Source organism: Dipodomys merriami, unplaced genomic scaffold (assembly GCF_024711535.1).
Source record: "Dipodomys merriami isolate MVZ:Mamm:240054 unplaced genomic scaffold, mDipMer1.0.p SCAF_4, whole genome shotgun sequence".
Classification (NCBI taxonomy): domain Eukaryota; kingdom Metazoa; phylum Chordata; class Mammalia; order Rodentia; family Heteromyidae; genus Dipodomys; species Dipodomys merriami.
The window spans coordinates 94394747-94526681 of record NW_027205603.1 but is presented as its reverse complement, the minus strand read 5'-3'; the positions used below and the strand labels follow the sequence as shown (position 1 = coordinate 94526681).

Sequence of the window (131935 nt, the reverse complement as noted above, 5' to 3'; positions counted from 1 at the left end):
TGCTCATGAGCTGCAGACGCAGGAGTCCGGGGCCCGGCCCGCTGTGTGACTCCGGGCTTTGTGGCCTTGCGCGAGGCACTGTCCATAGAGTACAGAGCTGGAGACCCCTCTGCTGCGGCTCCTGCTGCCATTCAGGGTGCTGCACGCGACCACCGCTCCAGCACGCCGGCCTCCGCCCTCACTGGCTCCAGGTGCTGGTGCTCCTGGGTCGCAGCAGCCATAAACCTACTAATGAGCTGAGCCTGAAGCAGGAGCCTTTGGGAGCCCAAGCACTTATTCTGGGCCTCAGGTTTTACACATCCCAGGGCTCCACCCTGCCTCCCACCAGCCTCCGAGGTCCTGGGCCTGCGTGCTGCCGCCTCACCATGGCCGGTGGGTCCTGCTGCCACCACGCCCAGCACTCAAGCATGCTGCTCTACACGGGCCACAGACCAGAGGCAAAGGAGCAGCAGAGGGCACCCGGCCAGTGAGAGCCACCACGGGCCGGCCCACGTGTGTCCTGTGGCTCCGCACTGGGGGCTCTGGAGCAGGTGCATGTGATGTCAGGATGCAGCACACCCCGCCCCGGCTCTGGCCTGGGCGTCCTCACCCGAGATGGAAGACACCAAGCCCTACCCAAGCTCCAGTTCTTATGACCCCAGTCCGCTCTAAAGCCAAGAGCACTCAGGGCTGGAGGATCCGGGGCCAGGCTTCATCCGGCTGTGTGGTGGCTTCAAAGTTGAGCCTGAGGCTCTGCCCTCCCCCACAACCCCCCGCCCCTGCTGCCGGCCAGGTGGATGCTCCCCCCCACCTGCTGGCCAGGTGGATGCCCCCCCCCCGCTGGCCAGGTGGATGCCCCCCTCCCCCGCTGGCCAGGTGGATACCCCTCCCCCCCTCCCTGGCCAGGTGGATGCTGGGCTGGCTGTCAAGCCTAATGAACTGTGTGCATCATCCATTAAAGGGCAGCTGCCTCCTAGAAGTGTGTGTGTGACTGCGTCTCTCCTCAGCGTCTAGGGCTGATCGTGCCTTCAGCTCACCCCCGAAGCTCTGTACCTCCTGCTCACCCTGGAGCCCCGACAGGCAGGTTTCCATGGGAGACACTGGAGCACTTCCCATCTGCCAGCCACCCCCCCCCCCCGTGCCCACTTTCCCCGGCCCCGGGCCAGGTTGGGGCCCCCTCTGACCCTGAGTACTTACGGGAGACACTTCACCCCGGCTGGGACCCTCACTCCAGCTATTGAAGGCCCAGACCCGGGACTAGAGGAGCAGCCTGAGCAACCTCCGGGGCCCAGCACACATGGGCCTGCCTGGATCTGAGCAAGTGAGCTCCCCGCTCAGCCCTTCTGCTGAGATGCACGCAGAGAGCGTCTTTGGTCATGTGGCTGGGTTGGCCCGGCACCTGTCCATGCCCAGCGGCGCGGCAAGAGTCCCGCGTGTGCTGTGGGAAGGGGAGAAGAGGCGTCCACTCGCACAGCTGCCCCGTCAGCACATCTCTGGGGGGCAGCCGGTCCCTCAATCCAGCACAGGAGTTGAGTGTGGGGCCACCTATGAAGGGCTTCCCAGGTGCTGGCCGCTCAGTCTTGACAGCCATTTCCTCCTGGACTAGTGGACAGGGGTTCTACAGGTACCCCACGCTCCTTCCTCTCAAGCCGCAGCAGGGAGGCCAGGCCCAGCTCACACCCAGGAGGTGATGGGCAGTGTCCTCGGCTGCGGGTCTGGGACGGCGGGGGATGGGCAGCGCCCTCGGCCGCGGGTCTGGGAGGGCCGCAGGTGAGGCCCTTGGCCCAGCACAGGAGAAGAGTGGGGAGGGGGATGGAGTGTGCCGCAAGCACTGTGAGCTCACAGTCAGCACGAAGGGCCAGAGGCCAGCCAGGCTCCGCCCGCATCCCCTGAGCCCGCTGAGCCCCAAGGCTGCCCTCAGACCCAGCTTGGGTAGAACAAGGCCTGGGCACGCCTCAGGCAACATGGCTCCAGCATCTGTCCGCTGCCCTGGCTCCACGGGAGGGCCGGGCCGGGCACACCGGCACCGGGAGGCCAGCAGGCGCCAGCTCTCTAGCCAGTGCCACCACATGGCGCTGCTGGGCAGCCTTACAGCTCTGGAGATACCAACACTGCTCCCATTGCAGATGCACCCCAGAGGGCGTCTCCGGGGCCTGACTGGCCGGGGGACCCAACGCTGGCTCCACAGTCGTACACTCGAGAAAGAGCCAGGCACAGAGCTCTCCCTAATAAACAGTTTCAAATTCCCCAAGTAATCCTGTGTGGGTACTTGTTACAGAGTTGAGTAAAACAGAAATAGAAGGTCAAAGTAAGATGATGCCCTTCTTTCCCTTTTTAAAATTATCCTTCAGTAGTTGCTCCCGGTGGGTGCACCCAGCTCCGGGCACCTGCCCCTGGTGGGCGGCTCCCTTCTGCCACTCCCCCATCCCCCCTGCCCCTCCCTCAGGTTCCCTGCTTCTGTCTTCACACGTGGACGTGGGCTCTGATGACCGCGTCCGTCCACCCTTCCCCTCTCCGTCCATCTGCTTAATCCCGCGACTGCAAATTCCAGGTGTCTGGGATTCATTTCATGAGACTGTGAGTGAGTCATGCAAGGAGCGGAGCCCTCGGAACTCCCTGCACACAGTGAGCACACTTCTGTGTATATGTATCCCACCTGCGTACACGGACACATAGACTTACCTTAGGTCTAACTTCCACGTAGGAGAGAAAGCATGCATCCTTTTGTCTCTCTGAACCTGATTTACTTAACATATTTCTCCCCCCCCTCCACCCCCGGTCTAACCTTTTCTCTGCAAATGAAGCAATACCATTCTTCCTGATAAATGAGTAAAATTCCATATTATATATATGTAGATAGATGTGTATCTGCCTATCTCTCTCTCTATGTGTGTGTGTGTGTGTGTATATATATATATATATATATATATATATATATATATATATATATATATACACACATATATGTATCTCACAATTTCTTGATCCATTCCTCCATTGAAGGACATGTGGGCTGTTTCCATAGGTTGGCTAAGATGAATTGTGCAGTAACAAACATGGTTGTGCAAATGTCTTCACTATACCTTGGCCTGTCATCTTTTGGGTTCACGGCCAAGTGGACCATGGATCATGGGGTCATTCTGGGTTTAGCTCCAAACTCCTTTCCATAATGCTTGTAGCAGTCTACATTTATTAGCCATTAGTACTAGTATTAGTTATTAGTGTTCTTTTCCCCCCACACCAGGCCAGAAGTGGGTGGGGGGGGTAGAAGGTTATAAAGCAAACAGATTCCCTTGGAGGTAATCTCAAGCTGCCCTTCGTGACGTTCCCTGGCTGCATGCCTCCCATTTAGACGTGGCCATGTTAGGGACAGAGGGGGCGTGGTCTCAGGAGCGTGGGATCCCTGGCTGAACCTGCAGCACTCCCTAACACCAGCACGCAGCACATGATGGTGACGTGGATGGTGACATCCGTGAGGACTTGGATGGCTGGGCCTGTGTCACGGGGACTCCAAAATGCCCGGAGCCCAGGCTGCATGTGTGTTCATCAGACAACTCAATGAAAAGCGAGCTGCTCCCCTAGGAGAGGCCTGGTGTGGGGTGGGAGTGAGTGTTTTAAGAGGTATTTTTAGTTTTTCGTTGCTGTGACAACACAATGAAAGCAGGTTGTGGCGTCTGGAACGGCCATTAGAGACCCTCTTGAACACAACCCAGAGCACATGGCACCGGGAACAGCGTGGAACTGCCCCCAGGGACCTCCCACAGCGCGAAGGCAGCACGGCGCTGCGTGCTGGCCGCGGAGGGCACCTGTCCTCTCCTTCTAGTCCTCCCCCGTGCCGCTCGCTTCCCGGAGTGTGGCACACCCATTCTCTTCCGGGGACACGCAGTGCCTGTTCTGGACCATCCGGAACTCCGGATCCCCGTGTGCCTGGCGTCCGGGGCTCGCAGCCCGCCTCTGGAGGGGCCTGCCTTGGAGGGGACTGGCTAGCTGCGTGGCCCTGAGTTGTCTGGGGAGGGCGCGGGCCAGTGCTGCCCACGGGGCTCGGGCCCCCTGTGCTTCCGCAGCGCTGGCTTCGGCTCTGGCAGCCCTCCCAGCTGTCACCTGGGAGGAAGGAGCCGCATTTTCAGTGAGGACCGGCGCCGCGCTCTCTCCCCAGAGGTGCTCGGCCTCTCGTGGGAAGTGGCAGGAAGCCTTCCCAGCGTGGCTGGGGCACCCGGGGTGCAATCAGCTGTCACAACAGCGCAGCGCCTCGCTCGCCACATCTTCATGCCACAGCTCACACACGTGTGTGCGGGGCCTCTGTTCCCTGTCTCACACGTGTGTGCGTGGCTCTGTTCCCTCTCACACGCGCATGTGCAGGCTCTGTTCTCTCTCACACGCGCGTGTCCAGGCTCTGTTCCCTCTCACACGTGCGTGTCCAGGCTCTGTTCCCTCTCACACGCGCGTGTCCAGGCTCTGTTCTCTCTCACACGCATGTGCAGGCTCTGTTCTCTCTCACACGCGCGTGTCCAGGCTCTGTTCTCTCTCACACGCGTGTCCAGGCTCTGTTCCCTCTCACACGCGCGTGTCCAGGCTCTGTTCTCTCTCACACGCATGTGCAGGCTCTGTTCTCTCTCACACGCGCGTGTCCAGGTTCTGTTCTCTCTCACACGCATGTGCAGGCTCTGTTCTCTCTCACACGCGCATGTCCAGGCTCTGTTCCCTCTCACACGCACGTGTCCAGGCTCTGTTCTCTCTCACGCGCGTGTCCAGGCTCTGTTCTCTCTCACACGCACGTGTCCGGGCTCTGTTCCCTCTTACACGCGCGTGTCCAGGCTCTGTTCCCTCTCACACAGGTGTGTCCAGGCTCTGTTCTCTCTCACACGCGCATGTCCAGGCTCTGTTCCCTCTCACACGCACGTGTCCAGGCTCTGTTCTCTCTCACACGTGCGTGTGCCGGGCTCTGTTCCCTCTCACACGCGCGTATCCAGGCTCTGTTCCCTCTCACACGCGCGTGTGCCGGGCTCTTTTCCCTCTCACACGTGCGTGTCCAGGCTCTGTTCCCTCTCACACGCGTGTCCAGGCTCTGTTCTCTCTCACACAGGCGTGTCCAGGCTCTGTTCTCTCTCACACGCGTGTGTCCGGGCTCGGTTCCCTCTCACACGCGCGTGTCCGGGCTCGGTTCCCTCTCTCTAGGACCATTGGCTCCTGCTGGCCTCTCTCTGTGCAGCTGCCAGTCCTGTTGGCATCACCCCACCTGCTGGGCTCTTGGGTACCTCACGCTCCCATTCCAGTGGCCCTGTGCAGTGTCTGTGCAAGTGAGCGGCACTGCGGTCACGTGGGCTGGGCCCAGGCCCGCAGAGCCGGGCTGCTTTCCCAGGGCCTGCCAAAGGGCACAGGCCCTGCTGGGCCCCCGCCTGGCCAAGGTCTGGAGGGGACGTCAGGATGCAGGGGACACGGCCTCCGCTAGGTCAGGCCACAAGTGGTGGGGCCTCAGGGTTCCGAGGCCGGAAGGGATGAGACCTAGCAGCCACGCAGAACCCACCGTGTCCCAGCGTCCGCCCTTCCGGCCACTTGTGGATGGCTCCAGGGCTGCTGCTCGGCAACATGCTCCTCAGGCACCCTCCCCCCCCAACCCGAGCCCTGGCCCGGCGCTGGGTGGGCTTGGGAGACCCCAGTGCCATGGCTTAGCCTGTGTCCTTGGTCAAGGGTCCTCTGCTCTGGGCCTCCACTTGCATATCAACAAACAGGGGGATGCAGTTCTACCATGTTGTCTTGTTTTTGAGGCTCCATCGCAGAGTCCAAGCCCCGTGCGTCAAACCATGGGAAGCCGGGCCATCTGAGCACGGCGGTGGGAGGAGCATTTGAGAGAAGGTGTGAGTGGAGACCCATCCGCAGAATGCTGACGTGCCCTGTCTGCTTAGTGCAAGGCGAGCGTGTTACTGGTGAATACTTCTCGATATGCCCACATCGTTACTGGTCCTACCTTACAGGGTTGATCATTCTGCTTCGTAGTCAGTCCTCCGCTTCATCGCAAGACAATTAGGCTGTTCTGGGGGCTGAACTCAGGGCTTGCCTTCGGAGGGTAAGCACTCTACCACTTGAGTGGCAGCACCAGCCCCGAGTTTACTTTTGACAGCTTCTAAGATTCGGGGTGTGGCTGTACCTGGGACAGGGCAGCTCAGATGGCCCCCTGCACCCAGAGCCTGTGCCATGCCCCGGGGCTGTGGGCCGGAGGGTTAAAGACTATCCCAGATCAAGATGCTGGCTCCGTCCTGGAGTTCACACTACAGGAGCACCCCAGGAGCAATGGCGTTCCTTTCCTCGGCACAGCACCTGACGTAAGTTCCCAGGATGTGAATGTGCTGGATGTCTTGGCCGAATACGTGAAAGGGTGCACGCGGCCACTTTAAACTTTGATAGGAAGTATCACTGCTGCCTGCTATTCTAGAAATCACAGAAGACCAACAGCCAGAGATTCCAGGACCCCTCTTGTGAGGTAGGTGAAAAGTTCTGTAAGAGAGCGGGGACCCTGTTTACTGGTGGGAGAGGCCACGCTAGCCATTACCCACGTGGAGCCAACCCTTGCAGCCAATGCAAGAACCCCAAATCCTCCCCCTCCTAACAGCTGCCAATGCTCAGAAACAAATGAAATTGCATCTCTGGGATGGCAAAAGGGACAGGACAGCTTTCAGAGCCTTACAAGACAGTATGGATCAGTCAGAAGCCCCTGGGTGGGGTCAAGGGTCACTCACCACAGTCTGAGCTCCCAGGGGAGCAGGTAGGAGCCTAAGACCTAAAGAAGGCAGGAAGCTAGACAGCCAGGACCCGGGGCTCCAGAGACGTCTGCCCAGCCGTGTAGGAGGAGCAGCGGTGCTGACAGCGATGGCGGAGAGAGGGGCGCTTCCTTCATAGCTAGGAGCTGGGGGGCTTCCACCCGAGTCAGGACCGCCCTCCCCGGGAGGTGTGACCTCACCCGAGGGTCAGGACCGCCCTCCCCGGGGCTCAGGGAGGTGTGACCTCACCCGAGAGGCCCCTCAGAAAGAGGTCGAGGCAAGAAAGCAGCCCTGGAAAGTCATCGGTGTGGATAAGTAGAAGTAGTAAACAAGTGTCCTTGAGCGGGTCCCTGCTGCACCAGTCTCCGATGCTGGAGCGTGGCGATCATTCTCCTTTATGGCTGGCAAGAGCTCCGCTGTGTGTGGGAATACCACAAAACTATAGTGTGTACATATACCCGCCACGAGAGACCAGAGGGCCGGTGGGTGTGGCTGACGGTGACTGACCCGGCGTGGAGAGGCGCGGGGCTCCCAGGCGGGAGACGCCGCACACAGACCCGCGTGGAGAGGCGCGGGGCTCCCAGGCGGGAGGGGACTCGCACACAGACCCGCGTGGAGAGGCGCGGGGCTCCCAGGCGGGAGGGGACTCGCACACAGACCCGCGTGGAGAGGCGCGGGGCTCCCGGGCAGGAGACGCCGCACACAGACCCGCGTGGAGAGGCGCGGGGCTCCCGGGCGGGAGACGCCGCACACAGACCCGCGTGGAGAGGCGCGGGGCTCCCGGGCGGGAGGGGACTCGCACAGATCTGGCACAGAAAGGCCGAAGGAAGGTGGAGGACAGCCCTCGAGGGCGTGCGCAGGGGTGCGGCTGGCCGGGCGCTGACTTCCTTTCCCAGGGCAGGCGGTGGGAGGGGAGGCGGGCTGGGAGCAAGTGCTGTGCCTCCGTGCTGCGCGTGGACGCTGCGGCTGAAACTCAGGTCTCCTCGCCTGCGAGCCAGGCTGGCGGCAGGGAAGAGCAGGCTTTGTGTCTCTGGAAAGAAGGCATGAGCCGGAAGGACGGCTGCCACCGCCCACCACGTTTGTGTCTTGGCCGTGTGGAAGTCAATTCTCTTGTGTGTGGGAGCCAGCTCCAACAGCGACTCCACAGCCCAGCCGGGGCGGCCTGCACGGGCCGGCCAGGATCCAGACACCCAAGAGCAGGGACACTGCGGGGAGGGGGCAGGGCGGGGCCAGCCTGGCTGAGCTGCTGCCCCTAGCCCCTCCCCCACCACCCAGGGACTCCTCGGACCCCTGTCCTCTGGGCCACACTGGGCCAGAATGGGGGAGACAGGTGTGGACGCCCAGGGACCTCTGCCACGGCGCCCGCTCCGGTCCGCTGTGCCTCACCCTGCAGCCCTGGGCTAGGGGTGGCCGTGCCAGTCCCAGAGGGACCCCAGGGAGGACCCCGCGGGGCAGGGGGAGGCGGCCGGGTGGCAGGGCGGCAGTCAGCCCGGCCCCAGCTGCTTGCGCCACTGCTCCAAGGATGTGCTCCATATCTGGAAGCCTCTTCCTGCCAAGGTCAGCGGTGACCTCACCGGGGCTGAGGGACACGGGGGACACGCCATTCATCACAGCTCTCGGAAGGGCTGTGGCAGCTCTGACGCACTCCGCAAAGCGCGGAGAGGAGGGGACGAGACACACAGAGGGAGGAAACAACGGCACTGAAATCACAGCTCCCCCCGGTCATCCCCCGCCCCTCCAGAAGCCTAGGCCTGGGTCCCCAGCCCGCACCGCACCTCCCCTGCTATCCACGCCTGCTGAGCCCCCACCCCCCAGTCCTCATCCATGTCAACTGCACAGCAGACTCCATCCGCTCTCCCCTTGGCTCTAGCTGGAGTTGCTTCTCCCCAGAAACATCTCCCTCTGCCCCGCAGGCCCCCTCGCAGCCTTCTGGCTATGGGCGTGGGTGGCGGCTGCAAGCTCACACCGCAGGTCTAGTGGAGAGCCCTGCCAGGCATTCTGGCCCTGGAGAGCCCTGCCAGGCATTCTGGCCCGAGACAGTGGGGTCCAGGCAGCCCTGAGTGACCCTGAGAGCTGCGGCCCTTCGTCCAGGCCACAGTCACACTGAGGAGTCCTGCCTCTGTCTTTCTGGGGCTAGAGATTCAGGGCATTAACCTCTACTGGCAGGCCCGAGGGCCCCCTTCCACAGGAGCTGTGAACCTCTCTGCCTTAGCAGGTCACCCCCAAGAAAGGATAGAGGGGCGGTGTGGGGTGGGGCTGGGCCAAGAGCAGTGCTCCGGAGGGCAGTGGTCCCGAGGGCAGTGCTCCGGAGGGCAGTGGTCCCGAGGGCAGTGCTCCGGAGGGCACTGGATGAGGCTAGAGTCTGTTGTGAAGGCTTCCTCCACTACCCAAGAAGCAGACACCTGAGGAGAGCCCGGAGCTGTGCCGGAGGGCCTCTGTGCTGCTCAGCAGGGGCTGGGCACACGCTCCCAGACCAGACTACGGCTTCCAGAGCCACAAGCGTGCACAGGAGACACCACAGATGCACTATCCTTACAAGACGTCTGCCAGAGGCTGCTGAATCTTGGATTAATGTCATCTTCCTTATCGGTCTCTGCAGACAAGGATACCTGCTTCCAAATAAATTATACAATCCTCCTCATTTTTCCTTATAAACGTCCACCTCCTTGAACGGGCCGCGTCTCGGTTCCTAGAGGAGGAGTCTGCTCACCATGCTGACTGAACGCAGCACACGTAGCCATCTTTGGAGAATGTTTCTAAAGGGAGGTAAGTAGGATACATATATATTTTTGTCCTCTCTTTTTTAAAATTAGTGTATTTTTTGGTCCTAATATTAAAAGATTCTGGCACTTTTAATACTTAATAAAAATAACATAATCTCTCTATCTCCTGATCTATTGATCATAGTACCAAAAGAATTTAAACAATTAAAAACAACAAAAACTCTCCCAGGACAATAAAAGTCTTTTTGTGAGCCTTTGATTTCCACAGTTTTTGTTCTGGCTGTGAAGATTTCTTGTCTTCTAGATGCCCAGTTTAATATTTGGTTTGATCCACACTCCTAAGATTTTCTTCACTCTCAAGAGATCCCTAAATTCTCCCCCACGCAGAGAAGCCCTGCAGTGTGGACCCCTGCCTGCCGGCTGAACCGCAGCCCTTTCCCACACACACTTTCCAGATCTGTAGGCACAGACAACTCCTTAGCAGCGGCTCTGCAGCTGAACAAGCTACATGGGTCACTTCTGTGTTCCGTCTCCCGCGCTTGCTACTCCTCTATTTTTTCCTTATGCTCTCCATCTGCTGATTTTTTGCTTATATAAAGATAGGAACAAATGGAAACAAAAATAGAGAAATGCCCTCCTGAAAATTTTAGGGAAGAAAAAAAGCCTTCCCATGAACGGTCGGGCAAACACAGCAGCTCCACACAAACCTAGACAACAGGAGATGCCCCTTTTGAAAAGCTTTGCCTAGTCAGCAGTGAACTTAGGCAATGAAAAAATCAATAATAATTAAAAAATATCTCTGTCCAGCATAGAAATACTTTTGTTCATTTTGGTTAGGAAAAGAAAAAAAAAACCCAACTCAGCAAATAGTATTTCAAAAAACCAACTCAAAAAAATATCATAATGACTGAATTTTCCAGAAACAAACAAACAAACAAAAATTCTCACTAAATTCAAGGTCAATTGGAAGTTTATTTTTCTGGGCATTCCTAGCTAAAATGTAAATATCTAAGATTTGCCTCTGAACTCATTTGAAAAGGAAAAAAAAGGAAAAGAAAAAATACACCCCACAAACCAACAACAAACAAAGCAAATAAAGGTAAAGAGGCTTTTAAAAACCATGCTTTGCTGGGCGCCGGCGACTCACGCCTGTAATCCCAGCTACTCAGGAGGCTGAGATCTGAGGATCATAGTTCAAAGCCAGCCTGGGCAGGAAAGTCTCCACTAAAACACCAGAAAACCAGAAGTGGCGCTGTGGCTCAAGTGGTAGAGCGCTAGCCTTGAACTGAAGAGCTGAGGGACAGTGCCCAGGCCCACAGTTCAAGCTTCATGACCCACAAAACAAAACAACCAAAAAAACCCAACCGTGCTGCTAAGGAATGGATTGATCCCTTGCTGCTGTAGCTCTGGGATCTGATTGGTCCATAGCTTCCGTAGCTCAAGCCTGGACCGACCCTTTCCCCAAAAGCCCAGGAACTGAAGGTGTGGCCACCAGCTCATTGCACTGTCTGGGTGGCAGAGCCTTTCCACGGTGGGGCTGAATTGGAGGAAGTTGGGCCATTGTGGGGCACGTGATTTAAGGAAGCGTTGTTCTAGTTCCTCTAGTCCCTTCCGGTCTCTCTTTCACTTCCTGCTCTTGTGAGATGAGTAGGTCCCTCTGCCTGGAATTCCCACCATGATCACCTGTCTTAACCAAGTTCAAAAGCAATAGAGTCAAAGGACCATGGACTGAAACTTCCAGAGCTGAACTCGGTGTTTCAGGCCCCACCTTGGGTGAGGCCTGGCCACTCTCCCATACACACCCAATAAACAGATGAGTACTGGTAAGGGGAGAGACGGGAGACGTTATCGGGGCAGCCAAGGAAGAGGCACTTCAGCCCATCACCAGCCATCCTCGGGTCATCACGAGTTGTAGGTTTAAACAGACCAGGAACTGGGGCAGGAGGGAAAAGAAATGTCTATGTAATTATTAAATCGTGCTGGTCAAGATGGATTGATTATTATGGGCTGGCTGGTTATTATGGAGGGGTTCCGAGGAAGCGTTATCACTGTCAGCACGTGAGCAGAGCCGTGTCGGTCAGGAGGAGCAGGTTTCCCATCCCTCCTCGGGAGACATTGCCAAACCTCATCCTCCCTGGGTCCCACGGTGGTTGCACAGTGACTGTAGGGAGGATGGATTAGGGAAAAGACAGATTCAAAATGGAAGCAGGGCATGGTGCTGTTACTAATTCATAGGCCCAAGAAAGAAGTCCATGCCTTTCAGCAAAAGCAGCAGCCATCCCTGTCAATAACTGTCATGGCTTCATCTGGGGGGCCGGGGGGCCGGACAGGTGGCTTTGCAGGTTTCTTGGCCAGCAACGGGCCAGGACAGGAGAAGGGCGCAAGTGATGGAGCCCAAAGAATGTGTATGAAGCCCAGTTTAGAAACGTCCATACAAAGCTTAAGAGAATTTTTTTTTAAAGCAGAAGACATCTAATTAAATAAATTGTGAATGGCAGCCTCTTTAAAAAAAACAAAGCAAAACAAAACTCATAAGCTGGGCGCTGGTGGCTCATGCCTGTAAACCTAGCTACTCAGAAGGCTGAGATCTGAGGATTGAGGTTCAAAGCCAGCCCGGGCAGGAAAGTCCATGAGATGCTTATCTCCAATAAACCACAGAAAACCGGAAGTGGCACTGTGGCTCAAGTGGTAGAGCGCTGGCCTTGAGCTGAAGAGCTGAGGGACAGCGTTCAAGCCCAGAGTTCAAGCCCCACAACTGACAAAAAAAAAAAAAAAGATCCTGCCATACCACTATTGAGCATATATCTGGAGTATAAGTCAAAATACAAAAAAGCAACAGTACCTCCATGCCCATGTTTGTAGTAGTGCTGTTCAGTGTAGCCAGACTGGCCTTGGCCAAGGTGCCCAGCCAGCGAACAGGTGAAGAAACTATGGAACACATATACACCATGTAATAGTTCAGAGCCATAAGTAAAAATAAAGTCTTGACATTTTCTGGGAAATAGATTGAAGCAGAGATCTTTACGTTGAGTGTGATGCTGGCTTTTTCTATAGGCAAGGCAATGTGTGTTTGAGATCCGTCACAACCTATGCTCAAATCTCACTTGAGCTATGAGAATCAAGACAGCATGGGAAGGCTGGAAGAACAGATGAGTCAATGCCTGGAACAGTCACAGCCAACAAGCCTTCACAAAGGAACACGGACAGTCCACAGCAGAAAAGGGCTGTCCACTTGGACAACCTCATGAAAAATGCCGAGACAGATACCTTACACCATTCAGAAAAATCCCAGCTCAACCGTAGCCTAAATGTCAAGTGCGCAAATGGATTCCAGAGGAGAGAATCCCAGATGTCTTCGGTTTTGACAATGACTTTTCAGGTACAGCAGCAAAGACATGAACCATGAAAGAGAGAGCTGGTAAGCCAGACTTCAGGAAGATCAGAAACTTCTGCTCTGCACAAGACATCATCCTGAGAATGAATGAGAAGAAAAGATGCAGACTGGGAGAAAATGTTGGCAAAGGCGCACCCCATGAAAGACTGATGAAGAAAATATACCAAGAGCCCTTCAGATGTGAACACCTGACTTGAAAGGGGGGAGATGTGAGTCTCATGAGACTCAGATAATGGGAAGTGATACAAGATGGAGAATAGGCACAGGAAACAATGCACGATGCCATGTATTGGGATAGACTCACCAATTAAAACAGAAATGGGGCTGGGAAGGTGGCTCAGTGGTAGAGCACTTGCCTTGCATGCCTGAGGCCCTGGGTTTGATTCCTCAGCACCACATAAGCAAAAAGAATAAAAGCCGGAAGTGGCGCTGTGGCTCAACTGGTAGAGCGCTAGCCTTGAGCTGAAGAGCTGAGGGACAGCGCCCAGGCCCAGAGTTCAGGCCCCACGAGCAAACAAAAAAACAAAACAAATGAAATAAGGTTACAAACCTCAGAAATCCAAAACACTGCCAACACCACAGGTTGTTGAAGAAGTGAGCAACATACATCTTATTTATAGTTTCTGAACATACAAAATGACACAACAACTTTAGAAGACAAAACTAAATGCATTCTATGGTCCAGCATTTGTGCGGTTGGTATTTTTTTTTCTTCAAATGCATGGCAAACCAGAATCCACCCAAAAATCAGGTAGCAGTTTCATTCATAGTTGTCAAAACTTAGAAATCAAGATGTCTTATATAGGCGACTGGATGAATACTGTGCAAAGAATGATACTTTATTCGATACATGCGAAGAATGTGTTTTATTCAATGCTAAGAAGAAATGAATTCCTCATGGTCGAAAAGATAAGGAGAAACTAAACCCCGGTTACTCAGAGAAAGAAGCCAGTCTGAAAAGTCAATCATTTCAGCTTGATGGCGTTCTTGACAAGAAAAGCGGCCGTGGGGAATGGGAGGCCTCTTGTTTCGGTAGCCGTCCTTGTGGCTGGACCTGGTGTCTCATTGCCACTGGGGGTAAGAAAGCAGGTGTTCTGTAGCCCAGCGCTGCTGTGGGATGTGTGGCTGGTGGTGCTGCAGGGAACGCGGCTTGCGAGCGCGTGGCTCCTGGTCGGGGCTGCTCAGTCGGGCTCATGACCAAAGTCTCTCCAGAAGGGGAAGCCTCAGTGTCACCAGCGACTCTCATTTTCATTCTCCACGCAGCAGAAGGAATAACTTCCTTTTCTGCTATAACAAATTCAGACTTGTAAAGGGAGGAGCACGGTGCCTCAATACACTTTTCAGACGCATTTGTATTAAAGGGAACATAAAAGGAACATCTATGAAAAGAACCCAAGGCCGCCTCTGATCTCTTCAAAGGCTACAGCATCCATCCATCTTCCTTCCCCCTCGGGAAGAGGGGCTCTGTCTGAAGCCGTGAGCTCATAATCGGGACCCCACACCCGCCCGGCTCCCACCCCCACAGGCCTCACAGGGACAGAGGACGGGCACTTGGCCATCCCTCCCCCTACGTCTGGCTGAGGATGGCAGTCCCCATCGGTGCTCTGGAGCTCCTGGGCAGGCCCAGGGACAGCGTCTCCCGTGATGTCATCAGTCAGCTAGGGAGGTTCCCAGATGGTATATAAAGGACCTGGGTGGGATGGGGAGGAGGCAGCATGGCAGTGTCCGTTGGGATGAAGGCAGGTGCGTGGCTGGCCAGGCCCTGGCTGCACCTGCTCAGCACGAGGGCACTGGGCACCAGGGCCGCGCCCACCCCCAAGCCGGTGCTGCCCTTCGAGGCCATCCCCCAGTGCCCGGGCAACAGGTGGCTGAGGCTGCTGCAGATCTGGAGGGACCAGGGCCACGAGAACAGACACCTGGACGTGCACCGCCTCTTCCAGGCCCTGGGGCCCATCTTCAGGTGAGCGCCTCTCCTGCCCTGCTAAGGATGCGGCAGCTCCAGCCCCGAGGGTGCCCCGGCCCCGGCCAGACCCATACCTCCGCCATGGGCCTCTCTGCCCTGTGCCTGAGGAAGGAAGGAGCAGGGTAGCTGTGGGCCTGGTCACTGCCAGGTGCCAGAGCCTGCTGTCAGTGAAAGGGAATCCTGATTTAGGGGGTGAGGATGAAGAAGAAAGACACAAGACAAAGGATGGGGTCGGGAGGTCTGCAGCTCAAGACTGTAGTCGCATTTATTCTTAACTTTCTCTGATATATGCTGTTAGAAATCAAGAAGTAGCATAAGGTTACTGTAGTCCAGAAAAACAAGGAAGATTTAAGTTTAGTAAAAACAGAGTGCAATAAAAACAAGACAAGGTCAAATGGTTAAATGTAAAACAGACTCAGCAGACATAGCAAAGCAATCCTGGGCACCTGGTGTTTTTCAAGTAAGCCAGTTCTTTGTACGTGCCTTCAAGCTAGCACAAGGGTCCAGATGACCTTTACTCTTGAGCTTTACTGTCAGCTCCCTACATTTCCCTGTCTTTGTTTGAAGAAACAAACCCACCTGTCTTAGGTTGGGTGGATCGCCTTGTCTGTCTTACCCGTCATTTGGAACTTCTTCAGAGCGAAGCTGAAGGCCCTGTCTTAGGTTGGTCAGACTGGCACCCCCTCTTACCCGTCTCTGGCTGTGATTCCTCTCGGGGGAAATTCATTCACTTGGAGCTTGATCTTATGCAACTGGCTGGCTAAACTAATAAGAGTTTTGTAGTACATGTATAATGCAAGGAAGGCATAGAAAAACCATCAGTAGGGGCTGGGAAGGTGGCTCAGTAGTAGAGTGCTTGCCTTGCATGCATGAGGCCCTGGGTTCGATTCTTCAGTATCACATAAGCAGAAAAAAACGAAGTGGGGCTGAAGCTCAGTGGTAGAGCACTAGTCTACAGCTGAAGAGCTGGGGGACAGCGCCCAGGCCCAGAGTTCAGGCCCCATGACCAACAAAAAAAAGAAAAACCATCAGTAAAAGCGTTCCCCGGCCAAACGATGTCATTAGCTGTTCTTTAACATTAGTCAGAGATGGGATACAGTGTTGAAATTGTTCAAATAGTTCTTTAGCAGTTTTTACCACTTCAGAGTCCAGAGGTGGGGCTTGTTCTAATCCGGCTCTTTGCCTGTGGAGTTGAAAAAGGTCTAAAGACAAGTTATTATGGTGCCAAATACCATTGAGAAGTGCTACAACTTTTCCCCACGAGTGGTTTGATTTGTTGTATATGGGAGGGGTCACACAAAGGAAACCAAACCGGGCATGACCGTGCACTCGCTGTGAAGTTTGCAGAGTGTGGACTTGTTCTCCTAAAGATAATACTGATGTATACAGTGCCTCTAGTTTTTGTTCTACCTTGTCATCAATCCGGCCTTGAAAGTGTAGCAGCCGGAGTGAGGCCCTGCATATAGGATGGGCCAATGTCTGGGCAGAGCCGAATATAATCAGTTATTCCTCCCTTTTTTCTAAAAGGTCTGATGGCCGCTTGGCAGGCTGCATTAGCATTTTCATATGCCAATTGTTGTACAAGAGCCATGCTGGCATCCCCATCTTGGACCAGATGGCCTGTTGCCTCCAGTAATCGAGAGACGAAATTTGATAAGGTTCATCTGGTCCCTGTCTAATTTTGGAGAGGTCCTCAGTCTTACTAGAGTTAGGAAGCTTTTTCTAGGCATAGTTAGCAGCGGCATTGATCTGAGCATATGCGCCCACAGGGTAATTTAACTGGGTCTGGGTGTCCCCAGTGAGCTCTGCAAATGTAGTGGGTATATTATTAGCCCTGTTGACGAATGCTGTGGCCTGACACTGTTCCACAAATTCAGACTTCTACAATAAGTAGTCTCCTCCACTAAGCAAGCTCTAGCTAACTTTCCAATCATTTGGGCATAAAGCATCAGTGGACAAAGTTTCCAACATTACCTGAGTAAATAGAGCTGTAGGCCCATATTGAGCGCAAGCATTTTTTAGGTCCCTTATTTGTTTAAATGGAAGGGTTGATGAGTTCTTTGTTAATTTTGGTCCTCCGTTACAGGAAATAAGTGAAAACCAGAAATACCCTCTCCTCTATGAGCAGTGTGCCAAAGAGCCGCAGGGGGCTTTTCCTGGGAGGGAGATTAGCCCTGGTCCCAAGAGGGAATTCATCTTTAGGAGGACTAGGTAGCTTCAAAGGCCTGGGCCGACTAGGCAGTGTCAGGACAATGACAGGTGGAGGGGGTGGCGGAAAGGAATCGAAGCCCTCCAGGACTGTCGGCGGTGGCTCACAAAGATTCACCTTTAAAGGGGTTTGTTGCTTTGTTTGAATCTGTGACAATCCATCCATGACTGAATTCAACATTTCCTCAACATGGGCCTGTCTGTCCTCAGAAAGCTCATCATATACTTTTTCCTGAGTATCTGAGCCATCTGATTTTTCCTCATTGCCTGACCCAGTGGGTTCAGCTTTTATGAATTTTCTTAGTTCCTCTCGGGCAGCGGCATACGCTCCCAGGGCAGGGTGATGTTTGCCACCCTGTTCAACTTCCCCAATCAACGGATTGAATTTCGTCTGCTCATGCTTGGGATCCAAACATCTCGGACCAAATTCCAAGGAGTAAAAGCATCCACCAGGTTTTTTTTAGGGCCATTTGTGTCATAGTGTCCCTGAATCCTTTTTCCAATTTTTTGCCAAGTTTCTAAATTAATGGTTCCTTCCTCCGGGAACCGGGGCATACTTGCTCAACAAAGTGAAAGAAATGTTTTAACTGACTCTGTCCAACTTTCACTCCTCGAGCGTGGAGCATGCCCTTGAGAGCCTGCACATAGAGCGTGCGCCTGTTACCTTGCCCCATAATTTCTTACTCCCGACTATACTCTCTCCCGCCCTCCTTCCTAAGTTTCTGGACGTCCTCTTACGGTAGCCAGGTCCTCTGCCGTGGTCCCAGGTTTTCAGGTCCCTGTTTGGGCACCACTTGCCAGAGCCTGCCGGCAACGGAAGGGAATCCTGATTTAGGGGGTGAGGATGAAGAAGAAAGACACAAGACAAAGGATGGGGTCGGGAGGTCTGCAGCTCAAGACTGCAGCCCCGTTTATTTTTTACTTTCTCTGATATATGCTGTTAGAAATCAAGAAGTAGCATAAGGTTACTGTAGTCCAGAAAAACAAGGAAGATTTAAGTTTAGTAAAAACAGAGTGCAATAAAAACAAGACAAGGTCAACTGGTTAAATGTAAAACAGACTCAGCAGACATAGCAAAGCAATCCTGGGCACCTGGTGTTTTTCAAGTAAGCCAGTTCTTTGTATGTGCCTTCAAGCAAGCACAAGGGTTGAGATGACCTTTACTGTTGAGCTTTACCGTCAGCTCCCTACAGCCATGGATTCCAAAGTCTTCCAGGTGGACAGAGAGAAGCGGAGCGCACCGAGCACAGACAGAGCAGAGAGCACTGTGGTGGGAGTGGCCCCGCTGGGCCGCATGGGAGGTCAGGAGGAGGCCAGAGCCACAGCAGCCACTCTGGGTGGGTCTGCAGAGGCCTGGGAAGGACAGGATGGCGTCCAGCAGCTCTGTGCGTCCGCAGGTACGACGTGGGGAGTTCGCAGGTCGTATCGGTGATGCTGCCAGAGGACGCTGAGAAGCTGTACCAGGTGGAGAGTTTGCATCCACACCGGCGGCTGGTGGAGCCCTGGGTGGCCCACAGGGAGCATCGCGGGCAGAAACGCGGCGTGTTCTTGCTGTGAGGAGCCCCTAGGGAATGAGAAGGGAGGAGGGCTGGGTAGACTGAAGGCCCTGGATACTGTGTGGGTGGAAGCAGGGTGCCTGCCCATGTGGCCATCCCACAGGGCCCTCAGCTTGGGGCCAAGGGCACCTGCAGGAGAGAGGAAGTGCGCTGAGCAAACCCAGGAAGCGGGCCCCTCCACGTCCCCCTCCCCATCGGAGGCTGTCCTTCCTACAGATCATAAAGCTGACCCCGTGTGTTCCGGAGGGACGGGCAATCGAGCTGGCCCGCTTGGCATCTTCATGCTTAGAGATGAAGCAACCTTCCCTTTGGGAGGATGTGGGGTATGCCCACAAAGCAAGCAGGCTCCTCGTGAGCATGGAGGCACACACACCCTGCGCAGGACTGCACATTCCTTGTATTTGCACTTGCACCAGTGACTTGTGCAAGTGCACAGACAGGAAGAGTGCGCTCTGAGTGTGCAGTGGTTGTCGCACATGTGTTTTGTGGTTCTGGTGGACGCAGGTGTGTCTGGGTGAGCGTGTGTGGGGTGCGGCCGCTGCCCGTAAAGGCAGGCATTTGCCCTGGGAAGTGGGCGGTGCTCACGGTGGCTTGCGATGCAGAGTGACAATCCTGGTTCACAGAAGCATTTCCGAGGGGCCGTGGGCCATGGCTGGTGGGCGCTGCGGCAGGGCAGGCTTGGGTCCCGGCCTGCAGAAGGGGGGACACTTCACAGAGACAGATGGGGGTACTGACTCAGAGCGCAGCTGCCACGGGGAAAGGCAGGGAGGGAGAGGCCAGCCACGGCTTCTGCACTCTGAGGTGGTCAGGCAGGCGAAGCTGGGCGGGAGGGTCGGCCCCCGCCTGAAGAAAAGGCCTCCACCCCGGTCAGGGCGGCCAATGCTCCCAACAAGTCCATGCAGATCTGTCCAGCCCCAGCGGAGACTTTGGTGACCGTTGACCCAGCACCCAAGGGTCGCTGTGGGAGATGGTACAGACAGGGAGTGCCGCTGCGCGCCGCTGCGTGCCCCTGAGCCGGCGGCCATCCCCCGCCCGCCCAGTGTCCAGCGGGCCCCAGAAGGGCAGCGTGGCCAGGGCTGGAGCCTCCTCTCAGGCTTGACTCCCATTGCTGCAGGAACGGGCCCGAGTGGCACCTCAACCGACTGCCGATGAACCGCTCGGTGCTGACACCAAAGGCTGCCCAGAAGTTCTTCCCCATGGTGGACGCGGTGGCCAGGGACTTCTCCGCGTACCTGCGGAAAAAGATGCTGCGGAACACCCGTGGGAGCCTCACCCTGGACGTCCAGCCCAGCATCTTCTATTACTCTATAGAAGGTTTGTGGCTGTGCGCAGGCCGTGGTCTGGGGAGGGTGGGGGGGGGGGTGGGGGGGAGGGCCGGGGGAGGGGAGGCATCCTTCAGCCTGGACTTACTTCCGCTCAGCAATGCCATGGTCTCTGCAGCTAGCAACTTCGCTCTTTTTGGGGAGCGGCTGGGCCTCTTTGACCAAAACATGAGTTCCAGAAGCCTGAACTTCATCCATGCCCTGGAGGTCATGTTCAAGTCCACCGGGCAGTTCATGTTCCTGCCCAGGAGCCTGTCCCGCTGGACCAGACCCCAGGCCTGGAAGGAGCACTTTGAGGCCTGGGACTTCATTTCCGAGTACGGTGAGGGCCGCAGGGCAGTGGCACAACCGTCGCCCCATTTCTGGTTTATTCTGGTCACAGGCCGCACGCCAAGCGTTGACTTCCCATTGGTCCTTGCGGGCAGTTGGTGGCGAGGTGGTGGCTGGGCCGGCACTGGAGATGGCGGAAAGGGATGGGGAGAAGCAGATGTGCTGGGCGGTGGGGCGGTGGGGAGAGGACAGAGAGGCGCCTCCCTGACCCCTGACCCCTGACCCTGGCCCCCCACAGCCAACAGCTGCATCGAGAAGGTGCGGCAGGAGCTGGCTCTCAGCCCTCACCAGGACTACAGCGGCATCGTGCCCGAGCTGCTAGCACACAAGGACCTGCCCCTTGACGCCATCAAAGCCAACACTCTGGAGCTCACGGCTGGAAGCGTGGACACGGTCGGGCCCACGGCCACCTCCTGGCCCAGCACAAAGCTCACGCTCCCCCTTGGCCAAGTTTTCCCAGGAACAGTTGCCCCAAGCCCCACCCCTAGGCTGGAGTGTCCGATGGAAGCCCGGGGGCCCTCACGTGGAGGCAGCTCTCCCAGGCTCCCTGGAGGATGGTGGCTGGAGCTGACAGAGGAGGAGCAAAGCAGAGGGGAGGGGCCGAGGAAGGGGAGGGGGGAGCAGAGCGCAGGGCGGGCGTCAGCACTGTGAGAAAGCAGTCCATCTGCGGAGGGAGGTGAGGCAGGAGTCGAGGCCCGGCCTGTCGGACTGGCCCCCTATGCCAGCCAGCCGAGGGAGGTCAGGGCGCTGCGCTCTCCAGTACGCCTACAGGGCCCTGGGAGACAGCGCGGCACAGGGAGGCTGCTGGGATCAGGGAGGGCCTAGGAAGCCACACTGCCACTCAGGCCACTCTGGGGGCTCCGGATACAAAGGAGACACTTTGGCCACGCCGAGACCCCTCGTGTAGTGGAAGAGTCCGCAGCAAGGCCCGCTGGGGCCTGGGGAAGCTCAGGCTGGACATGGTTGGGGCGGAGGGTCCTGTGGACCGCTAGGCACTCAGGGTCCTGAAGGCAGGTGGCTGTTCTTTTCAAAATACCCCTGAGGGGCACTAACGGTCATCTCCAAGGGACACCTGTGCAGCGCAGTGCATGGGAGTCAGGCCCTGGAGCAGCGGGGGAGGGAGCTGGGCCGGCATCTGTGGGGCTTCGGTACTTAGGGCACAGTACTTGGGAGGCTGGTGGTCCTGGGCCCACCCTTCCCCAGGGCAGGGGCGTCCCTCTGCCGTGGGTGACCTGGGGTGGGGGACGCGGGCAGCTCCCTTTTCTGAGCCTCCCCTCCCCCCCCCCCCCCGTGGCGTCTGCAGACCTCCTTCACCTTGATGATGACGCTCTTCGAGCTGGCTCGGAACCCCGCTGTGCAGCGGGCCCTTCGGCAGGAGAGCCTGGCCGCCGCGGCCAGCATCACCGAAGATCCCTGCAAGGCCATCTCGGAGCTGCCCCTGCTGCGGGCCGCCATCAAGGAGACGCTGAGGTACGCCCTGCGGCCTGCCCAGGCAGGGTGACCCCTGTGGTCTCCAGTGGAGGAGCAGAGCTGGCGCTGGGGAGACCCGCCTTCACCCTCTCTCCGCCCCTCCCCGAGGGCAGGCGCTGGCGAGGCGCTGGGGTGCCCGTCAGCACCAGTGCCAGCCCAACCCGTCCCCTCACCGGGTCTGCTCAGGCTGGGAGATTTTGCTGAGCTCAGAAGCTCAAGGGCACCCACTGCGATGCCTGGGCCTTATGGTGTCTTTGCAGGGTCTTAGGTAGGAATGTGTGGTGGGGACAGGGCCCCCCCATCCTCTCTGTGTGTGGGGACAGGCCCCCGTCCTCTCTGTGTGTGGGGGAGGGTCCCCGTCCTCTCTATGTGGGGGGACAGGCCCCCATCCTCTCTGTGTGGTGGGGACAGGTCCCCCCCATCCTCTCTGTGTGGTGGGGACAGGTCTCCGTCCTCTCTGTGTGGCGGGGACAGGCCCCCCATCCTCTGTGTGTGTGTGGGACAGGCCCCTGTCCTCTCTGTGTGGGGACAGGGCCCCCGTCCTCTGTGTGGGGGGACAGGCCCCCGTCCTCTCTGTGTGTGGAGACAGGCCCCCGTCCTCTCTGTGTGGGGACAGGTCCCCGTCCTCTCTGTGTGGGGACAGGCTCCCCCGTCCTCTCTGTGTGGGGACAGGTCCCCTTCCTCTCTGTGTGGGGACAGGCTCCCCTGTCCTCTCTGTGTGGGGGGGAGGGTCCCCCGTCCTCTGTGTGGGGGGACAGGTCCCCGTCCTCTCTGTGTGGGGAGAGGCCCCCCCGTCCTCTCTGTGTGGGGACAGGCCCCCGTCCTCTCTGTGTGGGGGGACAGGCCCCCCGTCCTCTCTGTGTGGGGACAGGCTCCCCCGTCCTCTCTGTGTGGGGACAGGCTCCCCTGTCCTCTCTGTGTGTGGGGACAGGCCCCCGTCCTCTCTGTGTGGGGGGGAGGGTCCCCCGTCCTCTCTGTGTGGGGACAGGTCCCCGTCCTCTCTGTGTGGGGACAGGCTCCCCCGTCCTCTCTGTGTGGGGGGGAGGGTCCCCCGTCCTCTGTGTGGGGGGGAGGGTCCCCCGTCCTCTCTGTGTGGGGACAGGCCCCCGTCCTCTGTGTGTGGGGACAGACTCCCCTGTCCTCTCTGTGTGTGGGGGAGGGTCCCCTGTCCTCTGTGTGTGGGGGAGGGTCCCCCGTCCTCTCTGTGTGGGGACAGGTCCCCATCCTCTCTGTGTGGGGACAGGCTCCCCGTCCTCTCTGTGTGGGGACAGGCTCCCCCGTCCTCTCTGTGTGGGGACAGGTCCCCTTCCTCTCTGTGTGGGGACAGGCTCCCCTGTCCTCTCTGTGTGGGGGGGAGGGTCCCCCGTCCTCTCTGTGTGGGGACAGGCCCCCGTCCTCTGTGTGTGGGGACAGACTCCCCTGTCCTCTCTGTGTGTGGGGGAGGGTCCCCTGTCCTCTGTGTGTGGGGGAGGGTCCCCCGTCCTCTCTGTGTGGGGACAGGTCCCCATCCTCTCTGTGTGGGGACAGGCTCCCCGTCCTCTCTGTGTGGGGACAGGCTCCCCCATCCTCTCTGTGTGGGGACAGGCTCCCCTGTCCTCTCTGTGTGTGGGGACAGGCCCCCGTCCTCTCTGTGTGGGGGGGAGGGTCCCCCATCCTCTCTGTGTGGGGACAGGCTCCCCGTCCTCTCTGTGTGGGGACAGGCTCCCCCATCCTCTCTGTGTGGGGACAGGCTCCCCTGTCCTCTCTGTGTGGGGACAGGTCCCCGTCCTCTCTGTGTGGGGACAGGCTCCCCCGTCCTCTCTGTGTGGGGACAGGTCCCCGTCCTCTCTGTGTGGGGACAGGCCCCCGTCCTCTCTGTGTGGGGACAGGCTCCCCCGTCCTCTCTGTGTGGGGACAGGCCCCCCCGTCCTCTCTGTGTGGGGACAGGCTCCCCCGTCCTCTCTGTGTGGGGACAGGCTCCCCCGTCCTCTCTGTGTGGGGACAGGCCCCCCCGTCCTCTCTGTGTGGGGACAGGTCCCCGTCCTCTCTGTGTGTGGGGAGGGTCCCCCGTCCTCTGTGTGTGGGGACAGGCCCCCGTCCTCTCTGTGTGGGGACAGGCCCCCGTCCTCTCGTGTGGGGGGGAGGGTCCCCCGTCCTCTGTGTGTGGGGACAGGCCCCCGTCCTCTCTGCCATGCCTGAGGCCCTTCTTGCCCCCCCTACTGACAGGCTCTACCCAACTGGCAGCATTTTGGACAGAACCCCTCCCTCGGATGTGGTGCTTCAGAACTACCGTGTGCCTGCTGGGGTGAGTGCACCCTGCCCCACCCCACAGACCCCTCCGCCCGCCACCCGCGGCTGCTGGTCATCCACGGCCGCCTGTCGCCTACGGCCACTCACCCCCTCCACCCCCACAGACTTCTGTCCACGTGTATCTGTACTCCATGGGCCGGAATCCGGCCGTCTTCAAGAGCCCCGAGCGCTACAACCCCCAGCGCTGGCTGGATGAGCGGCTGCGCTTCAGCCACCTGGCCTTCGGCTTTGGGGTGCGCCAGTGCCTGGGGCGGCGCCTGGCTGAGGCGGAGATGCTGCTGCTGCTTCACCACGTGAGCGGTCGGGGCGGGGCCCGGGGTGCGGCGGGCTGGCACGGAGCGGGGCTGGGCTCAGACTCCAAAGGCCCAAGCAAGAGCAGTGCCCCGGAGGTCACGGAGCCTTGCTCTGTCCTAGGTGCTGAAATCCTTCCAGGTGAAGACTCTGCTGCAGGAAGACTTAAAGATGGCCTACCGCTTCGTGCTGATGCCCACCTCCTTCCCCCTCCTCACTTTCCAGCCTGCAAGCTAGTGCCTCTCTCACGAAGGGCCAGGCAGGTCACCCTCCCTCTGACCTCTTCTTCCCCCTTACAACAGTGCTCCCAGGGCAGCAAAGCCAGGGCAGGGCACGGGAGGGTGGGTGCCAGGCCGGTTCTGTGTAGCCGGCCTCCTCCAGCAACGACCCTCCACCCACTCCTACGATTTGGCCATACGCAGAGGCTGACACCTGTAATCCCAGCTACTCAGGAGGCAGAAATCAGAGCGATCACCATCTGATAACAGATCAAGCTCCAAACCCAAAATAAAGTAGTGAGGTGACATCTCAGACAATAAGCCAGGTGTAGTGGCATGTGCCTCGAATCCCGGCTGCTGCAGAAGGCAGAAATAGCGACACTGCGCTCTAAACCACTCTGGTAAAGCATGAGACGATATTCCCAAAGCAAGTCAGGTAAAAAGAGATGGTGTGTGTGTGTGTGTGTGTGTGTGTGTGTGTGCACGCACGCATGCCTTGAACTCATGGCCTGCAAGATTTAGCCATAAGTTTTCTATTCTATAAAATCAGCCAAGAAAATGCAGTAAATATACCTGGCTCCACGGGGGCAGTGTTGTAGGATTCTACTTGCAGGCGAGAGAACATTCTGGAGATAGCAGAGGGCAGGAGGTGGCTGCAGGGTGAACTGTCTTCCTCAGGATGCGAGGCCCAGACAGATGTGAACCAGGACCTCCTGAGTCCGTAGAGTAGAAACTTCTTTCAGATTTCCTTTTAGCCATGAGAGTTCAGGACAGTCAGAGAGAACAAGAGACTCAGCCAGGTTGTGGAAGGTAAAGGATGAATTATGGATGTCTCCATGTTGACCCTAAAGCCCAGGACCTTCTGATGGGATTGTGTAACTAACTAATGACAGAGTTGTGAACATTTGATGATGTTACGAGGGATGAAGTCCAAACCAGCCTGACTGACCCATGCCACTGAGGAAGACAGCAGGCGCCGTGTGCAGACACAGGAGGGAGATGTTCAGACAGCAGGAGAGGAGCCGGAGGAAAGCCCAACTCTGCCACGTTGTTCCCACTCCCCACCCCCACGACTGAAAAACTAAACCTCTGTTGTTTAAACACTAGTTTGCAGTGCGTTGCTATGGCTGTTAAAGCAAACTCCTAAAGTCACCTGCGCGGGCTGGGAAGGTGGCTCAGTGGTAGAGCGCTTGCCTTGCATGCCTGAGGCCCTGGGTTTGATTCCACAGCACCACATAAGCAAAAAAAGAAAAAAGAACCGGAAGTGGCGCTGTGGCTCAAGTGGTAGAGCGCTAGCTTTGAGTTGAAGAGCTGAGGGACAGCGCCCAGGCCCAGAGTTCAGGCCCCACGACCAGACCCCCCCCCCAAAAAAAAGTCACCTGCGCATGCCAAGGAGCACCAAACACAAGAGTCCCTAACTTACAGGGAACGGGCACTATGGGTGTGCCTGCCAGTGCCTGGCTCGGCAGAGGCTGTGATGGGCTTCACTGGGGTGTGGAGGAGGAAGAGTCTAGCCACCTCCAAGGTGAGGTCCGGGGCTGGGCTGGTTCTTCTGTTACGATGCTGGCCCATGGTTGAAGGCTTGGTTTCTAGCTCATGACCATGAAGCATGAAGTGAAGGCCGCTGGGAAGAGGTCCAGCGGCTGTGGTGTGGCCTTGATATGGAGCTGATGCCTGCTTTTCCTATCTGGGGGCCGGGGAGTGGCTGAGCAGCTTCCTCTGTCCCACCTCTCCCTTCCCTTGGGCCTTGTTCAACACCAATGAACACAGTGAACACACCATATTTAGGCCTTTCTGAAACTCAGCTAGTTGACTTGGAAGGTACCCCTGTGATCCTTGTTCCTGAACACACACACACACACACACACACACACACACACACACACACACACACACACACACACACACAAACTATGCAATATTCTCAATTTTGTATTTAGTTATGTTCTTGAGATTACAGGAGCTGCATGTTGTCCCCTGAGAGGGACCCCAGAGGTCATCATTACTCAGATTCAGTATTGAGTTCTTTAAGGCCGTCTTCGGTGGTGGTTCTGTGTTCTCTGTCCTTGGTGGTTCTGTGGTCTCGGTCCTTGGTGGTTCTGTGGTCTCTGTCCTTGGTGGTTCTGTGGTCTCTATTCTTGGTGGTTCTGTGGTTTCTGTCCTTGGTTTTCTGTGTTCTCTGTCCTTGGTGGTTCTGTGTTCTCTGTTCTTGGTGGTTCTGTGGTCTCTGTCCTTGGTGGTTCTCTGTCTTTGGTAGTTCTGTGTTCTCTGTCCTTGGTGATTCTGTGGTCTCTGTCCTTGGTGGTTCTGTGGTCTCTGTCCTTGGTGGTTCTGTGGTCCCTGTCCTTGGTGGTTCTGTGGTCTCTGTCCTTGGTGAGTCTGTGTTCTCTGACCTTGGTGGTTCTGTGGTCTCTGTCATTGGTGGCTCTGTGGTCCCTGACCTTGGTGACTCTGTGGTCCCTGTCCTTGGTGGTTCTGTGGTCTCTGTTCTTGGTGACTCTGTGGTCCCTGTCCTTGGTGGTTCTGTGGTCTCTGTCCTTGGTGGTTCTGTGGTCCCTGTCCTTGGTGGTTCTCTGTCTTTGGTAGTTCTGTGGTCTCTGTCCTTGGTGGTTCTGTGGTCCCTGTCCTTGGTGACTCTGTGGTCTCTGTCCTTGGTGAGTCTGTGTTCTCTGACCTTGGTGGTTCTGTGGTCTCTGTCATTGGTGGCTCTGTGGTCCCTGACCTTGGTGACTCTGTGGTCCCTGTCCTTGGTGGTTCTGTGGTCTCTGTTCTTGGTGACTCTGTGGTCCCTGTCCTTGGTGGTTCTGTGGTCCCTGTGCTTGGTGGCTTTGTGGGCTCCATCCAGAAGCTCCATGGTCTGCTGGGAGCAGTAGCTTCCCATTCGAGGGAGCCCCATTCCTCTCCCTGGGACTGGAGCTCACCCAGGAAAGCCGAGGCGGGCTGTCTTGTGTGAGAGGTCTGGCTGTGATGGTGACCTGCACCTGCCTTGCCACACACTGAGGCGGACCCAGGTATCCACTGGAGCCTCATTACCTGGACATTGGCTCTGGGATCTCTGCTCCTTTACTTTCCAGTTTCCAAGGAGCACTAAGCCACGGGCCTCTAGGACTAAGTGGGCGGGACAAGCTGACTCAGCACCAGGACAAGCTGACTCAAAGCCAGTATGGAGGCCAAGGGCAGTGTCAGGGGCCAGGCGCTCATGCCCTCACAGAACCCTGGGGTCTCTGGCAACTCCCTCTGTCCTCTGTTGAACACCTCCCTCCACTCCACAGGACTGTGCCCATGAGCATGGCAGCCTGGTCTTCACTCACTGGCTGGTGCCGTCCAGCTACATAGAAACCCTGCCCCAGGGCCATGGAAAGCATTCACTCCTCACTCCCCCCCAGCAGCCGTCATGAAACTCAGCTAGAGCACTTGGAAGACTGACCTGTGAGCCTCATCCCTGAACCCCGCTCGACAGTACCCTCAGGAGGGTTTGGCCTTTGTGTTGTCATACTCCCCATGACCTTTCCCGGTAGCCCTGTGTCCCAGGAGAGCGGCCCACATGTCCCTGGGGGGAAGGAGCTTGTGGGTGGCACCCAGGCTGGGACAGACTGGACACAGGTGACCAGGGCCATCTGCCCTCTCAGCAGCAGCACTGGTGACGCTGGCACTTTCCCCTGTCTGGGGGCAATGCCAGGACACAACACGACCAGAGCCAGGCAGAGAGGGGGACTCGAGAGACGTAGGGCTTCCTCGCCCACAAAGGGTCACTCACAGACCGTAGGACGGAGTGTAGTCAGCAGCGGCCCACGTCCTCACCACAGAGGGAAAGCGACTGTGTGGGCCTGAGTTTTTTGCTTTTGTTTTGCACTAGTTAGTTTTTTTCTTTTCCTCTTTCTTCTCACTAGTAACCTACCTGTATTCTTCTGCTATTTCTTGGAACCTTTCCCTTTTGTACCTCAGAGCTCTCAGATTTTCTGCTCATACTCCTGACATCGCCACTCCTTGAGACTGAGCAGCAGGCCTGCTCCAAGCCTGCTAGGCACCTGTGCCAGCCACACCCCATTCCTGTCTCATACCTTCCTTACTCCCTGTCTCTTTCTTCATCCTCCCTGCTCCTCCTAGCCTTGTCCAGCACTATACAGAACCCAGCTCCTCACCTGTCCTAACCCCTCCATTAGTGTACAAAACCCAACTCCTAGCATCTATAGTGAGACTGCTGTGCAAACAATGCTACCAAAGGCATCCTATGGTATGCAAATATTTCATTGCACTTTGAGATGGGAAAGGGACTGGGGCTGAGATATGCCCACACACCGTGGCTGGAAGCACGCTCATACCCACTCTGTGAGGATACAGAGAACAATCCATTAGGTAGCTAAAAGCCTTAGCCATCAGGAGCCCTCAAATGAGTAAACCCCAACCTAGAAAGACGAGAAAGCAGGAGCTACAACAGGCCTGAAAACCAATGTACAACCAAGGCGCAGTGTGACAGCAAAGCACAGGGAATTCCATATACTGAACTCAAAGGACGATTGATAAAAACGTCGAACTAAATGAAAAAGAAATGTTTACAAGCAACAACAGGAACAAAGAGAATAGGAATAAAGAAATAAAAGGAATTCAAAGAGAACCAAAGCCGAATGAATTCCGAGTGAATTCTGAGTGGGTACACATAAAGAGCTAAAAGAGATCAAAGAGAATCCAGATAAACACTAAAAGAGATTTAAAAAACAGATATGCAAATTACTGAAGTAAGAAAGTCAATGTAAGACATGAAAAAAAGGATCTCAATAAAGAGAAATCCTGAAAAATCAAACTGAAGGCTGAGAGACCAAAGTAAAGCAGGATGCCTCTCTGGCAGAGCAGATGGTACGAGAGACAGAATAGGAAAATATATACAAAATGACAAAAACCAATAAATACAATAGAAAAGACAGAAAAAGATCCAGGGGGCCTGGGCTGGGAAGGTGGCTCAGTGGTAGAGCGCTTGCCTTGCATGCATGAGGCCCTGGGTTTGATTCCTCAGCACCACATAAGCAAAAATAAAAAAGCCAGAAGTGGCGCTGCGGCTCAAGTGGTAGAGCTCTAGCCTTGAGCTGAAGAGCTGAGGGACAGCGCCCAGGCCCAGAGTTCAGGCCCCACAACCGGACAAAAAAAAAAAAAAGAATCACTGTTTACATTTTTTTTGGTTGGTCGTGGGGCTTGAAGTCTGGGCCTGGGCGCTGTTCCTGTGCTCTTTAGCTCAAGGTGAGTGCTCTACTGCTTGAGCCACAGCGCTACTTCTGGTTTTCTAGTGGTTTATTGGAAATAAAGAGTCTCATGGAGTTTCCTGCCCAGGCTGGCTTTGAACCTTGACCCTCAGATCTCAACATCTTGAGTAGCTAGGATTATAGGTGTGAGCCACCAGCACCCGGCTACTTTTTTTTTTTTTAATCAGTTGTAGGGCTTGAACTCTGGGCCTGGGAACTATCCTTGAGCTTCTTTTGCTCAAAGCTAGCACTCTACCACTTAAGCCATAGCACCACTTCCAGTTGTTTTTTTTTTTTCCCCAGAGTAATTTATTGGAGAAAAGACTCTCATGGATTTTCCTGCCTGGGCTGGCTTCAAACCATGATCCTCAGATCTCAGCCTCCTGAGCAGCTGGGATTTTGGGTGTGAGCCACTCTACCCAGCCAGTGTTTACTTTTAAAGGATGGTGTTCATTACTATCTCTTTGTGAAAATAATAAATTGATGTCTTTTGTTCCTGATCTGCTATTAGTCCTCATCACGACTGCCTATAACCCAGATTTCTTGCCATCTCAACTTCCCACATCACCTCGTAAATCAGAGAGGAAGAGGACTTTCTGGCTCCATTTTTTTTCTAGCCAGGGACAAAAAAGACCACTCTCAGCAGAAAATGGCTACAGAAGACAAAACGTCACCCTTTTATATCACTTGTAACTTTAAAGGGAACTAACATTGTTTTTGGTTTTTTGTTTTTGTTTTTTTTTATGGTCAGTCGTGGGGCTTGAACTCTGGGCTTAGGTGCTGTCCCTGAGCTCTTCAGCTCAAGGCGAGTGCTCTACCGCCTGAGCCCCAGCGTCACTTCCGGAACTAACATTGTTTAGGGGGACAATGAAGCAGGATAGATGGATAAGGCCACAAGGAAGTTATCGTATTCTTTAGACAAATGTCAAAGGGGCAAGACTCAGAATAAAACCAGGAAGTAAGCTCAAAAAGCAGGCAAGCTCTCCTCCTTCCAAATCACTTTTTAATGTTAAGTTACAAGAATAGAAGATATGGGAGACTCTGTCTAAATCTGCCTTCTCCTTAAAAACAGGAGAGAACCTCTAATCTGTCTTGTCCTTGGAAGTGGGTGGGAAATGGCAGGAAGGATGGAGGGCATGTCCTGCTCAGGAAGCCCTGAAGGTTAGGCTGTGTTCTGGTGGTCCTCACCCTGCTCACCCACAGAGCATGGCTGCCTTGCATTTACCCAGCTCAAAGGGTGCAAGCCAGAGTAGAAGCAGCCATTTTGAGTCTTTACTTCCAATTTCCTGCAGAGGGCGTAGGAAGTATTCCCCTCCTTTTCCGTTTCTCCCTACTTTAATCAAGTGATACTAAGGTACATCCTTGTTAAAATTTTCACTTTATGAGACTTTCTTTTTTTGAGATTCCCTGAAATGCTTTTTCCCGCGTGGAAACTGGAAAGCTGAGGAACCCTCGTCAATTTTATGTGGACGCCAGGGAGATGCAGGGCCCCTCGGGGCCCTCCTGGTACACAGAACTCACCTTTTGTAGCTCACCCTCACCTTTAAGAAAATTATCCTCACTTTTGGTATCTGTACGAGTCCTGGAACCAGTTCAACACAGATTCTGGAAGACAGTTGTACTGACACAAATGGACTGTAAAATCATCACACTAGGTAAAATAAGCCAGTCCCCAAAATCTTCATAGGATGTGATTCCTTTCATATGTAATGGAAAAATCCAGGAGACAGAAAGTAGCTGGTGATTTGAGTCTGGAACCGTGATGGGGTGGAAGGAGAATAATGGACTGTTAATGAGTACAGAATTTCTTTCCAGGACTAGTAAATGTTCTAGAACTGATGGTTGCACTAAAAAAAAAATCTGTGGTCACATGTAAGAACCATTTGTACAATAAACTTTAAGTGGGTAAAGCCATATGGTGTATTACTAAAGTGGTTTTTTACAAGTCAAAACATAGATTTTAGATAATAGATTTTAGATTTTTAGATAAAAAATAAATGATTTTAGACTTTTCGATAAAAAGAATCTCAATGCATTTAAGAGAATCAGTAACTCCAAATTAGTAAAATGAAAGAAAATTACCTAAAAATAGAGCAGCAATAAATGAAATGGAGACTAAAATAATACCACAAAAATCAATGAAACGACAATTTTTTTCTTTTGTGATGACAAATTCTTACCTACAGTAACCAAGGGGAAAGAGGGAAGATTTTCACAAAGCTTAGATGGAAAGGGGAAGTGTGAAGTAGTCCTCCAGTAACAGAAAGGTCCAGGTGGGGAATTCCAAAAACAAATCTACATCAGCAAATTGGAAAACCTAGACACAGTGGACACATTTCTTTATACATGTGAGCTCCCAAATTTAACCCAGAAATTCAGCGTATGAATAACAAATAATACAGAATTAGTGAGAAAATCTTCAACAAAGAAAAGCCTAGGACACATGGCTTCATCATAGAATAATAACAAGTCTCTAAAGACAAATGAATGCTAACTCTTGTCAAATTATTGCAACATATTCAAGACCATGAACCTTCTGAAATCCTTCTATGTGGCCACAACTACACTGATAACAAAATTGGTCAAGGTAAAAACAACCACCACAACAAAAACCCCTATAGACCAATAGTTATGGTGAGTACAGATGCAAAAATGTCCAGAAAATAGCACCGGATGAAATCGGAAAGCACATAAACTGTTCATCATGAACAAGTTAGGTTTATCCTAGGAATTCATAGGTGGTTTTAATATATTGTACATCAGTCCAGACAGCCTGTCCACCAGCATGTCGGGACATTCTCCCAACACCAGGTTTCCTAGAAGAGGAGGTAAAAGATGTGGAGTTGAGAGCCAGCCTGAGCAAAGTTCTCTCTCCACCCTACTCAAAAACAAAACGACAAATACACAGACAAGGCTCAAGTGGTGAGGCACTTGCTCAGACTATGGTAGGTCCTGGGTTCAAATCCTGGCACTGCCCCTGCCAAAACTAAATCAGCTGAATTTAGAATAGGATCATATGATCATCTCAGTAGATACAGGAAAAATACTTTATACAATGAAACTTTTTTCTTGATCACAAACCTAAACAAATGTGGTATAGAAGTACTGGGCTTCCTCATGAAAGGGGGCTGTGTCTGAGAAGCCCGCCCACAACCTGATCCTGAGTAGAAAGAAGCTGAGGGCATTTTCTCTCATTCTGGACTGAGCTGAGGCTATCCCCTTCATCTACCTTATCAAATAAAGTACTGAAAGTCTGAGCCACAGCAATGAGGCAAGAAAAAAAAGACAAACAGGAAGAGGGAGCGTTCACCCTGTTGAGATCCAATGAGGCCCGAGGACTGATGGAGTCAGTCAAAATTCAAAATTGATACTCGGTACAAAATCGTTTTCTGCAACAGTCATGAATTTGCCAACAAAGCACTCACCATAGCTACAAAAATAAAACAAAACACACAAAAGCCTTTCACAATGAAGCAAAAGAGGCGAGTGAGAGACAGCTTTCACGAAAACGGCGCAGGAACGAGGTCTGAAGCCATGTGGCTGGTTTGCGCTCCTCTGTTCAGAATGAGCGGCGGAAGCTCCCGACCCCAGAGCGCCACTCCCCGCCTTCTCTCACGAGTTAGCTTACATTTTGTTCCGCATCAGAGTATTTCTAATCATGGCAATTCATTCTGTAGCCATGGATCTGAAGTGCATGTGGTTTAATGTCTTGCATTTGTGAGTGTCTCATTTCCCTTGCATTTTGGAGTGGTAGCGTTGTTTTCCTTTGTGTTTGGGGGAGGAGGCTTGGGCGTTCAACTGCAGGAATCCTGGAGAGCTGCACACACAGGTAGAGCTGGCATTTGGTCCTCGGGTGGTGTAGTGTGTAGTGTTATCATGTCCTCTACTGAACACCCGTCTCTGGCCTGTGTGCTCGATTCATCATGAGCCATGTGGTAGCGAAACCTCCAGCTAATAGGGTGAAACATTCTTCTGGTCATTTCTTCAGTCAGTGTATCTGCAATACGACGATAGTGTGGTGTGTATGTGTACGGGGGGGATACGTTTCTGATGAACTTCACCTTGTTTAAGACAAAGCTCTCTAGAAAAATGGGACTGATAGGATATAGAGACGTGGACTCTTTGTTGAAAGTTCCAACGTGGAGTCTGAGGCCTCCCCCCGCCCCTCCCCCCCGCCCGCCCACTGACGCGGGCAGTGGCCATCGGGCCGTGTGCCTCTGACCTCAGGGCTGCAGCCCGGAGCACTGACCGATTTCGTGCGGCCTGCCTGAGGGACCAAGTTGTATTTAAATCTTACCCAGTTAGCCAGTGCTCCGCAGCAATACCTAGATAGGAAATGGGGCTGGGAAAGGTTGTGCCCCTCCCCAAACCATATTTGAAGATGGCAGCTTCCAACGTGGTCGTGTTGGGGACGGAGCTCTGAGGAGGGATGCGGCCGGTGATGCCCAGTGCCCCAGCAGGCCCCGCGTCCTCACAGGACACTCTGGACGGAGACTCGCGGCCCAGAGCCCAGCCCACGTGAAGGCCTGTGCCGAACCCCTGACCTGCACAGCCTGGCCGCTGGCAGCGTGGGACACGAGGGCCGTGGCTGTGGACCCTGGTCTGTGCGGTCTGTTGTGGCAGCTCCCAGGAGCTTCTTTTTTTTTTTTTCTATACATTAATTTTAATTACTTTGAGGCAACAAAATTTAGTAACAAGTGTTTAACAAGCACCCATCATAATTGCTAAACTACAAAATCAGCATTACTTTTATCTGATCACCTATACAAAACTCATCAATTTTTCTTTTGACAAAAGATAGTAGAAACTCCAAACAACAGGGGAGAAACTACGAATTAAAGGTCTTGTTTGCTAATCTAGCACCATAATTCCAGTCTTAGAGCCTCCCAAGGAGACAGAAGGAAGACAGGGGAGAGACAAGGCTGTTGGAAGCAGAGGATTTCTGAGCCTGAGGCCCCTTTCTGCTCTGAGGCAACACCCAGGGTCTAGCAAGGAAGAAATGGCTGAGACGAGATAAGCACAGAAGCTTTGGGTCAGGAGGTGAAGGGGCTCTCCAGCATGACTGGGCAGAACCCGTGAATCAGAGTGAGTGCGGGAGTGGAGGGTGCCTCAGGAACTGGGGGGTTTCTTCTTGGCTTCCAAGTCCTTTTTGATCTCTTCAATTTTTTTAGCCAGGTTTGGTATATCATAGTTCTGAGCCAGATACATTCCAACCACGTTGCCCAAAGTACATCCAAGCAGGAACTGCAGCATGGTGTCGGCGGGGAAGGCCAGGCGGGCAGGAAGGTGATGCAGCCCCTCCGCGGGTCGCGGCCGGCCTTCCCCGACCTCCCAGGAGCTTCTGTACTGACAGAAACGGCCTTCCAACAGGCAGAAGAGGCGGGGAACCATTTCTCGTGTATGTACACTGTGCTTTAAACCCAATGGCGTGTCTAGAAGAGCGCAACAGCAGAGCCATGCCCCCACGTACACAGAGCTGCCGGTACAGGACAGGAATACAGACGCGAAATCCCGTCCACAGCCAGCGGAGTGCCCGCGAATGGACGAACGGACGAGGAACAAGATGCGATCACACACCACAAGTTGGAACGTGACGGTTGTCCCATCATGGAAGGACCCGGCAGCCTGTGAATGGACCGAAGCAGGCAAGGCAGAGACAAGCACCAGAGACGCGAGTTCCACGCAGTTCTAAGTAGACTCATGCTTCCCACACGTGTGGTCCTGGGGCCCGGGGAGCTGCGGGTCTGGGGAGCTGCGGGTCAGAGGACACACAATTTTAGCTAGCCAGGAGAAGTAGTTCAGAGATAAGAAACAAGATGGTAACCTAACAAAAAGCAGTGTGATTAAAACTGCTGAGAGAGGGCTGTGAGCTCCTCACGAGAGAATCGTAGCCATGCTGAGCACGCCGTTTAGCTTTCTTACCCCTAGACAACGGGCATGTGTGTGAAAACACAGTGCTGTATGTGATAACTGCAAACCACGCCAGCTTCCCATTTTACAACGAGGACATAACTGTGGATAGTTACAGTTAAATAGGGCTTGTCTGGCTGCTGATCTTCAGGGGGAATAAGCAATCCAGGGCTCCCTGAAGAGCTAGAGCCTCATCTGAGGCCCCCACTCCTGGCCAGGAGGATCCCTCTTCCATCCAGTTCAGAACCTGCTCTGCCCTTGCTGCGTGCCCCCACAGACCTTGCAGACAGACACAAGGCACTGAGCCAAGCCTTCCCTGCACCTCCCACCAAGGAAATCTATCAATCCCTGACAACGTTTCCAGGGCAGACCCAGGGACAGTCCTTCTACTGACGCCATCAGCCAAGCAGCGCAGGGCCCACGGCAAGATAAAAAGAACGCGGGCCGACACGGGGAGGAGGCAGCATGGCAGTGTCCGTTGGGATGAAGGCAGGTGCGCGGCTGGCCAGGCCCTGGCTGCACCTGCTCAGCACGAGGGCACTGGGCACCAGGGCCGCGCCCACCCCCAAGCCGGTGCTGCCCTTCGAGGCCATCCCCCAGTGCCCGGGCAACAGGTGGCTGAGGCTGCTGCAGATCTGGAGGGACCAGGGCCACGAGAACAGACACCTGGACGTGCACCGCCTCTTCCAGGCCCTGGGGCCCATCTTCAGGTGAGCGCCTCTCCTGCCCTGCTAAGGATGCGGCAGCTCCAGCCCCGAGGGTGCCCCGGCCCCGGCCAGACCCATACCTCCGCCATGGGCCTCTCTGCCCTGTGCCCGAGGAAGGGAGGAGCAGGGTAGCTGTGGGCCTGGTCACTGCCATGGATTCCAAAGTCTTCCAGGTGGACAGAGAGAAGCGGAGCGCACCGAGCAGAGACAGAGCAGAGAGCACTGTGGTGGGAGTGGCCCCGCTGGGCCGCATGGGAGGTCCCAGGGTGCGGGCCAGGCCAGGAGGAGGCCAGAGCCACAGCAGCCACTCTGGGTGGGTCTGCAGAGGCCTGGGAAGGACAGGATGGCGTCCAGCAGCTCTGTGCGTCCGCAGGTACGACGTGGGGAGTTCGCAGGTCGTATTGGTGATGCTGCCAGAGGACGCTGAGAAGCTGTACCAGGTGGAGAGTTTGCATCCACACCGGCGGCTGATGGAGCCCTGGGTGGCCCACAGGGAGCATCGCGGAGGCCAGAGCCACAGCAGCCACTCTGGGTGGGTCTGCAGAGGCCTGGGAAGGACAGGATGGCGTCCAGCAGCTCTGTGCGTCCGCAGGTACGACGTGGGGAGTTCGCAGGTCGTATTGGTGATGCTGCCAGAGGACGCTGAGAAGCTGTACCAGGTGGAGAGTTTGCATCCACACCGGCGGCTGATGGAGCCCTGGGTGGCCCACAGGGAGCATCGCGGGCAGAAACGCGGCGTGTTCTTGCTGTGAGGAGCCCCTTGGGGTGAGGAGGGAGGAGGGCTGGGTAGACTGTGTGAGTGGAAGCAGGGTGCCCGCCCAGCCCGGGGGAGGCTGTCCTGTGGTGGTCCTGGGCGTTGGAGCAAAGGCCTTGATAGAGAAGTCATGGCCCCTGGGCAGGCAAGAGGAGGAAGGAAGAGCTTGTTCATGAAGCAAGCCTGGCTCACACCCACTGTGGGGGACGTCTCTTCTCAATGAGGAGCTGCTTTCCTTCTGGTTGTGAAACTGGCTCAGGGAATGGGGACCAGTGGCCCAGGACTGCAACCAGGGAGCACGGGTCCCCAGGTCTGGGCTGCTAGGAATGAAGCAGCCTTTACTGTGACTGCTGATCCTGGGAGCGAAGGGTGAGGGAAGCAGGAGTGGCTGATTCTCCTTGTTCTGAAGAACGCATGGGTGGGGTGGCTGCTTCCAGACAGGGCGGTTGGCAGTGAAGCCAGCACGTGGGAGTCATGGTGGAGGAGCCCTACGGAGCGGTGCCGGGCGGGGAGCCGCACGGGGCAGCCACGCTGGGGAAGCCGCCCCACGCTGCATCAAATAGCGGATTTTGTCTAGGGAAACAGTCCTGGTATCTGGGCCTTCATGGACAGGGTCTCGCAGGGACCAGAGCCAGGCAGCTTGGGGGCAGCGTGGCCTTGGGCGTCCGAGGACATGGGGGGGGTGGTGGCATGTGTCCATGTGTGTTGAGGCCTTATGTGTGTATGTATGTGTGTGGCTAGCATTTCTATGGGAATGCTATGAGGTCACACGTGAGACTGTGCACGCACGTGTAGGTAGGATTGAATGTCATCTCTAAGTGTGTCACTGCGTGTGCAGTTGCCTGTGTGTGCCTGAATGGTCTCGGTACTTACGCACGCATGTGAAGCCTATGAGTTTGAACACGTGTGTTTTAAGTCCTGTGTGGACACTTGTGGGGTGTGTGTGTGTGTGTGTGTGTGTGTGTGTGTGTGATCTGCAGTAGCACACTAGCCACAGAATCAGGTAGATGTTCTCACTGGATTGGGCTTAGAGTCACGTCCTGCCTGTGATTCTCCGGCACGACTCCATGGGGCTTCCCCGTGCCCTGGGCTTGGTTGGTGGATGCTGTGGCCAGGCAGGCTTGCTTTCTGGTCTGCAGAAGATGGGAACTCTTCTTGGGAGACAGGCAGTGCTTCTGCCCTGCAAGCCACGGCGTGGGTCACCTGTGAATCAGGGTAGGCATGGTGTGTGTGGGACACAGGGCCGGTGGGTTCACAGGAACGGAGTCAGCACACGCCGGCAGACCTGTGTCCTGCCCCTGGCCTGTACCTCAGTGACCCAAGGGCCTCGTTAGGAGGAAGGGGTGAGGCTGGGAATCTACCGTACTGTGGTCACCCGGCCCTGCTCGCTCTGTGGGCGCCAGGACGTGGCCGGTGGCTTGAGCTCTGCTTGCCCTTCAGAAATGGGCCCGAGTGGCACTTCACCCGAATGCAGATGAACCCAAGTGTGCTGTCACCCAAGGCCATCCAGAGGCTGAGTCCCATGGTGAACACGGTGGCCAGGGACTTCTCCGTGTCCCTGAGGAAGAAGGTGCAGCAGAATGCCCGGGACAGCCTCTCCCTGGACGTCCAGCCCAGGCTCTTCTACTTCTCCCTGGAAGGTCTGAGGTGTGGGGAGGGCCTGGCTGCGCTGGCGGGGGGCAGCGGTGGGGAAGAGGCCCTCGGCTGGAGCTGCCTTGGCCTCAGCCGCTCCTCCGTCTCCACAGCCAGCCACTTTATGCTGTTTGGGCAGCGGCTGGGCCTCTTGGGTGACAGCCCGAGCCCTGTCAGCCTGAAGATGTTTCCAGTCATGGAGGAACTCATACGCTCCACCGGGCAGCTCATGTTCCTGCCCAGGAGCCTGTCCCGCTGGACCAGCGCCCAGGTGTGGAAGGAGCACTTTGAGGCCTGGGACTTCGTCTCCCAGTTTGGTGAGCTCCAGGAACCCCGCAGGGCCTCAGGGCAGAGGTGCGATGGTCCCTCCACCTCCCCCTGCCCTCTGACGTGCTGGGACCTCAAAGGTACTGGGAGAGGAGCAGGGGGAGGTGGAGGGGATGTGAATAGCGGGGTGACGGACGGACAGAGGAGAGGAGCCTCCCCAAACCAAGGCCTGAGGGCTGTCCCTTCACCTGCAGTCAACAAGTCTACCCGGGAGGCCTTCCAGGAGTTCACCCGAGGAAACCAGGCGTGCCCCGACAGCATCCTGTCGCAGATGCTGCTGCAGGGGGACCTGCCGCTCGATGACATCCAGGCCAATGCTCTGGAACTCACCGTGGGCAGCGTGGACACGGTCAGAACGTCGTGTGCCCAACCGTCAAGCCACAGCCCCCCTCACCACGGATGGTGTCCATCTAAACAGTCGCCCCGGGTCCCCATCCGAGGGCTGCCTCACTCCCGGGGCTCCTCCCCAGCCCTCAACTGTGAGCCACAAAAGACTTGAGAAGAGGGAGAAGGGAGGTGCCCTGTGTGAACCAGAGCAGGCAAGGCAGATGTCCAAGCCCTGGTGGAGACAAACATGAGGCCAGGGCCAGGATACAGCACTGGGGAAGAGAACCTCCAGCCGCAGCTCTTGGAAGCTTCCTGCAGGAGGAGACTTTAGCCAACTGGGCAGGGACTGAGAGATTAGAGCCATGAAAGGGGAAAGAGGTGACAGAGCCCAAGGACATCCAATGAGCCAGGATCTGGGCGGCGGGTGACCTGAAGACTGAGAGGCAGGTGGGCGGTGGGGCGGGCATGAGTCTCTGCCCCGGCCTCCTGCCACGTGATAGGAGAGATCCCTGGGGCACGGGGTCGGGGTGGCCCACGGATGCGCAGAGCCCAGGAACCCTGGGGATCAAGAAGGGCTGAGGTGGCCACACTGTGACTCAGGCCACGCCCAAGGCTCCTGACCGCTGTGAGGCCTGTGGGATTCAGCAAGCCTCAGATCTCAGCCAATCAGGACCTGAGGGGTCTGAGGCATGCGTCTGTGAGGTCTCCGTCAAGGGCCCCGTGGCAGCCAGGCAGAAGGGGCATCCAAGGCCCAGAATGCCCCTGAATGGGACACCGGAAGCTTCCACGAGTGCAGGTTGCCTCCTGACCTCTGGCGCCCTCTCTCCTGGTGAAGCGTCCTGACCCCGGCCTCATGTGTTTCTCCGCCTCTGCACGGGATGCTCTGGCGTGCAGTGTAGCTGCCATTCCGTCTCCCCACCTGGCTTCCATTTTCCCTCTCCACAAGCCTCCCCCCTCCCACCCCCCCAACCAGGACGCAAGGAGGCTAAGGAAGGGCCTGTGGGGCCGTAGGGCCCAGGGTTTAGGCAGACATTACGGCCTGTGGATTGGGGGTCCTGGACCCTGCCTGCTCCCCGTGTGCCCTTCCCCAGGGCAGGGGCATCCTGGGCTGGGTGGTCCGGGGCTGGGAGCCCAGGCAGAGCCCAGCTCTGAGCCTCGGCATGCGGTGTGCACAGGTGGTCTTTCCCTTGGTGATGACGCTCTTCGAGCTGGCTCGGAACCCCGCTGTGCAGCGGGCCCTTCGGCAGGAGAGCCTGGCCGCCGCGGCCAGCATCACCGAAGATCCCCGCAAGGCCATCTCGGAGCTGCCCCTGCTGCGGGCCGCCATCAAGGAGACTCTGAGGTACGCCCTGCAGCCTGCCCAGGCAGGGTGACCCTTGTGTTCTCTGGAGGAGAAGCAGAGCTGGGGCTGAGAGACCCACCACCCGCCCCCTGCCCCCCCGCCTCCCGCCCCCGCCGGCCCCCTCCTTGAGGGGTGGGCGCTAGACCCCCCCGACCCATTCTGCATCCAGCACCTCATGGCCAACTGGGGTCCTTGGCAGGGGAGCAGGGGAACCCTCACTGACTGCCAGAACCCGCTGGCCCAGAGGAGTGGGGTGTCTTACCTGGGGTGGAAAGGCGCAGACCCCTTCCGACTGCTGTCGCATTGGCAGGCTTTACCCCATTGGTGTCACCTTGGAGAGGGTCCTGCACTCCGATGTGGTTCTTCAGAACTACCACGTCCCAGCGGGGGTGAGTGTGCCCCACCGCGGCTCCACCGCCGCCAGGGACTCATTCCAGGGGCTCTGACCCCCCTTCTTCGCCTCCGTGCAGACTGTGGTCCAGTTTTTTCTGTACTCCATGGGCCGGAGTCAGGCCGTCTTCGTGAGGCCTGAGCGCTACAACCCCCAGCGCTGGCTGGACAGCAGGCTGCGCTTCAGCCACCTGGCCTTCGGCTTTGGGGTGCGCCAGTGCCTGGGGCGGCGCCTGGCCGAGTTGGAGATGGTGCTGCTGCTTCATCACGTGAGCCAGTCGGAGTGGAGCCTGGGGTGGGGAGGGGCTCCCCAAACAGGGTGTGGGGTCATAGCTGTTCTGAGCCAGCACCCTGCTGGCTAAAAGAGGGGATCCCACAGAATTTCTGCCTCTGCTCTAGGTGCTGAAGTCCTTCCAGGTGGAGACTCTTCAGCAAGAGGATGTAACCATGACCTACTGCTTCCTCCTGAAGCCTGTCTCCCCGCCGCTCCTGACCTTCCGGCCTGTAGCTAGCCCTTCTTCTCTCTGAGGGCCCCGAACACCTGCTGCCCATTGCCCTGTCCCCGTCTCCTCCCCCCACCCCAGCTTTGCAAGGCCCCTGCGGAAAGGAGACCGCAGGGCCCTCCAGGTTGGGGGGGGGGGGGAGTGGCAGGCTGTACAGCAGAGCTGGGCGGAATCCAGGAAGCTTGGCTTTGTCCTCAGTCCCTCGGAACACTTCTCCAGCCAGAACTCTCTGCCGGGACACTGGCCCCACCCCTCCCAGAGGGCCTCTCACGCTGCCGACCGCCCTGGCCCTCAAATCCTCCCATGCCTCCTGCCCAGCATCATGCACTCCTGCCAATATCTTTTGGATGTCTCCTCATGAGTGTTGTGGTTTGTTTGAGGCTTTGGAAAGGGAGCAGAGCATTTGAGAGCCAGGCTAAGACTCCTCGGCTTGGGCCTGCCTTCCCGAGCCCGAGCAGGCGGATCGCAGAAGGGCCGTGCACACGGCGCAGCTGCAGGCCTGGTCCCGTGCCAGACACCTTCTCCCCTGCCTGACCGCAGCAGATGCCTCTGTGTGTGCCTCGGAGGCCATTCCACCGCCCCCATCCCTGAGGTCCAGGTGTCCAGAGCTCGGCTCACATGTTCTTTTTTTTGACATTTTCTTTTTTGAGAGAGCTTCTGCACTCACGTCCTGTGGTCAACACACACGCTCCAACGTAAGGCAGAGTCTGAGACGGGCAGAAGTAAAGGCAGCAGCATGCAACGCAGACTGGCTGCCACCCTCACGCCACGCTCTCACGCCATGCATGTCTGCCGCCTCCTCTCCTCCCGTGGTCCATCACGCATGCCTGCCGCCTCCCCTCCTCCTGAGGTCCACTGTCACGCATGTCTGCCGCCTCCTCTCCTCCCGTGGTCCATCACACATGCCTGCCGCCTCCCCTCCTCCCGTGGTCTGCTCTCAAGGGCTACAGTTGCAAACCTGCAGCTCTGTCAAACCCGCTTCTTGGGGGGTGGGGAAGGGGGAAGTGGGAGGAGGGAGCTGAGAAGGGATGGGAAGGGGAAACAAAGGAGGAGGCAACAATGCTTGATAAGAAATGTACTCATTATCTTGCCCATGTAATTGTAACCCCTCTGTATGGTATTTTCACACACACACACACACACACACACACACACACACACACACACACACACACACACACACACAAAACAAAAAATCCCGCTTCTCATCCTGGTCTGGATTCTTCTCCTGCCGCCCGGCATCACTAGGCATCACCTTCTCTGGTGCCGTGCTGGGGATCCCAGGCACTCGGCACACCAGCAGACAGCCAGTACAAATGCTACAGCTGGCACACTCTCCAGGGAAGGGAGGGGCTGTGGCGTCCGCTCGGGAAGAGCGCTTGCCTGGCAAGTGTGAGGCCCTGAGTTTAGTCCGAAGCTCTGAAAAAAAAAAAAAAAAAAAAAGACTTTCTAGTTGGACAAAGCAGAGGATTTCATTTCTCCAAGAAAGGCTAATAGGAGTCAGTCAAGCCCAAATGGAAGCAGGTCCTCACCGCTGCCCAGCCCCGTGCCGGTGGGCCCAGGCAGCCCCATTCTCCCTGGGCATACTTGTCCCTGACTATGGGGGACTTCAGGAGGACATCCACATGTGTCCCTGCTCTCCTCTCTGCACCTGGGGGTGAGGGTCAAGGCCTTGGTTGAGCAGAGTGAGGAGCAGGGAATGCTGGCCTGGGCATGCTCAGTCTGATTTCAGGACCCAGGCCTGTCTGTGGGGTTCTCTGGAGGTCCCTGGGTCAGCGTGGCTGGCAGCATCCCTCACACAGCGAGAAGTCAGCAGTTCTTCTTGCTGACTCCTTTGCTCACCAAGAAGTCCTCTGTGTGCTGACAGTTGGTCTGGGGTCCTGACAGCCCCTTTGTTGGCATATGCTGTTCCTGGGTATCTGAATGTGAATGAGCCCCTGAGCACAAAAAAAACACCCAAAGGTGGGCCTGGTGGCTCCCACCTGTAATTCCAGTTACTAGGGAGGTGAAGATCCCGAGTCTCTCAGTTCTAGGTGGGGAGGAGTTTGGCAGACCCTACCTTCACAAATAAGACGGGACTGGATATTCTCAGGAGAGGATCACAAAGGCTCAATAGCTATATGCATATGATCATATAAAATGACGCTCATCAAGATGAACTCCAAGAAATGGAAACGAGGTTTTTTATTTTACTTTTGGTAGTTTTTTATTTTGTTTTCCCCCACTTTGTCACTGTTTTTTATTTCTTTAGTCTTGTTTACCTGATTTGGGGAGTGGAAGGGGAAGCACAGAAGAGGTGGAACAAAGAGTGAATTAAAGGCAGGCACCAGTGGCTCACGCCCGTGGTCCTAGCTACTCAGGAGGCTGAGATCTGAGGATTATGGCTCAAGGCCAGCCCGGGCAGGAACGTTTGTGACTCATCTCCAATGAACCACCAGAAAACTGGAAATGGCGCTGTGGCCCAAGTGGTAGAGTGCTTGCCTTGAGCTGAAGAGCTGAGGGACAGAGCCCAGGCCCAGAGTTCACGCCCCACAACCGACAAAAAAAAAAAAAAAGAGTGAATTAATTCAGCAGTGATACTCACTAGACACTATGCTGAAAATGAACTACATAACTTGTGGAGGAGGGCTGTGGGGAGGAAAGAAATGGGGGGAAATGATGGAAGAGGTGACACTATTAAAAAACAAATGTACTCAATACCTGACATGTCACTGTAACCTCGCTGGACATCTTTACAATGAAAATTTTAAAAATTAAAAGAAAAGCCAGGTGCCGGTGGCTCATGCCTGTCATCCCAGCTACTCAGGAAGCTGAGATCTGAGGATTGCGGTTCAAAGCCAGCCCAGGAAGTAAAGTCCTTGAGACTGATCTCCAATAAATCACTCACTGGGAATGGCACTGCGGGTCAGTGGTAGGTAGAGCACTTGCCTTGACCACAGACCCGGAAGAGGCGTGGCCTGGAGTTCTAAGGGATTGGCCAGAAGAGGAGGGACCATGAGTCAATAGAGGGGCCTGGAAGAGGAGGGGCCAGGAGTCCTGAGGAGGGGCTGGAAGAGGCGGGGCCAGGGGGTCCTGAAGGAGGGGCTGGAAGAGGCGGGGCCAGGGGCCCTGAAGGAGGGGCTGAAAGAGGCGGGGCCAGGGGCCCTGAAGGAGGGCTGGAATAGGGGAGGGCCAGGGAGGTCCTGAGGAGGGGCTGGAAGAGGCGGGGCCAGGGGTCCTGAGGAGGGGCTGGAGAGGCGGGGCCAGGGGGTCCTGAAGGAGGGGCTGGAAGAGGCGGGGCCAGGGGCCCTGAAGGAGGGGCTGGAAGAGGCGGGGCCAGGGGCCCTGAAGGAGGGGCTGGAAGAGGAGGGGCCAGGAGTCCTGAGGAGGGGCTGGAAGAGGCGGGGCCAGGGGGTCCTGAAGGAGGGGCTGGAGAGGCGGGGCCAGGGGTCCTGAGGAAGGATCCAGGAGAGGTGGGGCCAGGGGCCTGAAGGAGGGGCTGGAGAGGCGGGGCCAGGGGTCCTGAAGGAGGGCTGGAATAGGGGAGGGCCAGGGAGGTCCTGAGGAGGGGCTGGAAGAGGCGGGGCCAGGGGTCCTGAGGAAGGATCCAGGAGAGGCGGGGCCAGGGGCCTGAAGGAGGGGCTGGAGAGGCGGGGCCAGGGGTCCTGAGGAGGGGCTGGAGAGGCGGGGCCAGGGGTCCTGAGGAGGGGCTGGAAGAGGTGGGGCCAGGGGTTCTGAAGGAGGGGCTGGAAGAGGTGGGGCCAGGAGTCCTGAAGGAGGGGCCGGAGAGGCGGGGCCAGGGTCCTGAAGGAGGGGCTGGAAGAGGCGGGGCCAGGGTCCTGAAGGAGGGGCTGGAAGAGGCGGGGCCAGGGGTCCTGAAGGAGGGGCCGGAGAGGCGGGGCCAGGAGTCCTGAAGGAGGGGCTGGAAGAGGCGGGGCCAGGGGTCCTGAGGAGGGGCTGGAAGAGGTGGGGCCAGGGGTCCTGAAGGAGGGGCCGGAGAGGCGGGGCCAGGAGTCCTGAAGGAGGGGCTGGAAGAGGCGGGGCCAGGGGTCCTGAGGAGGGGCTGGAGAGGCGGGGCCAGGGGTCCTGAGGAGGGGCTGGAAGAGGTGGGGCCAGGGGTCCTGAAGGAGGGGCCGGAGAGGCGGGGCCAGGAGTCCTGAAGGAGGGGCTGGAAGAGGCGGGGCCAGGGGTCCTGAAGGAGGGGCTGGAAGAGGCGGGGTCAGGGGCCCTGAAGGAGGGGCTGGAGAGGCGGGGCCAGGGTCCTGAAGGAGGGGCTGGAAGAGGCGGGGCCAGGGGCCCTGAAGGAGGGGCTGGAAGAGGCGGGGCCAGGGGTCCTGAGGCAGGGAGGGGTGGGTAGGGGTGGGGCCAGGGGTCCTGTGGGAGGGAGGGGCAGGGAGGAGCAGGGAGAGGCGGGTAGAGGCGGGGTCAGGGGTCCTGTGGGAGGGAGGGGCGGGGAGAGGCGGGGTCAGGGGTCCTGTGGGAGGGAGGGGCCGTTAGAGGCGGGGCCAGGGGTCCTGAGGGAGGGAGGGGCGGGGCCAGGGGTCCTGAGGGAGGGAGGGGCGGGGAGAAGCGGGGTGGTTGAAGGCAAAGGCATTCCAAGGGAGGGCCTCCAACAAGACCAAAGTATCCTGCTGCCCTGTCCACCCGCTCAGACTGGACCTTCTAGAACATTCCATGGAGGGCACTACCAGGTTGAGTCCTGAAGAGCCAGCCTAGCCAGCACGGTGGGTGAAGGTTCCATGAAGGGCGTGAAGGTTCCAGAACGGAGGACTCCAGGCTCCCACCCCGGGAAGGTTCCAGGAGGGCCCTGCTGGCCGGACGAAGCGCTGCTGGGGGAACGTGGCCTTGGGACGTGCGCTGGGCAGAGGTCCAGGGCGACTCCGCCATCCACACCCGGAACCACTCAGCGTCCTGCAGGGGCAGTGCAGGCCCCACACCAGACAGCCCGCCCCCGCTGCCCTGGGCACGCGGGCCAGAGTGGCCCTGGACACCCCACTGACCCCCGCTGGCCACGGGACCACCGAAGGTTTTCAGCCCGACACGACAAGAGAGATCGTCTGAGGATGGAGAAGAGAGAAGGAAAGGCAGAACGCTTCCCTGCTTCGGACCTGACAGACACCCTGCCCTCGAGTCCCTCCCTGGATGGGACCCCGCCACGAAGCTGTCAGACCCCTTGGGGCCTCGGTCACCTCTGGCGCCTGAAATTGTATCTTGCCACCACCTGCAAATAGCTCCTGGAGCCTGGCCTCTGCCCTCCAGGTTGCAGTCCGGCCAGCGCCTGCCCTCCAGCCCTCCCGCCGGTCGGGCTGAGCCCCAGGCCGCCCCAGGCCGCCCGGAGGCTGTCGGGTCTCCACCCGGGACGCCGCCTGAGGATGAGAGCTCGGGAGCGGCCATTCCCGCCCCCTCACCCTGAGTGTGCCCCCACTCGGGGCCTGCCGGTGCTGTCGCGCGGCTCGGGCCGGTTGGCCTGGAGGTGGGTGACCCGCCGGCTTCCTCTCCGCCAGCCTGCGGGCCAAGGGCAGCCGGGGACGGGGTCCTGCGAAGGGGGGCTGACCCCAGGACTCTCGTTTTAGGCAGAGGGAGGACTCGCGTCGAGCTCGGAGCTGGCGGCGGGGGACCGTCCTGAGCCGCCAGGGAGGTGGACATCAGGTGGACGTGCTCGAGGGCCGCCCCTGGCCCAGGACCGGGGGAAGGCAGGCAGCGGCCCTGGAGCCGGCCCCGGACCCCGGGCGGCGCTCGCGGGGTGCCGTGCGGATGCTCCCGGGGCTCGCCTGGACCACCCCGGCGCGCAGGGCCGGGCGAGGACGCGGGCTGGGCCTCGAGACCAGCGGAGCGGACGTCCAGCCCTCCAACGGCGAGAAGCTGGAGGGGCGGCGTGGCTCAGGCGGTCGAGCGCGGGGAGCCGGCCGCAGGGCACCCGCCGCGGGCCGGGCGCGTGGCCTCGGGAACGCGGGGGCCGGGCGCGGCTGGAGGCGCGGACGCCGCCACCCTGCGCACCGCCGGCCTGAGCCTGAGCGGGGACTGAGGACGACGACGCGGGGGGGGGGGTCCTTCTGGAGAGTTCCCGGACGGCCGTTCCCCTCCCCGGGGCCCGCGCGGGGGGCTGGGCTGGCTGGCGAACCTTCCAGAAGCTGTGCCGGCCTGGGAGGGGGCGGCGCCAGGGGAGCGCAGGTGCGGTGCACAGACCACAAGGACTCTGGATCCGGACACCAACCCGGACAGACAGCCCCCGACCCTGGACAGACAGCCCGGGACCCCGGACAGACAGCCCGGGACGGACCGACCGACCGACCCTCACCGACCAAGACCAGCCGACCGCAGGTGGGCAGGGGCTGGGAGACACGGAGGGGCGGTGGGGGTCTGTGGGGGTCGGGGGTCGGGGTACGGGGGGGGGGATAGCCCGCGGGACGGGGGGCTGGGGGACCCGCGGGCAGCTGGGGGGGAGAACAGGCCGGCGGGGGGCGGGGGGTGGGGTCGGGGGACCTGCGGGGCGGGGGGCGGGGGGGACTCGGGTGCGGGAGCCAGTGGGAGCCCGCGGGGCGGGGGGACTCAGGGGCGGGGGCAGTGGGAGCCCGCGGGGCGGGGGGACTCAGGGGCGGGGGCAGTGGGAGCCCGCGGGGCGGGGGGGACTCGGGTGCGGGAGCCAGTGGGAGCCCGCGGGGCTGGGGGACCCGTGGAGCGGGGGGCGGGGGCAGTGGGAGCCCGCGGGGCTGGGGGACCCGTGGAGCGGGGGGCGGGGGCAGTGGGAGCCCGCGGGGCGGGGGGATGCGGGCAGGGGTAAGGGGGTCCTGCGGGCGGCGCTGACCCCCGCCCCTCCTCAGACAGCCCAGCATGGAGCCGGTGACCCTGCTGGCCTTCGTCCTGGCGGTGAGCCTGCCCCTGGGTGAGTCCGCCGGGCCTGGGGCGGCCGTTGGAGGGGGGGCGGACCCCGCCGGGACGCGGGCCTGACGCCTGCAGTCCCGGCAGTTCCAGGCAGGCAGGCAGGGGGACGGGACGGGGACGGACACTGGTGGGAGGGGGGCTGTGGCTGGAGCGAGACCCTGCAGCAGGGGTCTGCCTCAGTCTACCTCTTCTTCATTTCAGGCCAGTCAGTGCTGTGCCACGTTTGTGAGTTAGAGAACGACTTCGGGTGCCTGAACCCACGCAACTGTACAATTGGGGAGAGCAACTGCATTATTGTCGCCATGAGTAAGAGTCCTGGGGGGGGGGGTCACGCAGTTGCATCCCCACCGCCCTGGGCAGCGTCCAGCTTGGAGGGGTCACCCAGGGCCAGCACAGTGACCGCATCCAGGCACGAGGAGCCCTCTAATGCCTCCTCAGTCCAGGAAAAGGAACACATCTGAGGGTCAGACTTCCACGCCAGCCAGGCAGAAAAATCAGTGCAGCAAAAGGCTGCAAGTGGAGGTGTGGTGCATGTGGTGGAGAGCATCTAGTACCTGCCGAGAGCAACACACTAAGGGAGAGTACCAGGCCCTCAGAGAGGCCGCCTTCAGGAGGAGTCTTGAGGGCTGGGCAGGGCTTCACCCATGTGTTCCATCCCAGCTGCTCATAAGTGGATCACGAGGATCAGAGTTCAAAGTCAGCCTGGGCAAAACAGCTAGCAAGATCCCCATCTCAACACACAAGCCCGCTAGGGGGGTTCTCCCTGTCTCCCCACCTTAGGGTGGGGATCTCCATCTCATGCTGCCTCTGGAAAAAACAGTCTACCTGAAAAGTAGCCACTGGTTCCAGTGGTAGAGCACCTATAACAAGCACAGGTCCCGGTGTGTCGAGAGTCCAGGAATGGAACAGTGAGGAAAGTTCTGGCATTGGGTGGCACAGACAGTTGGTCAAGATGAAATACTTGGGTGTCAGAAGAAACTATTTTCATTGATTATTAAGTGGAATAAGTATGGGGGGGCCTGGGGCTTGAACTTAGGTCGGGGCGCTGTCCCAGATTAGTGTTCTACCACTTGAGCCACTGTTCTCAGCCTCCAGAGTAGCTAAAATTACAGGCGTGAGTCATCTGGGTGCCCATCTGCAGTGAACATCTTGAAGCCCTAATGTTTTCAAATGTCTTGCTGGGAGCAGTGTCTAGAGAGCTTTGACTAGAGATTTGTGAGGCTTGGGTCCAGGCTGAATGTGTGCTTTCAAGAACTTGTAGATCAAACGCTCTGTCCTCTCTAACTCACCCCACAGTTCTGGGTACATGAGGCGTGCCTTCAAAGGGCCACAGATGACCTCCACCATTCTGTCCAGCATGCGCCTTTTCAGTCCACCTGTCACCCCCTCCCTCCAGGGGTTTTAGACTTCCACGATGTTTTTCTCTTCTTGCTCTCCTATTAGAGATCTTCCCGCGTTTCTACATCGTTTCCAAGCAGTGTGTCTCTGCTTGTCCCACGATGGAGGGTGTCCTCATCATGACAACACCTACGCCAACCAGGTCGCTTTACAGAGCTGGGGCCAAGGTCTACACATTACAGGAACCCACGCCCTTCATCTTTATACATTGCTGCAAGGAAGACCTTTGCAACGAGGAGGGTCCCAGCCCCAGCATGGTTTCCTCCTACCGAGAGCAGACCGGGAGGGCCAGCGAGGAGAGACACCACCCCCTCCTGCCACCCACCCTCTGGGTGCTCACCGTGGCCGCTGCCCATGCCCACTGGGTTTGATGGGAACCACAGAAGGGCTGGTGCTGGGCCTGGCCCACGAACTCCCTGACAACTGTTGGAACCTGCTGATTAAATTTGTTTTTCATTGATACCTCCAGGTCTGACTCTCCGTGGTCTGGGGGACAGGGAGGGGCTGAGTCTAGTGGCTGTCAGTCCCAGAACTTCTCAGTTTGATCAGAGCAAGCCCTGTGCCTGGCCACCACCTCTGAGATCGGGCCTGGCAACACTTCATTGGGAACCCCTCCCCCTGGGTTGATGGGGGGGAGGCACTTTGCCCACCCATGAAGGTGTGCTGGGTATTCCTGACCTTCTGGGACCTGGAGTCAGGGAGGGCTGAGCAACGAGCATGTCTCAGCTGCAGTAACAGAATGCCTTAGGCTGGACAGATAAAAATATGAGTGCTCACAGATCCGGGGTGTGAGAATCTGAGATGAGGGAACCGCCATGTCTGCGCCTGGTGAGGAGTCTGAGATCAGAGAATCACCAAGTCAGCGCCTGGTGAGGGCCGGGCCTGGGAGCGGCCCTTCTGCAGGCCAGCATGCGGCCAAGGCCCAGGGGCTCGGCTGCTCCCTCCAGCTTCCTTAACACAGCTAATACCTCCCAAAGATAAATGAAAAGTAATTGAATTCTGCGGCTATGCCCCATTCATGTGTCAAAGCACTCATTAAAGTCTGAACTTGTTACTCATACTTATCAGCTCTCAAGCTGGCTGTCCGTCCTTCAGTCCACCTGCTGCTGGGACAGCTCTGTAACAGGGTTCTTGCCAGCTCCTGACACTTTGAACTTGGGTGTCCAGCCAGAACTATGAGAAATAAATGTCTGTTGTGTAGGCCAACTGATCTGTGGCAAGTCATCATGGGAGCCCAAAACGGTGAGGAAGAGGGAGACCTCTTGGAGACCTCCCTGGAGCTCCCCTGTCTCTGCTAATGTGGAAACATCCACTGAAGAGCTCATAGCTGAATGGGCTATTGGGACGTGGAGCCAAGTTGGAGGAAGAAGGTTCTGGGGCTTGACTATGCCGGCCAGAGCTGTCCCCAGAGCCCTCATCACACCTCTCTCTGCGTCCTAGCTGCCGTGAGGTGAGCAGCCTCTTCCCCGACCCAATAAGTGACTGCACAGCTCAGCCGCACCAGAGCCCCTGCTGGCCCTGGGCCGGAGGTCTGAAACTGAGCTAGAACGAACCTTGATTCCAGCCACTTGTCAAGGTGACCAAAAAAAAAAAAGCCTAACTTGTGAGACACCAGAGGGCCAATGACCGACCCAGGGGGCAGCAGCGGGGTGTCTGTCCCCACCCTGCCCTGTGCTGTCCACACTCAGACATCACTCTGAAAGCCGCTTCAGTGTTGCCAGCAGGGGGTGTCAAAGGCAGCCTGGATACTGGGTCAGGGCTTGTCCCTCAGGACAGGGCAGGCTCTGCGCTCCCGTGCTGGCTGGTGGACTTCTGTTCACCCTCCCTGGTCCACCTGGTCCAGCATCCCCGGCTAGAAGGCCTTCTGGTGTAGCCTACGGCTAGGCCTCACTGCAGAGCTGTCCTGTCCCAAGTGCCCCCAAGGCTACTGGGAGCTGGGAAGGAGGAAGCTGGGCCGTCCCTGTGCACCCAGGGGCTGCTTCGCTTCTGCGAAAGACCAGTATACCTCCTGCAGAATGCAGGTGCTTCTGGCTCAGGCTGGCCAGACTGGATGGAGCTGGTAGAGCTGGCTAGCCCAGGAACCAGAGTGATCTGTGTGTCCTCCCCTTCTGCTGCCCCCCAACCCCCGCAGGGGCCAGCCAGGCTCAGGAGGGGGCAGCTGAGACACGTCTGAGCAGGCAGCTGCCAGTGCAACCACTTGGGCATTTGGTGGACTGGAACTGGGATGGCTACTCCAGGGAAGCTGCCATCTGCCCTACCTCTTCCCAGCTGGGCAGAGACAGGCAGGACAGGGGTGCGGAGGCGGGGGGGGGCATGCTCTGCATGAGAACAAAGGTCGGGAAGGAAAACAAGTTGCCCCAGGTCAGACATCCAGAGACCCTAGGCAGCTCAAGGCACCTTGGGCTTGATACCTACAGCATCCTCTAGTTAACCCCTAGCTAGGGGTAATGCTCTGTGTCCTTAGACAAGCTGTGTTCCTTTGTTTCTCCCAAGCTCTGTTTTGGGATCTAAGACAATTTTCAATCTCTGTGGTCTAGGCCTGGGTTAGTGTGTGATCAGAGTCAGAGCTGAGTGCGCCCAGGCTCTAGGTTCAAGCTCTGTCTGCAGGCCAGGGTGTCCATTATGGAATAATAAGTGCAGGCAGGAATTGTGGCCTTAGCAGCATCTTATCTCCCCAGACAGCCCATTTCCGTGTCTCCTCCTCACCGCTGGAGAGATGGGGGACTGATGGCAGACCTCGCTGGCAGCTGGGCCTGTACGGAGATCCACCTTGAATCCTCATCCTCCGTGAGAGGGGCCACAGTCGTACCCATAGCTTCAGATTTACAGCGACATTGGTACGGAGCCAGGGTTCCCACGTTCCCTTCACCCAGATTCCCCTCGCCCCAGCCCCAGCCACGCGGGCCGCTTACTGTGACCCACAAGCCAGTGCTGACATGTGACTTTTAACTGAAATTCACATTTAGCTCGCATTGCCTTCTCTTTCTCCAAGTGTCCCGCCCTTCTCTGAGATCCGGCCCAAGACCCGTGTGGCCTTCACTCACCGTGTCTCCCAAAGCCTCCTCTGGGCGGTGACCCGTGTCTAATGTCCCTTGTTTTCCGTGCTCCCCATCCCTCCTGTGATGTCCTCCGTGCTCCCTCTCCCTACTTTGTCCTCCCCGGAGTGACAGCACTAAGAGCAGCTGCAGCTGAATTCCACTCCGAGCTCTCCTCCTGGAGGACATGGCGCTCACGTGGGGCTCTGTATTCAGAAGACGCGTGTCTCCTCCAGGCCTTTGTTTGGTGTGCGGAGTCAGAGCGTAGTGAGTGCTCCATTTGGCCCAGCTGTGGCCACCGGAGAGCTGCCAGTGCCACGTGTACAGTGCTTTGTCAAACCGTATCTTTGTAAAAATCATTGAATGGTTTTTTGGTGTTTTTTTTTTCTCTTTATTTTGGTGTAGAGGACCAAAACCCAGGGACACACATGCTGTATCACTGAGTCGGATCCCAAGGCTGTGTCTTATAGTGTCGTCCACATAGCCTTGAACTTGGCCCGGAACTGCCTCCACCTCCTGAGTGGTGAGATTACAGGTGTGTGCCACCACACCCAGCTTTTATCCTTTCCTAATTGCTGGTCCACAACCTGGTTGATGCACGATAAACATGGAGGAGCCCACGCAGGGGAGGGAAGAGAAGGCTAGGTGCCGACCCACGCTGCCAGGTGGCAGAAACAAAGGTCTGGCAACCCGTGACTCCATCCGCATGGAATGTCCAGCGCCGGCCGACAGAGAGCTTGTGGGTTTCCAGGGCTGGAGGGAGGAGAAGCCGGAAGTGACTGCTAGGCACACCTCCTGAGGATTCTCCCCCCTCCCTCTGGTGACCCAGCGCAGGCCCCAGACTCTAAGGCTACTGTGCTGACCCCAGCCCTGGGTCCTCTGTAGAGTCCATGATGTGAGCCCCGGCCCTGCAGTCTGCAGCCTAGGCCCAGTCCTGTCCATGCCTGCTTACTGCCCCAGGCCCAGACTCAGTTTCCCTGAGAGGAACCAGGTTGTGCTGAGCCCCAGGGTCTTTCGCTAGCAGGCACACCCTGCTGGGTGCCCACTTTCTCCCCACTGGCTCACTGTCCACCACGGAGAGGGGCCCTGCGGATACAAGAATGCTGGGAGGTCTCAGTGCGCGGGGGGCCCAGCAGGGGGCAGGTGGTGGGGTCGTGGGCCCGAGCTCTGATTTATAGGGTGTAGCTGGCCCTTGGTATCTATTTCTTTCTTTTCCAGTCGTAGAGCTTGAACTTGGGACCTAGGCACTGTCTTTGAGGACTTTTTTTTTAATGTCAGGTTAGCACTCTGTCACTTGCCATGAGATAAGAATCTCATGAGCTTTCCTGCCCAGGTGGGCTTTGAACCAGGATCCTCAGACCTCTGCTTCAGCCAGGATTACAGGCGTGAAGCCCTGGCACCTGGCAGAGCCAACTAATATTGGACCAAAAATATCTGACCACACACAAGTTCTGTACCTGTCATTTATCCGTACAAGACACGGTGCTGGTATACATTTTTCCACAGCCTCTACACTGTATCAGGAATTACAATAACTAGATGATTTAAGGCCCAGGGTGGTGTGGAAGGAAGTTGAACCTCCAAGGACAGGATTCAGATTCCTGGACACACACATGGGAAGCCCCTTCCTCCCCCAACTCCAGCCCAGGTGGAAGGGTGGGCAGAAGGCAGGGCCTCAGGTGGTGGAGGGCAGGGGCAGGCCTTGGCCTCCGGCTCCCTGGGGGTCTTAGGGTGGTAAGGGTCCTTCTTGGCACTGGATGTGAGCTGTCTGGGCATCTAGATGGCTGATCCCTGCAGCTGCACCTCCTCCATGCCCCGTCCTTCCTTCGTGCCTGCCCTGTGCATTCCTGGGGCTGTGGCTGGTCCCCTGTGGGCACGCTGCGGGGGCTGGGGAGGCTGCATTGTAATGATGGTCTGGCCGAGAGAGCCTGGGTTGGAACTGGCACACCGCAGCGTGTACAGAGTAAGCTCCTAGAGCCTCCCTAGCTTAACGAGGGGTGGGCACAGCCAGGTGCAGCCATCAACAGCCCGCCCCACCCCCACCCTGCGGCCTCTTGCTTGGGGTTCTGGACCTGGGAGCCGCAGATCTCTGCCCCAAAAATGGCCTTTGAGATTGAGTGGGTTCAGATATCCTACTTCCAAGACCTAGAGGAAAAAACAAGATCCCCCTCCCTGATCCCCGATTGTGAACCCTTATCACCTCCAGGGAATCCAGCCAGGGTGGAGGCCTGCCCCTCCAGCCAGCCCCGGCTTGCCTGCTCTGCTATGTGGGCGTGTGTCCTCGGCTTGCAAGATTAGGTTCATACTCCCACAGGTAGCTGCTGGCACCTTCTCCGGCCTCCTGGCAGGGCCGCTGGCACCAGACTGCGTTGCCTCTGTGGACACAAGTCCCAGCATGTGCCCACATCGCCCCCTTCCAGTCCCTGCTCCCCACAGTACAGGTCAGAGTCCCCAGCTGGCACTGACACGGTCGCTGTCCCGGGCAGGCACCAGGCAGGCCTCTGCCCTCCCCCATGGCCTCTCCCTCACCCATGTTCCTTTAGCCCTCTCACACAGCACCCGGGGCTGGAGACCTGGCACAGGAGGGAGGGAGGGGGAGAACCAGGAGGGGTTTGTTCAAATCAAGCCACACGGGCAGCAACAGCAGGTCACCTGTGACCCCTCAGTCCCGGCAGGTTGTGTGTGACCCCTCACTCCGGGGCAGAAATATTTTCTGTCCTGAGGCAGCTGCTTGGGGCCCGCTGGTAGGAGATGCCAACCCTGGAGCTCTGCCTGGCCTCCCTCCTCTCCCTCTGGGGCTGTGTCCAGGCCCGTGCGCTGCCCGTGCCAGCCTTGACAGGCTTGGTCTACTCAACCCACCAGCTTCCAGCCCCATGCCAGCCTAGCACGGGCACCCAGGCCAAGGTCCCAGGGAAGGTCTAGCCCTGTTCCCAGCCAACTTGCAGCAGCAGCCTCTGGGTCCTGCGGTGGCTGCTGGGGACTCACACATCCTCCTGCCCGTGGCCGGGAGGCCTTGAACCCAGAGGCAACATGACGTGGGCTGGGCAGGCTTGCTCAGCTGCCGCTGGTCCTCCGCGGGGCACAGAGGTTCCTGGTCTCAGGGGAGGTGATCAGAGCCAGGTCCCTATGGCTTGGGACGGGGCTGCAGATGGGGTGGGCCCCTCCTTGCCATTTTGGACATGCAACATTTCCAAAACCGTGATAGTTCTAGAAGAATCTAAGGAACAAAGTAAATGCTGCTGCTGCTGAATATTCCGGCAGAGCCCTTCCCCCCACCCCCAGCACTTGATGTGATTTCACTTTGCCCACTCTGGCCTTCCCAGACCCCACCCTGCCCCCCTCCCAATTCCCACAGCTCCCCCCGCCCCCCTCACATCCGGCTCTACTCCCGCCTTCCACCCACCTGAGAGCAGGGACCCCTCTTCAGCTCAGTCCACCCTGAAAGGTGGTGGGGGACAGGCCTTGGGCCCCTTGTCCCCAGAGATGGTCTGGAGAGGCTCCCTGTGGGGCCTTCTGGGCACTGGCCGGGTAGCATGCCAAGAGAGCTCCAGACAGGAGGACTCTTCTGTGATGGGCTAGGCTCGAGGCTAGGCCTGTGTGAGGGCCTGGAGGTGGAGGGGTGGCCTGCTCTGGCACCTACGTAGAAGGGAAGGGAGGGGAGGAATGGGACATGGCACGGAGGGAGGCTAGGAGAGACCAGGAGACTGGAGAGATACCGGAGAACATGATACTCCCCAGTCCTCCAGCCTCTGAGACCACAGCAAGACTTCAAGGCCAGTACCAAGCAGAGGGCATTTCCCCACAGTACCCTGGTCATCCCCTGCTGCCCTGCGGGCTGGCAGACAGACGCAGGAATTCGGCACAGGCCAGGCTGCTGGCGCAGTGCGGGGCCACGGCCCAGGCTCCTTGGCCTCTACAGCAGCCCAGGAGCCCTTAGGAACGCACAGCCTTGGCCCTGAGGGTCTCCAGGTCAGAATGGGCCCGATAGGCAGGTCCTGGGTGACAGTATGCCCACTTCAGACAAAGGAGCACTGGTCAAAGCCAGCTTTCATCCCACGGTGGCTCACTGTCCCTATTAAAATGGGTTCAGCGCCTCTCTGCCCGCCTGGCACAAGACAATGGCAGAGGGGACAGGCGGGGTACCTCGGAGCCCCCCCCAAGGGCAGGGCAGCCTGGCAGACCACCTTCCATCTCCCTGGCCCAACCGGGCCCTGTGGTAACTGCTGGAGGTGTGGACCCCACTGGCTCAGGGACCACGGAGCAGGAAGAGGGAGCCTGTGGGCATGAGTCAGGCCAGCCCTACCATCCCAAGCTTCTCTTCAAGCCAAATTACCAGGTTTGGCCCCGGCCCCCTCGGTGGCCTTATATAGGAGCCCTTGAGCCTGTGGTTTCCAGTCGCGGTGGACGTCCATGATGAGGCTGCTCCTGGTGCTGCTGCTCCTGGCTGCCGTGTGTGCCACCCTGGGTAAGGCCGCTGGCTGGGCCACGCGGGCAGCGGGCAGGCCCTGGGCAGGGCAGCTCTGGCCGGAGGAGCGGGGAGGGAGGGGGCACCCAGGGCACTGGTCTGGGTGGGGGCTGCAGGAGTGTAGCGGCGCCATTTGGAGGCTTATGCCCGGCCAGACACCAGGCCCCAACCCTCTGGGCGTAATGCCTAGCATCCTTCTGCCTCATAAGGAGGTAAAAAGCTAGGCCCAGGGGAGGCACGGAGCCCCTGACCGAGCACTGGCACAGCCAGCTGACCCTTCGTTGTCCAGGACTGGGTGGGAGAGGGGTGGTGGAGGGGGGGATTGGTTCCGGGACACTGCTTTAGGACTCTTTGGGGCTTAAAAGGAAGGATCTAGGCAAGATAGAACACCTGGGCTGACCCGTCCCGGCCTGCTCTGCCCTGACCCCGGTGACCTGGTTTGGGGACAGGAATGAGGCTGGGGGTGGGAGGCATGCACAGCAGCCGGTGATTATCAGCTAAGTAATTATCATCTCAAGGGTAATTAGCCCCATCAGCTTCGTTTGGGCGTGGGAAGGAGGAGGGGGTGGCCTTGAGTGGTCCAGCCAGAGACTGGACACACAGGTAGAGGCTCATTAACTGAGGGCCAGAGGCTGGCCCCCAGGTCAGGCTGGGGTCATCACGGGAAACTTAAAGAGAAAGGTACTGGGAGGCCCAGGCGAGGGCCCTGCTCGGGTCACCCAGCCCCGGGCTCGGGGAGAAGAGGTTGTCAGGGTTGTGCCAAAGGCTGGGGCCTGGTTGGCAGGGACACTTTTGTCCTCAGAATGCAGCTTCCCTGGGGAGTTGAGTGCACACCCCTCATTCTTGACAGCCGAGGAGGGGGAGCTGCTGGGTGAATGGCAGGGGACCCTCACAATGCTTGCCTCAGGCAAAGGAGACCCCACGGCAAAACGGAAGCATGGAGGGTGCTTGTGCAGAGGGCCCTGGGCGCGTTCCCTCCCTTAATGGGACTGGGCACTGGTTACAGACGGAGGGTCTGCAGCGGCCCAGCATCTTCTCATATGGAGACCTCTTCATCTAGGGGGTTCCGGAGCCCGACCTAGGGAACATGCTCTCAGCCCGGAAAAGGTGTCGTGGGGGTCTGGGTGTGACCGCCCTGGCCCCAGGACCGGGTTTGGGCACCGTACTCTGTCCCCACGTGACACAGAGGCCTGGGCATTGCTGGCCTTGTGTGGACCCACACTCTCACCGCCCATGAAGCTGAGGGTGGAGAGGGCGTGGGGCCTAGGCCATTCCTACAGGGGACCCCTCCTATGTCGCCCTGCACAGGACACCCTATGAACAGCCCTACAGGAAACCCCTGGATGCCCCGCTAGGACACCCCCACAAAACATCTCTGTGGTGCAACAGCCACATGGGAGGCCCATATAGAACACCCACAGGACAGGCGCAGCGCAGCTGCACAGAGCCCCCTTCCGAAGTTACCCACAGGTTCCTGCTGGACCCCCGCACAGGACACTCCCCCCCCCCCCCCACACACCACACCCCCGGGCGTCCCTCTAGAGAGCGCTCCTTCGGGAAGGCTTCCCACACCCCGCACAGCGGCCTTTCCTGATGCCCCAGCTCCACGCCAGGGCTGCTCCCGCTTCCCAGGGCCGCCATCACCTGGCACAGCTGTGGAGGTCCCCCGCCCCAACACACCACCTGCTTCGGCTGATGTCCCCATGCTGCAGCCGCATTCCTCCCCAGCTCCTCGGGGAAGTCCGCCAGAGCCGCCCCAGAGCTTAGCCACTCACTCCGGGAAGGTTCCCACCGCCTGCCCTCTTCCAAAACACATTAGCAGGTGTCACCACAGAGCCACCGTTGTCCCTCCTTCCCTCCTGCCCCAGCCCCCCCCCCACCCGTGGCGTGGCAGCATTCTCTGCACGGTAGCCCTGTCACAGTCGCTGTGATTGGAAGCTGGGACAGAGCCTGCCCGCTCCCTCCCCCTGGGAGCCTGGACCAGGGCCTCTGCGCAGCCAGGGGCACATGGGGCAGGCACTGGCTATTTCCTCTAACAGCCTTGGGCGCTGCTTCCCTGGCCAGGCAGAGTAGGTGTCTCTGGCTTCCAGGCGCGTCCCAGCCCTGGAGTACTGCTGGGCAGCCCTCCCTCTGCCAAGGCAGGAGAGACTGGAGCCACGTGCTTTATACCCCGAGTCTTCATCTTCTGAGGACACCAAGGGCATCTCAACCCCCCCTGCCCCTCCTCCATGTCTCAGACAAGGCAGGGACAAGGGTAGTAAGAAGAACCCACACCTCCTTTGAAGGCAACTCTCGTAGAGCTGCATACTGCTTCCCCGTCCCTTCTGCCACTGATGCGCTCTTTCTATCCAGTCACTCACCCATCCACCCACACTTCCACCCACCCACCCACCCACCCATCCAGCCATCTATCCATCCACACACTCATCCATCCACCCACTCACCCAGCCATCTATCCATCCACACACTCACCATTCATCCACCCACCCACCGACCCAGCCATCTATCCATCCACACACTCACCACTCACCCACCCACCCACCCAGCCATCTATCCATCCACACACTCACCATTCATCCATCCATCCACCCACCCACCCACCCAGCCATCTATCCATCCACACACTCACCATTCATCCATCCATCCACCCACCCACCCATCCAGCCATCTATCCATCTACACACTCATCCATCCACCCACTCACCCAGCCATCTATCCATCCACACACTCACCACCCACCCATCCAGCCATCTATCCATTAACACACTCATCCATCCACCCACTCACCCAGCCATCTATCCATCCACACACTCATCCACCCACCCACCCATCCAGCCATCTATCCATCCACACACTCATCCATCCACCCACCCACCCACCCATCTATCCATCCACACACTCACCATTCATCCATCCACCCACCCACCCAGCCATCTATCCATCCATCCACTCACCACCCACCCACCCACCCAGCCATCTATCCATCCACACACTCACCATTCATCCACCCACCCACCCACCCAGCCATCTATCCATCCACACACTCACCCATCCAGCCATCTATCCATCTACACACTCACCATTCATCCATCCATCCACCCACCCACCCACCCAGCCATCTATCCATCCACACACTCACCCATCCACCCACCCAACCAGCCATCTATCCATCCACATACTCACCACCCACCCACCCACCCATCTATCCATCCATCCACTCACCACCCACCCACCCACCCAGCCATCTATCCATCCACACACTCACCATTCATCCATCCACCCACCCATCCAGCCATCTATCCATCCACACACTCACCACTCATCCACCCACCCAGCCAGCCATCTATCCATCCACACACTCACCCAGCCAGCCATCTATCCATCCACACACTCACCACTCACCCATCCACCCAACTGCCCATCGACCTACACATGTCTCGTCTGTCCTGGTTTAGCTGATGGGGCTCAGATACCTTCTCCACGGGCTCAGTCCCCTCTCCTGAGGCAGCTGAAAGGCAAGGCAGAAGCATGTGTGAATCCTAGGAGTTTAGAGAAGCTGTGGGGAGACGGGCCACGGGCCGGCTGAGGCCGCCTTCCTTCACCACACCATCCCTGCCACCTGCCGGAGCCCTCACAGCCTGGCTCTGGCACCCATGGGACCAGAAGAGCCTGGGGACGGGGGTTCAGGGAGAGTGCCAAAATCACCATGTCAACACCCCAAACCCCTCAGGAGTGGGAGGATCAGAGAGGGTGACACTGAGAAGGCCGGTAGGCAGGTGGGCGGCCTGGCCCTCGGCCCCAGCCCCAGCCCTAGCCCGGACTGATGGCCTGTGCTTCCCCCCAGCCCGGGCCCTGCACTGCCACGTGTGTTGCGGGCATGAGAACTGCGAGTCTCTAGTGGAGTGTGCCCTGACGGACAAGTACTGTGTGATCACGCGGGCCAGTGAGTACTCGGGCCACGCCGCCCCGTCCTGCCCTGCCAGCACCTCACCACCGCACTCCTACCCTGCCCCGCCTCCTCTCACCCTCACACCCACCCAGGCAGCAGCCCTCAGCCCCCCCCAACCCTAGGGACAATACTGCCCTCTGGTTCACAGACTGAAGAAGGGCAGATGGAAGCCGATGTCTAGAAGCTGTTGGCCAGTACCAGAGCCGGCCTCCCAGGCACCCTCTGGGCCTCTCTGATGCTCTCCGGCTCCCAGTCTCCAATCAGCTGATCTGCAGCTCTGCCCTGAGTACCCTCTCCCTGAGCCTGGAACTTTGCCCCACCCACGTCATAGCAGACATCCTCACTGAGAAGGTTCCCTGACAGGGTCTCCCCTTCCTCAGTTCTCCTGAGCCCCGCCAGCATGCATTTGTGTATGTGTGCATGCATCTGTGCGTGTGCGTGCATCTCTATGTTCATTGTGCATCTGTGTGTGCATGTGTGCATCTATGCACATGTGTGGGCATCTATGCATGTGCATGTGTGCATCTGTGTGAGTGCGTGCATCTGTGTGCATGCAAGCATACATCTGTGTGCGTGCATGCACGCATCTGAGCACATGTGTGTGCACCTGTGTGTGTATGTGTGTGTCTGTGCGTGTGTGTGCCTGCATCTGTGTGCCTTGGGTTCTCTGTGCAGCGAGCAGGAAGACAGGCAGCCAGGCTGTGCAGCCCTGGGCCCTCCCCTGGGCCTCAGTTTCTTACTAACACCCCATGATGACTCTGTCTAACTTAGACTTGGAGCCACCCGTTTTACAGAAAAGGGGTAGTCCTCCGAGTCCCCTAAATACACAATGCCCAGATCCCTGCCCACACCCCGGCCAGCCCTGGAATCCTACCCAGAAGGCAGGAAAAGCACATTTCCCTCCACAGCCTCTAGGACCCTCCCCACCCTGCCCAGAGGAGCCTGCTCTGCCCCTCCCGCTGGCACACTGGGTGCCGGGGAGGGGCAGAGGGTGGGAAGCTGCTCCTTGGCTGAGCTGTGAGCAAGGAGAGGGTCCAGGGGCCCACCAGTCCAGCCGGGCTCAGGGCAGGAGCTGGGACACCCGAGCCTTGTCCTGCAGGGGGCGTGAAAGTCACGCACACAGCCCAGGTGCCCTGTGAGGCAGACCAGGCAGGGCCGCCGCCCAAACACTCTCTTCTTTCTGGCGGGCCCAGCACTGCCCTGACCGCTCTCCCTGGAAACCCAGCCTGTCACTGTACAGTGCTGGGTGCCCTGAGGCTCTTTCAAGCTCCCCAGGGCTCCTGTTCCCATCCGTGCCTTCTTCCCATTTGCCCCTCACTGGACATGTCTGTCTGGCTGTCTGTCTGTCCATCTCTCTGAGTTCCCCTGCTGGATGTTTCCATCCTCCAGGGGTCCTCAGAGGTCACAACTGTTACCATGTGCCAAAGGGGGAGACGGAAGGGCGGGGTTGCCTTCCCAAGAGGCAGCAGGGTCACCCCCTCCTGGAGCAGCACGGGGGCTGGAGGATGAGCACGCTGGCGAGAGTCCAGGGGGGTGGACAGAGGCCGCTGCCCTGTCCCGGAGCCACACGGCTCCACCCAGACACAACCCCTCCCCCGCGGCAGCGGCCAGGCTGGGCAAAGGCCAAGTCCACTGGCGCTCAGCTCTACCTCGATGCTGACACCTCGCCAAAGATTAATACATGCCACTGTCCTCACACACCAGCACTGTGTGACCCCACGCCAGGGCAAAGACAGCGGGAGAGGCGCCCAGCGTCCAGGGCACAGCTGTCAGGGCCGGGGAGGCAGCTCAGCACAGCCTTCCGTCCCCAGAGCCCCGTCGGACCCACTGTGTGCCTGCACACACACCAGCCAGACTCCCACAGGGCCGGGGGCTGCCTGAGACGCCCCCTCCCCGGGGCCCTGTGAGGTCCGGCTTGCCTCCCTCAGGGAAGGCCGGGTGCGGGCTGTGCGGGCTTCGTGGATCCTTGCTGCCGTCCCAGGCTTCCCAGTGCAGAAGTAGGAGAAGCCAAGGGGAGGGCGGGGAGCTCCTAGATGTCCTAGATTGGAAAAAGGAAGCAGGGAGGACACCCAGATGGGCACAGGAAGGGCCACCATGTCACTCTCTAACCCACATGCCACAAGGGAGCTGGTTGGAGGGGAGATAGCCCCCCGCTGGCAGGGAGGAAGGGCCCCCCCCATCACGCATGGTTCTCTGGAGGTGCCTGCCATGCACCCCTCAGGCCTTTGCCGGCACTGAGGTCCTAGGACACTCCCCTCCGCCCAGAAAAGTAGGCTGTGCTGGCAGTCGGGGGGGGGTCCTCCAGGGCTGAGTGGGGGGCTCACAATGCCCATGGATACGTCTCCTGTCTCCACAGCCAACCCTGGTGGCATCCTGGTCATGAAGTCCTGCGCCCCCCTCTGCCCCAACAGCACGGTGTCGTCCGACGGCCGCGCCCTCTCCGTCTCCTGCTGCCAGGGCAGTCAGTGTAACCGGAACGCGGCCTCGGGCCTGGCGGGCAGCCTCGGGGCGCTGTGGGCCGGCGTGTCTGCCAGCCTGCTGTGTGCCCTGCTCCGCGCTGCCTGGTGAGCGCTGGGCCCTGCTGACGAGGGTCTGTCTGCCACCTGAGCAGCACCCACAGCCCCCCCCCACCTCGCTTCCCTGCTTCTTTGGGGACACATCTAGCCCCCCAGCAGTCCTCCTGCAGAGAGAGGAGGGACCACGGCCCCATGACCCCCACCCCCACACAGGGCGGCTCCTCCCCCGCCCCCCAGGGCAGCTCTCTTCCTGCCGGAGGGAACCACCTGACAGGGGTGCACTGAAGATTCTTACTTTGCTCCAGGAGAGTCCTGGGGCCTGCGGCCGTCCTTGCCACCCTCAGCACTCCCTGCTACCCGCTACCCCCACTCCAGGGGAAGCAGCCCCAGGCTTTGGGGCTTGGTGCTCCTCCCCTCCCAGCCTTGCCTGGCAGGTCCTGTGCTTACGCCCCTGGGACCCCAGCTGCAAGTGTCAGTGTGGGGGCAGGAGTGTACGGTTTGGGCACCAGGTCCTCGGGCCGTCTGCACTCCACACTGCCTTGGCTCCCACCCCAGCCACCTACTCATGAACCCCCTCACCCACGGAGCCGCTGATCCTGCTGCCTGCCCAGCCTCCACCCCTCTCCCCATTATCTCCCCTGAGCTCATGGACCAGGGCCTCCTGGCGGGGGGGGGGGGGGTGTTGGTCACCATGCCCAGCCTAGAGATCCCTGATAGCTAGTGGCTAAGGAAACACAGGCCTTCTTAGCAGGCCCTGGCTGCCCGCTGTGGGGGTGAGGCAGGCCCTCCTGGGGCTTGGGACTGGGGGCCCACCTTCAATGCATGGGGTGGGGGACTGTCCTAACTCCCTGCAGCACCTTTTGCCAGCCCTACTTGCTGTCCTGGAAGATAATAAAGCTGAGATCTGCTTAGTCCAATATGTACAATCTGGGGTCCTGGTCCTTGGTCACACTTGCCCTCAGAGGTGGGCGGGGCCTTTAGCCAGGGCTGGACACCCCTGATGGGTGAGCCCAGGCATGGGGGATGGGTGGCTCAGGCACGGGGGATGGGTGGGCCAGGCATGGGGGATGGGTGGGCCCAGGCACGGGGGATGGGTGGGCCCAGGCATGGGGGATGGGTGGCTCAGACATGGGGGATGGGTGGGCCCAGGTACGGGGGATGGGTGGCCTAGGCATGGGGGGATGGGTGGCCCAGACACGGGGGGTATGGGTCGCCCAGGCATGGGGTATGGGTGGGCCCAGGCATGGGGGATGGGTGGCCCTGGCATGGGGGATGGGTGGCTCAGGTGTGCGGGATGAGGTGCACCTGAGCTGTGGTGTCCGTGTGGAGTCCCCTGGCCAGGACTGTGGGAGCTCGCAGCACTGACCATAAGGAGGTGGTTCTCACGTTCCTTCCAGGGAGCCCCCTGAGCTTTGGTGTCCCCTCTGCGCAGTGGCCCCAGTCCCCAGGCCCACACCCTGCTTGGCCACTGGGCCCCTTTACCTGTCTGGACGGGCATAGGACTGAGGCTTCCCAGGGCCCCGAATCCCCCCAGGACTCACCTTGGGGGCCAAGGCCAGAGTCCCCCCAACTGGCCAGGTCTCTTGTGGGGACAGGCATGAGGCCCTTCCTCAGAAGACTACCCAGGTCTGGGAGCCCAGGGTCCCTAGGTTTCCCGCCCAGGCCCTGCTCTTTTGCCCTTTGGGGGCCCAGAATCCTTCCCCTGTCCCTCCTTTCTTATCCCTCACCTCTCTGCCCACGGCCTGGGTGTTTACCTCCTTGGTGGGAATCTGGGAACCGGTGCATAGCCCCTCCCCCTTCCTTCCCTCCGCCTCCCCATGCTGATCACCTGCTTGATCACCTGCTAGGCCTCGGGGCAGCAAGAGAGCTGAGGGCTCCCAATTACCCCAGTTCCCTTCACCTGCCCTCCCCCAGAGCCCCTCCACCCTCAGAGCCCTGACTCAGTCACCTTCCTCTCATGGCCGAGTGCTGGCCACCGCCCTGGGGGCCTAGGAAGGATGGGGAGGCCCCTGTGTGTGGGGAGGTTGGATGTGTCCTGGGCCTGGACCAGGACTTGCAGCTGCTTGGAAGGGTGCAGCTCCTACAGGTGGCCCTGTCCGGCGATGCTCCTCACAACCCCATCCTTCCTAGGCCCAGCCTGCTGAGCCAGTACCCCCTCATCTAGGTAGGTCCAGATCATAGATGGGAGAAAGCAAAGACCTTGACCATCCCCCCCCCAGCAGACTCCTGCAGGGGACAGTGTCCTCCCCTTGGGTGGGGTGGGCAGTAACTCAACCACATGCCAGAGCAGCCAAGCATGACCATAAAGGGACCCTTGCTGAACGCTGGTGGCTCACACCTGTCATCCTAGCTACTCAGGAGGCTGAGATCTGAGGGTCACGGTTCAAAGCCACCCCAGGTGGGAAAGTCCATGAGACTCGTATCTCCAATAGACTATTCAGAAAAAGCCAGAAGTGGAGCTGTGGCTCAAGTGGTAGAGTACTAGCCTTGAGCAAAAGAAGCTCAGGGACTGCACCCTAAGACCAGCACAAAAAGGGGGTCCCTTGAGCCTACTATGGGTCTACTGCTTTGGGTCTCTCTTCAACTGCAAAGTCTGAATTCTCTTCCTCCATGCCTGGGAAGCGGGAGGGTCAGAGCCTATAGGATGTAAAGCCGCCCTTCCAGTGGGAGTCCAGCTCCAGGCTTTATACCCACCCACCAATAGCTAAGAGGCTTTTCTCAGTTTCCCCTGGTGTCCTAACTCTTCCTTCCACATAAATAAATGCTGCCTCTTCCCCCACTTTCCTTGCCCTGTAGTTCTCTAGCTGGTGCACCCCCTCTGTTCTATTTGCTTTCAATTACTTTAGCTCCTGTGATAAAGCTCCCAACTTCGCACCCCAGCTCCTTGTGTCCTTTCCTTCAATTCTTGGCCAGATTGTAACAATAAACACAAACCCTAGATGATAACACATGCATCCGGGTCCAGGAAAGGAGCAGAGGTGGGGAGAGGAGGGGAGCTGGAATGGGGAGCCGTAGCTCCGCCTCTCCAGCCAGTTGGAGCTGGGTGATGGGGGACGGGGGGGGGGGGACCCCAGGGCTCAGGAAGGGTGGGGACGGGCTTCTTTGGGGCCTGGGCCTGCCTTCTGCTGCGTGGTAGGAGGAGGGCTTGACACAGGAGGGGAACCTGTGGAGGCACCGGCTCCGGAAGTGCCCTGGGAAGGCAAAGCGGAGCTCACAGGACCTGAACCAGAGGGCTAGCTCCGTGTTTAGACCCGCCGTGGCATCCCGCAGAAATGGTAGGACAAAACTGGCCCTTTTCTGTGCCCCGTGTGCCAGCCCTGTGGTCCCCAAGCAGGGTGTTCCTCTCTTCTGGCCACCCGCATCCTGTCCCAAAAGACGCTCCCATGCTCTCTCTCCTCTTGCGTAAGTGGATACCAGTGACACACCGGTTAATCTCTTAAACCCTTAGGATTGTGGGACTGTGCTTGGTGTGCGACTGTGCTTGGGCCTCCCAGCCTCCCCTGGGCTGGTCTCCCAGTGTCCCTGCCTGGCCCCCATGTCCTACGTTCCAAATCGAGTGTGTCTGAAGTCTCAGTGCTGCAGGCCTCAGAACGGCTGCCACAGCCCGCCGACCGGAAGGCCTCAGAGGCTGCAGCCAGATGGGCCTCGGGGTGACTGCTGTCCCCCACTGAAGAGCGGGAGGAGCGAGTGGGAGGACTGGCGTCTGTGAGGAGCACCCCTCCCCTGGCTGTGGACAAAGCCTCTCAGACCTGGGCTGGCTGAAGGCTCCGCCCTGGGGTCCTTCTCAGAAGTCACCCGCACTGACTCATGGGGCGGGGGGGGGGGGCAAGGAAGGCCCTGCTCCTCTGTGTCATCCGAGGCTACCTGTGTGTGCAGGTGTGCTACTGGGAGGGACAGGGCCCCACTCATCGTCTGACTCCGAGCATTCCTGGAAAGGGAACGAAGGGTGTGGTGCCGGCCCCCGGAAGCCTGGCCCTGCCGCCACCTGTCAGCTTAGCTGGACCCACAGGGTGGGTCCTCTGCCAGCCCCCAGCTCCAAAGGTCCCACTCATGCCGTGGCTGACATATGCCGACCCTTATAAAACGCTGTGGAATGGATGGATGAGTGACGTGACCTGAGGTTGGAGGAAGCACTCGGGACTCCTGAGGTGTGGCCCCCTCTCTCTGTCTGGAGGCCTTCAGAGGTCTGACCTGGTTACCTGGGGTGTCTGCCTCTGGCCAGGGGAGGACCCAGGGCTTCTAGAAGGCCTGGAGTTTCATGCTGGGCTGCCCTGAGCTGAGTGCCCCCCTCTCTGAGCCCCCATCCCCTGGTGAGCTCCATGGCCTATGTGCCACAGTGAAGGAGGGGAGCCCGCTTCGGACCCAGGTCCAGGCTGTCCCTCCCGCCCGCCCGCCTGCCTGTCCCTTCACTCTGTCACACCACCTATGCACCAGGCGCAAGTTGTGGTATACATCAGGCCCAGAGGCTGGGCCTGGTGGGGGGAGGGAGGGAAGGCCCAGCTCCAAAAGAGGCCGTCCCTTCTGAGGGAAGAATGCGAGGGTGAGTGGGCTTCTTTGCCCACTGCACCCCGAGCCACCTCCCAGGCCCAGCCCACCACTGCCCCTGGCCACACTGCCCCACAAGTCCCTGCTTCCTAACACCAAAAACACATGACTTCGGAGCCAATCACACTACTCCCGGGACCACCTGGGACAGGCAGCCCTTCCAGAGACAAAGGCCTCCCTCCCTCCCTCAGATCCGCAGCCTTGCTGTCCTCTCTGCTCCAGAGCACGTGGCCACCACGAAGCTGAGGCCCCGGGGGAGGGCCAGGTGTGCTGGGGCCTCCGCTCCACTGTCCGAGGCCTTGGACGAAGACACCTACTGGGTCTGCCCCTCATCTGTGGATCCTCCAGCTCAGCCAGGCCCAGAAAGAACTCCAAACCCGTTTCTCCAGCCTTCCCTCCGGGGCAACGGTGACTCACTCAGTCTGCCATCACCTGAGTCCCCACCCTGTTACCCAGCCCTGGGATCTGTTCCCAAGGCCTGCAAACCACGCTCCCTCCCCCCACAATGCAGCCCTGTGCCTGGTATGGGCAGGCAGAAAGTCCGGATGGCAGGGGGATCTGGTGCACATGGGACCCATGTTACCAGCAGGGCCAGACTGGCTAGGGGCGGGGTCCTACTTGAGCCCCTCCTGGGACCCTGAAGGCACCAGCTGCCACACCCCTTAGGACCCAGGAACTGGTGAAGGGGAGTCGTGTGACAGCTCTCAGCCAATGTCTCTGCAGAGCCCCCAGCAAATGACCGTAGCCTTTACCTCACCCAGAACAGGAGCTGGCCGGTCCAGGGCAGGAGGCCGGGAAGGGGTCTGGGCCACTGGAGCACAGGTCCGCCGAGTCCTAGAGCCTCCGCCTGGCCCAGTGCCACTGTCCCCGACCTTCCGGTCCTTGTTGGTACATGTTCCTTGGCTACACAGGATGCATGAGGACAGGCCCACGGCCGATCTCTATCTGTACCAAGCCGGCCCGGTGTCTGCCTGACCCTCCCAGGGCACAGTGGGAACAGTCCGCCAGACTCTAGTTCTCCCCTCTGTGAACAGAGTGTGAAGGAGAGGTTCTGCCTACCCCCCAGGGGACCAGGCCCAGCACTGCCCCAGGGCCTGGACCGTGGCCTCCGGGACTTGGGAACTCTGGGTTCTCTGTTCTCTGGTTTTGGAGCCGGCGCAGAGATTGGGAGTGTTACAAAGCAGGAGGCCTGCTGAGATGCTGCTTCTCCAGGGTGTGTCCCAGGGCCAGGGACTGGGGAGGGTCTTGAGGCCTGAGAAGGGCAGGGTCTCGGGGGAAGGAGAAGGCTGGAGAGGACTTGTGTCTTCCCAACAAGAAATCTTGGCCTCTGCAGCTGGACCCCCCCGCTCCATTCCCATCAGCCCTGCTCCAGCCCAGAGTTCCCCAGCATTTGTGATGGCTGGGACCCTGAAGGCCTGGGGTCTTTGCCGCCAGTGTGTTCTCTCCCCCACACTGGTCTCTCCTCTGCCTCCCACAGGCCATCAGTTTGCATCTCTGCGGTTCCATGCTCCAGGGCTGCACTGGGCCTGGCGTAGCACCTCCCCGCCGGTGGGGCCCCTCGAGGCACCCGGCACAGACTGTGCCTGGAAGGGGCTGTACAAGGGGGTGGAGGAGAGGACCAAGGTGCCGGAGGTGACGGGGGCAGGCGGTAGGTGACACGACCCAGGGACCGGCAGATGGAATGAGAATGGAAACCCAGCTGGCAGAGACAGAGATGGCAGACAGAGGGAGACCCGGGGCCTGTGCCCAGAACTGGCCCTGTGCAGCCCCAGAGGGCAGACCTGGCCCTGGGAGGGGGCCGGGGGCCGTGGACCCTCCGTTGGCAGACGCCCAGCATGTGCTGGGGTGGTGCGTGTGGGCCCGGCAGGGTGAAGCAAGCCTGGTGGCGTGCCACCCGCTTGCTGGTGCCCCTCCCTGCCCCTCCCATACCACTGTCCCAGCTATAAGGCCGGGGAAGGAGGAGCCGCTACTGCTCCCAGACCCAGACCAGGATGAAGACAGTCCTGCTGCTCCTCACGGCACTGGCTGTGGCCATGGGTCCAGGTGAGAGGCCGGGCCTGGGGCCTGACAGAGTGGGCAGGGCTGGGCTGGGGCTGGGCAGGGTGGGCAGCCCTGGCTTAGCCAGGCTGGTCCTGACAGGAAGGAAGCCTGAAGCCAAGGAGCCGAGAATACTGGCACATGGGATGCTCTACTCTTGGCATTTAAAACAAAACGGACCTCTATCTTAACCCAACTTACAATACCTGAGAATCAAAGGATTAGACTGGACGGTAGCACTGGAGACCCTCAGAAAGGTGGTGCTGGAGTGGTTCCCTGCCCAGCCCGTCCTCCCCGCGGCAGGCAGCCAGCTGGCAGCGGGGCCATCGTGTCCCAGGAGCTGCTCTGAGCAGCGTGCAGGGTGCCCTGAGGCCCCGGAGGCCCTGGCCCTCCTTGCCAGGCTGTCCTGGCCTCTCCCTGATGTGGTCTAGCACTAGAGGCCTTCTCCAGGGCGGGGGTCGGGCAAGGGCCTCCTGAGCTGGGCCCGGGCGGAGCTCTGCAGGGGCCAGGGATGGCCAGGGGCGGCCACTGCCTGTGGCGGAGCCGACCTGGACCTGAGCCTCACCACCTCTCCCCCACCAGCCCAGGCACTCCGCTGTCACGTGTGCAACAGCTCGACCAACTGCAAGGAACCCCAGTCCTGCCCGGCCAGCTCCAAATTTTGCAGGACCATCACCACAGGTGAGTGGTGGGCCAGGACCCTCAGGCGGGAGCTCCCCCTCCGCCCTCCCCCTCCTCCCCTGCACAATGATAACAACCGTTCAGTTGTAGTCAGGCGACTGCGCCCAGAAGTGGGAGGGGGACAGGTGTATGAAAGCTGAGCTGGACAATGGGCAGTCCTGACCACCCCCCCCCCCCGCAGTGGAGCCTCTGTCGGGAAACCTGATCAGGAAGGACTGCGCAGACTGGTGCACCCCCAGCAGCATCCAGCCGGGCCAGGTGAGCAGCGGCAGCGTCACCACCGAGTGCTGCCAGGGTGACCTGTGCAACAGCGCGTTGTCCGCCGGCGCCCCGCGCACCAGCTCCTCCCTGGGCCCCGCGCTGGGCCTGGGCCTCCTGCTCCTCATCCTGGGCCCTCGCCTGTGACTCTCCCGGGAAGGACCCGCGCCCCTGCCCCTCCTGCTCCCGGGGTTCCCCTGGCCTCCTCCATGGCCATGAAGGGAGTGCTGGATGCTGAGGCTGGGGCTGACCTCCTGGTGGGCACGGAGGGCGGATGACCGGCGCCCAGGGCCAGAAGAGGCGGGCGACTGCACAGTAGCAGTATGGAAGGCAGAAAACAGACCCAGCTCCCGTCCCTTCTGATTTTGTACTCCTTTATTTTTCTACTCACACCTCTGCATGAAAATAAATGATTTAAGACCAGCGTGGCTGTGGCTAGGCTGCTAGGCTGGGTCGGGCAGGCGCTTTCCAAATCTCCCAGTCTTGTAGGTGAGGTCGCATCTCATCCTGGGAAGGGCAGGCCCTTCCCTCGGTCCCCACCCTGGGAGGGCCCTGCTGGCCCTCCTGCAGTCCCCCCCCCCAGCTGGGGAGGGGCCTGAGGGAGGCGGGCAGACCAGGATTGATGGCCCCTCCCACTGCTGGCTCTGGGACAAGGGACACCAGACCCACGGACCTGAGCTTTTGGCGCTGGAGGTGCAGAAAGGTCGCAAGCCTCAGAGCTGGATGAGCACTGACTGCCACACCACGGCTCAGAGCTGGGAGAGCTCTGATCACACCACGGCTCAAGGCAACCCCAGCTGCCAGGGAAGAACTTCACCCAAAAACACCCAGTGGGAAGCGGGGAGGGTGTGACTCAACAAGCCCAGGGCCCAGAGGCAAGAGGAGGGATGGGGGAGGCTCCAGAGAACGGGTGTGTCCATTCCCTGTAAGGCTGAGTCAAAGAGTGGGTGCCAAGCGAGCGGTCTTCTCTGTCCCGGGGCACAGGTGGGCCCACATGACAGCAGCCATGCTCCCAGGCTGGATAGCTGCCACTGAGGCACAAGGCTCTGACTTGTAGCCTACTGGCACCCTCAAACCGTGTCTGGAGAACCCTGTTCCCGCAAGTAGTGGAGGCGTGGCGGTGGGGAGGGGTCCTAGGCACAAGTCCTCCCCTCTGCCCTGGAAGAAGCCTCCTTCAGCCCCAGCTTTTGCAGGGCTGGAGAGGTAGGGTGTGTCGCTTAATTGTGAGGCCACCCTGCTCCCCTGAGACCCCAGGCCACTGTGGGGCCCCTGCACCCAAGCCAAGGCACCACTGCTCAGAGCTGTGTACTGCTCTGCAAACCCCACATCTCCACCCCTGCCTCTTCTCCACCCTGCCCCTGCTGTGAGCCCCATGAGCCCCACATCTCCACCTCAGCCCTGAGTTCTGTTCCTGACCACTCCTGGTCCTTACCTCTTGATCCCAGGCATGGTGCTGGATCTCCTAGTGCCTCAGTTTCCTACACTTAGACTCAACACTTCACTCATGTTCATGGGTGCCAGGGTCTGCTGAAGAGCCCTTGCCCTGTCTCTTAGCCATAGCAGGATATGGACCTCCAGGGACCCCAGCCCTACCCAGGGTCCTGCTGCAGTGGAGCTATGCCCGCAGGGCTGTGGCTTGGGTAGCCAGAGCCAGGCCTGGTGCCAGAGCACCCCCCAGTGGCCACTAGAACCAGTCACACAGAGCTCTGGTGGCCTGGAACCAGCTCTGGGACTTGTCTGCTCTCTCCTGCACAGCTCCCTTCAGGGAGACTCCTCAAACCTGAGCATGAACGCTGACTCAGCTGAAGATTCCGGAAACTCCTGTGCCTATCTTCTTGGCTCCCTTCTCTTCCTCACTTGGGAGACAGTGTGCCAGTCAGAACAACCCAGGCTTGTGTGCCATGAGGTGAGAAAGAGACAAACAGGCCAGAGGCTGGGGGAACACTCCCGTCCGCATCCTGGCCACTCAGGAAGCTGAGCTCGGAGAATCAGCTAAAAGGCAGCTGGGACACCACAGTCCGTAAGACTCTTGTCTCCAATTAACCACCAAAAGGCCAGACACAGAGACACTAGTACGCTAGCCTTGGGCAAAAAGGTTCAGGGACAGTGCTCCAACCTGAGTTCAAGCTCCAGTGTCGGCGATAGATAGATAGATAGATAGATAGATAGATAGATAGATAGATAGATAGACAGATAGATAGATAGGAGGCAGACAGACCTGGTGTAACATGTAAAGTCAGAAAACAGAACAAAATTATTGATGATTAAAAATAGGGCCAAATATTAAAGGCAGAACTCCTCTGTAGAGAGAGACTCCAGGTTATATGGCCAGCAGTCAGCCTTAGTCCCTTTCCATCCTTGCTAAAAAGCAGAACATCTCTCTCTCTCTCAGGTTTCCCAGGCTGGCAGCTTTGCAGTTTATCACAAACATTGCTGAAGCCACCGACAACCTTGGGGCTTCTCACCAGCTGTTGCTGCATTAGCCAGGAGCTTACAGTAAGGAAAATTTCAGTGCACCCCCCATGCATGGGAATGAGTTTCTAATGTTTTGAGATTTAAAATATACTATTTCTTCCCAAGGTTAAGTTTTGACTTCTGTAAGCCAAGGGGTTGTTTTGACTTTGTCTAATAATGTCAATAGCATTGATAGTATCGATCATGCTGCCCAAGTCAAGATTATGTTTTGCCTATGCTCTTGTGACTCAAGGCTGTTTTGCACCTGTAACCTTGCTTGCTTGCTCTGGGAAACATCACCGATGTGAAACCCTTTCCTATAAAAATCCCCCATGAAAAGCAAATGGGGCTGTTCTCCGAAGCCCTGCGAGCTGGGGACAGACGCCATGTGGCTAATAAAAGGCTTCCAGCCAGTTTGAATGATTGCTGGTGACTCCTTTCGCCAATTGTGGGTTTGAATCCCACCAGCTCCGGGAGCTGGGATATAACACTGGGATTCACACAAGGTACAGTTCACTGAGGACTCACTGATGGAAGTGTGTGTGTGTGTGTGTGTGTGTGTGTGTGTGTGTGTGTGTGTGTGTGTGTGTGTGAGTGTTTGGGGGGGGGGGTCTGGTCATGGGGCCTGAACTCTGGGCCTGGGCGCTGTCCCTCAGCTCTTCAGCTCAAGGCTAGCGCTCTACCACTTGAGCCACAGCACCACTTCCAGCTTATTTCTTTTTGCTTATGTGGTGCTGAGGAATCGAACCCAGGGCCTCATGCATGCAAGGCAAGCGCTCTACCACTGAGCCACCTTCCCAGCCCCTCGTTGTTTGTTTTGCCAGTCTTGGGGCTTCAACTCAGGGTCCAGGCACTGTCCCTGAGCCTCTCTGTGCTCAAGGCTAGCACTCTACCATTTGAATCACAGCACCACTTTGGCTTTTTCTGTTTATGTGGTAGGAATCAAACCCAGGGCTTCACGCATGCTATACAAGCACTCTACACTGAGCCACATTCCCAGCCTGGAATTGTGGTCCTGAGCAACAACAAGACTAGTAGATTCCACGAGTTGGGTCAGGAGAAACGGGTACATAATAGGATAAAAGCGACTCTTCCTGGCCAGACTGCGCCGGTTTATGTAAAGCCAAGGTGGAGGATGCCAGGGGTGCTGCGAGCTGAATTCAGGCCTCAGAGCCTCGGCGCTTGCCCTGGCAGGTCCTTCTGTTTACAGTGTGCTGGAAAAGAATTCAAGAGAACCTGCAAGGTCACCCTGGGCCAGGTGTGGCCTGTAACCAAGACCCCGGTCAGTCACATTCTGTATACATTGTCTTGTTTTGTTTTTGTTTTTTAAAACAGGGTAGGGGTCCAGGGCCTGACGACTCCTTCACAGTGGATGTTGTAGCTCAGGGTGCACTTGGCTCCGGCTCCGGGGGTTTCCCATCCATGTTTCCTCTATGGCCTCCTGAGCAGGGGCCCCGTGAGCTCCATGTGGGCAGAGTATTTGAGAACACGGGTGGGTTTCTAGTCCCCACCGTGTCCCCAACTCCTGACACATTTGGCAAGTGATCATTTGGCAGAGACAGCATCACATGACCAACTCAGTTTATCCAGAACTGAACAGACCTATCCAGATGCCAGGGCGGTTAGGTCAGAGACAGCATCACATGACCAGAACCGAACAGACCTATCCAGATGCCAGGGTGGTTAGGTCAGAGGAGTGTCTTTTTCTCTCAACAGAAAGAGACAGACAGACATCTTGGACCATGGAAACCAATTAAATTTCACTTAAAATGAAGTACTTAAGGCTATGAAAAATAGCTCCCTAACACCGGGATCATGATAGGGGTTGGTGCGGACCATAAGGTGATTCTGAGGCCGTGAGCCCCAAGTGCACCCCACCTGGAGAGCAAGACCCAGAGAGGCCGGGGACAGTGACTCCCTTCCGGTGGTCAGCGGGCCCCTCCTGGGGACACTTGTGAGGGAGGGCAAGAGGGTGGGCTAAGGTCCCGGGTGCGGGGAGACTCCCAGCGGTGCCCCAAGGTCGCAAAGGTGTCACTAGGGATTGTGCGCATCCTGACTCATGGCCTCTGAGGGCTCCCACGCGTGTAACCTGGGAGCCCACTAGGGCCCCAGAGCGCGAGCCCCGCCGTGAGCTCATGGGGTGGGGCTGGTGCCGAGATCTGGGGACCGGCGGGGAGAGGCTGCGGTGCGCTCCTGCTCCCGCGCAGGATGGATTTGCGTGGAAGCCTGCGATGTGCCCTGGGCGGGCCGAGGCGGGGAGGGGGGGGGGAGACGCGGGGGAAGGGGCGGAGCGTGCGGTGCGCCTGGGCGGGCCGAGGCCGGGAGACGCGGGGGGGGGGGGGGGGGGAAGGGCGGAGCGGGGCCGGCCGGAGGCGGGCGCGCGGGCGCGCGAGGCGGGCAGGCGCCGGGTGCGCGCTGTGCGGCGGGGCGCTGCGGGAAGGACGGCTCGCGGGGCCGCGCGCTCACCCCGAGGAGGACCTGGGAGTCGCCGGTGAGTGCTGGGCCCGGCGGGGATCCGCGCTGGCGGAGGCCGCGGACGAGGAGAGCCGTGGGAGCCTCCCGGCCCCGCCGCAGCCGGGCCCGCAGTCTCCGGGGCGGAGCTCGGCGCCGGGGTGGGGGAGCCGCGGCCCAGCCCCGGGCAGGCCCTGGGCACCCGGCGGGGCGCCAGGGAAGCGGATTTGGGACACCGGTTCTGTCCCCGGGGCGGGAATGGGACCCAAGTGTCGAGGCGGGGTGAGGGCGGATGCGGCCCCAGACCCCGGGCCAGACGGGGGGCGCCTCGTCCCATGTCCCCCAGCGCTTCTGGGGCAGTCCCAGCGCCCTGTCCTAGCCGGGCGTGGCCCCCCAGCCCCGCTGTCCCGCGTGGCCTTCCTTACAAGTGGAACCCACACAGGGGACCCCTGGAGGCGGGAGGTGGAGCGGTGGGAAGAGAGCGGACTCCCCAGCCCGTCCTGGCGGCCCCTGCATGCTCGCTCTCCAAGCGTCCCTGCAGCAAACGTACCCAGAGTGAAATCTGGGGTTCACATCCGGCCGCTGCAGCCTCTCCTCACACTGCTACCCCATCTTGCTCTGCCCCGACCCTGCAGGATGTACACGCCAGCTTGGGCGTGGGTGGGGACTGACCTCTGGTTGGAATGCCCCGGCCCTGCCCAGGGACCTTCCCTGATGGACACCCGGTGACTGCCCAGGCCCAGCACTGACCACACGTCTCTACCAACTTCAGTGCAGGGCTGGTGTACCCGCATCAGGCCAGAAGAGCCTGCCTGCGCCCCCTGTGCCCTGCCCCTGCCACCGGCCCAGTGGAGCCAGGACCAGCTGCTGCCCGCCTCCCCGCTCCCACGCTGCCCCCTGGCCTCCGGTCATGGCACCCCTGCTGGGCCTGCTGCTGGTGGCCCTGGTGGGCCTGCCTCTGGGTAAGGTGGGCAAGGACAGAAAGATGCACAGCCTGGAATATGGGGCGGCAGCCTAAGTGGGGGCGGAATTCCCAGACCCTGGCTTGTCCTGGCGGTGGGAGCGCGGGGTGCCCTCTGATGGCCCGAGTGGGGTTTCTCCGGGTTCTGTGACTCCCACCTCCCGCCCCCAGCCCAGGCTCTGGACTGCCATGTGTGTGCCTACAACGGAGACAACTGCTTCAACCCTATGCGCTGCCCCGCCATGGTCTCGTACTGCATGACCACGCGCACCTGTGAGTCTGGTGGTGGGGGCAGAGGCTCCCGCCCTCCCTGCGCCCTTCCTGGGACCTGATTGGCCCTGCGTGCGGGGGGCGGGGGACACGAGCTGGGTCCTGCTTCTCTCAGGGATGCCTCTTGCCTCCTGCCCGCTGCAGACTACACCCCGTACCGGATGAAGGTGAGCAAGTCCTGTGTGCCCAGCTGCTTTGAGACGGTATACGATGGCTACTCCAAGCACGCGTCCACCACCTCCTGCTGCCAGTATGACCTCTGCAATGGGGCTGGCTTTGCCACCCCAGCCCTCCTGGCCCTGGCCCCCATTCTCCTATCCACCCTTTGGGGTCTGCTGTGAGGCCCTGGCTCCCAGTAAGACCAACTCAAAAGCAAAGCTCTCAAGAGACTGTTGCACCCTCTTATACTGCACCCCACTCAACCCCACTTCCTACCCTCCTGAGCCTCCCGCCAGCCGCCCCAGGCCCGGGGCTGTCAGGGAGGACTGCTGAGCTCCAGCCTCCCATACAGCCTCGCTTCAGGGCCATGACAGTCACTTCTCAAACGGCTGCTGTGTGACCCTGAACCTCCAGGGTGCCGGGCCCTCCTCTGTGGGGGGAAGGGGCCAGAGTGCTGTTTGTAGCCGGAGGGGGTCCAGGCAGTCCAGGATCACTGATTTCATGGGGGCAGCAGCCAAACCCCCACCTTCCATGCAGAAAGCTCCCACTCAGCGTGGTAGGTGCTGGGTGGAAGGAGGGAAGATCAGGAGCCAGCTAGGGGCCGCGCAGGACCCAGCAGGGCTTCTTGCCCAGGGCAGGTATGGAGTGAGCCAAGGGGAGGAAGGCCTTGTCACTGTCAGCTGCTCCTGGAGCCCTGCCAAGGTTAGAATCCTAGAGCTCTTGGCCAGGGGAGTGGGCAGTGCACCTCGTCAGGCCTTCTGCCCCTCCCGTGCCGAGGCTGTCTGGGGCACTGGGAGGCGTGTGTGCCCAGGGCGCCGCAAGACTAGACCCCTTCGCCTTCCCATCCTCCTCTCTCCCCACCCTGGTATGAGGCCCAGTATCCTGAGGCTGGCAGGGATCAGGGACGTGGGGGTGGACGGGCTGTGCTATATTCAGTCTGGCCTGCCTGCTGGCCAGGGCCAGTGCTATTCTGGGTAGGGTGGAAGGGGGTGGGGCAAACTGGCAGGAGGGGGGGGATGAGGCCACCACCGTGCAGAGTGCTCATGGTCGCTCAGGTCCCTTGGCAACTCCTGTAGTCCCCACCCCCCATCCCTCAGGAGACCCCAGCTGGACAGATGCGCAAGAAGCCAGGCCACGTCGGCAGCAGCCACCACAGATAGTGCTGGCCACCACACCACAGCCTAGATTTGAGAGGCACCAGTCTGTCCAGCCCTGCCACACCAATGCCAGTGGACCAGTGAGGCCAGATGGGCTCGGATCTCTTCACTGATCGGTGCCCAGGCCCAGGTGCTGCCCAGGAGACTCTCAAGCTGGCTGGGCCCAGGAGGCGGGGCGGTGGCAGTGCCCATGTCAGAGACTGCTGCATCCTGAGTGGCCAAGACTGTCCACCCACAGAGCCCGGGAGGTGGGGTCCCCTCTGGGCCACTGCAGGCTCCATTCTGCCTCACCTTCTGGAAGACAGGCTGCTAGGGGAGGGAGGAGGCACGGCAGCCCTCTTGCAAAGGGGACATGGGGAGGGGCCGGAGGATGAGGGCCATTGACTTCCAATAGGATGGGCCTCCCGGAGGCAGGAAGGAGGCCACAAGGAGGACACGTGTGCACACATGCATGAGTAGCCATGGGTCCAGTGCAGAACTAGACCTGGCTATTGTTTCCTTGGGGCCAGTTGGGCATGAGCACCTCCCTGGGGAACAGGGAGGCCGGTGCTGCCCTTGTGCTCCTCCAGGACACCCCCCCCGCCTCCTCCCCCCCTTAGCAAGTGGCCAATGAGCCAGACCGGCCTCGGGGCGCTGGCTGGGAAGGGCAGACATGGGCCTGGCTTGACGGGAAGGGCCTGGAAGTTGCCACTACCTCACTTGCGTGAGGCCACTGTCACCAATCCAGCTGCAGCCTGGGCCAGAGCTGGGAGAGGCTTGAGACCCAGTGCTCCCTCTCGTGGCAGAGGATGATGGGAAAAGCCTGGTCACCTGTGGGCTCCCAAGAGGCTGTGACGGGTACTGTGCTGGGGTCTCCTCTCTCCTGCATCACCCCGTGGCCTGCCACACGACTCCATCCAAGCCCTACAGGACCACATGGCCCGGGACCATGCTGCCCCTCCCCTGTGACAGGGCCCTGCCTGGCGGTCCTGTCCTAGGCACCTGGCTCAGCGCGTAAAGATGGTGCTCAGGGGAAGCAGGGCTAAGCTTGGCAAGGGAGTGGTTGTTGCAGATTAGGGAAACGGAAAGAGTGGTGCCCACTGGCCTATCCCTCCCTATCCCTTCCAGGGTGGTGTGGTGACATCTGTCTAGTCCCACAGCAGCTTTGCTGCATGGGGGCCACCACTGTACCCCTTGGACAGATTAGGAAATGGAGACACAGTCAGGGTTTATGTCCCCAAGGCCAACTGGCCTGCTGACCCCTGGCCCCGCTTCCCTGCTGGCCAGGGTGCCCTGGGCTCCACATCCCAGGGTGATGACATGCCCATAAACATCAGAGACCCTTGGCATGGTTATTACTACAGGGGCTCAGGATCCAGGGGCTTTGGAGAGAAAGCGGGGAGTGAGGGTTGAGGAGCTGTGGGCTCGAGTGTGGAGTCAGGGCTGGATGCCAGGCGTGGCTGGCAAGGCAGAGAGGACCGAGGGCGCCGGGCACACAGGGCTGACCATCTGCATGGGCGGCTACAGAGGCTGGGGCTACAGGCAGGGCAGTGGGACTCAAGCCCCTGACCTGGGTGGGCACTCAGGTCTGTGGGCTGCAGCTCACTCTGGAGTCAGGGTCTGGACGCAGCCCGGAGCTCTGCAGAGGCACCATCCGCCGCACGGGGGCTGGTGGAGCAGTACGCCTGCCGTGGGGTGCCACGGAGCCACGGAGCCCAGCCCTGACCCGAGACCCGGGGCTGCCTCTGTGTCATGAGCAAGAAAGTGACTAAGGAGCCAGGAGGCCATCTGGTCTGCAGAGAGGTGCCAGTCAGGGTAGAGCGATCTGCCCCACTCTGAGGCTGGCTTTCCGGAACCAGACGCTGGGTCCGCTGCTGCTTGCTTCCCTCTGCCGTGTCAGAGTGGTTGTGGTGACCTGTGCTGTCGTCGCAATCTGAAATTCTAGAAGCACAGGAAGAAGCGGCATGCCCCTTCTGTCCTCTGCTTCTTTCTCCCCAATGCTTGTCACGGAGACCTGCTGCTCTGCACGCCCTGGGCCTCTCGGGCCTCTCCGCACCCTGACCCTCTTCCTGGTGACACGAGGGATCTCACGCCCAGGTACTCACGGTGCCAGCGTCCACGGCAGGGTCGCAGTAGGCTCTATCCTGTCTGCCATCCTGGGGTGCAGATGCTTCCCCGGACCGTGTCCTCACCTCTGTCAGATTATAGAGTGCCATCCTAGTCCCTCCCCCACCCCCAGCACTGTGTACTCAGTTCCTAGGTGAGGTCTCGCAGCTTCCCTCACGGAATGAATAAAAGACGATGGACACGTGTGTCTGCCCCTCTCTCCTCCCCTCCTGCCTGACCTCAGGCCTTGCCTGTCTGCCTTGTGGGTCTTCCCGGGCTGTGTGGGCCGAGTTCCTGCTCGCTCTAAAGGTTCTTCCCACTTCTCTGGCTGCTGGCAGGGGGCGGGCAAGCAGGATTTGTGGGAAATAAACCCTCCCACCCTGGGAGGGACAGCAGGCTGGGGGATGGAAGGAGGGAGGGAGGGAGGGAAGGAGGGAGGTGGGGCCCAGCACCTGCCCCAGCACCCACCCTTCAGCTGGTTTCTGGTTCCTGACTCCATTCTCATGACTTGCCCAAGAAAGAGGGTCTCCTTCCCTTTGGACCCCTGCAGCCCAGGCTTAGGAAGCCCCCCCTCCCCGGGCAGAGGGCCAGGCCAGAGCCCCTGGCAAGGCACAGAGACACAGGAGGGTCCCTGACCCGCGGTCACACCCCTGCATGGCCCCAGTTCAGAACCTCAGGTGTTGGACTGAACAACCCCTGCCCCGCAGATGCCCCTTCTGCTCTTACCCTCTTGGGGCAGGGCCTTGCTGCCCCTCCTGCTGCCCCTGGACCAGCACCACAGGGAGGCCTTGGGTCCCGTGCCAGGACGATCCCTCGCCCTGGAGTCGAAGTGCACAGCTGCGCTTTCCCAGCTCCTCTCCATGCCTCCAGCTCTGGGAGAGGCAGGATGGGCTGGAGTGACTTGGCAGGTGGAAGTTCAGCCTCTGCCAAGGAGGTGCACTTTGAGAGCTCCGTCTAGGGCGGCCACGCAGGTCTCGTCTCCATCTGCAACTGGCAGGGTTAGGGGCGGCCGGCCAGTTGCCTGTGGAGCTGTCTGTACGTTGGGCATTGGAGCCTGAGGCCTGGCAACCTGGCCCCCTCTGCTCACAGACCAGGGAACGAGCTCATGGGACCAGGCCAGGCTTGCCAGGTGGGGCTGGCCACCTGGCCAGCTCTGGGCTAAGTGGGTCCAGCCCAGCTACCGGCTGAGCCAGGCTTCTGGTGACTCACTGGGAGCTAGTGGCAGCAGGGAGGCAAGGGTGGGGTAGGAGCAGCCCAGGTATAAGGGGCGGCAGGCTCCAGGCTCCTGCTCATCCCAGGAACATGAGGCTTCTCTTCAAGCTCCTGCTCACCATGATCTTGACCCTGGACCTGGGTGAGTCCGGGGATTCAGCCACCGCCCCCATTGCTCCTGTCTACCCCTGTCCCTTTGGGGGAGCCCTTTCCTGCCCCTTCCCCTCTCCCTGGCACTGTCCCCTTCCTGTGCACCAGCCTGCTTGGAGAACTCAGCAGTTCCTCCTCAACCCATGCCTCAGAGCCCCGAGTCCCCTCAGGCCAGACTTCGTGCGGACCCTCACTACCCAGTACCCAACACAAAATACCTCTCCCTCCTCCCTTGTTGTCACCTCCTGGAGCCCCCTCTCCTAATACCCCACCCCCTGCCCACCCCCATCCTCAGCTGCCTCTGACTGAACTTTCACCCCACCACACCCCCAGGCCAGCCCCCTTGCCCTGGGCTCAGGTGCTTTACCCCAGTGCCCGCCTGAGGGCTCCTCACGGCACCCCAAACTTCCCTGTCCCGGCCTGGCCTCCACCTTCCAGCAGAGCTCTAGCCCCACCCCTTGTTGTTAGCTGTCCTGTCACCCACCAGCTCTTCTCCCTCCACACTCCAGCCTCCCTGGCAAAGCCTCTGCCTCCTGCCCACCTGAGAGGGGCATCCTCAACACTGGTTATAAGTCTCTCCCCAGAGGCATCCCTCCCAATCTGGCCCATTAGGGACCCTCTGTCCTGAGAGGCTGGACCGCTGTCCAGGGTCCTGGCCCCCTAGAGACCTCTGTCCTGAGAGGCTGGACTGCTGTCCAGGGTCCTGGTCCCCTAGAGACCTCTGTCCTGAGAGGCTGGGCTGCTGTCCAGGGTCCTGATCTCCTAGGGACCCTCTGTCCTGAGAGGCTGGGCCGCTGTCCAGGGTCCTGGTCCCCTAGAGATCCTCTGTCCTGAGAGGCTGGACCGCTGTCCAGGGTCCTGGCCCCCTTGGGCCCTCTGTCCTAAGTGGCTGGACCGCTGTCCACAGTCATCAGGAAGATTATCTCCACCTTGAAGACCAAGACCCACTGGTGCCAAGGACCTGAGCTCAGATGGGCAGCCTCTGCCCCGTCAGGTCTGGGGCTCCAGGGGGCACAGCCAGCCAGTGGTCACGGGCCAGCAGCATCTCCATGGGCGCAGAGCAGCCCTCCCACCCTCTCAGCCACGGCTGGCACACCCCAGGCACCTCTAACCCCGAGACCATCTCTTCCATGAGAGAACATGCCAGTCCCCCTCTATGGAAACCCAGTTGTCCCAAGGGACAAGCCCTGGCCTGCTCCAGACTCTTCCAGTTGTAAGAGGATGGGGGGCCTGGGGGCTGCATGAGCCTGTCTCGGGGTGCCTATGCTCTGTGCCATCGCTACTTCTCGTGGGCAGCACCTCTCTCCGGGGCTGGTGGCTGGTGGGAGGGGCCACTACATCCTGCTCCTGCTTTAGCTGGAGCAGACCAAATCAGAGGGAGGTAACCGCCGTGGCTGCGTGTGGGAAAGTGGGGCAGGCCGCTAACCCAGTCTGCCGCCCCTGCGCGCATCCCACTGTCCCTCCCTGTCTTCTTCAGAGCTGCCTCTCTGAGTGGCAAGTGTCGATGGGGGCCCGGTCCCTGTGTCCCCCACAGCCGAGGTCCTGTTAGGAGCTAAAACATCTTTGTCTCATTGCTGAACAAGGAAGAAGAGTTCTTTCTCCTGAGGATCCCTCCCTCCTTCCCTTCCCAGCCCTGATTCACTCATTTGTTCCACAAACCCGCGCCTCACCCGGCGTGGAGGAGGGGCGGGGAGGGGGAGGGGCGCACAGGGGTGGGCAGCCCCGTGCCCACAAAAGCCCTCTTTTCTGATGGGAGTGGGACTGGGGCAGTGCAGCCCTGGCAGGTGCAGCTGACACAAGAGGCCCTGGACACCCAGGAGGGCTTCTTGGGGGAGGCGGCCCTGAGCTGGGGTGGAGGGATAGCACAGGCAACGCTGGGGGGCCCAGGGAAGAGATGCACACGGTGGAGAGAGGAGAAGTTGGGTTCTCCACAGTTCCCCCTCCATCCCTCGTGGTGTCCTGACCACTCGTCCCCCTCCATCTGCCCCCACTCGGGCCCTCCTCTGTCCAGGGAGGATGCAGACCTCAAGCACCTTAGACTTGGGAGGCCGCTGGGTGTCTTCATTGGGGTGGATGGGCTTCTGCGTTACTTCTTGTGGGAGGTGGGGTCTCAGCTGTCCTGCAGGGCTGTGGACTGCCCAGGGTCATGGGGACCTTGAAGCAGGTGGGACTTCTTGTGTGTCCCCTGCTTCAAAGACACAGGCCCGAGGACGGTCCCCAGGCCTGGGCTGAGCCCAGATCTCTGCGTGCTGAGGGTGATGGAGGTGTGGCTGTGGCGGGAGCTGAGCTGGGGCTGGGTTTGACCCTCAGGGCCACAAGGCTGCCAGCCTGGCCTTGCCCAGCTTCCCGGCTCAGCTTCCTGAGGACAGCTGGGGTCCCCCGAGGCCTGAGGTGCATGCGTGTGTGCGCAGGGCACTTGGTAAGGACCTGGCCACCTGCAGGCCAGGGAGGACTCACCTCTATATGTGAGCCAAGGAGAAGATGGGGGACAGGATGCCCTGCGGACTGAGGCGGAGGAATGGAGGTGGAGAGGATGAGGGAGGAGCGGGTGGAGGCCGAGGGACACAGGACAGAGAAAACAGGGCCAGCCCAGGACCCCCCCGCCAGCCCAGGACCCCCCCTTCCTCTGGTTGGCCTTCCCTGGGTTTCCACTAAGAGAGGCTCCAGAATTGAGGTCCTGACCAGCGTCCAGGGTCCTGTTCAGGCCCCTGAAGGTGGAAGTGGACCTGGCAGGTCTCAGGCCCTGTGCTTCTTCCCCGCCCACTCCCCAAGCTCCCCAGAAGCCCAGGCTCCCACACCCCACAGGCTCCATCCGTCCCACGGGCGCCCTGGCCTGGGCGGACGGTCGCAGGGTCACCTTGGCAGGCTGAGGCTGGCACGGAGAGCCGCCCAGTGCCTCGCGGAGCCCTGTGCCCTGTGCGTCGGGAGGAAGCGGAGCGGCCGGCTGCCTGCCGGTCACCGGCCTGCGCCTCTTCCTGCAGCCGCGGCACAGGGCCTGCGATGTCACCGCTGCAAGGGTTTTGGAGGATGCTCCCACGCGTCCAGCTGCCCGAGGGACTCCACCCACTGCGTCATCATTGCCACCCGTAAGTGGGGCGCCAGGGCGGCCAGCCACACCTCTCTTGGGGGGACACAGCTCAGAGGGGGACGGAGCGGGGAAGCGTGGCCCCCATGCCTGGTGTGCTGGGGTGAGACATGGGCTCAGGCCGCTCGGCTCAGGGTCCGCCCCTGGTTCTCCTCCCACCCCCAGGGGCGCCCATCAGCTTCAACGACCTGCCCTTGGTCACCAAGATGTGCTACCGCGGCTGCCCCAGCGTCCAGAGCCTGGACATGGGGCCTCACGTGTCCATCGCCTGCTGCCAGTACAGCCTCTGCAACCATGACTGACCCCTCCCTCCACTGGCGGAGCGCCACGGGACCACGCCCCGCCGGGCCGGGCCGGACTGCTCTTCCTCAGGAAGCCCTGCGTGGGCTTGCCTTAGGTTGACACTAAGGCCCTCCTCTGTCTGTGTGCCCCCAATGCCAGCAGCCCCCCAATAAAAGCAGCTGAATCCTGATGCTGTGCTGTCGGAGGAGCAGAGTCCTGTGCGGGTGTGGGGCGGGGACAGTGCCTCTCCCTCTCTTTCTGGTCATGGCCTCCTCAACCCCACAGCCTCCACCAACCTTTCCTCCACCCAGACTCAGGCACTGAAAAGCAGGAGGCTGCAGTTGGCCCAGGGCCCTAAGCCAGTTGGGTGGGGAAAATGAGGCGGGGTGCTGAGGAGCACCCCCAGCCCAGGGCTGGGGTGCCAAGAAGGGTGTCGACATCCCTGCAGCCCCAACTCTGTGAGGCCTGGGGAGGTGGGGTGGGGGTCCTCCTTCCGGGCCTCCGGCCTCCAGGACAGGATGTGCAGAGGGGGCACAGGGGTGGGCGGGGGCGGGGGGACACCTCCTGCACAGGCCTTCACCAGCTGCTCCTGGTGAAGCACCACCTTGGCCTGGGGTCCCCGGAGCGCCCCGGCCTGCGTGTGCTCCCCGCTTTCCACTCCCCGGACCCATCAGCCAAGCCTTGCAGTCCCTCTCTGCCCTTGACCGTGGGTCCCCTCCCACAGCCCTGCTGGCAGAGCAGTGCCCCGCGGAGGGAGACCAGATCCGCCCTGGCCACTTGCCCCAGGGCACACACAGGACCCAACACCTGATGTTTGAGGAAGTTACTCACTTGGCAAACATTTAATCACCAAGCCCAGGGCTCAAGTTTCGACTGCTGGTTTCAGAGTCTGAGGCAAGCCTCGGGGAAGGGCAGGGGCCCTTGCCCTGGCTGGCTGGCCGTCTCCTGGGCACTGGTCTCATGAAAACCCACTGGTGTGAAGCTGAGTCCGGAGGAGAGAGGGAAGGCTCCAAGCGCAGGCAGCCCACAGCGCGCCCAGACCCCGGGGGGCCGCCAGGGGGCCCAGGCCCCGGCATCACCGCCAGGGTGTGGCGTCCCTGGTGGACAATGAGAAAATCTGGGTCTCAACTCCTCCAGCTTTGTCAGAGGTCCCCATCCAATCCAACCGAAGGCTTTAAATGTGAGGAGAAAGAGATCATTCAGAAACCCGGGAGAAAAGCTCCTCACACTTGGGTTTACAAATAGTGAACCAGAGAGTAGACTCTGAGTTATCCCGTGAGCCCGCCGTGGTATACACACGCACCACCACCACACCAAGAGAAGTGAAAAACGCCCATAGAAACTCCCCACAAAGACTCCCAGCACAGAGCTATTCATCCATGCATCCACACAATGAAACAACCTGATGTCCAGCAACTGACCAATGGATAAGTGAAAACCGGTCTATTTAACCATCCAGAGGGCCCTGCACTATAACGTGGGTGATCCTGGAAAATGTTCTTCTACTCAGTAAAAGAAGCCAGACACGCAAAGACAGCAAATAAATCCATGACCTGGCAGGAGAGGGAAACCTAAAGCCACCAAGGCCATTCCTTGTTGCATGTGATGAAGGAAAGATTGCTAAGAAATGAGGGAGGGAAGCCCAAACATGTTTCCAACCCTCACACCATTCAGTATTTTTCCTCTGGCTGCCTACGTGTGCAGGCATTTTTCTTGTCGATCTAAACAACAGAGCGTGGCATTACTCTTCAGAGAATGGAGGCATGTACTGGGGAACCCCGGGGTGCGGTGACAGGAGCTCCCGCACCAGGGTAAGCTCGTGGCACATTCCAGGAGACTGAGGCATAGGGAAGGTACCAAGGGCAAAAGGGGAGACGCCGTCGGTGGGCTGCTTGGATGCAAGTCCCTGAGGCCGGACCCGGTGGCCGCCGTGGGTGGAGGCTGGGGAGGTGCCTTCGCTGACTGCCCAGGCCTCCTGTCCGAGCCAAGCAGTCTTTGCAGAATCTGAAAGATCAGCTCACTAGCGAATGGTATGTGCGCGTGGTGTGTATGCGAGTGTGTGCAAGACGTGGGGTCTGTAGACAGGGAATCTTCCGTGGGGCTCTTGGGGTACCCCCGAAAAGTATTTCTTGTCCCAGAAAGACGTGAGCTCCCCGGGCGTGGCTACATGCTCAGTTTGCTTCAGGGACAGCAGCTGGCAGCACTGAGGAAACGCTTTTCCCTCATGTCATCTTATCTGTCATCCGGGACGTGATGGAGGACACCAGTGAACACCAGACGCAGAGACAGAGGGAGAGACGGAGGTGCTGGGCGGACACGGGGTCCCCATGCCCTTCCCAGGGCTCCATCCTCTGTAGCCCCCACGTGGCAAGGCAAATCCTGACCTTGGGGGTTTCTGGAGGTTTGCTACATGGACGTGGTGGACCATGACATTGGCCATTGGTGACCGGCTCAACCTTCAGACCTGTCTCCTGAGGAGGCAGGGGTGGGGCTGGAAGTCTCTGCCTTCAAATTACTCAGTTTCCAGTGCAGGGGGGAGGAGGGGGGAAAAGAGGGGCCAGCCCCGCCCAACAGCCACCTGGAGCCCTTCTGCCAGCCAGTCAGTCATCAGCTTTCAAAAGACATTAGCATTGCTTCAGAGAGTCCCAACAATTTTGACCTGTGTGCCAAGAAGCCAGGATGAAGACCAAGCATGTGTTTCATAACTGCACAAGAATGGAGGGCGGCAATGGCTAAAGGCACCGAGCTTCTCTCCGAGCCACGATGAGTGAGGTTTGCACAGGTCTGTGAATATACTGAGGTGGCCAGTTTTGTTCCGCAAATGGTCAAACTGCACAGTGTGGCAGGTGCACTTGGTAAAGCTGTTAACTTTTTTATTTTAGAAAAGAAAGATGAACACAGTACAGGTTTAGAAAGATGCACAAAAGGCTACAGGAAATATTGTTAAGGCCTCCCACAATGACATACTCTTGTAGTTCCAGCCACTCAGGAGGCTAAGGGATCAGGAGATCAAGCTTCAGGACCAACCTGAGCAAAAAGCTAGCAAGCACCTCACCCCACACAATCAGTAAGGCCCAGTGGTATGTGTCTATGATCCTAGGTAGAAGGATTTTTGTTCTGAAAACTAAAATAAAAAGGGCTAGAGCCATGGTTCAAGTGATAAAGCACCTGCTTAGCAAGCATAGGCCCTGAGTTCAAACCTCAGTTCCACAGAGAAAAACAGAGGGGACACCCACCCCCCACACACACGATACCATGAGCAACACCCAAAAGTAGAAGACAAGGTAGGAAATCTGCCACCAGTGTCAAGAAAGATGCCTTTTCTGGGACTGGGAAGTCAGTGGGAGGCTGGCAAGGACTGGGCAAAGGTGCGGCCTAGGAGTCTAAAGCCAGGGGAACCAAGTGTGGGCATCTTTCTATTGTGGGCAATAATCATAATAATGTGTTCCTTCTGGGGGGTGGGCGGTTGGTCATGAGGCTTGAACTCAGGGCCTGGGTGCTGTTCCTGAGTTCTTTAGGCTAGACGCTCTGTCACTTTGAGCCACAGCTCCACATTTTTGTTCTCTTTTTGGAATGATTATTTGGAGATAAGAGTCTCATAGGGACTTTTCTGCCCTTGTTGGCTTCAAGCGGTGATCCTCAGTTCTCAGCCTCCTGAGTTGCTAGGATCATGGGCGCCACCCACCTGCCCCTGGTGCTATTCGTGCCGCCTATCTTCCTGGAGACATGAGGTGCAGCGGCCGCCTCGCAAGGCATCACCTGATCTTGAGTGCAAGAGGCAGAGGCTGGAGAAAGCCCCTGCCGTGGACCGCACTGGGAGCCCAGCTCCAGGGTGGTCACTGCCGTGGCTGCTGCTGTGTCTCAGAAGGGGCCACCTGCAGCTGAACCTGACGATCAGGACTCCAGTGGTCTGGGCGCCCCCACCCCCATCGGCCTGAGACAGCAGTATTTGCTGCACACAAGGACAAAAACAACGGCCCAGATTTGCCATGAAGGGCGAATGCATGTGCACTGCAGCAGCAGGCCGGTGCGAGGGGGCAGGGCTGAGGGCCAGTGCCAGTGCCCTCCGGGAGAGAGTGAGGAATGGCCAAGAAGTGTCGTCTTCTGGAAAACGGAGACAGTCACTAAGGTCAGAGAAGGGACGGCCCCTGGCCAGCTCTTCAGTACAGGGGTTTATGGGTAAGGTCCTGGGGCTCCTGGAGGGCAGGGACCAGCGAGGGGTGACAGCCACAGCAGGGGACCTGAGCCAGTCCAGATGCAGGTCCAGTCCAGAACACACCCCGATTTTGGCCTGTCAGATCCTGAGCGTGGAGCCATAGAGCCAAAAAGAGCAGAGTTTTAGCTGCACATGGGTGGCCTACATCTGTTATCCTAGCTACTCAGATCTGAGGGTCACAGTTCAAAGCTAGCCTGGATGGGAAAGTTCATGAGACTTTCATATCGCCAATAAAAATCTTCCAGAGTCGGGGTGGGGGAGGGAGAGGGAGGGAGACTCCGAGGGGGGAGAGGGAGAGGGAGAGGGAAGCCAGAAGTAGAGCTGGGGCTCAAGAGCACTAGCCCTCAAGAAACAGACAAACAAACCCTGAGATAGCACCTAGGCCCCGAGTTCAGGCCCCAGAAAGAAAAAAAAAAGAAAAGGAAAGGAAAGGAGAGGAGATGAAAGGGTTTGGTGACTGGGTGTGGGGAAGCCAGCGGCCAGCGGCCAGCGGCCTGGGAATGCAGCGGCCAGCGGCCCTGCGGGGGAAGACCCACCAGGAGCTGGGAAGGAGCTCTTTCCTAGAGGAGCCTGGGGATGACCTGGTTAGCCACTGCCCGGGCCTCACAGCAGGGGAACCAATCCGTGCAGGTGACACTCTGACGTAGGACTTGATAACACCAGTACGCATGGACACTGCCTGACCAACTCCCATAGCACACCAGGAAGAACAAGACACGTGAGACCACATTTGTGGCCATGTCACACACAGCTCTGTGCCCACCAAGCTACTGTCACTGGCCTATCAGTGAGGGGCCACAGGCCACGGGTACGCCCCCCATCGCCCCTCAACCACCTCTCCACCTGAGAGCTCAACCTTCACCCCGACTGGGAGGGGAGGGTCTGCGCGAGGTCTAGAGAGGACTGCCACACCCAGTGCGGTGCCCACTAAAGAGACAAAGCAGCAGAAGAGGGAAACCGGCTGACATCACAGGCCCAGCGCTCCAGAGTCCCACACACAGGTATCAGCTGATCAGCCTCCCTGCTCACACTGAGTCCTGACCCTGCTCACACTGAGTCCTGACTGTGCTCACACTGAGTCCTGAACCTGCTCAAACTGAGCCCTGACCGTGCTCACACTGAGTCCCGAACCTGCTCAAACTGAGCCCTGACCGTGTTCACACATCAAGTCCTGACCCTGCTCACACACTGACCCCTGACCCTGCTCACTCTGAGTCCTGAACCTGCTCACACTGAGCCCTGGCTCTGCTCATACCTGAGTCCTGAGCCTGCTCACACTGAGTCCTGACTCTACTAACGCTGAGTCCTGACACTACTCACACATCAAGTCCTGACCCTGCTCATGCACTGAGTCCTGAGTCTGCTCACACACTGAGTCCTGAGTCTGCTCACACACTGAGTCCTGAGTCTGCTCACACACTGAGTCCTGACCCTGCTCACACTGAGTCCTGACCCTACTCATACACTGAGTCCTGACCCTGCTCACACTCTGATTCCTTTCCCTGCTCACACTGAGTCCTGACCCTGTTCACACTGATTTCTGATCCTGATCACACACTGAGCCCTGACCCTGTTCACACTGATTTCTGATCCTGATCACACACTGAGTCCTGACCCTGCTCACACACTGAGCCCTGACCCTGCTCACACTGATTTCTGATCCTGATCACACACTGAGTCCTGACCCTGCTCACACACTGAGTCTTGACCCTGCTCATACACTGAGTCCTTTCCCTGCTCACACTGAGTCCTGACCCTGCTCACACACTGAGCCCTGACCCTGCTCACACTGATTTCTGATCCTGCTCACACTGAGTCCTGACCCTGCTCACACTGAGTCCTGACCCTGCTCACACTGAGTCCTGACCCTGCTCACAGTCTAAATCCAGCCTAAGAGGTTCTGGGAGGAACTGAAAGGGGTGTCCCCTCTTAGCACAGAGGCCTGCAGACAGCCTCACCCTTGACTGGCCAGGCCACATTCCTCCCCACCCAATCAGCAGCTGCCCTGTGGGGAAATATCACCCGGGAGTCGTCAGGGTCTCCCTGACGGTCAGATGGAAAGTCCTGGAACTGGTGCCTGGGGGCGGGGCATGCACTCGGTGGAAGACACAGGAGGTGCCCCCAGGCCTGAGGCCTGAGGAAGGGTGGGTGCAGCAGAGGGACCGCTTGGACCTCGGCGGTGCCGGGTTGTGTGTAGTGGGGTGTGTCATCCACGTAAGCTATGGCTGCAGCACCCTTGCTGATTGCACTTGGTTTCCAGGTGACTGGTGGCCAAATCGGACGGGCTGGGCTCTGTGTGGGCTGCTAAGTGACCTTGCCTAGATCAATTAGCTTCTCAGAGCTAAAATTAATTAGCATGGGGTAGCTCTGCAGCTGCCATGGGTGAAGTGTGTGACTCACATGGGGTGCGTGAGGCCTGGGGCCACACACTGGCACACTGGCTGTGCCCGGTGCTCATGAAGGCATGGGTCCCCAGGCTAAGGGGTCCCCAGATCCCCAGTGGGGAGCTGACCAGGCACGACAGCCCAGGGACTACACAAGGACCCTGGGATGGGGGGGCAGGGGGAGGGGACAGAGAATTTCAACCACAGGGGGCTGGGGGGGGAAGGTTGCAGTGGAACACAGGGTCAAAGCACAGGAAGAGACTGAGGTTTGCATAGCCTGTTGTCCCACCCAGGAGGCCCTGTCCACACCCCCGGGCCTGGAAGACTGCAGTCTTAACTACTAAGTCATGGCAGTCATGGCTCCCTGCCCCCAGGCTGTGGGTGTCGGCAGGGGTGGCAGGGTGTCCTGGAGGGGAGCGCTACAGGTCTGTGTCTGGCAGAGTTGTGTAGACCCAGATTCGGCTCTCTCCTGTCTGAGGCTGGGCAAGGGCCTCCCTCAACCTCCCAACCTCCCAGCTGCCCCGCACTGCACCCCAGCCTGACCATCCAAGGTCATCCTGCAGCCCGAGGTCACCAGTCTGCCCTGGAGAAGGAGCCACGTGCAGAGGTCCTCCTGGCAGCAGTCTGTTGGAGAGCTCCCCCCCCCCATCTCGGGCAGGGGGCTCCAGGCAGGAAGTTACAGGGAGGTGGCGAAGGCCCCAGGGCAGGGGTCAAGAAGGGGGAGGCAGGATGGAGGGGGAGCGCCAGGCTGTGGTGTGGAGGGACTGAGACCCGAAGGGTGAGTCCAGAGACACCCTAGGAATGAAGTGTCTGAAGGAGGTGGGAAGGTCTGGGCGGAGGCGGGGTCTCTGATACTCCGCCCTCCTGAAACCTGATCTCAGTAATCCGCTTAGCGGACCAGACCGGTCAGACCACCACACTTGGCATCTCCACCAGGCTTCTGGCCAGGCCAGTGTGCAACCAGGACCAGAGCCATGCAGGGGACCAGAGCCATGCAGGGGGCCCGGCTGGCCCTGCTGGTGCTGACCCTAGCCACCTGCAGGGAGCTCGGTGAGGGGTGAAGAACCAGGGTCTGGGCGATGTGGGGAGTGGGGTCTGCACACCCCGGGACACTGCCTGCCAGCTTCTGTATGGGGGATGGACAGAGGTGGGGGGCAGGGCCCAAAGAGAGGAAGAAGCAAGGAAGGCTGGGCTGCATATGGGAAAAGGCAGGGGGTCTGGGCTAGGTGGGGGGCTGGCCAGGTAGGCAGGGGTCAGTGTCCAAGCCCTGGGTACCTGCTGGGGGGCTGCCTGATGTGGGCCTTGGACTGTGGAAGGTTTGAGCTGGGGTGGGGAAGGGAGGCTAGGGAAGGTACAGGAGGGGCTGGGGCAGGCCAGGGGCAGGGAGCAGGGGGAGGGAGACCCAGACACGTCCATCCAGGGAGAGGACGACGGGCCTGCATCTCCTGTGTACTCTGTGGCAGGCGTGGGCCTCAGCCAGGTGACTGTCAATTTTCTGGAGGGAGAAACTGAGGCTGGCCAAGGACAGAGGCCCTATCTGGGTCACACAGAGGCGACCCAGGGGCTGCGTGGAGCAGCTGGAGTCAGCCTGGGGGGGCTGCACAGGGGGGCCTGGCGGGGGCAGTGCAGGGACGCCCCCTCCCACTCAGTGGACCCCACCTACCCACACCCCTCCAGCTCCCAGGCACAGCTGGCTCCCTCCCAGGAGCTCTGCAGGGACTAGAGGGCTGCTCCGTGCCCACCCTGAGCCTCGCACCCCTCTGGCGTTCTTGCTGTGGCGATGCCCAGGCCTCCGTCTCCCGGTGCCTCCTGACCCCACCCTGGCCCCAGGCTGACAGTCTCCCCCAAGGGTACAGTCTGCCTTGTGACCTGAGCCTGTGTCACAAGCAGACCAAAGTCCAGTGCTCACAGCAGCTTCCCAGGCCCTCGGCTCATGTCCTTGGGCCCCTCAGACCCCGGCCTCAGGCAGGCCGGGCCCATCCGCCAGCTGTCTCTGTGGCTGGAGGGGCAGGCCAGCCTGACCTGGCCTTTATTGCTTCTCTCCCAGCGGTGGCTTTACGGTGCTTCACCTGTGGGGAACCCACCACCACGTCCAGTTGCACCACCATCACCACCTGCCGTGCCAACGAAACCATGTGCAAGACCACGCTCTACTCCCGGGAGATTGGTGCGTGGGTGGGGCGGGGTGGGGGCCAGGGTCACCGCGCCCTCTTCCCCGCCACCCCAGCCAGCTGTGCCCTGTGTAACCAGCAGTAGTCACCCCACTGCTCCTGTCCTAAGTGTGGCCTCTCTCCTTTCCTCCCTGGGCCGAGGTGGCTGAGGACCTCATCTTCCTCCTTTATCTCTGGCTCTTCACCAAGAGGTGGAGAAGAAGGGTGCTGAGAGCCCTGGGTTGGGCGACCCCAGAGCGGGCGCCAGCTGGCTTGAGGGGGGCAGAGTGGTGGACACTTCTTGCCCCCCACAGTGTTCCCCTTCCTGGGAGACTCCACGGTGACCAAGTCCTGCGCCAGCAAGTGTGAGCCTTCAGATGTGGACGGCATTGGCCAAACCCGGCCTGTGTCCTGCTGCAACTCTGAGCTCTGCAACGTGGACGGAGCGCCCGCCCCCAGCCTGGCCCTGGCCCTGGCGCTGGCCCCACTGGTGCACCTGGTGCTCTAAAGTCCTGTCCCCGCCCCAGCCCCAGCTGCTCCCCCTGCTCCAGCCTCCCTCGCTGCCTCCCCAGTCATGCCTAGAAGCCTCCAAGAAGTGTAGCGGCCACCTGCACCCAGCCTCCTGAGTCTCATTTTCAGGCAGAGCTGTCGTCCAGGCCAGGGAGAGGGCCTCCCCACGGATCTCAGAGCCTGTCGCTGTCTCTGTGTCGTTCTTGTCTCCTGTGGTGGGTTGAAGCCCCATCCCACAAGCAAGGACAGCCAGGCCCAGGCACGCTCCCACCAGGCAGATCACTGGGCCTGGGCACGCTCCCACCAGGCAGATCGCTGCCCTTTGGGCCCTTGGGGGGTTCTGGGGGACCTGACCAAGGTGGGCAGAGGCTGGACTAGAGATGGAAAAGCTGGCATTGTCACCTTGTACCTGCCTCTCCTGACCTGCAGAACCCCATGGCTCGATCCCACTCGCCCTCCCTGCTGCCAGCCCCTGAATGGGTCCCAAAGCCCATGCATCTCAGCCAAGCTATGATGGGCTTCCGGGCCTTCTTTCCCACACTGTGCCCAGCCCACACCATGATCTTGCTCCTGGGTGAAGACGCTCCACCCGAGTGAGATCTCAGGACCCGGTGCTGCTGGGCCAGCCCCGTGTCTGGCACAGAACACAGCGGTCCAGGAAACCTCTCCTCTCAGGGACCCGGGAGCTCCCTATTCCTCTCTCTTGTGGACAAGACCACCTGTCTGCCATGGGGTTTGGGACATCCCAGGAGCCCCACCAGCAGCTCTGGGCACAGCCCACCCCAATCACCCTCTGTCAGGAGGCCTCTGGGGAGGAGGACAAGAGCAGCCAGAAGGGGTGACTGGAAGCTGGGGGTCATGGCGTCAGCGGGGTGCCTCTATCCAGGTCTGTGAGGCTGAGCTTTGACCTTGTCGATGGGAGACACGGCACCTCACACCCTCTTTGGCTTTCTTGTGTCAACACACATGACCTGTAGACACTCGCACACCCCAGAGACCCCCGGAGACCGGGGAAAAGGCTCATCAGTGACCAGAGGTTAGGGTTCAGACTGACAAGGGAACAAGGCTTAGGTTGGAGCTGGGGATCAGGTTTGATCTGTGACCCCTGTCAAGGTTCGCAGGGAAACCATAGGAACAGAGAGGTCCAGACACAGAGCGTGTGAAGCCTTAGAACCTTACCTTACCTTTGACCTCAACCTTAGTTGTGAACCTGACTTTGGGGGACTTGACTCTGTCCTGGGACCCCGCCCCCAGTCCTCAGCCCCGCCCCCAGTCCTCAGCCCCGCCCCCAGTCCTCAGCCCCGCCCCTCCCCAGTCTTCAGCCCCACCCCTCCCTAGTCTCAGCCCCGCCCCCACTCCTCAGCCCCGCCTTTCCCCAGTCCTCAGCCCCACCCCTCCCTAGTCCTCAGCCCCGCCTCTCCCCAGCCTCAGCCCCGCCCCAGTCCTCAGCCCCGCCTCTCCCCAGCCTCAGCCCCGCCCCAGTCCTCAGTCCCGCCTCTCCCCAGCCTCAGCCCCGCCCCAGTCCTCAGCCCTGCCTCTCCCAAGTCTTCAGCTCTGCCCCTCCCTAGTCCTCAGCCCCGCCTCTCCCCAACCTCAGCCCCGCCCCAGTCCTCAGCCCCGCCTTTCCCCAGTCAGCCCCGCCCCTCCCCAGTCAGCCCCGCCCCTCCCTAGTCCTCAGCCCCGCCTCTCCCCAGCCTCAGCCCCGCCCCAGTCCTCAGCCCCGCCTCTCCCCAGCCTCAGCCCCGCCCCAGTCCTCAGCCCCGCCTCTCCCCAGTCAGCCCCGCCCCTCCCCAGTCCTCAGCCCCGCCTCTCCCCAGCCTCAGCCCCGCCCCAGTCCTCAGCCCCGCCTCTCCCCAGTCAGCCCCGCCCCTCCCCAGTCCTCAGCCCCGCCTCTCCCCAGCCTCAGCCCCGCCCCAGTCCTCAGCCCCGCCTCTCCCCAGCCTCAGCCCCGCCCCAGTCCTCAGCCCCGCCTCTCCCCAGTCAGCCCCGCCCCTCCCCAGTCCTCAGCCCCGCCTCTCCCCAGCCTCAGCCCCGCCCCAGTCCTCAGCCCCGCCTCTCCCCAGTCCTCAGCCCCGCCTCTCCCCAGTCAGCCCCGCCCCTCCCTAGCCCTCAGCCCCGCCTCTCCCCAGCCTCAGCCCCGCCCCAGTCCTCAGCCCCGCCTCTCCCCAGCCTCAGCCCCGCCCCAGTCCTCAGCCCCGCCTCTCCCCAGTCCTCAGCCCCGCCCCACCCCAGCCATTGGTGGGGGAGGCAAACTTCCTCCAGGGTCCAGCCCGACCGAGGGTCCTACAAGTGTGGTGGCCCGAGCGGTTCACAGCCCGTAGGCGAGATAAGACTTCGTGGGGAAGAGGAGCCCGTAGGCGCAGACCGTCTAACGAGCCGGGCGCAGGCTGCGTTCTGCGGCCCAGCGCCTCTGGCCTCGGATAATGGGAGCACTGCGTGGTGCTCCCTGACCAGCAGAGGGGCCTCCCCGGGCCTCCTATGCCACACCGGAGGAGCAGCCCAGCGCCAGGACGCCTGGGCCTCAGCGGCTGGCAACAGGGCCCTGCGGACGCCCAGCCGTGAGCCAGGGTGAGGCTGCTGCCAGTGGCGGGCTGGATGGACGGCCATCTCCACGGGAAGATGGCTGTGTGGCTTTCTGGCTCGGCCAGTGCTAGGCCTCAGCAGCGGCAATGCTGCAGGACTCTTCCTCCCCTTTTTGTGTCCCTTGCGTCCATGGCCAGCTGGTTTCCTTGGGTGGCCCCGGAGGGCCCCTCCCCTCCTCTGCTTCCTCTCTGGACCTCGGAGGGTCACTCAGTCCCTGGCTCCCCAGGGTCAGGTCCTGGAAGTGTGTCGGAGGCGTGGCTGGCTCTGCAGCCTAGACCAGGGGCCAGGCCCAAGGTGAGGGGCTCCAGAAGGTGGGGACAGATCTGTCCTAGAGGCACAGGGGCTGTCCTGAGAGCCTCCCAACCCCAGGGGTAATCAGCCTGTGCTGCCTAAGCTCAGCCCCGGGGTATCTGTGGCCAGGGAGATACAGCGTGGCCCACCGCAGGTCCAGACCTGCCACAGGTAGCACCAGCCCAGTCCTCCTTGACTTCACCTACTCACCAGTCCCATTATCCACCCTTCCATGCCTCCACCCGGCCCCCACCTACCGCACCTGTCCCTGAGCCTATCCTCCCCACGAAACCTCAGCCTTTCACCCATCCGTCTGCACCCTTTGCTGCCACCTGTCTGCCCTCCACCCATCCATCTGTCCCATCCGTCCTCCACTCAGTTATTCATCCCTCCATCTTCCCACTATTCCCCATCCATCCGTCCGTCTATCCATCCATCCACCCACATCCCTCTAGCCTTCTGCCTGCCCATTCCATCCATCCTCCATCCTTTTATCCATCATCCTCTCTATCCATCCTTTTCTACATCCATCCTCCACCCATCCATCCGTTCATTCTATTACCCACCCATCTACGCCACCCATCCTCAACCCACTCATCCATCTCCTCACCATCCACCATCCATACATCCCTTCTCCCTTTGCCCATTCATCTACCCACCCCACAACAAACGCTGCTCAGCAGTGCAGCCGTCAGAGCCCGGGCCAGCTCCCCCTGGCGGTGCTGCACGGTCTGGGCAGATTTGACACACATCCCCTCAGTCCAGCTTTCCAGACACCCTGAGTGCTAGGAACACACTGTTCCAATTTGTAAAGATTAGACAGAGTTAGGAAGGAGGCATGGCCTGCCAGTGGCTACACTGCCCGTACCTGGCAGGGCTGCGTACTGCACGGCAGTATCCCAGGCTCTGGGGTGTTAGCTGCCTCTCCCTGACGCACACCAGCCTTGCTGGGTGCAGACCTGGTCTTCTGGTTCTACATTTGAGGCCAGTGGGGGAGGCGTGGACTCTCGAAGAGGCTGCCAAACTAGGACATAAATCTGCCCTTCCCACTGGTGTCTGGCCAGACACACACCGCATCACTTTTCCACCTGCCAATTGAGTGCTGGGCTCGGAGACAGGCCAAAGTGGTGCCTGCCCACAGGAAGGGCGTGCGGGCAACTCTCCAAACTGCCACCCACCCCAGCAGCGCCTGCCATGGCCTCGGAGGCCTTCCCTCCTCGTCACAGCCAGGGCGAGTGCCCCGGGCGGTCTCGGTTGACGTTTCTTCAGCGTCTCCTCTACCCTACAACCTGCAGGGAGCTCACAGCCCCACAGAGCCAGCCCGTCCGCGAGGAGCACTTGCTGGTTTTCACGATGGGGCTGCTGTCCCTCTGCCCAGTTTGGAGAAGAATGCAACGAGGCCGGACGAGTGCCTCTGAAGGAGGCTGGCCTGGATCCCAGCGAGGCCAGGGAGCACCAGGACCGGTTTCAGTCTGCCAGGCTCCAGAGCCAGACATACCCTGGTTCTTTGCTCAATCTCTGGGCAAGGGCTGATCTCCCACATGTGGGCCTCGGTGTTTGATCAACAGTAACCACGGTCTCTCCCTTGGCAAACCACGCCCTCCCTTTGGTTTCTTACAGTCCTGTGCAGCTGGCTTCAGCCCAGTGTCAGCTCACTCTGTGCTAGCACCTACATACAGAAAGCCAAAGGCTAGATGGACAAGGGGCCACCTTGAGGCTGTGCATGGGAAACGCTGCAAGGCTAAGAGAAGAACTCATGCCTCCCGGGCGCCAGCTCTGGGCTTCCCATCCTACCTCAAGATCAGAGTGTGAGCCCTCTGAGCCACAGCAGGGCCCGCCTCCAGATGGCCACACAGCCACACGTAGCTATCCATTGCTCTACCCCCATTTTATAGCTAATCCTTACTCCCCCCTCCATTCAGCTGCCTATCTGTCCACTCATTCATCTTCCAAACCATCCAACCATCTATTCATCCTGCATCCATCTAACCACCCATCCACCCATCCATCCATCTATGCATCCTCCATCCATCCATCCACCCATCCATCCATCTATCCTCCATCTATCCACCCACCCATCCATCCATCCACCCCCACCCATCTACCCCCCCACTCATCCACCCACCCATCCATCCACCCCCCCACCCATCCATCCACCCCCCACCCATCTACCCACCCATCCATCCATCCACCCCCACCCATCTACCCACCCATCCATCCTCTATCCACCCCCCACTCATCCATCCACCCATCCTCCACCTATCCACCTACCCACCCATCCATCCATCCTCCATCTATCTACCCCCACCTATCCATCTACCCACCCACCCACCCATCCATCCACCCCCCCACCCATCCATCCACCCACCCATCCACCTACCCCCACCCATCCATCCACCCATCCACCCCCCACCCATCCATCCACCCCCCACCCATCCATCCACCCCCCTGCCCATCCATCCACCCACCCATCCATCTACCTCCCACCCATCCATCCACCCCCCACCCATCCACCCCCCCACCCATCCATCCATCCGTCCATCCATCCATCCATCCATCCATTCATCTGTCCTCCAGTCATTCATCTACCCACTCATAAAATACCCATTATGGAAATCAGAAAACGAAAACCAAAAACCCAGAGTCTAATACTAATCAGAGCTATAGAGGACAAACACCGGATGGATTTTCTGACATGGAGTGGATTTAAGGTATGGAATGGGAGACGGTGTGTCTCAGGGTGAGAGATTTGGAACAGGAAGAGGTGTGGGCACAGGATGGTGTGGCCAAGGTCAGTGTGCCATTGGTCAGGAGATTGCTAGACCAGGAGGCCACAGGGTGGTAGGGCTGCTGCTGTCAGAGGCTGAGGGCCCAGGGGTCGGGTTCACTAAGAGCACCGTGGGCAGGGTCTGGCAGCGGTGGGGAGCTGCCTGCAGAGGGTCTGGTTGCCGCCCCCCAGCACTTTCCTTTCCCACACTGGCTTGGCCTCTGCATGTGACTAGGTGTACCAGCTGTGTGCCAGGTCGGGGGGACTGGGAGAGCAGCCCCAGGCCCGCCATGGCCCTGCCCCAGGCAGGGTTGAGGCCGCCCTGCCACTGGGCCCTGAGGATGCTCCTACCTGGAGCCTGGTGGCCTTTGTGAACCCCTAAGGTGCCTGACCCAGGATTTCAGGGTCCATTAGTGGGCAGTCAGAGCTGTCCAGGATGGCCGGGACAAGTGGCCAGTGCTTGGAGGTGTGCCAGCCTAGGGCAGGGTTAGGGTCCCCAGGCTGGGCGTTCCAGTCTGAAGAGGGCCTGCCCCCCGGGAGGTGAGTGACAGTGGCTGCTGCCCGCCCTGGCTCCAGCCCTCCCCATGGCAGCCAGCAGCCGTGCCGCCCTACTGAGTCACGGCAGGCTCCGACGCCGCCCAGAAGCGGAGCTGGAGGGGCCAGCCCGTATAAATGCTCCCCATGGGGCCGGCCAGGCTCCCAGCTCCTCCGCACCAGGGATGGGCTCTCACTGGGCCACCTCACTGCTGCTCATGGCAGCTTGGAGCATGGGCTGTGGTGAGTGCTGGGCCGGGGCTCAGCTGGTGGGGGGCACTGCCCTGGGCCTGTCTGCCCACCTCTCAGGGAGGGAAAGGTGAGGCTGCCGGGGTCTCTGTGGCTCCTGTGAGTCTCCTGGCTTAGGGCCCGGCTTCCCTGGGGACTGGGGTCAAGTTGTCACCCCACAGGGACACTGAGGCCTGCATTCAGTCAGCTGGGCCTTGAAGGATCTCAGCCGCTCTCCTCCAGCCCGCTCCTCCTGGCTCCGGGACAGGGGGGCCAGGTGGCCGGTGATGAGGCTCTGCCCCCACCCCTTGCCCAGGTGAGGCCTTCAGGTGCTACACCTGCCTACAGCCCACGCCCATTCACTCGTGCAAGAACATCACCCAGTGCAAGCAGGAAGACACGGCCTGCAAGACCACCCTGGAGACCGTGGAGTCGGGTAAGGGGCTGGAGACAGCGCAGGGCACGGGCAGAGAGGGGGGTGGAGGCCAAACCCAGGTGGGCTTCCACCCTGCTGCTCCAGCAAGGACGTCACAGCGCTGGCACGGGACAGGCCCCATCTCAGGCAGGTGCTGCGTGAGCTCACAGGGGTGGGGTGGGCTGGGAGGCTTGGGGCGAGGCCGGTGGGTGGGCTGGGGAGGGGGCGCCTAGGTGCGGAGCACGGGGTGCGCAGGCCTGGCCGGCGTGAGGCTGATGACCCCCCGCCCCGCAGAGTACCCCTTCAACCAGAGCCCCATGGTGACGCGCTCCTGCTCCACATCCTGCCTGGCCACGGACCCCGACAGCATCGGGCTGGCGCACCCGGTCTTCTGCTGCTTCCGTGACCTCTGCAACGCGGTGGGCGTGATCAGGCCTGGCCCGGGGGCTCTGGCCCTGCTGGGAGCCTCGCTCCTCAGCCGCCTCCTCCTCTGACACTGCTGCCTCCCGCACACCTCCGCTCTGGTCTCTGCGAGTGGGGCTGGCCAGGCATGCAGCCAACTCGCTTGGCCTCTCAACCTTGGAAAAAATAAATAAGACCACCCCATCCTTCCCAGGCATCCAAGCCTGCAGAGCCGGCCTCAGTGCTGCACGGTCTGGGCACCGGCCCCGATTTCTCACCCACAGCTCCTTGGGCCCATTGGTGGACGGAAGCCCTGCTGGGCACCCTTTGTGCAAACCAGCCCCGCAAACACGCCCTCCCCTCCAGCCTGAGCACCCCACCCTGGGTGGGCGTCTGATTCCTTTCCAGAGCGATGGTGGTACCAGCCCCACCAGGCAGTCTTACTTCACAGCAAGAGGGGGAAGGGCGGGCGCCAGGGGCTCCGGCCTGTAACCCCAGCTACTCAGGAGACAGATCTGAGGACTGAAGTTCAAAGTCAGCCCAGGCCAGGAAGCCAGTTAAGACTCTTACCTCCAATTAACCACCAAAAACCCGGAAGTGGAGCTGTGGCTCACGTGGCACAGCATCAGCTTTGAACACAAAAACTTGGGGATAGTGCCCACTGGCACTGCGGGGGGGGAGGGGGGGAAGGCGGGGGTTGAGAAAGCCCGGCGGCAGCCACCCCTGCGTGGGTCTTCCTGGGGGGTCTTCCTGGGCCTCGCCGACAGTGGTCCGCTGTCCCCTGGGGACAGAGGGGACTAGACAGGCCTGCGGGCACTGCCAGCTTCCCCTCAGACTCATGACCAGGGCTGGCTCCGCACTGTCCCCTCCCAGGGTTCAGTCCACACGGGGCACTGGACAGCCATGAGCCAGAGCGGCTCCCGCCAGCAGCCCTGGTCCTCCGAGCTGGGCACTCTCTGCCCAACTAGGTCTTGGATCAAACCACATAGAGGCCATAGCCCTGGGCGGGGACTGGGGTGGGGGCTGCGGCTCCTGGCCCCCCTCCATAGAGCTGTCTCTGGGGGCACACACACCTGGGCAGGGAACCAGCTCCCTGGGGAACAAGAGCTGCCAACTTGGCCTGGGGGCTGCATGGGAGCCTGTGACTCCCCAGCCCGGCCTTCCAGAGGGAGGCTCTGCACCACCATGCTGACGTCCCTGCCCAGCCAGCCAACAGGGACAGCCTAGGCCACCACCTCCTTCCCCGGGGAGGCGGGGAGGCCAGCGTGGCCGGCAGAGGGCGCGCCGGAGCCTGCATGGAGGAGCTCTCCCAGGCTGCAGCCTTTCCAGTCCAAAGCTTCATCCTGAGCTGGGCTGCCTCCTGCCCCTACCCCCCCTCCCACCCCCCCCCATGTGAGGCCGAGAGGTCCTGAGGACCCCAGGGGGAGCAGGGAGCTGAGGCTGTCCCACAATTGGCCGTAAGAGTGCCCCCTTCCCTTAACCCCCTTGTGCAAGTCCCACTGGGAACCCCACCCTGCAGCCCCCACCAGTGAAGACACTTGGCTTTATCTGGCTGCACAGCACCCAGCAGGGCCCAACCACACCCTCCAGTCCGCCCTTGTCTCTCACCCCCACTGGCTCCCTGCCCCCCCTCTGCCCCTCCTGCCCCACAACCTGCCTCAACTTGGGGTCCTTCTTCCTCCACCCTGAGAATCTGTGGGCTGGCCTCCACACCCCCCCCACCTTGTCCCATGAGGTTGGGGGCCTAGGGCCCTCACCTCCCAGAGCCATCCCTGATTCAAGAAAGGAAGCAGAAAGTGTGGACAGCTGAGATTCAGGTGCTGGGGACAGGGCGGGGCAGGAAGGCCGGTGGGGCCCTGGGGCACCCCCTCCCTGGGGCATCGGTCATGTGCAGAATGGGGACAAACCTGGTCACCACAACACTCTGGGGGGGGATGGATCTCTGGGGGGGCACAGCTTCAGAAACAAAAACTCCCCCAAGTCCAAGCCCACATGCTTTAAAACTCTTTACTTGTGTGCTTTCCATAAATAAAAGAGAACAACTGCAGCTCCCTTAGCACTAGGGTGGGAAGAGCAGCATGGCCAGGGGATGCAGGTGAGGGACGCTCCAGGTGCAGTTCCCAGCGGGACAGCAAGGAGGCAGCTTCCAGATGCCTCCCTCCCTGGATGACAGAGCGGGTGTCGGGCACAGGCAGGGGAGCCCCACGCCCGGCTGCGCCTCAGTGCTGACATACTGTCAAGCGGGCCCAGCTCCCATTTGGCTCCGTGTTCTCAGAGGCTCTGGGCACTCCAGGCCTCAGCGTCCCTGGCTCTAAGGTGGCCCTTTCCTGGGTATCACTATCTCCGACCCAGCGCGTGCCAGGCCTGCCCTGGCCACACACACACACAACTGACTCCAGGCTCCTCCTCCCCCGGGGCCTCACTACAGGAATGGCCAGGGCCCTGCGCCCTCCGGCCCCGGCAGAGGGGGCCAGGGTACCAATGCCATCTCATCAGCTACCAGCGTGGGACCTGGCACAGGGTGTCAAGCGGGCGAGGGGACCTGGGTCGGTCTCGAGGCCGGTCCAGCCAGAAGCCCGCCAGGCCTGCTGTCAGGGGAGCTGGCGTGCAGAGGCAGCGTCACTGGTCCTTGGTGGTGTCTCTGAGTCCACTCTCGGCGCGGAGCAGCTGGCTACTGGCCTCATTGTAGGCGATCCAGTGCTGCAGGTCCTCCGGGAGGTCAGGGGGCTCCACCTGCAGAGGGGAGGGGTGAGGCCCGGCAAGCTCGCGCCCTGTGGTAAGGAGGCTTCATTTCCCCCACTGCTGTGTCTGCCCCAGCCGCTCTCCTGCCCCCTGGCCCACCAAGAGCCCCACCCCGTGCCCACTGTCCCTCCCCCAGCACATCTCCTATTACCACCTTCCTCTCTCCATGCAACCTGCTGGTACCAGGCTGACCCCCCACCCACCCCAGTTCTCCTATAACCAGGCAGGAGCCCGAGGGGCTGGTGGCTACAGAAGGCCCAGGACACTTGCTGCCCGGAAGGGGAGGAAGCAGAGACAGAGGTCTGGCCAGGGAGCCCCGCCTCCAGCGAGGTGCTGCATGGAGCTGTCTGAGCCCTTCTCCTCCTCTCCTGCACCAGGAGGCCTGGGCTCCCAAGTCAGCTGGGAGCGGTCCCCTCCACCCCTCCCCCACCCAGGCCTTCATGAGTTCAAGGAGCCTGCCGCGGGGAGAGCTGCTGAGATGGGGAAGGCTGGGAAGACGCCCAGCACCTCAGACAAGGGGGCGGACACCAGGCCGGGACGGGAGGGACGGCCAGGCTCACAGGGCTGTGCTGCACACTCAGGCCGACCCCTCCACGCCCAGGGCCACCGGGCCCTCCCCAGGCCAGCCTCGCTTCCATGACCTCCTGACACTGGGCTGGGGTGACTCCCGGCCACCCCTGGCCATGTGGCAGAGGGTAGGAATCTCCCCTCCATGCTGCCCTAGCTCTGTTGTGCCACCACCCCCCTCCGCCAGGTCTCCACCCAGGGCCCATCACCTCTGGGCCTTGTCCCCCTCGGCCATGAGCCTTGGTGACTGCTGCGAGGCTGCACCTGGGGCCAGAGGGTGGACTGGCGGCTGGGCACGCCTGGCATCTTCCAGAGAGCCTGCTGTGGCAACCACCGCCACCTGGTCCTCCCCAGGGCCATGGTTGCCATACTGCAGCGGCTGGCTCTGGCTCGGGGCTGGGGCAGCCCAGGGGAGGGCCCTCGGGGCCCGGCTGGTGCCCAGCAGAACTTTCTCCCTAAGGACAAACGCCTGCGGGCCTCTGGGGTGGTCAGACCGCGCGCACCGGTCCACTCCAAAGTGTGTCCCCAGGACTTCTAGCCACCACTGCTAACTGCGCCCCGGCTGCACCCCACGCGGGGAACTGGAGCCCAGAGAGGGTGGCTGGGCCCTCCAGGCCACACCGCACCATGACTCAGATCTCCTGGGGGGAGACCCCGGTCCTGGAAGAGGGAAGGGGGGAGGGAGGGGACACCCCACGAGCCGGGTTCAGAGGTCCCGGGGCGCCGGTGGGTGAAAGCCCGGGCCCCCGGGGCGGCGGCGCGCGCCGGGCCGGCCGCTCACCCTTCGCTGGCACAGGTGCTGCACCACGCGGTCCGGCGAGGCGCCCACCACGTGCTGGCGGGAGCGCAGCAGGGCGCACACGAAGCCGTCGCGCAGGCTGACGAAGCGGGCCTCCAGGTAGAAGGCGCGGTCGTCCCAGCCCAGCAGGCGGGTGCGCACCTCGAAGGGCTCGAACAGGCGGAGCGGGCGGCGGTAGCGCGCGCACGAGGCGGCCAGCACGCCGCGCGCGCCCAGCCGGCCCAGCGCGCCCAGCACGCCGCAGCGCGCCAGGTGCGCGGCGCGCGCCACGTCCGCCTCGCGCAGGTAGCGCGCGTTGTTCATGTGCAGCAGCAGGTCCAGGTCGGAGGGCAGCACGCGGCTGCCGTAGCGCTGCTCGGCCAGCAGGTCGCGGACGCGCGGCTGCAGCAGGCGCGCGCGCAGCGCGGCGCAGGGCACGCGCACCAGGTACCAGCCGTCCAGCAGCGCGAAGAAGGCGAGCGCGAGGACCAGCGCGGCCACCGGCAGCTCCACCATCGCGGCGGCCTGGGCGCGGGTCCCGCGGCGGCGGGGCGCGGCGGGGCGCGGCGGGGCGCGGCGGGGCGGCGGAGGAAGGGCGGCCGGTAGCCGGCCGGCCGCGGAGTCCGCCCGCAGCCGGCTGCGGCGCGGGGCGGGGCGGGCGGGCGGAGCGTACCACCTGGCCAGGCCGGCGCGGGGGGGGGCAGGCGCGCCGGCCGCAGCGCCGCAGGCTCGGGCGCAGGAAGTCCCCCCTCCCCGCGTCCTCGATGGTTCCTCCCGCGCCCCGCCCTCCGGCGCCGCTCCGCTCCTCCCCGGGTGGGGCCGGGCGTGGCGCGCGCAGCTCCACAGCGGCCCCTGGCGGCCGCGCCCGCCGCTGCAGGAGCGGGCTCGGGGGTCCCGCCCCCTGCCGGCGCGGGCCCCGGGCTGCAGGCCGCAGCTGCTGGGGTCCCCGCACCCCTACCCCGCAGGTCCCCGCCCGTGCACGCTGCGGTCTTCACCTGAGGACTTGGCCCCAGCCCTCGCCCTTCACACATCAGAGACGCTTTCCTGACCTTTGCCCCTCTCGAAACCGAAACGGGAGCAACTCAAGTCAGGGGTGGGAATGATCCAGCGGCTGGGGGGGGGGGTGTGAACCCCGGCCGGGGTCGGCCTTGGGGCTGCAGCACGCCGGCCCAGAACGGCAGGCTGCTCCCCCCCCAAGGTCTCGCTGGCACCGTCCGCCATCCCTGCCCTCTAGGGGTCTCTGGTGGCCCCGTCATCCAGTGACCCGCAAGGCCAGCCTCTTAGGCCTGCGAGGACTGGAGGGGTTCTGGAGTCCTGCTGCCTTCCGGAAGGTTCTGGACTTGCTGCTGGCTAACCCCCCCCCCCATGCGTGCCTGGCCTGCAGGCTGCAGTGGGCCTGACCGCCCTCCAGGGAGCCGTGGGGGCCAGCCCTCTTCCCGCGCCAGGCAGGGCTGCGCAGGCTTCAGCTGCACCAGGCAGGGTCTTTGCTTCCGCAGTGCACCCCCCCCCGGGAGCATCAGGGTGGGATCTGAATGTCTGGGGTCCCTGGGAGCAGCTTGGACAGGCCTGGCTTCTCAGACCCTAATTGTCCTCTCCACACATTGCTCACACACTTCCCTGTAAAAACCCACTGTGTCCTCAGGATAGGGGACTGAGGACACGTCCTTCGAGCCCATTGGCCACTGCCCTGATAATGCTGTCCTCTGTGTCCCACCGTGCTAGGAGACCATGGCCCTGGAGATAAGGAAGGTGGGGAGCTAATAACACTTGTACCACCTTCCGGGCCTCCCGGCGCCAGGGCCCACCCAGTGTCTGCTCCCTCCCACAAGCTCTCCCTGTGAGGGGAGCCTAGCATGCACCTCGCCGTTACAGAAGTAGGGGTGCCTGTCTCCCCGCTGGACCCTGGGGCCAGGGCCTATCAGCCTCGTTGGCCACCAGATCCCACAGGAAGTAAAGGCAGGCCTCCCCCCCCTACCCCGTCCCTCACAAAGGCCGAGCAGCTTGGGGTGGGTCGTGGCAGTCCCAGTGGTCAGGTGGGGCCCTGTAGGTCCTGAGCCCACTGATTCCCTCAGCTCCAGGGGAACCAGGCGGGGTGCAGGACGTTAGGTGGGGGGTCATGCTCACAGAAGAGCCCAGCATTGCCCGCAGAATAAGTCCGACAGCCTAAGTTGTAGGGGCTACTGCTTGGGTTCAAGGCTAGAAGATGCTCTGACTGGGAGCTGCCAAACCAAATGCCAAGAGCCGTTCTAGCGGCCACAGTCCTTGGGGCTGGCCTGCCCTGGCAGCCTGCCTCCGACTGGCTTCTTCCCATCCTGCCTTGGCTCCACCCCACCAGGGGAGCGGCTGGGAATCCTGGTGGCTTGCTTGCCCATCTCAGGCCCAGGAAGGCCTCTCACCTGTCAGTCAGGCCTTCCCCTCTTCCCCTCACCCAGGCTAGAACAGTTCATTGTGAGGAAGTCTCAGCGTGTGTGTGACTCTGGCTCTGACTCTGGCCTGCAGGCCCCTGGGGGCACCAGTCCTGCGCATGCCCAGCTCTGGGGAGGAGGAACCGCTCCGCTGGGGAGAGGCGGAGGCTGGGGCCCTTCTATGGACGGAGTCCTGCCCCAAGAGGCCCCTGGTACTCCAGGGGACTCTGCCCGGCCTCAGATCCTCTTCTCTGACTTTATTTTGCTCTCCCAGCCCTTCTCACTAGCTGGCTAGACTTGCCCACTGTCTTGTAGGCTCCTTGATCTGAGGGAGACTGGGACCCAGAGCTCCCCACAGGAGTCCTGGGACAGAGCTGGAGGGGGACAGCCAGCAATTATGGTCATCAGATGCTGGCCTGGGGAAGGTGTGTCCTCCTGGCCGGCCCCTGAGGCCACACGGGGTGGGCATCTGCCAGCTTCTCCCCAGGACGACCTCTGTCCCACTGGCAGCTGGGCTGCCCCAGGGTTCCAGCCTCCAGCTCAGGACGCAACCTCTCTCTCCCATTTTGTGAGCCTCTGGGGCGGAGGCTGGGCTTCGGGAGGGGTGGGGGGCGCTGGCCTAGTCACTGGGGCCCCTTGCGGCCTTTGAGTGTTCAGTGCGGGCTTCCAGCTCCCAGAGCACGGGTCCCTGCCTCACTGCAGAGGAGATGAGAGCTCCCAGGACTCAGAGATCAAGGCAGAATGCTTGTGGCTGCACAGCAAGGCGGGCAGTCTTGAGATGCCGTCCTACCTGCTGCCAGTGGCCACACATTCGCTTCTGAGTCCGGAGCTGTGTGCGGTGCTGAAGGACAATCCGCTGCCCTGGGCAAGGCCCAGGAGCAGCTGGGCTCGGAGGGGTGTGTAGGGACAGAGGCTCAGTGGACTCACCCACAGGCATTTATTAAGGACCTGCCGCGAGAGCTGCTTGCTCCTCCCTTCCGACCTCCTCTCTAGGACCTTCAGGACCTCACAGCCCTGCTCAGACCCTGTTCTGCTCAGTCCATCTCAGCTCAGCCTTCTCTGGGCCTCTCTGAGAGCTGCCCATGGGGATCTGGCTCAGCTCCCGGTGCTGGGGGGGGGGAGAAATGGGGAGGGGGGAAAGGGGGGAAAGGGAAGGCATCCGGTGCAGGCAACGGTGCCTGAACAGAGGTGACAGCCGGGTCAGATCTGGGACTGTCAGGCTGCAGCCTGAGCCTGCAGCTGGCTGCCAGCCATTCCGTGTCTGTAGAAGCCAGCCTTCCTGGCTTCTGGTGGGCTCTGGGCTGAAGTCTGGAGGGGACCTCAGAAGGGGCAGGGAAAGGGGCCAGGCCAGACGTCTGGGACCAGGTGCCCTCAGGAACTGGGAAAGGCTCCCCTCACTGGGCCTGGTGGGTGTGAGCAAGCCCTGGTCTCCTCGCCCGCCCCGTACGTATGGGCTGCAGTGGGGCCCCAGAGCCTACAGCCGGCCCGTGCCGCACAGCAGCAGGCTGCCCAGCACGGTGAGCAGCGCCAGCGCGGTGGCCGGCTGCAGAGCGTGGGCCCCGCTGGCATTGCACAGGTCGGTGGAGCAGCAGGTGATGTTCTTCTTGCCCACGTAGTAGTTTTCCGCATCATCCACACATTCGGAGGTGCAGCCCTTACTGATGAGCGTCACCAGCCCGATGGCACCTGGTGGGACACGGGGACCTCTGGGTGAGGCCAGGACCACGCTAACCAGCCTGTCCCCTGCCCCGCCCACTGTCCTGGGAGAGTGGGAGACCTAGGCTGTGGCCCTCCAGAAGTGCTCAGAGGGTGAGCGAGCACAGCTGGGTGTCTGGTGGAGATGCGTGGTTATGGGCGGATGGGTGGAGGCTGAGGTCAGTGTGGATAGATGAACAGAGCAAGAACAGAAGGAGAGACCAAAGTCTGGGGTCTCGAGTCCCTGCTGGCCAGGGTGGGGAGTCAGGGTCTCAGGTCTCTGCTGGGGGGAGCTGGGGTCTCAGGTCTCTGCTGGGGGGAGGGAGCCGGGGTCTCTGGTCTCTGCTGGGGGAGCTGGGGTCTCTGGTCTCTGCTGGGGGGAGCTGGGGTCTCAGGTCTCTGCTGGGGGGAGCCGGGGTCTCAGGTCTCTGCTGGGGGAGCCAGGGTCTCAGGTCTCTGCTGGGGGGGGGAGCTGGGGTCTCAGGTCTCTGCTGGGGGGAGGGAGCCGGGATCTCAGGTCTCTGCTGGGGGGAGCGGGGTCTCTGGTCTCTGCTGGGGGAGCCGGGGTCTCAGGTCTCTGCTGGGGGGAGGGAGCCGGGGTCTCTGGTCTCTGCTGGGGGGGGGGAGCCGGGGTCTCAGGTCTCTGCTGGGGGAGCCTGGGTCTCTGGTCCCTGCTGGGGGAGCCTGGGTCTCTGGTCTCTGCTGGGGGGGGGAGCCGGGGTCTCAGGTCTCTGCTGGGGGGAGCCTGGGTCTCAGGTCTCTGCTGGGGGGAGCCTGGGTCTCTGGTCTCTGCTGGGGGGGAGCCTGGGTCTCAGGTCTCTGCTGGGGGAGCCGGGGTCTCAGGTCTCTGCTGGGGGTGGGGAATCAGGGTCTCAGGTCTCTGCTGGGGAGGAGCCTGGGTCTCTGGTCTCTGCTGGGGGGGAGCCGGGGTCTCAGATCTCTGCTGGGGGAGCTGGGTTCTCAGGTCTCTGCTGGGGGGAGCCTGGGTCTCAGGTCTCTGCTGGGGGGAGCCTGGGTCTCTGGTCTCTGCTGGGGGGGAGCCTGGGTCTCAGGTCTCTGCTGGGGGAGCCGGGGTCTCTGGTCTCTGCTGGGGGTGGGGAATCAGGGTCTCAGGTCTCTGCTGGGGGGAGGGAGCCGGGGTCTCAGGTCTCTGCTGGGGGGGAGCTGGGGTCTCTGGTCTCTGCTGGGGGAGCCGGGGTCTCAGGTCTCTGCTGGGGGGGGGAGCCTGGGTCTCAGGTCTCTGCTGGGGGGAGCCTGGGTCTCAGGTCTCTGCTGGGGGAGCTGGGGTCTCAGGTCTCTGCTGGGGGGAGCTGGGGTCTCAGGTCTCTGCTGGGGGGAGCTGGGGTCTCAGGTCTCTGCTGGGGGGGAGCCGGGGTCTCAGGTCTCTGCTGGGGGGGGAGCCGGGGTCTCAGGTCTCTGCTGGGGGGGAGCCGGGGTCTCTGGTCTCTGCTGGGGGGGGAGCCTGGGTCTCAGGTCTCTGCTGGGGGTGAGCTGGGGTCTCAGGTCTCTGCTGGGGGTGAGCTGGGGTCTTAGGTCTCTGCTGGGGGGAGCCGGGGGTCTCAGGTCTCTGCTGGGGGGGGAGTCAGGGTCTCAGGTCTCTGCTGGGGGGAGCCGGGGTCTCAGGTCTCTGCTGGGGGGGGAGCCTGGGTCTCAGGTCTCTGCTGGGGGGGGCTGGGGTCTCTGGTCTCTGCTGGGGGAGTCGGGGTCTCAGGTCTCTGCTGGGGGGGGTAGCTGGGGTCTCAGGTCTCTGCTGGGGGGAGCTGGGGTCTCAGGTCTCTGCTGGGGGGGCAGCCGGGGTCTCAGGTCTCTGCTGAGGGGGGCTGGGGTCTCTGGTCTCTGCTGGGGGAGTCGGGGTCTCAGGTCTCTGCTGGGGGGGGAGCTGGGGTCTCAGGTCTCTGCTGGGGGGAGCCTGGGTCTCTGGTCTCTGCTGGGGGGAGCCGGGGTCTCTGGTCTCTGCTGGGGGAGCCGGGGTCTCAGGTCTCTGCTGGGGGAGTCGGGGTCTCAGGTCTCTGCTGGGGGGTAGGAGCTGGGGTCTCAGGTCTCTGCTGGGGGAGCCGGGGTCTCAGGTCTCTGCTGGGGGAGCCGGGGTCTCAGGTCTCTGCTGCGGGGAGCTGGGGTCTCAGGTCTCTGCTGGGGGGAGCTGGGGTCTCAGGTTTCTGCTGGGGGAGCCGGGGTCTCAGGTCTCTACTGGGGGAGCCGGGGTCTCAGGTCTCTGCTGGGGGGGGAGGGGAGGGGGCACCGGGCACTCACGCACGCGGGACGTCCAGCACTGGGTCTGGCCCGCGGTGCAGTTCTTCACATTCAGGCAGTCCTGGTTGCTCACCTGGGCCGTGCATGAATAGCACTGCAGGGCAGCACCTGTGGGCAAGGCAGGGGTTCAGAGGCTGCCCAGCCTGTGTGTGCCGAAAGTCACCGGGCAGGAGGTGCAGGGAGGAGGCACCGGGCAGGCTCTCGGGCCTCCCCCCACACCCAGAGCAGAGGAGGCTGCAGGGGTGCAGGTCGCATGGAGACCCCTCCCTGACCCCCTGTGCTCCTGGGCACCGGGACACACAGGTCCTGGTCTAAGGTCAGCCCGCCCCTCCGCCCCAGCCAGGTCTCCCTGGTGTCCACTGTGGGCCCCTGGGCGGTTCTGCTGTCTGGGGCTGAGGACATCAGCTCCTAGGGCGTCTGGACGAAGTCTCCCCGTAGAGCAACCGAGCTGGGTGCCAAGCACACCCCAGCCCCACACTGGTACCCCAAACATTGCCCTGTTTGATTCTCTGGTGGCTTGGGGGCTGTTTTCATGGAACCCCACTAACCTGAAACAGAAACTGAGGCTCTCCAGGAGCACTTGGGGCAGGACCCTGCCAGCGCCCCGCCCCGCCCTGCGGGGGCAGCAACCCAGGGCTGGGGTCCTCCCTCAGAACACCCCGCTGTCCTCCTCATGCCTTTCTTCTCGCCTCTGTGGGTGTTTCTTACCTTGTGAATTTTTGCCCTGGGCTTCCAAGGGCATTGGGCGGCAGGCTGTCCGTCAGTGGGTCTGCCTGCCTCTCTGGGAGCCAGGCCCAGTGGCCTCATCTGCCCTCCACGTCTGCCTCTCACAGGCTAGGTTAGCAGCGGGGGGCCTTGTTCTAGGAAGCCAGAAGCTCCCTTCCTCCTCCGGCCCCAATCCTTCCCCGTCCTCCTCCGCCCCCTGCCTCCTCCCTGTTCTGTCTGTTCCTCTGGTCCCTTCCAGCCTCCCTCACTGGCTCTTCCCCTGTGGTGGCCTAAAGTCTCACCTGGCTGCAGAGCCAAGCCAGTGGCCACCAGAACGAGGAGGACAGCCTTCATGGTGAGGACTGGGGAGCAGGCTGCAGGAAGCCTTATATGACCAGAGCTGGCAGGGGAGGCTCCCTGGGCCCATGAGGGCCTGGGCTGGGCTGATTTCCATCTCCGGTCCTCCCAGCTGCCCCTCCCACTCCCCATGCCTTGCTTTCAGCCCCTGGAGGGTGGGGCCCCAGGGCGAGACCTCGCTCCCTGCAGGAGGACTTGGATGGAGTTCTCAGGCATCCCCACCAAGCCCCCCATGTCACAGGGGGAGGCCGGAACGGGGAGGCCACCCGTGCCCCAGATCTGGTTAGGGACAAGGGCACATCCTAGGGCCCTGTGCTCTGCATAGAAGCAGAGCTGCCTCCCTGGGCTCTGTGGTCCTTGGGGTGATGGGTGCTGACCCGAGCATCCCATCACCAGAGTGTCAGCAGACAGGGGCCATGTGGGGGACTGCCATCCCTGAGGGGGGGACCTGGAGGTCAGTCAGAGCTTGGATCTCTACAGGCTGGGCCCTGGGTCCCGGGCCTTTCCTCCAGAGTGTGCTGGGCCCTGGGTCCCGGGCTTACTCTCAAGATCTTATTTAAGCCCCTTACCTCCCTCCCCCTCCACCCTCGGAACCTTAGCTGCAAGTGAGTCGGGAAATATGTAGCTCACAGCACACTGGACCTGCTCTGTAACCCACCCTGGGTCCTGAGAGACCAATATGGCTTTCCTGGGCAGAATGGAGAGACAGAGGTCAGGCCAGGGGTCAGGCCACCTTTCCCTCTGGCTCCTTGACTGTTGGGTGTGATGTCCCTGGCTGCCTGTCTCTAGCAGAGTCCCCAAGCCCTGTGGGTCAGCCCTCCACTGCCAGCCTTGGTCACTGAGGCTGCGGTTTGTCTCTGAGGATCTCAGGGCTTCCTGCCATTGTTGGCATGTGTGTGTGTGGGGGGGGATTTGTGGTCTCTGTTGGTCTCAACCTCGCCAGGCTCTCCCTGTGACCCCTGGGCAGCTCTGGCTCTAGCTAGGCGCCTGCTGGCTGACAACCCCTTCTTACCTGCCACTCGGGTCAGGGCGGCTGACTGGCTGTCTCCCGAGAAGCGCCCTGGCTTTCCAGGGCTGCAAAGGAGAGTCTGGTGGAGCCAGCCCACGCCAGCTGCAGGTGTGCCCTGAGGTCCCGAGGGGAGACAGCACAAGGCCAGAATGACCCGGGGCTTAGGACGCCCCACCCCCTGCAGAGCCCACACACCGGCGGGGGCTTCCGCCAGGAGTGAGCATCGCTGCCTTTGGCCCTGGGGGTCTCCCCTGCCCGGCTCCCTGGCACCCCTGGTTGGTTGATGGGTTTGTCGTGGAAGTTCGGTGAGGAGCTTGGCTTCCGAGGGGCGGGGCCTTGCTTAAGTGTGTGTAACCTCCCCAGAACGCCTTCCTGCCCTTCTGCCCGCTGGAATGTTCTCTGAAAACCCCTCCAGCCCGCAGGCTTGACTGCCAGTGGGTGTGGCACTCGGGGGTGGAGGTGCCCGGGGCGCAGGTGTTTCCACGTGACTGCCTGCTGGTGCCCACCCTCCCACCAGCCCACAGGAGCCGGGCCGCCCTGGGCAGGAACCGTTCCTATCAGCTTGTACACTGGAGGCACCAGGCGCCCAGCACCGGCCTGGAACACTCATTCTCCAAATATTTGCAGGTGGGGAAATGTTTGCCGATCACTTTGATATGAAGTGAGCTGTCTAAGGCAGTGGCTCTCACAACGCAGCCATGGGGGCGGTGGGGTGGATGTGCAGCTGGGCTGTCCCCACTTGGGGGTGCTGATGGTGCTGGGTGCAGTAAGCCCAGGCCCAGGGTCTGCACACCTGCAGTGCACAGGGCATCCTCTGTAGAGCCTCTGGCCCCGAATGCCAGCAGTGGAGGTCAGGTCTAAAGATGGCCGAGATCATCTAGTGACCACAGTTCAAGGGTGGAAAACCACGACTGTGACTTCCTGACGGCCCTCACCCCTGCCACACACGGACTCCAACACGGAGTCCAGATTCTCTCAGACTTAACTCTGACCCCGATCCCCACGTAGGCCGTGACCCCGCTCACACCCTGAGTCTCGGTTCTGGCCACACACTGAGCCGTGACCCCGCTCACACCCTGACTCTTAATCCTGATGTCAGGCTGAGTCCTGGTCACATGCTAAGCCCCAACCCCTGAACATACCCTGAACCCTGATTCCGACAACACTGTGAGGCCTGACCTTGATCACAGCCTGACCCACGACCTTCACTGTTCATGCCTGGGCCATGCACTGAACAGAGGCGGAGCCTAAACAGGGCCTGGGTTCTCTGGGGGTCCTGCTCCCTGGGGAGCTCTATCCCGGAGGGCCGTGGCTGCCCGCGTGCACCCCGGGTGCGGCCTTGGTATGCCTCACCCTTAGCCTGAGCCACTTCCTGAGACTCTAGCTTTTCCTGTTCCCCCCGGGGCTCCTGCCTGCGCACCCAAGCCTGCCCGTTCACATAGCAGAGGAGCTGCTCTCCCTGGGCGCCGGTCACGCTCGGGGAAGCCTCGCCAAGAGACTCCGGCTTCCCCCGGAGCGGACACACTGTCCCCGCTTGACCACACATCACCTGGGCGTGAGCTTCTCATTTCACACAGAGCAAGTCTTTGAAATGGAAGACAGTATGTGAACAGAAAAATCACAACAAGCTTCTGTTTATACCACTGCAGGTTGTATCCTTTGGAGACAGGCTCCCGTAGGTCATGGGCATGCCCCAAGCTCAGCCAGGCCACTGGGCAGCCAGACGCCCCAGGCAAGCTGTGTGCGTGCTAGGTGTGATGGTGTGGAAACGTGGGTGATGTAGGAGCTTGTGTGTGCATGAGGGAGTGTCAGTGCGGGAGGTGGGCACGTGCTGTATGTGAGCATTGTGCAAGTGTGGGTGCTGTGAACTGAGACCCCTAAGCCGCTCTGGGCAGCGGGCGGAGCAGCCTGCATGACCATGGGGGGCTCAGGATGGAGAGGACTCAGGAGGGGAGTGGGCAACCCAGACTGACCCTTTCCACGGCCACGCTGACCAAGTGAAGCTATCAAGGCCCATCTGGGAGGAGGCTTCTGCCCCAGGCCAGGCCAGGTGTGGTTTGAAGGCCTTGGCCCTGTAGACAGGCCAGGCCCCAGGGAACACCAGTATTCCTTTCTTTCTTTCTTTTCTTTCTTTCGCTTTCTTTTTTCTTTCTTTCCTTCTTTCTTTCTCTCTCTCTGTCTCTCTCTAGATCTCTTTCTCTTTCTCTCTCTCCTTCCTTCCTTTCTTTCTCTTTCTCTCTTTTTTTCTTTCTTTCCTTCTTTCTTTCTCTCTCTCTCTCGAGATCTCTCTCTCTCCCTCTCTCTCCCTCTCTCTCCTTCCTTCCTTTCTTTCTCTCTTTCTTTCTTTCCTTCTTTCTCTCTCTCTGTCTCTCTCTCTAGATCTCTTTCTCTTTCTCTCTCTCCTTCCTTCCTTTCTTTCTCTTTCTCTCTTTCTTTTTTTCTTTCTTTCCTTCTCTCTCTCTCTCTCTCGATCTCTCTCTCCTTCCTTCCTTCCTTTCTTTCTTTCTCTCTTTCTCTCTTTTTTCTTTCTTTCTTTCTTTCTTTCTTTCTTTCTTTCTTTCTTTCTTTCTTTCTTTCTTTCTTTCTTTCTTTCTTTCTTTTTCTTTCTTGTCTGCCGTAGGGCTTGAATTCTAGGCCTGGGCGCTGTCCCTCAGCTCTTCAGCCCAAGACAAGCACACTACCACTTGAGCCACAGCACCACTTCTGGTTTTCTGGTGGTTTCTTAGAGATAAGAGACTCACAGACTTTCCTGCCTAGACTGGCTTTGAACCACAATCCTTAGCTCTCAGCCTCTTGAGTCGCTAGGATGACAGGTGTGAGCCACTGGCACCTGGCTTCTTTCTCTCTTTCTAATTCCTTCTCTACTGCCAGAGTGAACTGGATCCTTGAGGAGACCCAAGGGTCCTGGAGAAATGCTCCACTTCATGCCAGGCCTGCCCCTGCTAGTACCCACTCCCACGTGGGAGGAGCGACTGTGTGTCCACAAGGTGGCAGCAGAGAGCCAGGCCCAGGGCTGAGCTGGGCCATCCCAAGGAACCTGATAGTGTCCGGAAATCAGTGCCACCACGACCTGGTATTCTGTTCCCTCCTCTGCCAAACACATGCAACTCTGACATGCAACTCCTGACACGCAGCATCGCCCAGCCACTGAGAGCTGGAGTGGCTTCCCTCCCAGGCTCCCGACGACAGTTGGGGCAGGCAGGAGACAGGGCTGGGGCTTTGTGGGCGAGCCGTCAGAGCTCCCAGTCAGCTGGATGTCTGATTTGGCCTGTGTGAGCCGGAAGACGGGTGCCGTTGACCACAGAGGACAGGAGCAAGGGGGGATGGGAGCAAGGGGGGAGGACGGGAGCAAGGGGGAGGACGGGAGCAAGGGGGGACGGGAGCAAGGGGGGAGGACGGGAGCAAGGGGGGACGGGAGCAAGGGGGAGGACGGGAGCAAGGGGGGACGGGAGCAAGGGGGGACGGGAGCAAGGGGGGACGGGAGCAAGGGGGAGGACGGGAGCAAGGGGGGACGGGAGCAAGGGGGAGGACGGGAGCAAGGGGGGAGGACGGGAGCAAGGGGGGAGGACGGGAGCAAGGGGGGAGGACGGGAGCAAGGGGGGAGGACGGGAGCAAGGGGGAGGACGAGAGCAAGGGGGGAGGACGGGAGCAAGGGGGGAGGACGGGAGCAAGGGGGAGGACGGGAGCAAGGGGGGAGGATGGGAGCAAGGGGGGAGGATGGGAGCAAGGGGGGAGGACGGGAGCAAGGGGGGAGGATGGGAGCAAGGGGGGAGGATGGGAGCAAGGGGGGAGGATGGGAGCAAGGGGGGAGGATGGGAGCAAGGGGGGAGGACGAGCAAGGACTCAGCTGCAGAAAGCGGCAGGAATTGGCTAAGGTGGGGGTGAGAGCGCACGCAGCCCCGACGGAAGCCGAGTCTGCAGAGCCTCGGGCCGCGTCCACCTCCGCCTCCCATCCCTGCTCAGCGGTCCCTCTGGGCCTCTGCCGCTCGAGGCCCAGCACGCGGCCAGGAAGGGGCGCTGGCGGCGGCAGAGGCTGGCCAGGCCGCCCCGCTGTCGGGGGGCGGCCGAACTCGGGCTGGAGCGGGGGCGCCCCGCGGATGCAGCGAGGTGAGACCCACGCCCAGGGCTGCGGACCCCACGGGAGGAGGAGCGCTGACGGCCACCCAGAGGGCGGTGGGGGTCGGCCCCGCCCCCGGGCCAGTCCCCGCCCCCAGATCAGCCAGCGCCCCCCCCAGGGTCAGCCCCGCCCCCAGGCAGCCAGCGCCCCGCCCCCAGGTTCAGCCCCGCCCCCAGGCAGCCAGCGCCCCGCCCCCAGGTTCAGCCCCGCCCCCAGGCAGCCAGCGCCCCGCCCCCAGGGTCAGCCCTGCCACCAGGCAGCCAGCGCCCCGCCCCCAGGGACAGCCCCGCCCCAGGAAGCCACGCCCCCAGGCAGTCATCGCCCCGCCCCCAGAATCAATCCCCGCCCCCAGAATCAGTCCCCGCCCCCAGGCAGCCAGCGCCCCGCCCCCAGGAACAGCCCCGCCCCCAGGGTCAGCCCCCATACCTCTCCAGTGTCAGTCCCCGCCCCCAGTCAGCCAGCGCCCCGCCCCCAGGGTCAGCCCCCGCCCCGCCCCCAGGGTCAGCCCCCGTACCGCTCCAGGGTCACCCCCCGCCCCCACGGTCAGCCAGCGCTCCGCGGCCTCCCGGCGGCCACCGAGACCGAGGCCGGGTCCTCCGCCGGCCCAGAGCGTCCCGGAAGTGGCCGGGGGAGGCGCTGCGGAGCGGAGCGGCTGGCCCGGCACTTCCGGCCGGCGGTGGCGGCTCCGGGTCCGCGGTGAGTGGGTCCGGGCGGTCGCGATCGCGGGCGGGGCGGGGCGGGGCGGGACGGGGCGGGGCGCCCGGCGGTGAGTGGGGTGAGCGCGGTGAGCGCGGGCCCCGCCCGGCCGTCGCTGCCTCGCGACCCCGGCAGCCGCCGCTCCCCTCGGGCCCGCCACTCGGCCGCCCCGGCCCCCAGCCAGCGCCGTCCCGGGACCGGCTCCGGGGCGGGGCCAGGCCTCGGCGGGGGCGCCGGCCTCCGGGACCCCGCGGGCCCCCTGCCGGACCCCTGCGCCCCGATCGGGGCCCGCAGGCCCGCGGCCCGCTCCGCTCCCCGGCGCGGCGCTCCCGGCCCCGCACGGGACCCTTGCCCGCTCCCCTGCCCAGCCATTGCAAGGCGGCGCCGGTGGCCGACGCCTGTCTCCTAGCCGCCCGGGAGGCTGAGACTTTAGGATCGCGGTTCGAAGCCAGCCCAGGCAGGAAAATCCTTGAGACTCTTATTTCCAATAAACCATGCAGAAAAGCCGGAAGTGGCGCTGTGGCTCAAGTGGGTCAGCGCCCAGGCCCAGAGTTCAACCGGAAATCCCCCCCCCTACACACACACAAAGGGGAAAAAAAATCGTTTCTGAAGGAAGGGTTTTCGGCATCATGAAACAGCCATGGAACCCATTTCGGGTGCCAAGCCCCTGCTAGGAAGCTTGCCAGCCCCTCAGCTTCCTACTGAAGATCCCCTCCAGGGTAGCCTTGGCTCCCTCTGTCCCCGCTGGCACCTCAGGCTCTGAGAACAGGCTCACCATGAGCCAGCCGCTGACAAGCCTGGTGTGTGTCTTCAAACGCGCCTGCCACGTTGGAATAAATGTCTTGTCTTGTTTGGCCATCTTGGTTCCATTTTTAGGCCGCTCAGGTTAAGTAGCCTCTTCCTGCTGTGCAAGGTTACAAGAGGAAGTGGGGTTTGGGAGGGAGGCAGGTGGGTGGGATCCGTGGTGGGGAGGCCTGTGTGCCTTTTCCTGGGGCATGGGATTGTGGTGCCTTGGCCTCTGGCCTTTGCCCTGCAGGGGAAAGCGTAGAGGGCGCTGAAGACTGAGCAGTGAGGGGAGTGAGGAGCGGCAAGTCCAAGCTGAGCAGCAGTCTTGTTTCAGAAGTTTCTGGTGAGTCTAAGCAATGTCCCATGCAACTGTCTGTTTTCTCCTCTGCTATCCAGTTCCTGAAGTGCGGTGGGAGAGATGCCATTGTAGGCCTGGGAGAACACCCTGTCTCATACCACCAACCCTTCATTAACTCACAACCCCAGGCCTGTCTGAGAGAAGCCCTGCCAGCATAGTACGAAGAAGGCCAGAGGGTCCAGCGTACCAAGCAGACCTGGGCAGGTCAACACTGGCCATCTCCTCTAAGAGAGGACGGGCAGCAAGTGCACTGCTGGGGCTGAGGCCCATGCACACTGGACTGGGGACACCACGGGGAGCTGAAGCAGGCGGCGGAGAGGCTGGGCTCCGCCTGGGCTCTGGGCTCTGCCCGGGCTCAGCAGACTGTGAGGATAAAGAGGCACGGCAGAGGGGAGCGGAGGCCACGGCTTGGGTCAGGCCACCCTCCCCATGGCCTCCAAGCAGGCTGCGGCGCAGGGCAGGGGGGAGAAGCGCAAGCGGGTGGTGCTGACGCTGAGGGAGAAGATCGACATCTGCACTCGGCTGGAGCGCGGCGAGAGCCGGAAGGCGCTGATGCAGGAGTACAACGTGGGCATGTCCACCCTGTATGACATCAAGGCCCACAAGGCCCAGCTGCTCTGGTTCTTTGCCAACTCCGACTCCAACCAGGCTCTGGAGCAGCGGCGCACCCTGCACACGCCCAAGCTGGAGCGCCTGGACCGGGTGCTGTACGAGTGGTTTTTAGTGAAACGTGCCGAGGGCGTGCCGGTGTCCGGCCCCATGCTCATCGAGAAGGCCAAGGACTTGTACGAGCAGATGCAGCCGGCCGAGCCCTGTGTGTTCTCCGGAGGTTGGCTCTGGCGCTTTAAGGCCAGGCATGGCATTAAGAAGTTGGACGCGTCCAGTGAGAAGCAGGGCGCTGACCACCAGGCGGCTGAGCAGTTCTGCGGTTTCTTCAGGAGCTTGGCCGAGGAGCACAGGCTGTCCCCAGAGCAGGTTTACAACGCTGACGAGACAGGCCTTTTCTGGCGGTGTTTGCCCAGCCCCGGCGCAGATGGTGGGACGGTGCCCAGCCTCAAGCCGGGCAAGGACCGGCTGACCGTCCTGTTGTGTGCCAACGCCACCGGCTCGCACAGAATCAAGCCCTTGGCCATCGGGAAGGGGGGTGGCCCTAGAGCCTTCAGGGGCATACAACACCTGCCCGTGGCCCACAGGGCCCAGGCCAGCGCCTGGGTGGACAAGGAGATCTTCTCTGACTGGTTCCACCACGTCTTCGTGCCGTCCGTGAGAGAGCACTTCCGGACCATAGGGCTGCCCGCGGGCAGCAAGGCCGTCCTCCTGCTGGACAGCTCCCGGGCCCACCCAGCTGAGTCGGAGCTGGTGTCTGACAACATCTTCACCATCTTCCTGCCCGCCGGCGTGGCCTCCCTGCTGCAGCCCATGGAGCAGGGCATTCGGAGGGACTTCATGCGGCACTTCGTGAGCCTGCCCGTCACCCTGCACAGCTTCCACGCCCGCCACAGCGCCAACGACACCATCTTCAGTGTGGCCTGCGCCTGGGAGGCCGTGCCCAGCCAGGTCTTCAGACGGGCCTGGAGGAAGCTGTGGCCGGCGGTCGCGCTGGCCACAGGCTCCTCGGAAGAGGTGGTGGCGATGGTGACAGAAGGCCACAATGCCAAGCCTCACCACAAGGCCTTTGCCCACATCCTTGGGCTGAAGGCAGGCCCGCCCCGCCCAGGCAGCAGGCCTCAGGACAGCGAGGCCTGGGGGCGGAGCGCCCGGAGGGAGGCCGTGCCCGAGGCCACTGGGCCCGCAGAGCAGGCCGAGAGGGACGGTGGGGAGGACGAGGCCGCCTGGGAGCAGGCGGCCGCTTCCTTTGAGGCCGTGCTGTGCTTTGCCGAGCAGCAGCCGTGCTTCACTGAGCAGGAGGCGGAGCAGCTGCGGGCGCTGCACTCAGCCTTCCGCCAGCGGCGGCAGCTGAGGCGGCAGCGGGCCGCTCTCCAGGCCGGGGTCAAGCCCGAGGCCTTCCAGGAGCGCCCTGGTGCGGGCACACCCACGGCCCACTCGCCCTTGCCTTGCTCGTCCGCAGCCGGTGACAACGGAGGCCGTCCCGGCACCTACCTGGCCGCGGTCCCCGCGGCTCTGTGATTGTAGAGGGCGCGGTTGTGGGGCTCCTAGAATTGTCACACCCAAGTGTTCTAGCCAGTGTAGCTTCTGCTGTGTTACCTGCCCCCTGCTGGCGGGTGGTTGTCATGTTCGGATGGCCTTGGCCCGCAGAGGTGGGGCCTCTGGGAAGCAGGTGCTTCCCGTCGGCCGCGGCTGGCTGGGCTTCCGCATGGCAGCCGAGGCAGCGCTTCTCATTCCTGGGTTTACCAGCTCCTCACCGGGGACCTGGGGCCAGGTGAGAGCTGGGGGGGGGTCTTGGGAGTGGTTGGCATTCTTCTGCCCGCCCAGGCACGGAGGGCATCACTGCCAGCACAGCCCCGCGTTCCCGTGTTGTGTGTGTGTGTGTGGGGAGGGGTCGCTTAGTGCATGTGTGCAGGTGATAAAATCCTGGCATTTTTCAAAAGCCCCGTGTTGCTTCTTTGGGACCCGGGGCTCATGGCATATTGCTGTCATCCCACTTCTGCGTCTGTGTTTCCTGCCAGCTCCGGATCACTAAGGAGGCTGTTCACTTGCGGTAGGTTGAGGCACTGCGGGAGGTCAGAGGTCAGGTGTTGCCCTTTTGCCGGCAGCATCAGTGCCGGACACCGGGGGAGGATGGGTCCCTCTGGGGTGGGGGTGGGGGCATGGCGGAGCCCCTGCAGGTCCGTATTCATCAGACTCACCGACCTCATGGCTTGCTCCTTCCTGTCCCGGCCATGCTGGGATGTCTGGCCTTGGCACTTTGCAAAGTCAGCAGCCTTCAGCTTGGCCCTTGAGGGGCCTGGGAGGAGCAGGAAGCCAGGCTATGCCGCCTTCCTCCCCGCAGAGTGGCTGGCAGCCCTCGGGGCCTGCACTGGAGGTGTGGAGAGTAGCCTCAGTGCGCATGGTCTGTGGAGGCCCGGAGCCTCTGCTCAGCCCTGAGCGCCGGGCTGGGGGCTGGCTGGGCCCTCAGTCTCCCTGCTGCATCCTGAGTGCCCCCCAGGACCCCCAGCGGCCTCTGGGCACACCAGCCTCGTGAGCCTGTCCTCAGTCTGAGGCCGACTCACTGTGCTGGGCGGCCACCTCTCTTTCCCTTCCCCTGTGGCTCTTGAGGTTCTGGGGAGCAGTGTCACCTCTGACCCCCCCTTTTTTTTTAGTAATGGGGTTTGCTGAATAGCCAGGCTCGCAGCCCTGCCTCTGCCTCCTGAATGCCGTGAGCACAAGCTGTGCCACAACACCCGACTCCTCCCCTGCACTGTGAGCTGGCCAGCTCCTCTGTGTCCTCGCAATGAGAGGCACGGCCCCAGCCCCGCCAGGCCCCCTGGCGGCTCCCTCCCACCCCGGGGCCTTTCCTTCCGGCTTGCCTCCCATCCGTCCCCCGCCCCAGGACTGCTCCTGCGCCTCTCAGGGCCCTGCAGGCTGCTTCCTAGGTGACTGGCAACCCTTACCCTGCTTCCCGAGGGTCTGGGTGAGGAGGGCCCCCATCCTGCAGTCACGTGCTGTCCACTGTCAGGGCGCACGGTACTGCTGGACGCGGGGAATCGGGGCTTCCAGGTCCAGCTTCCTTGATCTTCTAAGACTGCTCTGAGGATCCCAGCCCCGGCGCCTGGCAGAGGCTAGGCAGTCAGTCCCAGTCTGCACTGCTGGCCCCGTGCAGGCTCTTCAGAGCGGGAAGATCACTGTGGCCAGCATCTGGCTGGAGAAGGGTGACCCTGCCCAGGAGGGCCTGGCGTGGAGGAGCAGACGTGCCTGCCGTGTTTTTAAAGACGTGCTCTTCCCAGGCAGCAGCCCAGGTCCGTGGCTGGTGGGTGGGCTAGCAGGTAGTGGGAGGGATGGATAGACAAGAAGGAGGTTGCAGGACCAGGTCCTTGGAGGCCGCTGGGTGTGGCTGGGCTGGCTGAGGGAGAGCCGCTCTTCCCCTCCCCCCCCTCCCCCCCCCCCCCCCCCCCCCCCCGTGCCACCTCGGTCAGGATTGCTGGGCTGCCTGACAGCGGGGGAAGCTGGCCCAGAGTCGAGAGCCTTGCCCAGCTCGGCGTAGCCCACTTCGGGGCCGAGGCTGGCTCTGGAATCAACCCCACCCGGGACATGTGGGTGGGCTCACCCTTGGGTGAGCCTCAGTTTTCTTATTGGAAGGACAGCCTGTTCTCTGGGGGTGGCTTGGAGGCTCAGGCGCTTCTGGGCCAAACAGGACCCTCTTGCCATACCTTTGTGGCTTAGTGCCTTCAGAGCTGTGAGCAGTGTGGCCTGGGAGTCCCTTGGGGGTAGGGTGTGCTGCACACCTGCATGCCTGCGTGCATCCTTTTGCCCTTGACAGCTCTCAGGAGCCAAGCCTTTGGGGATGTGCACAGGAGTTCACAGCTGGATGAACCTGGTGGGTTGGAGGAGGAAATAGGTCAGCTGACAGGCGCTGAGGGGAATGCCTTGTCCCAGCCCCTTCCGCTTCCTTTCTGCTTCCTGGCTGCCATGGGTGAGCAGCCCTTCCACCAGGATGCTTGGGATGCTTCTGCCTTGCCACAGGCCTAAGAGCCGTGAAGCCAGCCGAATATGGACTGAAACTGAACCAGACCAGAATAAGAACCCTTCCATTGGTCTTCCTAAGGACACGGGCCAGGCTCAGGGTGAGAACAACACGCCCGATCCCAAGGACACTGGTCTTCAGGGCAGATCCATGCTGCCCCCTGGCCCAGGCAGAGGGGATGAGTGCTGGGCCTGGATCCTGGGGACTCTCACTCATTGGATCATGGGTGTGTGTGTGTGTGTGTGTGTGTGTGTGTGACGCACACAGCTTGTCTGTGGCAGGGCCACAGATCAGAAGTGTCACCAGGCTTGCCCCAGCAGGAGGTGTTGAGAGGCAGTGCGCTTGGGTACAGGCTCCCTGTTGGGTGCCCTGGTCTCAGGCCCCCTGGGCAGCAGGTCACGGTAGGCCTGGGCTGTGGTTTTGTGTGGTGGAGCTTGGCAGGCCTGAACCACGTCAGCCCTCACAGGTGCCCCAAGCGGGGAAAGAGTGTGGGATGAATGGAAAGATGGCTGCTGGGGGAGGGCTCTCCACACATGGGACCCCACTTTCACTACACACATGAGGCCAGTAGCCCTTGGGGTGGCCATTCCGCCCCTGGGGAGACCCTTCCTTAGCTGTGATGATTCTGAGCACATGGGTGCTGGTGGTTGTGAGTGGCCCTTCCACAGAACCCTGTGTGTGCTGCTGACCACATGCAGATGACAGTGTATGTGTGTACACGTGTGTGTTAGGAGGCTGCAGGACCCCACCAGCCCCACGCCTGGCGACCCTTCCCTCACGCCAGCCCCTCCAGCCTGGCCAGACCCCTGCCTGAGCCATCTACCCTGCTCCCCTAGAAAGGACCCAGGGCTGCTTTCCTGAAGGCCTAGTAGGCTTGTGCCAGGGGCTTGAGCACTGGTGTCCTCTTCTTTGTTTTGGCAGAGTTAATAGAAAACCTGAGAATCCTACAAACTACCTGGAAGCCTTGGACCATCTGGTCCCCAGACACTGATGACCTCACATGGTGCTGGTGATGGCCAGCCTCAGCTGACCACCCCACTCCCCACCTCGGCTGCCAGACCCCGCCCAGCCTCTGCCTGTCCTGGGCTCCTCCCCAGTGGGTGCTCAGTAAATACCCCGGACGAAGGACCCCTGTGGTCCCTGGATACCATCCTCATGGCCCACGCTGGCCATCTGCCGCCACACTCTGTGCCACCCAAGTGCCAGGCTCTGGGGCTGGGAAGGTGGCTCAGCGGTAGAGCGCTTGCCGCGCACGCATGAGGCCCTGGATTTGATTCCTCAGCATCACATACACAGAAAAAGCCAGAAGTGGCGCTGTGGCTCAAGCGGTAGAGCGCTCGCCTTGAGCTGAAGAGCTGAGGGACAGCGCCCAGGCCCAGAGTTCAGGCCCCACAATTAAAAAAAACAAAACAAATGCCAGGCTCTGCCCTTTGCCTCAGCCAACCAGGGCACATTCCGCTAGGTGCTGCCTCTCGAGGGGAGCCAGCCCCCCTCAGCCACCTTGCTGTGACCAAGGGCTTCTAATTGATTGGATTTTATTTGCAGACATTAAGTGGTGCTGTGAGCTGACAGGCCGCTTCCTAGCTGGCAAATGGGATCAAAATGTCACTGTGAGTTTTTAAAAGCTCTGGCCTCCCCCTCCCCCCCCGCGACCAGTACTTGATCCTGTGCCAGTCTTGGCATCAGCTGACGACCTCTACCCACCCCCTTCCTGCCCCCTTCCTGCCAGCCTGCTAGACTGTCCCACGGCTGACCTTCCTCGCCGCCCTCTCCCTCACCGCCTTCACCTGCCCCTGCACCGAGTCCTCTCCTCTCCCCATGCACTGTGAGTTCCCTTAGGGTGTCCACAGACCATTTGCATGCTGAACCCAAAGGGGTTGCTGCTTACTGAAACAAGCCAGCTACGGGAGGAAGTGATAGCAAGTCACACACCAGTGAAGTTCCTCAAATCAGAAAACTCGGGGTGGGGGGGAAGAGAAAGTGCAGCGTGGGCGCCCTGCCCGCGTGGGTCTGTGTTTCATGGGACAGTGCCTGCTGGGGAGAAGGGGTGGCTGCACAGCACCCTGATTGGAACCAAGGCCACCAGCAGCCTGACCTGGGGGCGGATGGTGAGTGGGTTCTGGAGCTCCGAGGTGAGGACAGGGAAGCCCCGTCCTCTAGGAGGAGAGGCTGGAGCCACCACGAGCCAGCAGCACCCTCAGCAGCCCTACAAGGTCAGCCCAGGGCAGAGTCAGTCTGGGACCTGGGACCATGGCCTGAGAAACCACTCGGGACATGGAGGGAGGGCGGGCGGGGGAAGGGAAGGATGCCTGTTGTTTTCCTCTCATCTCCCTGCGCTCCTGCTGGCCAGTCTAGCTGAAAGGCCTTCCTAGAAGAGCAGAGGCGGTGCCCCCGGGGCCGGCAGGAGGGTGAGGGTGGGACCGGGTGGGGGACACTGACCTCTTTGACTAAGTTGTGCCATCCGCAAAGGTTCACTGGGCACGTGGGGTGGGCTAGCTGCGCCAAACTCAGATACCAGTCCATGGGATGAGTTTATGTCTGGAAAAACCAGGAAGGGGCCACAGGGTACAACAGAGCCCTAGAGTCCTTGGCCCAGTGGGGACACAGCGGGCAGTGAGCCAGGAGTGCAGTCCCAGGCTCCAGGAAGCTGTGCAGCCCAGGCCTGTTGATGGCCACCCTACCCAGGGGTAACACTGCCCCCTAGTGCCCTTCCTTCCTCCCATTAAGCACCTGCTATATGAAAACCCCAGAAACCAGGCCCGGGGGACAGTGTCCTTGAGCAGAAGGAGGCAAATGAGGAGAGGACTTTAACACTGGCATGCTTGCCATGAGCTCAGAGGTCCAGGCTCGGCAGAAGCTAGGTCTCAGCCATGAGTGAGGACAGGGGCCAAGGACATGGTGCTCAGGATCAGGCTGGTCAGAGGTGGCAGGGGTCTGTGTGTCAGTCAGCTTTTCCTTACTGTGACAAAGTACCTGCTACAAACAACTTAAAGCAGGGGATTCGTTTGGGTCATAGTTTCAGAGTTTGGAGGCCACGGTGACACGCCTTGTGTTGGCTAGGAAGGAGAGAAAGACAGAGACAGCCTTAACCCTAAGACCTTGTCCTCAGTGACCTGTTTCCTTCCAAGTGTGCCATAATTTAATCCATAGATCCACGTTCGATCTGAGCGCTCTCCATCCAGTCATCTCTGGGTGATTGGATCTGCCTTCAACCCACGAGCTTCACATCCAAACCATAACGCCGAGTCTGATTTCTCAGGCTTCGGCTTCTGTATTGCTGCGGCGTTGCCAGAGCTGGCTCCGTCTTATCTCGTCACAGATGGGAGGCCGCTGGAATCTGTGAAAGGAAATTAAAAATACACCGCAGCACGTCCACATCACTGGGCTCAGCCAGTGAGGCCACCCTCACACATCACTCATTCATTCACTATCACCTCTCCATCCACCCATCTGCCCATCCACCCATCTGTCTTCCCATCTGTCACCTATCCCCCCAACCTTCTACACAGCCTTCCATCTACCCATCATCTGATCATTTTCCCACTACAAATACTTCTCTCCCTCCCTCCCTGTCTATTCATTCACACAGCTACTCATCCCCTCTTCCATCCATCATCCACCCACCCACCCACCCATCATCCATCCATCCATCCATCCATTCACCCATCCATCCATCCATCCATCCATCCATCCATCCATCCATCCATCCATCCATCCATCCATCACTTCATCTGTCAGTCCTTCTGACAGAGCCACCTCACTGTTTCCCCCTGGGCTGCCTGGATGAGGTCTCTTTCCTTCTTGAGGACTGGAGGCCAGGTCTTTCCATGCTTAGAACCAGAATCTTCCCCACCCACTGATTCCATGACTCCTCTGCTAGGTATTCCCACCTTAGAGAAGGTGGTCAGAGGCCCCGGGGAGGGAAAGTGAGTGGCTGGAAGGGGGTGGAGGGGAGGAGGCAAGCTGGAAGGTGGCTGCTCTCCTGGGCACAGGTTGTGTGGGGCTCACTGCGGCCTATGAGTGAGCTCACTCAGCCCACTTCACAGACAGGGCCCTGAGGCCAGGAGGGGCTGTGGCAGGCACGTCGCTCACCCCGGCTCCCGCTGGGGTGATGGGCTGTGGCCCATCACTGCCCCTCGGAGAAAGCAGAGAAGGTGGATTTTTAGTGAGGAAAGAGCCAGGTGCCAGCCACATGCCCACCCTGGCTCCTGGCGTGGCTCCTGCTCATCTGCTTGCTTCCCCTAGAACACTCTACAGATGCCTGGAGGTGTCTTTCCCTCCTGGTGTCCTCACACCTTGGATTTTGTGCCCAAGTGCTGCCCGGGGAGCTTCGGTGAGCCCTGAGGGCACTGCTGTTATTTATTCTAGCACCCCAAGGCCACCACATGTGGGGGATAGGTCCCCTGCGGCTCCCCTTGCCCTCTCCTGCCGGGTTCTCTGGTCCCTCTCTGCAGAGCTCAGCGGTCTGTACCCCCTCGTGGGGGATGGGGCCTGGTGTCTCCCTTCTGCGTTGTTTCCCTCCACTTCTACCCTCAACATTTATAGAGCGTGTACCGCATACACTGGCACCCTTCAGGGGCTCTTGGCCACGTGCAGGGGACACCGTCCCCTGGATGTGTGCTCAGCAAGTGACGTGCCTGCCTGCTTCCTGGTCCCCAAGCCGGACCACCTTATTTAGGAGTTTCTCCCACTTTGTGGGAACCTAGAGGTCTAGATGGTGGGAAGCAGAGGCCCTAGCCACAGGGTCTGTAGGTTGGCTTTCTAGCAGACTGGCCCGTCTCCCGCCATACGACCCACACAGGAAGAAAGAAGGATCTTCAGGATGGGCAGTAAGGGACTCCGCAAACGTCCCAGGGAGGAGCAGTGTGCAGTGGGCTCAAAGCCTCCCCAGGAAGGGTTTATTTTACTGCTGCCTTTGCTTCAGGGCCTGAAGCAGGTCCTGACACACACAGGCCTGGGAGGAAGGACGGGGGAGTCTGCTCATCTCCCACAGGACCGGCTCTCTACACCGGCACCCCTTGCCTCCTGCCTCCCCACACGGTAGAGGAAGTGGCGCCTGGGCTCTGGCCGCTCTCCTCTCCCTCTGAAGAGGAACTGCTGGTGACTGGGCTTCCTGGAACCATGGCTGTGCCCATCAGGGCTTAGAGTGGTCCCCAACACATGTGGCCCAAGGCCAAGGGGGGAGAGGGGAGCCTAACAAGAATCAACCCAAGCAGAGCAGGAGCAAAGCTCTGTGAAGGAGGACATATAACCAGTTGGGGAGCCTGAGGCTGGCTCCCTTCAGTCCTGGTTGGAACTTACCAGGTGCCCGTGGTGCCTGGTGATGGACTCACAGGCCATGGGGTGTGGGGTATTGGTCTGCTCTCCAGTACTCCAGGGGGAAAGGGGACGCTGAGGGTGTGGTAGCAGCTGAGTTTCAGAGAGACCTTACTCCAGTCTCTGCTGGGCATGCCTCGTTTGCCACAGCAGACTTGTCTCCCAGGCCCCGGAGGTCCTGGGTACGCCTGGCACTGGCCCTCCCTTGCCCCCATTCACTTCCTCCCTCCCTCCCAGAGCCCTTGGTGGGGCTCACAGAGGTGGTGGAGGAGGCAGCTGAGCTGTGACACCTGGGAAGGGCTGAGGGCACACGCCCGCGTGCAGCCCTGTGTCCCTGGGCTCCGTTTGGATGCCTCTTGCTCTTGCTCTGGCTGACGCCAAGGTTCCCAGACACAAAGGCCTCTTTCCGCTGCTGAGGAGGCCTGGATACCTGGGAGGTGAGTCAGCAGAGGGCGGTGAGTAACTGCCGCCTGCCTGCGTCAGCGCCGCTGCACCTGTGGAGAGAAGCAGGCAGCGCCCGAGCCTGTGTGGTACAGACAGCGAGGTGGAGGCGAGAGAGGGATGGGAGGAAATAGAGAGAAGACCAGGAACGGGGGGGAGGGAGAGAAGGAGGGAGGAGGAGAAAAAGGTGGAGGAAAGGAGCTGGGCTGCAGGGCTGAGCCCTCCTCATTCATCCCTTCCCTCCTTGTTGATTCCCTCATTCCCTGTTCATCCATTTCCTTGTTCATTCATCAATCACTCATTCCCCTGTTCATTTATCATTCATTCATTCCCACCATCATTTATTCCCTGTCCATCATTCATTCATTTCCTCCCCTTCCTTCTTCTCTCCTCCTTTCTCATGTCCTTCCTCCTTCATTCATTCCTCACTCCCATTCATGACCTTCCTCTTTTACAGCTCCTCCCTGTCAATGGCAGAGCCAGTGCTGCAGGGACCCTGCCAAGCCCTGCCCGGGAGAAGAAGTGGTTCCCATTGCCAGGCAGGCTGCGATGGGGTTGGGTGTGACCCCTGTGGGCACAAGTCTCTCTGAAGGCCAGCTCCACTGAGGGGAGAGGGAAAGGAGTTGGCAGAGGCACAGTCAGGTCAAAGGAAGCAGTGCGGTGGCTCCTGCTCTCTGGGTTCATTGGCAGTGTGATAACCTGTGAGCGAGAAATCCACAGAGGCACAGTTAAAGGTGACAAAGGAGTTTTATTAGTCAGTCTGCAATCCTGTCCTGGGTTACCTCAGAACTAGGAGCAGCTGCAACCTCCAAGGGGGCAAGCTTTCCCCCCACTTTTCCCTCCTTCCTACAGGCTTCTCTGCTTTCTGCAGGCCTCTCTGTTCTTCACAGGCCTCTCTGATCTCCACAGGCATCTCAACCTTTTTCTGGGTCTCTCAAATCTCTGTGTGCCTCTCCACAGGCCTCTCACTCTCCTCA

General features: G+C 60.5%; 14 protein-coding genes across 21 annotated transcripts in view; 11 read left to right on the top strand and 3 right to left on the bottom strand.

The window, feature by feature from the left end:
• The window catches only part of LOC138806047 (lymphocyte antigen 6D-like), a 2788-nt gene extending 1841 nt beyond the window's left edge, over positions 1-947 (top strand). Inside the window, exon 3 of the mRNA XM_069991517.1 lies at positions 1-947. This exon is cut by the window's left edge and continues 205 nt beyond it. The gene's annotated coding sequence lies outside the window, so the exon portion shown is untranslated.
• A 13619-nt stretch (positions 948-14566) lies between these two features.
• Positions 14567-25599, top strand: LOC138806176 (cytochrome P450 11B2, mitochondrial-like). Its single transcript, XM_069991719.1, has 13 exons — positions 14567-14811; positions 17341-17475; positions 17742-17860; positions 18206-18323; positions 18420-18575; positions 19693-19892; positions 20019-20222; positions 20469-20623; positions 21534-21700; positions 23906-23984; positions 24094-24282; positions 24404-24539; positions 25392-25599. The coding sequence occupies exons 1-12, from the start codon at positions 14567-14569 to the stop codon at positions 24515-24517; spliced, it is 1881 nt and encodes a 626-aa protein (XP_069847820.1). The 3' UTR covers positions 24518-24539; positions 25392-25599.
• An 8787-nt stretch (positions 25600-34386) lies between these two features.
• On the bottom strand, positions 34387-35054 carry LOC138806049 (short transmembrane mitochondrial protein 1). Its single transcript, XM_069991519.1, has one exon. It carries the CDS (start codon positions 34983-34985, stop codon positions 34842-34844), a length of 144 nt encoding a protein of 47 aa, XP_069847620.1. The 5' UTR covers positions 34986-35054; the 3' UTR covers positions 34387-34841.
• A 1053-nt stretch (positions 35055-36107) lies between these two features.
• Positions 36108-41649, top strand: LOC138806175 (cytochrome P450 11B1, mitochondrial-like). Its single transcript, XM_069991718.1, has 9 exons — positions 36108-36352; positions 36942-37097; positions 38544-38743; positions 38849-39052; positions 39257-39411; positions 40565-40731; positions 41042-41120; positions 41202-41390; positions 41521-41649. Exons 1-9 carry the CDS (start codon positions 36108-36110, stop codon positions 41647-41649), a joined length of 1524 nt encoding a protein of 507 aa, XP_069847819.1.
• A 6047-nt stretch (positions 41650-47696) lies between these two features.
• On the top strand, positions 47697-50340 carry LOC138806040 (lymphocyte antigen 6K-like). The gene is made up of 4 exons (XM_069991510.1): positions 47697-47924; positions 48425-48486; positions 48687-48791; positions 49929-50340. The coding sequence occupies exons 2-4, from the start codon at positions 48435-48437 to the stop codon at positions 50252-50254; spliced, it is 483 nt and encodes a 160-aa protein (XP_069847611.1). The 5' UTR covers positions 47697-47924; positions 48425-48434; the 3' UTR covers positions 50255-50340.
• A 6991-nt stretch (positions 50341-57331) lies between these two features.
• On the top strand, positions 57332-63900 carry LOC138806174 (secreted Ly-6/uPAR domain-containing protein 2-like). Its single transcript, XM_069991717.1, has 3 exons — positions 57332-57383; positions 61228-61326; positions 63689-63900. Exons 1-3 carry the CDS (start codon positions 57332-57334, stop codon positions 63898-63900), a joined length of 363 nt encoding a protein of 120 aa, XP_069847818.1.
• A 5760-nt stretch (positions 63901-69660) lies between these two features.
• On the top strand, positions 69661-71792 carry LOC138806042 (lymphocyte antigen 6D-like). Its single transcript, XM_069991512.1, has 3 exons — positions 69661-70436; positions 71013-71111; positions 71293-71792. The coding sequence occupies exons 1-3, from the start codon at positions 70385-70387 to the stop codon at positions 71514-71516; spliced, it is 375 nt and encodes a 124-aa protein (XP_069847613.1). The 5' UTR covers positions 69661-70384; the 3' UTR covers positions 71517-71792.
• Positions 71793-76208: 4416 nt separating this feature from the next.
• Positions 76209-81108, top strand: LOC138806044 (ly-6/neurotoxin-like protein 1). Of its 2 annotated transcripts, none has more exons than XM_069991516.1 (4): positions 76209-76314; positions 77047-77236; positions 77407-77508; positions 77650-81108. In XM_069991516.1, exons 2-4 carry the CDS (start codon positions 77185-77187, stop codon positions 77844-77846), a joined length of 351 nt encoding a protein of 116 aa, XP_069847617.1. In that variant the 5' UTR covers positions 76209-76314; positions 77047-77184; the 3' UTR covers positions 77847-81108. The 2 variants fall into 2 exon arrangements, with proteins under 2 accessions (XP_069847617.1, XP_069847616.1); XM_069991515.1 differs by having other exon boundaries at positions 76910-77236.
• Positions 81109-82208: 1100 nt separating this feature from the next.
• Positions 82209-85655, top strand: LOC138806048 (secreted Ly-6/uPAR domain-containing protein 2-like). The gene is made up of 3 exons (XM_069991518.1): positions 82209-82260; positions 85250-85354; positions 85519-85655. The coding sequence occupies exons 1-3, from the start codon at positions 82209-82211 to the stop codon at positions 85653-85655; spliced, it is 294 nt and encodes a 97-aa protein (XP_069847619.1).
• Positions 85656-93153: 7498 nt separating this feature from the next.
• LOC138806041 (ly6/PLAUR domain-containing protein 2-like) lies at positions 93154-94983 on the top strand. Its single transcript, XM_069991511.1, has 3 exons — positions 93154-93285; positions 94283-94402; positions 94700-94983. The coding sequence occupies exons 1-3, from the start codon at positions 93210-93212 to the stop codon at positions 94891-94893; spliced, it is 390 nt and encodes a 129-aa protein (XP_069847612.1). The 5' UTR covers positions 93154-93209; the 3' UTR covers positions 94894-94983.
• A 6272-nt stretch (positions 94984-101255) lies between these two features.
• LOC138806173 (secreted Ly-6/uPAR-related protein 1-like) lies at positions 101256-102207 on the top strand. Its single transcript, XM_069991716.1, has 3 exons — positions 101256-101313; positions 101615-101734; positions 102008-102207. The coding sequence occupies exons 1-3, from the start codon at positions 101256-101258 to the stop codon at positions 102205-102207; spliced, it is 378 nt and encodes a 125-aa protein (XP_069847817.1).
• Positions 102208-104108: 1901 nt separating this feature from the next.
• LOC138806039 (protein THEM6) lies at positions 104109-106809 on the bottom strand. The gene is made up of 2 exons (XM_069991508.1): positions 106206-106809; positions 104109-104848 (listed from the first exon to the last, which is right to left on the bottom strand). Exons 1-2 carry the CDS (start codon positions 106716-106718, stop codon positions 104735-104737), a joined length of 627 nt encoding a protein of 208 aa, XP_069847609.1. The 5' UTR covers positions 106719-106809; the 3' UTR covers positions 104109-104734.
• A 2712-nt stretch (positions 106810-109521) lies between these two features.
• Positions 109522-113631, bottom strand: LOC138806043 (prostate stem cell antigen-like). Of its 2 annotated transcripts, none has more exons than XM_069991513.1 (3): positions 113560-113631; positions 112553-112660; positions 109522-110293 (listed from the first exon to the last, which is right to left on the bottom strand). In XM_069991513.1, the coding sequence occupies exons 1-3, from the start codon at positions 113609-113611 to the stop codon at positions 110082-110084; spliced, it is 372 nt and encodes a 123-aa protein (XP_069847614.1). In that variant the 5' UTR covers positions 113612-113631; the 3' UTR covers positions 109522-110081. The 2 variants fall into 2 exon arrangements, with proteins under 2 accessions (XP_069847614.1, XP_069847615.1); XM_069991514.1 differs by lacking the exon at positions 113560-113631 and adding an exon at positions 113261-113421.
• Positions 113632-118693: 5062 nt separating this feature from the next.
• LOC138806036 (jerky protein-like) lies at positions 118694-126583 on the top strand. 6 transcript variants are annotated; one of them, XR_011365721.1, is made up of 6 exons: positions 119298-119436; positions 120619-122960; positions 123208-123239; positions 124341-124476; positions 125159-125301; positions 126123-126583. XR_011365721.1 is itself a non-coding variant. In XM_069991506.1 (2 exons), exon 2 carries the CDS (start codon positions 121010-121012, stop codon positions 122705-122707), a length of 1698 nt encoding a protein of 565 aa, XP_069847607.1. In that variant the 5' UTR covers positions 118694-118730; positions 120619-121009; the 3' UTR covers positions 122708-123128. The 6 variants fall into 6 exon arrangements, 3 of the variants coding, with proteins under 3 accessions (XP_069847607.1, XP_069847605.1, XP_069847606.1); XR_011365722.1 differs by having other exon boundaries at positions 124197-124476; XR_011365720.1 differs by having other exon boundaries at positions 123130-123239.
• The last annotated feature ends 5352 nt before the right edge of the window (positions 126584-131935 follow it).

Bases quoted from the DNA above. Each gene is read 5' to 3' on its own strand.
- LOC138806040 (XM_069991510.1), top strand. From the start codon at position 48,435: ATGGAGCCGGTGACCCTGCTGGCCTTCGTCCTGGCGGTGAGCCTGCCC. The intron at 48,487-48,686 runs GTGAGTCCGCCG...TCTTCATTTCAG, and splicing joins GGCGGTGAGCCTGCCCCTGG to GCCAGTCAGTGCTGTGCCAC. The intron at 48,792-49,928 runs GTAAGAGTCCTG...CTCTCCTATTAG, and splicing joins CTGCATTATTGTCGCCATGA to AGATCTTCCCGCGTTTCTAC.
- LOC138806176 (XM_069991719.1), top strand. From the start codon at position 14,567: ATGGCAGTGTCCGTTGGGATGAAGGCAGGTGCGTGGCTGGCCAGGCCC. The intron at 17,861-18,205 runs GTGAGGATGAAG...CTTTACCGTCAG, and splicing joins AGGGAATCCTGATTTAGGGG to CTCCCTACAGCCATGGATTC. The intron at 20,223-20,468 runs GTGAGGGCCGCA...GGCCCCCCACAG, and splicing joins GGACTTCATTTCCGAGTACG to CCAACAGCTGCATCGAGAAG.
- LOC138806048 (XM_069991518.1), top strand. From the start codon at position 82,209: ATGAGGCTTCTCTTCAAGCTCCTGCTCACCATGATCTTGACCCTGGAC. The intron at 82,261-85,249 runs GTGAGTCCGGGG...CTCTTCCTGCAG, and splicing joins GATCTTGACCCTGGACCTGG to CCGCGGCACAGGGCCTGCGA. The intron at 85,355-85,518 runs GTAAGTGGGGCG...TCCCACCCCCAG, and splicing joins CTGCGTCATCATTGCCACCC to GGGCGCCCATCAGCTTCAAC.
- LOC138806043 (XM_069991513.1), bottom strand. From the start codon at position 113,611: ATGAAGGCTGTCCTCCTCGTTCTGGTGGCCACTGGCTTGGCTCTGCAG. The intron at 112,661-113,559 runs GTGAGACTTTAG...CCTTGCCCACAG, and splicing joins TGGCTTGGCTCTGCAGCCAG to GTGCTGCCCTGCAGTGCTAT. The intron at 110,294-112,552 runs GTGAGTGCCCGG...GTGTCCCACCAG, and splicing joins GTGCTGGACGTCCCGCGTGC to GTGCCATCGGGCTGGTGACG.
- LOC138806036 (XM_069991506.1), top strand. From the start codon at position 121,010: ATGGCCTCCAAGCAGGCTGCGGCGCAGGGCAGGGGGGAGAAGCGCAAG.
- LOC138806175 (XM_069991718.1), top strand. From the start codon at position 36,108: ATGGCAGTGTCCGTTGGGATGAAGGCAGGTGCGCGGCTGGCCAGGCCC. The intron at 36,353-36,941 runs GTGAGCGCCTCT...GTGCGTCCGCAG, and splicing joins GCCCTGGGGCCCATCTTCAG to GTACGACGTGGGGAGTTCGC. The intron at 41,391-41,520 runs GTGAGCCAGTCG...CCTCTGCTCTAG, and splicing joins TGGTGCTGCTGCTTCATCAC to GTGCTGAAGTCCTTCCAGGT.
- LOC138806174 (XM_069991717.1), top strand. From the start codon at position 57,332: ATGAGGCTGCTCCTGGTGCTGCTGCTCCTGGCTGCCGTGTGTGCCACC. The intron at 57,384-61,227 runs GTAAGGCCGCTG...GCTTCCCCCCAG, and splicing joins TGCCGTGTGTGCCACCCTGG to CCCGGGCCCTGCACTGCCAC. The intron at 61,327-63,688 runs GTGAGTACTCGG...CTGTCTCCACAG, and splicing joins CTGTGTGATCACGCGGGCCA to CCAACCCTGGTGGCATCCTG.
- LOC138806042 (XM_069991512.1), top strand. From the start codon at position 70,385: ATGAAGACAGTCCTGCTGCTCCTCACGGCACTGGCTGTGGCCATGGGT. The intron at 70,437-71,012 runs GTGAGAGGCCGG...CTCCCCCACCAG, and splicing joins GGCTGTGGCCATGGGTCCAG to CCCAGGCACTCCGCTGTCAC. The intron at 71,112-71,292 runs GTGAGTGGTGGG...CCCCCCCCGCAG, and splicing joins TTGCAGGACCATCACCACAG to TGGAGCCTCTGTCGGGAAAC.
- LOC138806041 (XM_069991511.1), top strand. From the start codon at position 93,210: ATGCAGGGGACCAGAGCCATGCAGGGGGCCCGGCTGGCCCTGCTGGTG. The intron at 93,286-94,282 runs GTGAGGGGTGAA...CTTCTCTCCCAG, and splicing joins AGCCACCTGCAGGGAGCTCG to CGGTGGCTTTACGGTGCTTC. The intron at 94,403-94,699 runs GTGCGTGGGTGG...TGCCCCCCACAG, and splicing joins GCTCTACTCCCGGGAGATTG to TGTTCCCCTTCCTGGGAGAC.
- LOC138806173 (XM_069991716.1), top strand. From the start codon at position 101,256: ATGGGCTCTCACTGGGCCACCTCACTGCTGCTCATGGCAGCTTGGAGC. The intron at 101,314-101,614 runs GTGAGTGCTGGG...CCCCTTGCCCAG, and splicing joins AGCTTGGAGCATGGGCTGTG to GTGAGGCCTTCAGGTGCTAC. The intron at 101,735-102,007 runs GTAAGGGGCTGG...CCCGCCCCGCAG, and splicing joins CCTGGAGACCGTGGAGTCGG to AGTACCCCTTCAACCAGAGC.
- LOC138806044 (XM_069991516.1), top strand. From the start codon at position 77,185: ATGGCACCCCTGCTGGGCCTGCTGCTGGTGGCCCTGGTGGGCCTGCCT. The intron at 77,237-77,406 runs GTAAGGTGGGCA...TCCCGCCCCCAG, and splicing joins CCTGGTGGGCCTGCCTCTGG to CCCAGGCTCTGGACTGCCAT. The intron at 77,509-77,649 runs GTGAGTCTGGTG...TGCCCGCTGCAG, and splicing joins CTGCATGACCACGCGCACCT to ACTACACCCCGTACCGGATG.
- LOC138806039 (XM_069991508.1), bottom strand. From the start codon at position 106,718: ATGGTGGAGCTGCCGGTGGCCGCGCTGGTCCTCGCGCTCGCCTTCTTC. The intron at 104,849-106,205 runs GTGAGCGGCCGG...TCCCCTCTGCAG, and splicing joins AGCACCTGTGCCAGCGAAGG to GTGGAGCCCCCTGACCTCCC.
- LOC138806049 (XM_069991519.1), bottom strand. From the start codon at position 34,985: ATGCTGCAGTTCCTGCTTGGATGTACTTTGGGCAACGTGGTTGGAATG.